The 144,179-nt window shown below is 31.6% G+C and overlaps 1 protein-coding gene across 5 annotated transcripts; it reads left to right on the top strand.

Annotated features, from left to right (window-relative positions):
* Positions 1 to 66,147: 66,147 nt before the first annotated feature.
* LOC129906413 (transcription factor hamlet) lies at positions 66,148 to 138,996 on the top strand. 5 transcript variants are annotated; one of them, XM_055982175.1, is made up of 8 exons: positions 66,148 to 66,255; positions 107,760 to 108,106; positions 118,941 to 119,069; positions 119,150 to 119,285; positions 126,680 to 126,893; positions 132,206 to 132,374; positions 136,252 to 137,199; positions 137,261 to 138,996. In XM_055982175.1, the coding sequence occupies exons 1-8, from the start codon at positions 66,195 to 66,197 to the stop codon at positions 138,317 to 138,319; spliced, it is 3,063 nt and encodes a 1,020-aa protein (XP_055838150.1). In that variant the 5' UTR covers positions 66,148 to 66,194; the 3' UTR covers positions 138,320 to 138,996. The 5 variants fall into 5 exon arrangements, with proteins under 5 accessions (XP_055838150.1, XP_055838151.1, XP_055838153.1 ...); XM_055982176.1 differs by having other exon boundaries at positions 132,206 to 132,362; positions 137,261 to 138,994; XM_055982178.1 differs by lacking the exon at positions 66,148 to 66,255 and adding an exon at positions 83,537 to 83,847 and having other exon boundaries at positions 137,261 to 138,994.
* The last annotated feature ends 5,183 nt before the right edge of the window (positions 138,997 to 144,179 follow it).

The raw sequence follows: 144,179 nt of genomic DNA, 5'->3' as shown, positions 1-144,179 counted from the left end.
ACATAGAATTAAGTGGATCCCACCTTAAATTATGGGGATTTTTGCATGGTGACTTCTACCTTAAATTAATGTGACAAATCACATTAATTTCTTGAATGCGCAAATTAAAAAAAAAAAAATAAATTGGCAGCCACTGAGGATCGAACCTACAATTGTTGGGTCAAAAGGCGGGTGTCTTACCATCGTTCTATCTCACTGTTGGAAATAAGCATTTTTGCTCCGTTTTTTTTTTTTAAGATGAAAATTCACATTAAAATAATATGAAGTTCACATTAAATTTAACTGACTTTAAGTGAAATCAACTTATTTTAAGCGGATATCCTCTTATTTTAACATGGTGAAATTTAATATGCGCCTCATCTTATTTTAAGTTGACATTTTTTTCTCCGTGTAGATAAATTTATGTATAATAGTGCCATCAAATTGCGTTATTTTTTCCATAATAAGCTGCAAAATCTGCTGAATGGAACATGACTTTTCTTTATTCAAACACACGCGGCCTAAAGAGGACTCCAAGTATCGGATTAGCTATTTCTATAAAGTTGTTTATTTTCTTGACAGAGTTAGGTCTTCGTTTGAAGACTTTTTTTAACCTGTTTTGAAATTTAAGATATTGCTATTCACTGACAATGACAACAACTGATTCTTCTAGTGCTTCGGAAAAGCCTTTTTCCAACCAATCATTTGTGCAATTTATTTGTGTGTTCTATAGAGATTTCAGTTTGCTGTAGGAAATATTGTCTTAGACGTCTGTTTAGAGGCTTTCAATTGTAAGTCTTCTGTAATAGCTCTTTTTCTTGGAGAACTAAGTGACTAAGGTTGATGATGATGACTACTTCATTTTGGTCGCTAGTAGTCTTTCAGCGCTTGTTGAAAATCAGTGCTGTTAAAAGTGGAAGGATGTAAAAATTAAAGAAGGATACGATTTTGAACGAGTCATTTGCTTCTTAAAATATTGCTCAATAATAAGAGAAATAGGAGTTTTTGTGACAGTTCCCACATAAAATTAAAATTTGGAAGTGAAGTAGTAGGATTTTGTTCTCAAGTTTGCAATGGTTACAAACATAAGAGTCTTCTCACCAATAACAATGATCTTTTCTATGGTATTCAATCAAGAATTTAAGGAAAACTATTTTATTTTTTGTGAGCTAACGTCTTTAAACTAAATAAAACTAATAAATACACAAAAATTTAGATCAAAGATGTTCCGTTAATTTAATTTCTGTTGCTAGCCCACTATAGTTATCTTTATATCAACTGCCCAAAAAGATATCCAAAAACCTGTCTTAATTTAAAATTCAAATAAATTACATTCACGAGCGTAGCGGTAAAGTTGTTGTTTGTCTCAGAGTATAAAAGAAACTCACAAACAACCAAATCTAACAGACCAATTTTGTTATTTTCAAAGTTGACAACTATACCCAAAGTAGCTAGCACTTTTGCCAAAACGAGATTTAAGCAGGGAATGTGTCAATGAATAACCGAGCAGACGGAAAAGCGAAATTACTTGCTAATTTGAGGTAAATTAAGAACTAAATAAAACATATAATTTCAATCATATTTCTATGAATATTATAAAAATAAAATTTGGTTTTTCTTATAATTTACAGTTTATCAAAGCACCTATCATCCAAAAAAGGATCACGCACAAGTAATTGTGGAAATTGTCTAGAAAATTCAGTGCTAGTTTATATGCAAAGTGTACCTTGAGTGCGATAACTCAAAGTTAGCAAAGTTCCCATCTTTAATAATAACACCAAAGCCACAACAACAACACTTTCATTTATCATCAATATGGTTCAAAAGCAACGTTGTTTGAAGAATGCCATCGCCAAGGATGTCAGTCCAGTGCGTCAATGGGAGAAACAATCTTCATCGTTAGGCCAAAACTCGTATTCCAACACCACAACCACATCCACCAACACCAATGACGCTGACAAATGGAAATTTTCGAAAATGATCACAAACGACAGGAATAAATTTAACAATCTTCATTTTTGCTAAAAAAGTGTGTAAAACTATTATATATAGCGAACCATGTTTGTTTAAGTGTTGAGAATAAATTAATATTAAAGCAGATGGGAATATGAAATATTTATGAAGAAGTTTTATATCGGTTTCAATCAGAAGTGACTTTTTTCTATCAATTTGTGTGATTTGAACTACATAATGTGTGTTTTTTTTTTCATTTGCAACATTGTAACTTTTGGCACAGATAAGTCGTTGGATTAAGTGTTAAAGCAGTTACAAAACCGTAAAATGTCAAAAGTGATCTCTACAACTTCACGAATCATGGAATAAAAATTATTTTATGTTTCCATAATTTAAAGCAATAGAAAACAAATGAAGTAATGCCTGGTTTATCCAAGAAGTTTTACCTTAAAAAAACGCGCAAATGCAATATTACAATGATAATTTTAGATAAAGAGGACTTTAGTAGGTACCTTACTATTGGAAATGTGTTTAAATCTAATATCACACCTGCAGCGGAACTATTTCGTCCTATCATTAACCATGAAGGAACGATTAAACCAAAAATGCTTTCATCGAAACCAGTTCAGCGAGTTCCTATAGTGGCTGTATGATGTCGTACTAAAACGACACACCCCAAAAATTCTGGGTATCAAACGGCTAGTTTACTCTGAACTTAATGAACTAGTTGGTTCAGAAGATTTGCAAGTATTAGTTGCTGGTTCTCAAACGAATTTTGCAGGGTACCATTTGTTTTTTTCTGTTGACATTTTTAACAAATTGCGTTTGACGCTCATGTCTGAAAACTTGTGTTGCTTATTTATTACACATCTTGATCGAACTTAAAATCTGCAAAATTGACTTGTATTCATAGTCGTCATTTTAGTCATTTTTAACCCCAATCTGCGGAAATATTCCTAGTAGGCTGAGTTTTGGTATAAACCTTTATTATGGCGTTTTAATGAAGATGTGAAAATAAGGAAGCGGCTTATTGTACCAAAAAGGAAAACATACAAAATTTCCAAAAAAAAAAAAAAGGTTTCCCCTCTATCCTCTCTCTGATGACTGATGATATAAATGTCGATTTTTCAAATCTTCATTAAAACGCCGTAATAAAGGTGTATACCTACGAAAATTCAGCCCAATTGGAATTTTTCCGCAGATAAAACCCAAACTTACTGGACTATCAAGAATGCGGAAGAAAATAACAAATATTTCAATAAAAAAAAACTCAAATTGAAGTAAAAAAATTAATACTCTTTATTTTAATACAATTTATAGTTTAATCTAACTAAAGTTATTATCATGAAGATTCCTCTTTAAAATCATAAAAATATTTTAAATTCAATGAAGTTGTTTTTTTTTACCATTCTAGAGTTATCTTTAAAAATGTTCATTTTCCTTCCAAAACTTTCTTCCAAAAGCAATGCATTGATTTTCCTAAACCTAAAATGCCGTGACGTTAAATCTCTTTTAGTATTTTATTTAATTACTGTCTATCAGTTTCCCCTTTTGCGAATAATGTTTCCAAATAAATCGAAATCCTTTAACGAAAAAAATAATAAACTAACTTACACCTGGAGTGCAAATGTATCTCGAAGACAGAAAAGCAATTGTATATTGAAGTTTTCCGGAAATTGTATTTGTTTCCTTGAAGACTGCAAGTTTGTGCTTCTGCTTCTCACGTGATCTATCAGAAATGTACACTCTATATGTGTCGTGTATAGGTTATTGAAGTAAGAGATTTCTGTGCAAGAAATATTCTGCCAAAAGGGATAAAGTTTTAATTCCTGTGCGATATTCGACTTCCGTGACAGTAATCAATTTATTTCTTGCAAAAAGGGAGCAAGACTTCCGATGGGTTATAGAGAGATATATTTGAAGAAGAACCCAAAGAGGAGCTTCGTTCGGAAGTTTAATAAAGAAGTGGTGATGGTTCCGTTTCCATTAATTTTCTCAAACCTTTTCCAAAGAAAAAAACTTCTTTTGTCCAACTTTTTATCCCCATTATAAAAGGGGTTATTTCATTTTCCCTTGGGGGGGATAATGGTGGCAAAATATAATCAATCTTCGTGTCTAGTCAGAATATTACTATACTACACTTTAACCATCTCCATCATCATCATCATCAAATTGAAAGGCATGCGCCCTTAACCTGAAACAATTTTTTTTTATCGAGATTACAACTACAAGTTTGCCATCAGAGCGCAACACTAAATGACCATGCAAAACTCGTTCATAAAGGAAAAACCGTGTAATGACTTATCGTATACATGCGATTGAGATATATTTCAGATTCTCATAGCTAAATAACATCACAAGCTATTTGGCCAATATATAATAAAATTGACGAAAGCTATACCTACGAGCTATACAGGGTGTCCCAAAAGTAATGGTTCAAACGAAATATGCTGATAGGCCAACTTTAGGGCTCTCAGAATTTGGTAACTTGTTCATCTCAAATCTTTACGGTTTTCGATTTAATGCAGTTTTTGTGAAATTTCGATAAATCCTGACTTTGCAACAGTATTTTGCTTCCTCCGCTCATAATTGATTTTTGTTTTTTACAATTCTTTCACTAAAACATTGCCTAATAATAAGATATAATTAATTAATCAAAATATTTTTTATTTCATTCGCCATTTTGCTGCAAATGAATTAACAGTTCCATGTTTTATGAAAACTCAATTTCTCACTTTTATTTCAGAGCAACACCCTGAAAAAAATTTGTATGGTGTGACCCTGGTTTATTATTTTGAAAACTTGCCGTGTTATTGCAGATTTCAAAAATGTATAAAAGTTTCCAAAGATGAAATTAGAACGAAAGATATTACAATTTCAATGCAAAAAAACAGAGGTTTTCAGAGCAAAATAACAAACAAAAATCGAGGCTTTTATTCAAAAAGAAATAAACAAACAACAGTCGACAAAATTTGTTTATTTTTCTTTGTTATTTTTCTCTGATAGACCCTGTTTTGTTGCTTTTAAATTGTTATATCTTTAGTTCTAACTTTAACTTTGGAAACTTTTATACATTTTTTGAAAACTGCAATAACACGTCAATTTTTCAAAATAATAAACCATGGTCACACCATACAAATTTTTTTCAGGGTGTTGCTCTGAAATAAAAGTAACAAATTGGGTTTTTATAAAACATGGAACTGTTAATTAATTTGCAGCAAAATGGCGAATGAAATGAAAAATATTTGGATTAATTAATTATTTCTTATTATTAGGCAATGTTTTAGTGAAAGAATTGTAAAAAACAAAAATCAATTATGAGCGGAGGAAGCAAAATACTGTTGCAAAGTCGGGATTTATCGAAATTTCACAAAAACTGCATTAAATCGAAAACCGTAAAGATTTGGGATGAACAAGTTACCAAATTCTGAGAGCCCTAAAGTTGGCCTATCAGCATATTTCGTTTGAACCATTACTTTTGGGACACCCTGTATAAGCTATGACCACATCCATATCGTTTGTCGTCCATCGTCGACGTTGTCGTTCTTGTTCATAGTCATCACCCTAATGATGTAATAATGCTACAAAGGCATTCCCTGCTGGGGTCAAGTATTATACTTTACTGATGGAGTTCTGGAACCGATGTTTCGATTATGATTTATGAGCAAATCCCTTTGCATTTGATGTCCTCTCAGATCGAATGGCATCTCCAGACTCAAGTCGACTCGTCCACAGCAATCGTAAAGTAAATCAGTTCGAAGCCCATTACCTATGTAATGTGTTCACTAGCTTTGTGCAATAAACCATTATGTGAACTGGAATAAGCAGGGTTGTTATATTCCTTCATAGAAATAGATTCATTGAAAATTGCAAGAATATGGGGCTCGGAAGGGCTAGGAAGAAGGAGATGACGCCAACAACTGAAACAGCAGGACAGTTAACAGGTTAACCAAGGAGCTTACGCTTATTGAAAGATACCTAAAATATAAGTACGGTTATTGTATTTGCTAAGCTTGAATGAGTACCAGTTCTGTAAGCAAAAGGAACATTTTGCTTCGATCTTGAATCACGTTTTCGTTGAATATTTCACTGGTGAACAAAGCAATAACAAATAAAAGGGTGGTTGGGTCTGACGGATTCTCACAGAACTGTTGCAAAATTGGCTCTAATACTATCGAGCGAATAAATGGAACTACTCATACAGCCTTGTTTCCCAAATGGTTCCGCGGAGAGTGGAAATGGGAAAAGGAACAATACTTCCAAAAAAGGAAGATTGCCGAATTGTGAAAACTGGAACGATATTTGCGTTTAGCCTGCAGTTACTGAAATAATAGCTAAGGGAATCAGTGGAAGTCACACTTTATGCTGAATAAGCATAAATCCGCACTGGAGCCTCATGAATTAATCACAGCCTGAAGATGAAGATCATCACTTATCAGTGCATTGAATATCTATTACCACTGTTCCTGTTGTTCATCGACTTGGAGACGGATTTTGAAAGCGTCAACTTGTGTATTTGACTTATTTTTTGGGGAAGCTCATTCCTATTACAGAAGCAACATATTATGTTGGGTAAAAATGCCACTTCTTGCATTTACAAAGATTGTCAGATGATTTTTAAGTTCAAACTGGAGTCAGACTGGGCTGCGCATTCTGTCCCCAATTTATTTTAATTAAGTGATAAATAATGAAATCGTGGGGTAAGAACTTTCAATATCTTCAGAGTATTATTTCTACTATACTTCCTTACAGTGGTTTGGGATCGTTTTCTAGAATGCCACTCTCAAATGCTATAATAGAGCATAAAGCAATGATGTGGTAAAAGTTCAATTAGAGTTCAGTGCCTTTTCCAGGATCCAAACTGTACACCAGGAATTATGTTGCATTTTTCATAGAAAATAGAATTTTTTTCCAATATTTTAGTGATATTGCAGAGGAAAGAACTTTATTTGATAGGTACTTATTTGAAACGTCGTTGTGGTTGATCTTCTTTGAAATAGCGACAATTGCTGTACCTTCTACAAATAGGTACTACTTGATTTTATCAGGAGTGATAATGTTTCTGTTTGGAATTACTGACTCATTTCTGACGCAATTGCGTTGGCGGAATTGAAAAAGGGATCGGGTCAAAATTCTGGCTTCAAAATTCTGCTTTTCAAAATTCTGCTTTTTTAACGAAAATTCTGTTTTTCAAAATTCTGCTTTTTTTCTATTCTGCTTTTCAAAATTCTGCTTTTTAAAATTCTGCTTTTCAAAATTCTGCCAGCATAATACTTGAACAAAAAAAATTCTGCCAATTCTGCTTTTTTTGTATGGCATATGCGCTGACTAAAGAAAAATACACCTCATTAATGTAATTCAACATTGGTACTTTCCTAAATTTTTTTTGAGTAAGTGTCGCAAATATTTTTAAAATGCAAAGACTGACTTTCTTGCAAATAAAATCTATAACTTATTGGAACAGATGTTGTTTGCTACAAGATATTCCTTTTCTTATTCAAATTTTTGAATATTCATCTTTATTTGACAAATAAAAAATTTGAATTATTTTCAGAAATGTTTAGGTAGTATTAAAAACCTTTTCTTAATATTTTCAAATTTATTCATTTATAAAACAAAAATTAATATGCACTCAAAGAATGCAAATTATGTAGGTAAGTTATCAAATAAGCAGATCATTTTTCAAGAAGATGATTTTACAGAATTTAGCAAAAAATTAAAAAAGGGTTTGGAAAATGTTAAAAAGCGCGCGCTTTTTAACATTTTCCAAACCCTTTTTTAATTTTTTGCAGAATTTTGAAAAACAGAATTATGAAAAGCAGAATTTTGAAAAACAGAATTTTAAAAACAGAATTTTGAAAAGCAGAATTTTGAAAGCAGAATTTTGTAAAGCAGAATTTTGAAAGCAGAATTTTGACAAAAGAATTTTGACCCCGGCAGAATTTTGACCCCAACCCATTGAAAAACCAATATTCTCGAAAAATTTAAACTACGAATAACACTGTTAGTGGCTTTGATTGTTGTTGGCACAAAAAACCTCTTTCCGTTGAAGTTTTAAATTTTCATCAATAATGCGTCTCTAACGAGTTTGGAATAAAGTAACAACATGACTGATATACACTACTAGAAACCTTCTTTTCACTGATACTTCTTTCATTTTTATTGATATTACTACTAAAACTGAATTACCAATTCAAAAATGTCTCAATTTTATTTTCTAGATTTGTGATATATCACAATGAATAGATCTTGAACTTTCGGTATCATCTGAATGCTCTTGCAGGACCTCACACCCAAAGTATAACATCACTGTTTTTTCTAACATCTATTTCTTTGATCTGGTATTAGATTTAACATGTAATGTACCCTTGATGTAATAACCATGTTCGACTCATGTAATGCGGGCAGCATATTGCAGGGGGTTGGTTGGTTGGTTCGGTTCGAAGGGAATTGGGATAAGCGAAATTTTGAATTGTTTTGAAGTTAAGCGTGTGATAATTTAATGACTGCTGACGCCGAACATCCAATTCGATAAAAGGGGAGGACAACGTTTCAACATTGTGTGTGCCACCACATGTAACAATATGAGTGAACACCCACTCAACCGAAAACAAGACAAGTGTAACCCAGAAAACAACACACACTCAGTCAGAGAAGGCATCCCTCCTCATTGTTATCCTTAATTAGCATTGTTTGTGGGAATTGTGTTTATGAGAAGGAACTCATATCTCGAATCAGGACCTTAATTTTCTAACTATCTTCCTACATTTATCGGGAAACGGTTCAATTAAGATGGAAGCAGGAAGTTGTGATTTGGAATAAGAAGACATTCAACACATTTGTCACGATAGTTTAAAATTTAATGAACCTTCTGTCACCTTTGTGTTTGTTTTTTGTACTTGTTCCTTGATAACTCGGGGCCGAGTAATAATATAATTTTATCGATTGGAAATTTCCACCTACTATAAAATCCTTAACTTGATAAACTACCGATCAGAAAAGAAGACACAAAAAAACAGCGAAAGTCGCAAGCGGCTGATGCAATAAAAACATTTTATTTCATGAGACGCTTAAAATTCAAATGAACCTACTAAACTTGTTGTTTTTGTTGTAGTTGCTGGGTTTGGGTTTCTGTTGTAATAGTTAGAAATCCAATCCATTGGCTAGATTTACATGTCAGAGTCATTGCTGAAATGCACTTCTTGATGATGACGAAGCTAGTGAACTTTCATTCTTGGGTAAAATAAAAAAAAACAAAATTGAAAAGTTTGTGGGTCACTGAAATTGAAATGTGGTTGTAGCCACAGAAATGATTGATACCGCATATTCCAAATGACAAAGTTGCTACAAAAGTACGTGACATAACTATGATTTATCGGAGGAGGCTCCTTCTGGATGTGTTTACGCAGTCGACTGTTTTTTTTTTTTACTTCTTGTTGTTTAAGCTCGAATGGGTGGCACACGCTTTGAAAAACCTTCAGGCTTCTCATATAGAAACGGAACGCACGTATGTGGTATATGTGTTATATTATTTTTTTATTATTAAATTAAATTAATTTTTGTATGTTTGTTACTAATGGGAATATTTATTTTCAAAATGTTCAGGGCAACCGCATGACACGTGGCACAGATTTTGCAAAAAGTAAAAAATAGCATTTCCCGTTGAAATTTGCAATATTAGAAACGATATGAGGGTTCTAAAAATTGATATTTATTGTATTGATTTGGTGATAGGAAACAGAAACAGGGTATTATAATAATTCATAAACATTATTCATTGGTGATTTAGGCAATAGATCAGGCAAAGTGATGTTCTTTCTCTTGCTTGTATTGCTGATGCTTTTCAATATTTTGCATATGGATGGTTTTGTTAAGATTCATCACTTTTGCCTGATTAATTTTTTTTGGCGAACTCCAGCCATTATATCCCAAAAAAGAGTCTTTTCGGAAATAACTCATATTATTTAAATGTTGCCTTAATTTAGCTAAACCAAATTTTTTGACGCTCACAGATGACAATTTTTGTAAATTTCTTTTGGAATTGGCCTTAGGACCCGTGCTGATAAAATGTGTTGTGTTGAGTTTTTTAAGCCGATACCTACTCTTATTATTTAGATCAAGCCAAGATATTTTACTAAAAAGTTAAGTATTTCGCAACAGAAATTATTCTCAGCTGAGAACACTGGTTTGCAAAATTTATCCTTTTTTTTTTCAAATTATGAAAAATTTTACTTTCTTCAATCTAAATCTGGTTTCGGAGAAATTCTAGCACGTACCAATTTTTTTAAATGGTTTTTTTTTTTTAAATATGTATTAGTAGATTGTAGAAAATAACCCTTTTAGATTCTGTTGACCTTGTACAAAAATAAAACTATTATTCAATATTCATATTAAGCTCAAATTTGGAGGACTTATTTCTCATAACATGATCTGTCCTATGACACCAAATGCATTTATTAAGAAAAGTTTAAACAAATTTTAAGATACTAATGAGAAAATTTATTGAAAGTACAGGATGGTTCGTTAATGAGCCAGTCTTTGTAAACCGATAGACCAGTTTAGGAACATCATTGCGATTTTTAAAATAAGAGGGTATCACAATGGACCAACAGGCCCCCGTGTATGCAGCAGCTTAGCTGTGCACCACCCTATTAACCTAACCTAACCTAACCTAAGATACTAATTGAAAAAAAAAAACAGCAAAAATATCGAAAACCTGCAGTTTTTATTACATAATTCCCACATGAAAAAAAAACACCTTAATTAAGGAAAATGTAAAATATCAACGCCCATTATATTTAAAAAGTCAAATATGTAAAGAAAACCATAATAAAATACATTAAACAAAATTTGTACGTGTTTTATAATTGTATGTATATATACTATTTTTCTATTTATAAATATCCTATTTGCAGTAAACCATTCGATAAACTGCCTTATAACGCTTCAGATTTGTTTCTCCAAAAGTATACTTTTCTTATAGCTTTTGATGTGCTGAGTTAGAATTCGAAGTCAAAAAAATTCTATCACGTCAGAATTTCGAGATATTTTCATTAAAGGATCACAAAATCAAGTTTTTTTTTCGAAAATCTCAAAAAAACTACTATATCTCAAAAACCAGAGCTGACCGAGATTTTTTAAGTTCGGATTCAAAATCAGCACACTAAAATCCATTAGAAAAGTATACTTTTGTTCTAGGAGAAAGATATATGAATATAATGAACTTTTACAGATCAGTATGGTATTATGGTAAGGATATGCCAAACCTACTAAACTTACTTAAATTAAGATATCTCGGAGAAGAAAAGAGATATTGAGAAGATTGAAACTGAATTTGAAAGAAAAAAAACAAGTTTTTTCATAAACCCTAACAATTTTAATTGAAAAAGATTACATTATGTAAATATTTCTTGGAAAACAGCAAAAAAAAATGGATTTTTGAGATTTTCTTACGGGAATATATAAAAACGTGACGTGCTAGGCGAATTCTGTCTTCGGATTCGGAATAAGCACACAAAAATCCTTTAGAAAAGTATAGTTTCTTTAAAAGGAGGATTTCTTTGCAGACCAGTGGAATAAGTAAAACGCATTGAATTCTAGTTTCTTTAAACCATTGAAATAATTGTGTTTTTTTTTTTAATTTTCGTTATGACCTATAAAAAACAAAATTAAAAAAACTGATATTTTGAAAAGCAATTTTTTAACAAATGTTTGTAGGTCATTTGCCTAATGTCATACAACAATGCAGAGTTATTTTAAGGCAAATTCAAGTAGTGTTCATTTTAGGACAGGTAGTTAAATTTTTAGGACAGGATATTCTTATGGAAAAAACGTACAAAAATCCAAACTAAGGCAAATGATTCGTGGTTACCATATCTACATTTTTCCTAATTTTGTAATTTGCCTTGATCTAATACTCAACAGTAAAAAATTAATTTTCGATAAAATAATTTAGAATTAAATTCAGTTATGATATTTTATGTTAGAAAGGAAAAAACTTATGCATGACACTCCAAGAAGTAAACCTTTACACACCCCTGACAAAGAATGGACATTGACATCGAGTGTCTTGTAAATCTCTCTGCAAATCAACTTAGTTAGAAGTCCAGTAGATATACTGAATGATACACAGACTTCGCGCATTTCATTTGTAATTACTATTGCAAATTTGATTCTAAAGTTTTATTATTTTTCTATTGATATAACCATGCCCCTAAAATCAACAGTTACTTCAAGAAAGAAATTCAAATGCCAATGCTCCCTTGCTTATTCTATTCAACAATTCAATTTGTCGTAACAACCTAAAACTATGCAATCACATTAAATACAAAAAAAAACCACCAAGAGCATCTCCAGACATCATCATCATTCACATCTGAAAAAATAAATTTAAAAAAAAAAACAACTCTTAAATAACATTTCCCACCCGACTCTTGAATACAAGTTTAAAGTGCTGCCGTAACTAATGCCATATCATTAATCTGTCGTTACATTTAAAGCCACTTGTAGTATGTTCCAAGAGTTCCAACAAGAAGCACTCATTTTATTTCCACTCGAACAGACACAGACAGAGTGTGAACCTTCTTGCAAACAGCCTTATTGACCGACCACAAAAGCATATGCCGGAGGCATCATCATCATCCAAAAGTCGAAAGACTGATGAGCGGAACTAACCCAGGAAGCTGCAATTTTAAACGACATTTCATGTCACGTGCTTTCACACCTCCTCTCTCTCTCTCTTTCGCCTTTGCCTTTTTACAAAGAGATGTCACTAACGCCACGTGACTTAAACGTGGCTTTGGATAGAATTAAGGCCTTAAAAAAATTTAAAACATCAATTTTATTTTCGCACTGTCACCTGACTTATGACAAAAATGACAAAAGGAAAACAACTATTAATGGCTTTCGATTTATTATCCAAAACGCACCGATTCGATAGAAGCAAAAATTTAAATGAGAAATTGTATGTCCACTGTGTCCAACTCTGTCTCTATAATACCCACATGGATGTCCTAGGCATGAGACAATGGCTTTTAATTTATTTTCCGCACAGGATGTAACTGACTGTTGACGTAATTACGCAACGCAGCCAGACAAAGCGATATAATTTTCAAAATTGAAATTTATAAATTTCCCAAACGAGCTGTTTTCATTTTGCCAACCACCAACCCATCGACATCCCACTTCACACTACTTCACATCAGTGTGGTGAATTTTTACATTAATTTTTGCGAGCAATAAATGGATGTGTCAGAAATTATTACCACAACCAGGCAAAGGCGAGAATTGGCCTTTGATGATCCCTGCGGGGACACTTTTCCAACTTCCTTGTTTTTACACGCGCATACCGACATCATTCCGAATCGCATCCTGCAATTGAAATGTCTTTGCTCTTCCCGAATCCCGATTTTGACTTTTGGCAAAGGATTCAATCAAGGAAGTGTTACTTTCTCTTCGCCTTGTAATAATGATGACAGGATAATCAAAAATGTTTTTCCTTCGTCATGTCGTCGGCATCATTGGCGGCGTCGCCTGCGTAATTAAAACATCTCCACAGGTGATCTCTGATGTCTTACCGAAATGTCACTTTCAGGATATCCTACATCTTGATAAACCAATCCCCGTAAATGTGTTTGTACCAGCACCAGAACACAACCTTTATTTATTTTTCTATTTTAAATCTCTTGAAGTATTTGTATTTGGGTGTTAAAGGGTATTCCATTACCACTTTCCCGTTCGACTGAGAAAAAAAGTGTTTACACATCTCTATTAAGAGACCATTAAACACTTAATTCAGACAACAGGCGTTTTATCCTTGCAAAAAAAAAGATTCGCAAATATAATCCTCTTCCTTCAATCTGTCAGCAGTTAAGTAATTTTTTTTTGCTAGCAAACTGATGGTATCAAAAAAAAAATATGGAGAAAGGTTTTAACATCCCTTATTTTGAGGACGATAAATCACAGAGACATGATAATAGCCGTCAAGCACGTGCCACCCTCGTCAGTCGTCGTCACAGTTCTCGCCTTTTCAGTTGCAACATATTCAACTTGCTATAAAAGAACAAGTGCTGCAACCCCTTTTTTCTTCGTTCGTTTTCATTTCAATTACGACATTAACCACCCCGACTTTTCTTTATAGGAGTTCGAGTAAGGATAGGAAAAGGTGGAAAGGTTTTTTTTTTTTGTAATAAAATGTGATAACTCCTTCAGAATAAAGTCACAAAGGCTATTGCTACCCACCACTACCGAGTCAAGGATATATAACATTTCCACTTTCTAGGGTTTTGTATGAAAGTCAAAAAAGCGTGGGACATTTTTACGCCGAAAAATTGTACAAAAAAAAAGAGGAAAACTTTTCGTTCGACCCAAAAAGTCAGAAAGGGCAAACGATTCAAAAGTGTAACACGCGAATTGTCAATTAAGACAAAATTAACTCCTCTCCACATTTTCAGTAGAGTGAAGGATTTATAATGAAATGGGCCTGAATAGAGTGATTATCTTGGGTATTTTTGATAACACTGATCAACAAGGTTTATGCCGCAAGAACCAAATACTTTTCTATATGTTTTTGATGTGCTGAACTCGAATCTGAAGTCAGAAAATTTGTATTGGCCTCCGTTTTTGAAATATTACCGTTAGAAAATGCCGAAAAACGTCTTTTGGTTTTATTGGTTTTACTGGTTTTATTCTTCCAAAAAATGTTTTTATATTTCCGATATCTCTTTTACTGCCCGAGATATTTAAAATTTAAGGAGTGGTATTTGACTCAGAAACAGCACTGGCCAACTAAATTAAACTTTTTTTGCCACAAGAACCAAAATATACAATTCTAAAGCTTTCTGGGTTGCTGAAGTCGAATCCGGAGTCGGACAAATTCTATTGGCCTCCGTTCTTGAAATATAACCGTTATAAAATGACAAAAAAATGTTTTTTTTAATAACGGTTGTATTTCAATTACGGAAGCTAATAGAATTTTTCTGATTGCGGATTCGAGTTTAGCGACCCAAAAACCTCTAGAAAAGTATATTTTGGTTCTTGTGGCAAAAATTTTATGATCAGGGACTTAAACTTTAGATTAAATTTAGTTTCTCTTTGGCTTACTCACTTAAACTTAAGATATCTCGAGCAATTAAAGAGATATCGGGAAAATTTAAACAGTTTATGAAAAAGAATATATGATCTTATAATCACCAGTAGGTGATAAGAACAGAAGCTCGAAAACAGCCAAAATGACGTTTTTTAGCTTTTTATAACGGTAATATAAAAAAAAAACGAATGCCAATCAATTTTTTTTTTACTTCAGATTCGAGTTCAGCACATCAAAAACCTCTAGAAAAGTATATCTTGGTTCTTGTGGCAAAAAAAATCTTCAATTTTGTTGACCAATATAATCTCCTTAACCATTTCGAGCGCAGCGTTACTCTCATGTAACAGATATTTTAAAATTCGTAAAAAATATTCCATTAAATGATTTTTTAGGCTTCGATGGCTTAACTGAAAGATAGTAATGTCTACTTACTGGATTACTATAAAAAGTTAGTCAAGCACCATACTTTTAATATTTTTTATAAAAAAAGGGACTGAAATGAACATTTTTTTGCTAAAGTTTTTGCTAAAAAAAAAAAATATAAAAAATTTAAAACCCATAAAGTGTACATATGTAACTTACATGTAACATTATAGTAAAACATTAGTTTTGCTGTTTATTATTTTGGAAAATAACTTTTTGCTATACATATTTCTCAGTTGGAATGTGTTTGACACGATAATACTGAGCAAAAATGTTTAATATTGATATTCATAGTTTGGGTTCGAAAGTGTTAAGAGCTAACTAGCGTTAAAGAAAGTCGGAAAAGTAGTGTTTGTGTTACTAACGTACATAGTTGTTTAAAAGTATTACACAAAAGAAGTCGAAAAAGTTAATAAGACTTTTTTGTGGAGCAATCTGTTTCCTACAAGAATATGTCTTGCCCATTTGATTTATTATAATTTTTCAATTTGAAATTAATAGCCCAGTCATTTTAGTAATTTTTAAGCCCAATCTGCGGAAAAATTCCTACTGGGCTGAATTTTGGTATACAGCTTTATGACGGCTTTGTTATGAAGATGTGAAAAATCGACATTGATATCATGTCCGCGTTAGGAGTTATAGGGGTCAAAAGGTCACGAAAAGTTTTTCGCAAATATCTCGCGACCTATTGATAGGAGGTCATCAGAAGTTATATAAAAATTGATGGTCGTGAAATTATCTACAACATTTATGCTCAACACATTTTTCTGTGAAATGAACCGTTTCGCGAGTAAAGCGCAGAGAAGGTGACTAGATTGCACTCACATACGAAAAAATACATATTTTTGGTTTATTTTGCTTGGTTTTTGGGGTTTTTATCGAAGTAGCTTAAATTTTTTTAAGTTTTATTAACTTATCTTATAACGTAAATACGAATTAACTAAAAAAATAAAAATGTACACATTGGGATAAAAATATTATGCAAAAGGGGGAACTACGTTTTTTGGAAATGTTGTATGTTTCCCTTTTTTGTACAATAAGTGCCTTCATTATTAAGAACACACTTTTCAAACATGGTTCAATTTTTGTTTTGAGCTTGGTATAAACCTTAAATTACCATTAAGCTTTTTCAGCAGCTAATTTTGAACTGTTATAAGGTATTCTGCAACTTTTCTCTTGAGAAGCACCAAACGACATTTTCTATGGAATTCATGTTTGGAAAATTGATAACAAGCTCAAAACTAAAATTGGACCATGTTTAAAAAGTGTATTTTAAATAATGAAGGAGCTTATTGTACAAAAAAGGGAAACATACAACATTTCCAAAAAACGTAGTTCCCCCTTTTGCATAATATTTTTATCCCAATGTGTACATTTTTATTTTTTTAGTTAATTCGTATTTACGTAATAAGATTAGTTAATAAAACTAAAAAAATTTAAGCTACTTCGATAAAAACCTCAAAAACCAAGCAAAATAAACCAAAAATATGTATTTTTTCGTATGTGAGTGCAATCTAGTCACCTTCTCTGCGCTTTACTCGCGAAACGGTTCATTTCACAGAAAAATGTGTTGAGCATAGATGTTGTAGATAATTTCACGACCATCAATTTTTATATAATTTCTGATGACCTCCGATCAATAGGTCGCGTGATATTTGCGAAAAACTTTTCGTGACCTTTTGACCCCTATAACTCTTAACGCGGACACGATATCAATGTCGATTTTTCACATCTTCATAACAAAGCCGTCATTAAGCTGTATACCAAAATTCAGCCCAGTAGGAATTTTTCCGCAAATAAAACCTAAAATTACTGGACTATAACAACAAAAAACGATTTTTTTAAAGAATTTCTCGATTTTTAGACCTCAAATATCCATTCTTTACATATGTAAAGAAATTTGCTTAAAAGTCGGTTTATCAAAAATGAATTTTTTTTTTAGTAAAAGATTTATGTAAAAATGGAAAATTGCGAAGCGGAGGACCGTTCCATTAATATAAAGAGCTCATGTTTAATGAGTGTATTCTAGAGGTCTCTAGATCGATTTTTTGGAGTATAAAATATTTATTTAGAGTCCTGAAGAAACGTATCGTCGACGAAAAATTAGCATTAAGAACAAAATTGACTTCAAGCCCACGTAGGAGTTACAATAACATATTTGTAAATACGTTTCTATTGAATCTTATGGCAAATATTTTTCTCGAACACATGACAATTTGAATCGAAACATTTTTGGTTCAAACTAATGAAAGACGTTAGTAGAGTCAAACCTTGCGCAGATTTTGGCACTAGATTTAGATTTTTTTCCATTTTTTTGACTTAGTCCGTCTTTTGGAACATCCTGTATAATACAGCATAAAAATTGAAAAAATTATAATGCCTCATTTTTTTCGTTATTTAAATTATATTTTGTATCTGTTATTCTGTTATTATTGTATGTGTTATTCTATAGATCAAATAACAAAAATATTAATGGCTTACTCGAAGTTCCTTCAATTCAAGGGGTTTAATAATTTTCTTTTTAGCTCTAAGTCCGCTACTGTCTTTTCTTTAAAAACAAAGCACCAAAGAGCACACAGAAAAATTAAATACACCTTCTGGAAGAAATCTGATTTGCTTAATAAATTGTTTTGGCGAAAAATTAACGAAATTTGAAAACTTTTCGGGAAAAGTTAAATAATTTTATATATTTTACTGCCTCCTCCTTTTTCTGCTGAAAAAAAAGGACTCCACTGATGTTGACGATGGTGTTGATGGTGTGAGATGGTTTATAAAATGATTAAGAAAAAATTCTTAATAATAACTGAAGGCGCGTTAGTATGCAGTCCTTGTCTGTCATAAAATTAACTCAACTTACGATGGAGATAAATTTGAAGGAATCGTGCAATTACCAGTGAGCCCACAGTCTGTGCACTGAATTAACACAGTATAATACCCAGGAAACACCAGGATACAAAAACACCCTTATATAATCTTTGGGGACGAAATGAAAGTTCATTCTTATGATTTTGCTAATAATTACAATCTGGGAATTTTATTAATTATTATTATTATTGCCGAAGCATTATTGTTTATGACGTCATCTGCTATTGATTGCAAACACTTTCTCACCCACTAGAAGGATTTTTTGGATTCAATTGTGATGCCGCCGAGGAGGTCTTCAAGAGTTTCGTGTCGTTTTGTCGTTTGGGTTCCGAATGATAGCTATCCACAGGAATACCCATGAGAAATGATAACACATCCAAAGTGTAAATGGGAACAATTCCAACTTTGGTCGTTTACAGTGCCATTTTCGAAAGGAGCAAAGAAATGAAAAAAAAAAAGGATTGTGTCGATTTAAATTTTAAATTGCACATACACATGATAAGAAATCTATTATACAGTCTATTTTTTCTTCTATTCTTTTTTTTTCTGGCACATGTTTGGTATGGTTATCGATTGCAAAGAGAGAGGATGTTTTCTTTCTATTTTTTTTTTTTTGGGACGTTTGGTCGTAGGTAGTCGATTGGCCATTTACGTGAATGGTCTGCAATAGCGATAAGCAATATTGAACAAAGAGATGTTGGTCGTTAGGAGTTTAAAAAAAGTGTTTTTAAAATTCATCACACGTTGGAATGGAAATGGTTTTGAGGATACAACCATATATAAATCTAAGAAGGGATAAAGGATTAATGCAAGATAATATGTATTCTCGTTTTTTTATGTGTGCATCCTGCAATCTTATAAGTAACCATTAAAAGGATATTGAATGTTGGTGGGGTGGATTAAATTTTTTTTAAAGGAACAAGAAGTTCAATATTTTCAAATTGAATAAAAAAATCATTCCAACAGAGTTGGGAGTGGAATTTCTGTTAAAGATAAGATAAGGCTGCATACTGTCAAGACACACAAGTTTAAGTTTACCTTTATTTAAGGTATTGCAATTTTTTCTGTAATCTGTTTTTTAAATGATTTTAATTGAATTCATAAGAAACTGTTGAGAATTTTAAAAACTGAAAAAAAAAAACATTACAGTTTTTGATTACTACACGAGAAAAATCTTTTAAGATCAATAATAAAGCTATATAATTGGTTTTGAACTTTCACAATTTTGTAGTTATTGTACCTATAAGTGTTGTTTTTAGTTTTTATTTTCGGTAGTATGAATTTTTGAAATTTGTTATGGTCTTTTGAGACTGCAATATTTCTGTATTTTAAATTTCTACATAATTTTTGGCAACGTGGGTATATACTATATAATATTATAGTTTTACCAATTAAAAACAAAAATGTAAAATATTTAACCAATTTTGCACATCCTGTTCCTAGCAAATTGGGCGAAAAACCCAAAAACCCTGTCTTAAGAATATAAAAAAAATAAGTCAATGGGTGATATGCATTAAAGGTTTGAAAAAAAAAAAATTACTAGGAAATTGAGAAGTATGAACAATTTCTGATATCAAGAAAGAATTTAATGAAACATGAAATTATAAATCTTTCTTTTAATATCATTTTTAAAGGAAAAACAATGGTTTCCATTTTCAACTTGTTTTACAGCGGAAATTGGTTTTATTCTTGTTAAAACTAGTGTATTTTTATGAAAGTATCTGTGATTGAGAATTTAAACAAAATAAAAAAGTGCAATTTATTTCGCGTATGCAATTGGATTCATTTAAACAAAAGAGCTGAGCAGCGAACTTTATTTATCATTTTTTTTTTTAATTTTGTATTAAACCCCATTGCACGATGGTTAGTGCAAATCCAGAGGTTTAGTTTTGATTCTCAGTCTTAACAACTTAAAAATAAAAAGATTTTTTTCAGAGGAACGGACAAAGCGTCGAAAAGTACCATTCTCATAAAAAAGTGATTCTCATTGTTGGTAGTCACTAGGAAACTCCTATCTTTGTAGGAAGTGAATTATTTAGTTGAGTAGAACCAACCAAAAAAGTAAAACAACGAACAAATTTTCATTCTTATGAAGAAGAAGTTTTGGAGAGAAATTAACGATTCATTGGCTGCTAAAATCTTATGAAGAATTAAAGTGTCAACTTCATACATATATTCTATTCAATATGAAATAAAAACGCAATAAATTAACAAAATAATATCAAATCACAACACTCTGTAATGGAACTATTTAGGTACTCATAAATGTTAACTATTTGTATTGCAAAAAAAAATTCAATTCGTCGCTTTTTGCCTAAAGGTGAATACCGTTCCTCCCTAACAGATTGTGTTTTGTCATATCAACGCATATTCTCATATATCACAAACAGATCCTATCAGTCTCACTTAAAATAAGCTTCAGCCGTCATAGCTCATATTATATATCCTAACACCGCGAAGAAGAAGAAAAATCCAAATAACACCTTTTGGAATTTCAAAACTCGTGCCACATTTCGTACACATTTTCATTTAACAGAAGATCAAACTAAAGAAAAAATTTCTCGCTAAATTATAGCTTCACGCCTTCTTGTTGAAGCCCTTAAATCAATTCGTAGGCACAAGAAGCATATTTATTAGTGTGCCTTATTGTCTACTTGTGTCTTTGACAATAGAATGTCCTCCAGCACCCTTATTACCATTTGATAACATCTTCAACATCACCAGTAAGAAGTAGCAACAGCAGCAGAAGCAAGACCCGCCACCGTAAACGCCTGCTTGGAAATTTCCTCAAAAAAATGTATATATCTTTGCAAAGACATTTTTGAGGGGGCACAGAAGAAGAAGAAGAAAAAAAAAAAAAAACATTACAGTGACGGTGTATTATCAGATGACAATTTGCAGCCCATCAAAATGTAATTTTCCAGTTTTGTACATCACACGAAGGCGAGATACATTCTCATTTGTTGTCAACGACTTCCGACAGATGTTAGACGCTACGACGACGACACAACGACTACGGTGGCGATGATGATGACGACGACACACCAAGAAACATGTTTTCACTCCTTCGAGTAAATCCACGATACGGTGTGACACCATAAATCCTTTAGCATATTTTTCCATCAAGTGGGGTGGAAATTGAAACATTCTTGCAGATGACACGTTGTGACACAAGGATATTAACTTGTCTCGGTACCATGTTGATTATGACTTAATATTAGAAAAGAAGATATTTTCAAGAAAATCACAGTCCTTCCACAAAAGTGGTATAAAGAACGGGTGAGAATATTTAGGAGGCTTTTAAAGAAACCTTACATCAATTTGTATGCAAACCTCGAAACCTTCAAGAGGACCTATATCATGTCACTCTAGGACCTTAAATAAGAAGCCCACGGAAATGTATCTGGATCATATATGAAGAAATTCATTTTAATTGGAGTGATAATATCTGCATTTGGAACTCGAGAGGACACTTATGCTCTTCAGCCATCAACATAAAAGAGATTTTCACATTTTGACGTAGAGGTAGAGCCACGACCGACGACGACGATATCTCAACCACACAGGACACAGCCGAAACCAAGAGTTGCAAAGATGTGTTCTATGTTGTATAATGTGGCGCAATGGCTTAGCATAAGTACCAGCAAATGTTTTCGTATTGTTTAACACTTTAAGCAGCAACCCTCTCTACTCTCTCTCTTCACTTTTTCTCATTTGCCTCGTCGCAATCGGGGTTAAAAGAACACACCACACATTCGATGCGAATAATATGCGAACAACAGCACAACACCGAGGACATATCCTCATCATGTCGACCCCGAATTGAAGTCAGTCTTGCCAGATGGTTTAAATAAATGGGTAGAATTGGTTGATTGAGGAATATAACAGATGAAATTCTAAGGCACACAAGTCAATCAGTTGATCTTCTGAAGTTAAATTCCTACAATGTTAGTAGAGTCTAGCAGGCTTGTCTAGTGTAGTTCAACAGCTAGTCTATTCTACCAGGTGGCTAATATAATTTACCAGGTGGCTAGTATAATTTACCAGTCGGCTAGCGTAGTCTACCAGGTGGCTAGTATAATTTACCAGGTGGCTAGTATAATTTACCAGTCGGCTAGTGTAGTCTACCAGGTGGCTAGTATAATTTACCAGGTGACTAGTATAATTTACCAGGTGGCTAGTATAATTTACCAGTCGGCTAGTGTAGTCTACCAGGTGGCTAGTATAATTTACCAGGTGACTAGTATAATTTACCAGATATCTAGTATAATTTACCAGTCGGCTAGTGTAGTCTACCAGGTGGCTAGTATAATTTACCAGGTGGCTAGTTTAGTTTACAAGGTGTCTAGTTTAGTCTACCAGGTGGCTACTTTAGTCTACCAGGTGGCTAGTTTAGTCTACCAGGGGGTTAGTATAATTTACCAAGTGACTGGTCTATTCAACCAGTTGGTGAGTATAATCTACGAGGAGACTAGCTGATCTAGGATCAGCAATATTAACAAGTAGAAATCTACCATCTCATTAATGTTAATCCCATGATATTGAAAATCTCACCTGGCAATACTTAAATAATTTCGCAATATCCTAACCACGATATGATGTGCTAAAATCACCGCTAAAGAGCAGCTCTCTATATATAGCTACCTAAGGACCAACAATAGAATCGCTAAAACGAGACCATAATCATGCTGCTGATGCTGAGGTTGATGCTGGATGTTGGATGATGCAGTCGTGGCAGTAGGTTAAACAGGACGAATATATTCCAAACGAATAATATAATATGCTTATGCTTAGAGGTTAAAGGGTGTGTTCATGTTCTCCGCACCTCGGCACAAATTATGAATAAAAATTCAACTCCGCTCCGCGCATTGTGCATCCGAAACGTCGTACATTCATCATACGATTGAAAAGACATCAAATATCCGGCACAGATCCGTTGCCGCTGCCGCGTCTAGTGAGTGAGTGCGAGAGTGCACAGGGTTGCCGTTTATTTCATCCCCCTTTCATTTTTTTTTTGCTATCAATAATTGCAAAACAACCAGAAACAAAAACCTCATAGAATAAAACAATTTGCTGTGCTTTTAAACAAACCCGCAGTAAAAAAAAAAAACTGCGGAAAAAAATATATACGTCGAGTTATCCCATTCCAAAAGGATTCTATACACATTTTTGTATTTTTTTTTATTTAAAGGAGGAGGTCGCGGTCGGAGAGTATAAATTTGCTTGGCGAGTGGAAAAGCATTTAAATGTTTTTATATTTATTTTTTTTTTGTATTTGAACAAAACTCGACATAATTGTTTGATACGTATTTGGCGGGTTTCGAGCGATGAACTCGAACTCAAAAACGATGATGCTCACTCAAATGGCGGGCCAGTTCTTATGTTATTTGTGTTTTTGTTTTTTTTTTTTTTTTCATTTTTGCTTCTTTTTAAATTTTACATCATTCACTTAAATAATACAATGGCAGTTTGAAATCGGTTACCAAGGGGGTGAACTTTGAAATTTGTGAAAGGACGACATTTAAATTGTGTCGCCGCCGACATCAAGTGAAGCTGTGTAGTTCCTGTTGCTGATATGGATGCTGTTACGGAAGTTGTGTGTATCTCGGGTGTGTGCAGTGTAGACAATGACCGAGCATAAGTATGGGAAGAAACCAATAAAGTTATTACAAGATATTCAAATTTAATATGATGACTTGACAGCTGTCGATCAAAGTATGAATTTTATGATCTTCGATGGGAGTTTTATTGACTGAAAGTCGGTTTGGCGATTATCCTTGGTGTATTGTGATGGTTAACAAACTCATGAATAAACTATGAGGTGGATAGATTGGAAAATAATTATGATTGGTTTTGGTGTCATTATCCGGAATAATCCAGAAGACGTTGCTAGGAAATTGACACCTTTTAGGGGGATGAGTAGAATATTGATAGGAATGGTCCTTCTTCTTAAAGTAATTGCTTAAGGGAATCTGAATCAATATTTGGATTATGGCTATTTAAATATTTCAGGATATAACTTATTTTCATTACAAGGATACTTTGTTATTCCAATTTGCATAAGAAAGATAACAAATTTTATATTGAATCATATTTTGTTGGGATTATATTCAATAATGGTATCAACTCATATCATAAACCAATTTAAACTTCGCGCCTTAATTTTTTTTTAACATAATTGTAACGATATATGACAGTATCTTGTCAGTAACTAGGTATGTATTTCAACTTCAAAATATTTTCGATAAGAAACTTTTTGAGTATTCGAATAGTTGATTTTAAAACACTCACCCTTAGACGTTGGTTTATGTTTATCTCAATTTGTTACTGTTATGTTCTTTTTAAGATATGTAGGTAAGTCAGAAACCGCTGAAAATAAGTCTAAAAACAGTGAATATCACGGATGGGAACCACAATTAAGATAAGGAATGAGTACCCAGAGTCTATTTCGTCGATTTTATTTTCGACCAGGACTAGAAGAAATACTTCATTATTGACATTTTCGTATGAACGATATTAATAATTCGACCTTCAATAAGGTTAAAACAAAACTTCTAAGCAAACACTTCTTGCATTTTTGATCTTTTATCAGGTTTTCTTCTCAGCTCTTTTGTTTTTTTTTTTATACCATTTATGAACTGGTAAAATTTTAAAAAAGCAATATAATGCGATATGTGGAAATGAGAATGTATTCGTCAATAAAGTAATATAAAACTTGATTTAAATTTAAGTTAGGTATATGTATTTAGTTGGAGACCAAAATTAATGTAGGTTCCTAATTTAGAATTTGATAATATCGATTATATAAAATAGAAATGCAGTTAACCCTTTCGGACTCAGCGTTACTCTCATGTAACATACTTTTAAAAATTCGTAAAAAATATTCCATTAGATATTTTTTTAGGTTGCGATGGCTTAATTGAAAGATAATGATGCCTAGTTACTGGATTATTACAAAAATTTAGTCAAATATCATACCTTTAATTTTTTTTTATCGAAAAAGGAACTGAAATTTACATTTTTTCTTTTTTTTTGCAAAAATTTTTTTTTATATATGGTCATAATTTTGAAAAAAAGATATAAAAAAAGTTAATCCAGAAAGTGTTTTGCTTTTTGGCTTAGAAGAAGTAGCATATATTATTGTTCCATAAAAAATTATTTTCTCAGTTGTCCGACTTTTTTTGGTGGTCATAGGCAGTGCATGTTACTTACATGCAACATGAGGGTAACACATTAGTTTTACTATTTATTATTTTGGAAAATAACTTTTTGCTATTCATATTTCTTAGTTGTGATGTTTTTGATACGATAATACTGAAAAAACATTTTTTAATATTGATTTTCATAGCTTGGGTTCGAAAGGCTTAAGGCTTCTTAAAAGTCAGATGGATATTCATCCATTCTAATCGGAGTGGAGGTTAACCATTTTGAAATAAAACTTTAGTGTCGGTGGGTGGTAAAAAATGTGTTGAAAATTTGAAAGAAAATAAGAAACCAGGTATTGGAATTTTTTTGTATGCTTATTAAGCATAAGTCAGCCGCTCGATAACTTGTTCAAGTCCCAGCTTGGCCATAGAAATTCTTCAATTTGATGGAACATTAACCGAAATAAAGGAGTCTGATGATCGGGTTGGTCCCCAGCCAATGAACTTGATGGTAACACACAGAAGTTGTTGTTGTTCATTCAAAACCTTCTGAGAAAAACTTGTCGTTTTGGTAAAATCATAGGTTTCTTTATATCCAGAATTTCAAGATATTTCAACAGAGTCGATTTGTGGAATGCCTTACTCCAAGACAATTATTTAGACAACAATTTACCTAAATGTGTGTTTTTAGCCGAGCAAAAATAAATGCAAATAGGTATGCAAAAAAACAATAAAAAATAATTATTTATTCATAGTTTTTGTTTATATTTTTCTTTTTTTTTTGTTCACATGTTGATAATTTAAAATAATATTTTATTGCAAACCCTTTTTTAGAAACAACGGTGCGTTATATTTTTGGCATTGAATTTATTAAAGATTCTTATAAATTTGATGGTATTTGTTCCTATTCTATTCGAATATGCTCCATCAGCTCTTAAATATTTTCGCTTTCTAATCTCCCGATCTACAAAATCGTATAAATTTTATAAGGGATTGAGGTCGGGAGATTGCAATGTCCAGACAACCGACATTCGTCATTTTCAATGGACTGTAATTACTAAATTTTAAAAGCTATTAAATATTCTAAAAACAATTGTGTTTTTCAGGGGAAATGCTGCCCGGGTCAGCTAGCATATGATTTAAATGTAACAAAAATCCTTATGGACCCATTTTTGATATACTTTGGAAATTCAACTTTTGAATACCTACATGAAAAACTTATCCGCTTTCAAATAGAAGAATACTTAAGGAGAAGTTTTATAAAAAGGACATAATTTTAAAAATTTTTACGAAATTTCCCACACCTTCAATAAAAGATTGCTTAAAATTTATCAAAATCCAAATCTGAGCCTAAAATTATATTTTTCGAATTAAAACAACTCATGCTTTGTGCATGATGGCGTATACCAAATGTATGGGGCATTTAAATTCATGTCAAACAACCTTAATTAGATTGCATATTTGTTGGAACAATGCTAGTTAAACAACTATACACATAACATTCAACGATTGTTATTCTCGTGTATATAAATGTATTCAGCCCGAGGTGTTCCAACGACGAGCTTATAAACATAACATTCAGCATAAACATTATTGTTCTCCGGCTCTATAATGTGCAATTGAAAAGCCAACCCTGTTTCAATATGTTAATTATTAAAATAAATGCAGTGTTTAAAAATTAATGCAATTACATGCCAGGACGAATTTGTAAAAACAAAACTTGAACGAAAAAAAAAAAATAAAAACAACAAAATAATAATCATCTTCAGGCGATATAAGCCGCTCAAAACCCACCATACCCGTACTTTTTCTATACTACCAAACGCATCGCAAAAAAAAACACACAATCAAAAACAACAATAAAGGCACAAGTCGTGGTGTAGTTGTTGGTACCTCTATGAATTTGGCACATTCATAAAACACACACACAACTCTTTTGGTTAGCTAAACGAAATTTCCCTCAATCTAAAGTGGTTTTCCATTTTTCCAGCAACATTCTTTTCTCTTCACTGTCGACTCGACTCCTTGCAGTGGGTCAGTATTGCAAATCTGCCTAAGACTCATTCAAAGTGCCCCTTCAATTTGATGATGAAAATGTTTGCTAAGTCAACACCAACACCGTCGGCGGCGGCGTTCCAGATCCAATAAAAGAGTAACATGACTTGAGGAACACTGTTATAATTTATTGCCCCCGGCAATCGGGGGTTGTTTGGCTTCTTGTAATAATTGTTTAATTACTGACACACACACCCAACCACCCCCGTGGTAGACTATACAAGCCGCAATGCCACCTTGAAAAACAATGCCGTCGGCATTCTCATGATTTATCCTTTATCCATACTGGCAACCCCGACGGGATATTTTGTTTCCCAGGACACACAAAAATACTCTGGCATTATACAACCAACCCCACTCTTCCTGGCAACATATTGACAGATAATAATTTGTCTTAATGAAATTTTAAACTAATTTATGTGATAGTCAAGACAATTGCTATACTTGCCTTGAAGGTGCACGGGGTGGGCCATATTACCCTCTTGTAATTAACAACAAGTTTTACTTTGACACAGGAAGACGCGTTTGTTGTTGAAAACATCCTTCTGGATGTGGGAGAACTAGCGCATAGGTATTCACAATCCAATCTGAATGTAGCGAATCCTTAGAAAGTTCAACACCCTAGAAAAGCCAGGGAAACAAGTCGGCTTTTGTGTCTGACTAATTGAGATTTCCCTCAACAACAAAATGCGCTGATGGTCTGTTCATCAAAATAACTGTGTATTGTTATTTACTGATGACGTCGTCATCATCATCATCATCACCATCGTCGTTGTCGTCGTCATAGTCGTTGGGTTTTCCTTTTCTTTGAGTTTTCTGTTTTCTCATTTGAATTTTCCTAGAAAAGAATGAAAAATATTATTATGCTATAGGTGAATTCTATTGTTCGTCAGACAGCTAATATAGTCGTTCTATGAAATGAAGTTGGAGATTGAGAGAAACGAAAGAGACGGGGGCAGATATAAAAGTTTAAATTTTTGTTATTTTTTTGAACAAAAATACAAAAAAGAAAAGCAAAAAAAAAAAAAAAGATGTCCAGCACGTGTCGTTATTTCATCAAATTGAATTCTAAGGTGCTATTTAGTTCCATCATCTTTTGATCTACTCCCTTAAAACCCTCAATCCACTTTTAAAGAAGAAAGAATCATGGTAATGGATTTTGGATTGTTTCGGAAGATTGAATTTTTTTGGTTATTTTTATATTTGGTCGAATGTTAGAACTTAAAAATGTGCGAATGCTGTTGACAGGTGGTGAGGTGTTTTTGTTGAATTAAATTGACTAAAGATGACCGCAAAAATACATTAAACTTCATTTTTACTTCACAAAGAAATTATGATTATATATATTTTTGGTATGACCAACTTTATTAATATTATTTTCAAGTCTGTATAAGTGATTCATATATTTGACTGACTAGAGGAGAGACAATGGCAGATTTTTCGGCTGATTAGCCGAGTTTGTCAGAACCATTCACAAAATTTCATCATTAATACATAGTTAGGGACCAATCCTATGAAATCCAATATTAGAAATAAACACTAAATAAGCCGAAACCAGAGGAAAAGTTCATTTTAGAGACGCGAAGGTAGTAAAAGATACGCGCAACACAATTTTCTATTACTTTTCAAAAGAGTTTTAATAGAAAACATGAACAATAATACAAATTCGAAAGTTATAAAATTCGATTCGATCAACTCAACACCTCACTGACCAGTTTATCATATGACAAGTCATCAAGGACAGAGGTCATCAAATGAGAACTAAAACACATCTATCTTTTCGAGAGTGAGCATTAAAACCAGTTGAGCAAAAATGTAATTCAGCCTCGACTAAAGTGAAAAATGTATCGGCCTTCGTTATGGTTCAACTATGGTTTATTAAGGATATTTTTACAAAAATTAACTTTGAACCATAGTTTAACCTCAGCTATACATATCTCCAATTTCAGAGGTAAACATAGCTGAAAAACGGTTGAAATATTTGTAAAATTTTTATTTTCGTGCACTCATAATTTTTAATACCTAAATATTTCTATGAAACTTTTTTAAATTCCCCATTTACATTCAAATGACGACAGTACCATTGTTCTTTTACATCAATAAATGAGTCGTTATATTGGAAAGTGGTATAAGTCACATTTTGCATTCTTAAAAAAAAAAATGTCAAATATTCGTAAGAAACAACAATTAAAAGGATTTTTTTTTTAATATAAAAATTGAATAATTTACACATTTTTTGGCTGCAATATTTTGTTTAGTACCGGGATACCGTTCAATTGCGGTTCATTTGAATGCGTACTCAGTAGGGTGGACCAAAAAAATCATTTTTTCATTATTTTAATTTGCTCTACCGATAACTTGTTTTCTCGACACAAAATAATTTTTTTATAGCTTAAATAATTTTTTAATCGAAAAGCTGTTTGAGTAAAAATTATTGAGTTTCAATAGATCTACCTACTTACATCAATTTTTCTTTTTTCAAAAAAAAAATATTTTTGACTAATTACCAGGCGTTAGAAGTCGAAATTACTGATAAATGCTGTGATAAAAGCCTTAAAACTATGTTTTACTGTTTTTTATAACGGTTAAAATTATTTTTATCGTATTCCTCATCAAATTTACTATAAAAACAGTGCTTTTATATTGTTCAATTCTTCTTAAATTAATAAAAAAGATCGTACCAAAACAAGTGATGGAAAAATGGGGGAGGGTAGGTACTATATCTTGGGCGCCGAGATTTGATAACGGTATTTTGTAGAGGAGTTGAATACGATCATTTTTTACTATGGGAGGGGTGGTCTATCTGGCTCCGTTTAGGCGGGAATGGCAATTTTCTAAAAAATGAATTGAAATAATAAAAAAAAATATTAAAAAACAATGGCAACACTTACAGTTATGAATGATACTTTTTTCAAAAGCTAGAACTGTACACTTTATTCTAATTTTAAAGTGTAGTTATTTCAATCAATTGTTTTTGAAATAATCGATTTAAAAGTAAAAAATTGAGAAAAAAAGTTTAAAAAAACACATTAAATACTATTTTTGTCAATATTGTGGATTACAATGCAAAAAATGGCTGATAAAATAAAGTGTCACAATTGATTCCTTATCAAATACTGAAGTCCACATGTTTGAACGCTTCCTAGTTTTTGAGAAAATTGAAAAATAAAAAAAAAATCTTTTTTCTCAGACCAACTCGAGATCGTACTTCTGGTTCCACGAAATTTTAATTTGAAAACTATCCATATTTTTTAATGATGTTGTTGTTGATGCAGCGTCTTATAATATTGAATATCGAATATGTTTTTTGATGGTGGAAAAAATATCGAAAACAGCCATAAAAACTATAATCTTAGTAAAAAGTCTTAATATTATAGAAAAGTGGAATTTCATTTATCTTTCTGTTTTTCATTTTGAAGGTGACACCATAATTGCCGCCCCGGAGGCCACCCATGCACACTACGCCACTGTGTGTACGAAAGCATATTTTACAGACAACAATTAAAAATGCAGTAGGTAATCGAGCAGAACTGTGCTAAAATTATATGCTATTTTGGCACCGTTTGCGTTGTGAACTTAGTAAATAGTATTTATATTGTAGTCGAAACTCATTCTTCTTTTATTTTAATTTATTTGAATCGAAACAAAAAAATAATTTTAAATTGAATTTTCATAAAAAAAAAATCAAAACAAAACAAAAAACACCAACACCATCAAAGTTAAGACTATGGTCACACTAGATTCATAACAATGTTATTTAACATACAAAAATACAATTTTTTCATCTTCTTCTCTTATATTTATAGATGGATCATACAAATCCAATAAAATCATATAGCGGATGTTGGCGGAATCACTTCGCTTCACGCAGGCTATTTTGCTTATCCACACGGTATTTTGGGGGCAGACAATGTCCGTTCATAATGCAGAAACATCCTGTACATCGTTTCTTTTATATTAATCATCCATCATCATCATCGCCAGGGTTTTTCCATTATGTTATCTCGTACGTCCGTCGCTCCACGCAGTGATATCCACTGCCAGATCCGGTGTTTTGTTTGCCACCGCCACCACCGCTAACACATGCGGACTCTTCATAATATTGCCATACGGATCATCTGGAAGTAGGAACAAAAAAAAAAGAAATAAATACAAAAAAAGGGATAAAATTTGTGATTATGAACTTTTTTTTTGCAAAAAAAGGATAAACAGAGGAGAGTTTTAATAAAAAGATAAAGACATGCGAGGTTTGTTATAGTCGAGAAGACATCTTCTTTGATAAAAAAAAAAAAATGGAAAAAGTAAACTTGGGGCGATTCTTTGTATGTTCTCTCTTTTCTCTGCGAGGACATTCACGTAATCGTTGTCGTCGACGCTGAGATTTGTATCAGAAGCCAGCAGATCGCCTTTGTGTCACCATAACATTCCCACATTTATTAATAAAGGTAATCTCAAAAGAAGTCTCTTATCTCTTCTTTTTTTTTGTTTTCCAAGTTTTTCAAAAGAAAACAAAAACCTTACAATCTTTTCATCATCGTGGGAGTCCAAGAAGATTGAAAAGAAGATGAGCTTGTATAAACAAGTTTGAGACTTGTAAAGACAGAGAAATTATGGAAGCAAACAGACTTTTGAAGTAGAACTATTGACCCCTATTAAATGGTCCTTCAGAGCTGGAAAAAAGTAAAAAGGTTATTAGTTTTTTGAGTCACTTCCCCCAATTGCTTGTTTCGAAAAAAATTATATACCTACCTGAACTCAATAAACTTTACATGCCTAAGTGCAATTTCTGTCGAAAGCACGCATTTCCGTCCAGACTTTTGCCAGTTTGGCTCTAAACCAAACGACCTAAACCAAACTATTTAATTACCATTGACTTCCTGAACGTAGAGCACACAGATAGTTGGCTGTCTACGTCCAGGAAGTCGTCTTAGTTTTTCCAAAGCCCATAAACCTTCGTTCTTTTAAACTCAATCCAGGTGTCTACCAAACATCAGGGCCACAGGAGACCTTTCCTATTCCGCCTTTGTAAGGATATACACAAAAGGACACATTCCTGATGTTAAAAATTTACATAAGTTGTCTGCTAACGTGATTGTCCACCACAGGACACCGCATATCACGGTTGGTTGGATGGATACAAAAAAAAAAGAGAGGGAGAGAGAAGATATTGTATAGAAAAAAGGACAACTCATTCGGTCATTAGACTCCTTGCATATAAATTGCTCGTTACTCGTCATTCGTTTCAGATATCTTCCATCGTGATTTTTATTCGTTTCTTGCTGCTGGCTCCTGCTCTGCATAAAACTCGGCCTCTTTCAACGTGCCTATATAACACACAGAAAAAAAAAAAATAACGCCCACCAACTATTATCCTTGAGAATGGAATGAACGATTTATTTCAGTTGATATGGCGGCTCATTTCCATATTTATGAATAATGAACAATTTCTCTAATCCCTTTTTTGTGGTTCTCCCAATGACAGAGACACGATAGAAGCACTACAGACCCCTTCTTCTCACAATCCTGGGGTCTTTCTTATAACACAAGTCATTGTCGTCGGTTGTTGGTGGAATCGCTGTTGTCCGTCAAAGTGGCCCCAATCGTCGTAGGGTTCGTGTCGTTTCAGGTGATGGGTTGCGTGATACTTGACCACCGTTTGTTCATCGTAGATGTCCTCGTATTTTTACAAAGAATATTCCACCACCCTCTCATTTGCTTATCCCATGTATAGGCAACTCTGTTATTGGAGGACATTAAAGGACACAAACTACTCAGAGAAAGCCGCCTCTATGGTCTCGGTTCGTTCATTTATTCTTCGCGTCCATAAGAAACGAAACGAAAAGGAAAGAGTCCTTGTCTTGTTGCATGTTTTTTGCTATGTGAAAAACCGTCACGAACGGAAGCTCTGATAAGGCTTCAGTGTTTTTGTTGTCATAGCAGATATTTATTGCTGCCTGCCATAGGGCTAATAACTGCCTTCATCATCGAGTCATTACGTTGATTTGCTTTTTTTTTTGTTTTTATTTTTTTTATATCGAGCGATAGTTTGAACAAATTTTAACTTGAGATTATGACATAACGTGCATGTATGGGAGAAAAGGTATGCTATTCGCTAGATGTTTGTATCGCACGCACTCATCGATTCACTGCTTGTGACAGTGGTCTGGTATTTTTTCTTCAAATTTATTTAGATGTCAACTAGAAATGTCATTTTAAAGGACTTGGATCAAATAATACGACTTTTACACACAATAATAAAATTGTTACATAATTGTTGGCATCCGATTTTAAGACAACTTGATTTTAAATTCAAATGCAAGAATAAACTTTCTGTCTCTTAAAAAATGTTTAACTAGGTATTTATTTCATGAGTTGCCGTTTTTTTCTATTTTTTTACAAAGCCAACAAAGGTATTGAAAAATTCTAAAAAATTTCAAAAATAAGTTATGAACGGTTTTTTTAAAACCAAAATATGTCGCAAACCTTTGACTTAGCTAAGGGGAAACTTTTTTTAACGACTTGCTCTTAGAGTTAAAGTTGCTTAAATTTTTAAGACTTTTTATGTAGAAATTTGGAAAAAAAAAATTAAATTCGTTTTTTTAAAAAATAAAATAAAATCTGAAATCAAATTGCCCTCCAAAACAAGTATGCAGTTTTGATTGATATATTAGAGCCGTTAGAGCCGTTTTTTAAAAAACTAATTTTTTTAAATAATTTGTTGGAAAAAATGTTTTAAAATAAAATTGGTATGCCATTTTGTAGAAATCACTAATCAACATCTAAAAACAAAATTTCAAAAAAATTCAATCTCTCGTTTTCGAAAATTTGATTTTTCAAAAAAAAAAATTTCAAAATTTTTTTAAAAATCCAAAAATTATTTTTTTGGAAATTTATTTGTTGGTTTATATTTAAATTGTATAAATGCTTCTTCACAAAAAGTTTCGTTGAAATCGAATAAGCAATTTCGGAGATAATCGGATTTGAAAAAAAAAACGGTTATGGCAGGTACCTACCGTTAATAATGATTTTCCAAAAAAAAATTTATCATTAAAAGATAACCCTTAGCTTAAAACTAACATTCAAATTTTTTAAACAAAATCGTTCAAATCGGTTCATTAATCCCTGAGATTTGACCAATTGTTTATAATAAAAGCTTAAAAGAGAGAGTGAGTTATAAACAATTGGTCATATCTCAAGCATTAATGAAGCGATTTGAAAAATTCAAAGACTTAATTGTCTTGCTAGACATCAGCTATAATATTTACTAATTTTGTTTAAAACGACACTTACCGATTTTGAGATAGTTCCTTTTGTTTATAAAATTTCAAGAATTTGCAAAAACTAACATTGCAGCTAGATTTATTATCCCCAAAAACATATAAAAACACTTCCAAATTGCGTTGATCCTAAAATCTATAATCAAGCGGGTATAAAGTTTAAGCTGAGTAGGGGTATAGTTTTTTTCAAATTAACTCGAAAAATATGGGTCATATAGAAAAATTTATTAAGATAAAAGTTATAGAAAATAAAATTTTCTACAAGTTTTACACATATAATTTTTGTCAAAAATTTAAAATGGCCGAGTTATTCACTAAAACGTGTTTTACCTTTAAACCAAGATGGCGGCTTAAACACAAGGTCGATTTTCCCGAAAAACTGGTTATAATCTCTCAGTGATCCCCTCTACCGTGCTATGAAAAAAAATTGCACGATCTAATTATTTCCATTTGAAATGTTTAATTCGACTGGGCTATATTTTTAAAAGGGTATTTGTAGGAGTTTTTTTATTTTTAGCTATTTTTTGGAGCTTACAAAATTTCTCAAACTTATAAAACATATGAATGTGCAAAAAATTGAAATTTTAAAATAACTTTTGACTGAATAACGGGAAAAACAATTTTTTCTGCCCTCAGTTTTTTGACCGTTTTATTTTATACTGTGAATAGATAATGCGTAGGACTATATTTGTAAGCAATTTGAATCAATTTCGTATTCATATTTTTGAGATAACGGTAAAATAAGGTTTTTATTTTTTAGCACATTATATCTTTTCATCTATAGCAGATACAAATTTTATTTAACTTTATTGAGCATGCTGATAATATTATTTTTCACTTGATATACCACACATAACGGTAAATACACTACAAGCTACACAATATTGAATTGAACAACTTCAAAAATACAACAGCCAGTGTAGGAAGTATACCGTAATCTCAGTTTGAAATTTTGGGATGGTTGTCTTTCAATAATTCTTACTTTTTTTTGTAGGCATCGTACAGGTATGATTGCAGCGTAATATTAAAGCTGAAATTTATTATAGGTTGTCATATTAAAAAGTCGACTTTTAGCTTATAAAAGAAGAAAAAGATTGATTTTCTTGCTTTTTTTTGATGAAAATTGATTGGGTTCAAAAAATTCTAGCTCTTTTTGTTGATTATAAAGAAAAAAAAAGAGCAACAGCCTAAACTACTGGAGCGATTTTCTTTAAACTTGGTATTAAACAGTTTTAGGTAAATCCCTAAGTTACTTTTTTTCGAAAACGGCTCTAATGATTTTGATTAAAATTTTTGTGTGTAGTATTGAACTTTAGAGTCAACTTTTGAAATAAAAAAAAAAAATCGGGAGCGGGTCATAATTCTGCTTGTCAAAATTCTGTACGGCAAAATTCTGTGGGGTCAAAATACTGTAATACCATAATTCTGTACGTCATTATACTGTAAATACAAATTTCTGTACGTCAAAATACTGTATGAACAAAATACTGACTTGCAAAATTCTGTTTTGTAAAATTCTGTACATCAAAATTCTGTACATCAAAATTCTGTAAAAATGCTGTAAAAAAATATCGTTTTGATAATGTAAAAAAGTGCGCGCGCACTTTTTTACATTATCAAAACGATATTTTTTTACAGCATTTTTACAGAATTTTGATGTACAGAATTTTGATGTACAGAATTTTGAAATACAGTATTTTGACCAACCAGAATTTTGCTATACAGAATTTTGACTTTCAGAATTTTGTTCCTACAGCATTTTGCACATACAGAATTTTGACATACAGTATTTTGGCATACAGTATTTTGGCATACAGTATTTTGAATACAGAATTTTGCAACATACAGAATTTCGACCCCAACCCAAAAAAATCATGTGTGCAATTCACACGTGGTAGAAGTGAAACCTTAAAAAATCATTTTTCTTGAAAAAAAAAATCGAAAAAGTCTACCTTTTTTTTTATTCTATCACCTTTAAATCCACCCACCTATAATAAATTTTATATCACCCAAAAGCTTATTGTTTCAGCTCAAAATATTTATATCGACCATGTCTATACAACATCTACAAAAAGAGCTAGAATTTTTTGAACAAAATCAATTTTTTCTTCAAAAAAGTACAAAAATCAATCTTTTTTCTCCCATTAAGTGCCGGTTTGTTCACACTTGATTATCTTTTTATCAAGGATTTTTCTATGGAATAGTCCTTGATTAAAAGATAATCAACTGTGAACAAACTGGCCCTAAATCTATTTTTTTAAATGACAACCTATGATAAAATATCATCTGAAAGCTTATTTCACTTTTTATATGACGTATCAATCATATTTCAACCATGCCTACAAAAAAAAGATTTTTTTTAAATCCAACCATGTCCATATTTCAAACTGAGATAACGGTACTTCCTACACTGGTGGCTGGTCATCGGCAACAGATCTCCACAGGTGTTTTGAGGTATTATTAAATTTTTTTCAATTTAAGATTGTGTAACTTGTAGAGCACCCACCGTTATGTGTGATATATCAAATAAAAGGTTATGTTATCAGCATGCGTATTAAAGTTAAATCAAATTTGTGTGTGCACTAGATCAAAAGATATAACGTGTGTAAAAAAAGAACATCTTTGTACCGTTATCTCAGAATTTTGAATATGAAATTAATTGAAATTTATTTGTACAATTATAGTTTATTTAATTACCTATCTACAGTGCAAATTTCATTCATCTATCTAATAATACAAAAAAGTTATAGTAAGTTGAAATCGTGTCGCTTTTTCGTTTCATCTTGTTTCAAATCACTACGATACTAAAGAAGTTTTCACTTCAAAATATTCTTTTTATCTTTATTAACGGTACCTGCCATAGCACGGATTTTTTGATTTATGAATTTCTTGTAAACGAGGAAGCCGATTTCAACCAAAATTAAGTGAAATGGTGACAAACTTCTTGCATCTTCGGATGAGACAATTAAGTGGATTGTAGATTAGAAGTTTCAGAAAGCAGATCATTTATAAAAATGATATAGAAAGTCGGGTAACCGGAGCCGTGGGACACAACAGTGTTTATATTATGGAATTTTGACTTGAATACATCCAATACAACTGGAAAGCAAGCATTTTCGATAAGACAGCTTGATGCCAAACTCAATTAAATGGTTTTGAATAATCAAGTGCATTAATCTTATTTTATCCTTATTTTTCATTGAGAAGCTTTTTTTTGTTCAAGATATTTCCTTAGCAGCTGCAAATTTTACCTGTTTGATAAAAAAGAATACGGAATAACCGACGCTTGTACATGTATCACATGTATCCAAATAAAAACATTATTAAATAACAAATTTGACAATTTAAATTTTCCACTTCTGAATAAAGAAAGTACAAAAATGTCTTAAATATCTTTTAATTATGAATTTTATTAGTTTCCCAGTAGTGAATTTTTTTATTTAATTTAATACAAATTTTTTCTACTCGAGATAATTCGCTTAAAATATATTTTAATTCAAGGCAGCCATTTCAGTTGTTGTTCTTTTTTTTCTGTCAACTCCAACCCAACTATAAAGACACAGAAATATGTATTTTCATATTTTTTTTTTAATTTTTACCTACGCACGCACGATGCGGAAGAAAATGTTGTTGCGTACACAAAAAAGTTCGTTCTTCGCGGCAGTGGCAATGGTATATGACGGAAAAGTATCATGCATGATGGGGATTCAAGCTTACAAGAGTAACTATATAAACTTTGCAACAAGCTGGTATATTGTTGTTAAATAAATGCTACACATTTAAACCCCCAAATTGGTTAAAGGTAGGCGAAATGCATGCGGCATGAGTTACCACCACTTTCAGATAATTTCTCATTTTTTTTTTATGTCCTTTATAGCATTTTCTTATGACTGCGACCATACCACACAGACGATGATGACGAGAAATTGCAAGCCCGAAGCAGGGTAAAAGGAAAGAGAATAAAAAGAAAAAAAAATTATTCAACCCTTCTTGAAAGTGAACTTCTCTTGTGGAATAATCGTACAACGTCGTAATATCCTTATCAACCAAGTCACTTGGAAACTTCTATTCGCTGGATAGACTTTTGCAAAAGCGCGCGTCTTTCAACAACGCAACAAAGAACAGAGAGAGGCACATTAAACGCGCTTCAAAAAGTTTCTTCCCTATAGGCTCTATAGGACCTTATACCAATCCATATTACCCCTTACTCCGGTCTTTTATGTCTCTCTTATTCTTTTCTCTCATTTCCTCAAAGAATTTGCAACATTTCGCTAAACAGTATGAGTTAACCTCTGACCAAAGTTGTGACATTCAAATATGGCTTCCGGTCCAAGGAAATGCAATAAAAACCAAAAAAAGACATCCACTTCCACTTCCGATTTCAATTTCGCATCTCGAATCCCAACCTTTCTGATTGTTTTTCACTTATACACCCCCGGGGGCATGATAATAGCCAATACCACGGCCATAAGCAAGTTATGATGCCAAATCATCATACCACACAGCAATCGACCGACGGCACATCACCGCACCGTTGCTTAAGGCTAGAAGAGAAGGTCTATATGAATCCAGGGGTCAAGTACGCACTCCTGGAATTGATGGTTCGTTTATGATTTATTGACATCCTTTGTGTTGTCGATGTCCTCTCTCTCTCTCACTGTGAGAGGTAATCATTTTTGGAAATCAGCTCAATATGGATATCATTACCATTTTTCACCCCCAATTTGGGAATTTTATCCTTGATGTAACAATAATGTAATATCCTTGTTTTGTTATTTCACTGCACTTAGAGGGTTGTTTAGTTCAATCGGGTTTAATCGCTGTGAGGACATCAAGTTGAGCGAGGGTGTGTTTTTTTTTTTTTTTTTTGGTTTTTCCCAAATAAAATCTTTATAAATATGATGCGAGTCCCACTTGAGTCAATTTGCTTATATATTTTTTTTTTTTTCTTTTTTGTTGTGGGACTGTCATTGAATGATGGTTCTTTTCAGTTCAACTAATTTTTTCCTTCTTCAATAAATTTGTAAACAAAAATAATATGTGGTTTGTTCACATCTCTCTGGAGATATAATTTGAATGTCTTTCACACTTTCTCATAAATTATTAAAAAATCGATAAAAATTAATTGAAATTTCTCTTTCTCTCTCTTAAACACATTAAATGAAATGAGTATATCTTGAAGGCATCAGAGAACGCCGACCGACACCGATCGTATAATTGAGATCAGTTAAGGACAGACAAGTATCAGATTTCAAAGACAAACCACTTGATGTGGCGTGAAATTGTTTCAAGGATGCGCTATCGTCTCATATTGAGTGTGTTAATTTCGTGTCAGATCTTAAAGTCTTTATTAGTTTGAAGTAGACAAATTTTGATGATATTGCTTTGGGAATCAGAAGATTTACATAATAACTTCTATCTATCTTTGCTGTTTTGTCCTTGAACTTTGCTTACTTAACGGTTTGTATAATTTATTCAATATTCTCTATTAAAGTTACCATATCTTCAACCGAACGTGATGTCTACAATCAATTAGAGTAGTAATAAAAAAAAAATCAATTGATTGATGGTATCAATCTCATGATACACCAATTCGTTTTGCAACACACTTATCGTATCTATAAATATTGGCAAGCAAACGAAGGAAGAATTTTTAGTTTATTTTGACTGAGAGCTAAAAGAATGTAATCTGATATCCTTAGCTAAAGGAATTTCAAGAAGCGCACGCCACTGGTACAATTGTTTATTTTTTCATCTCTTTACTTTTTATTCTCGTCTGATATTTACTGATAAACTTTACCATATTGACTAGTGTGCGAATGCTGACAACAAAAATGCATATTAAAGAAGATCTCAGTGTCGAATTTTAATTCATCGAACGTGACTTTCTCTCTTAATCGTGATGAGCAGAAACACCCTTGTTTTTTGTCTGACAGACACAATGCAAAAAAATATTAGATTGTTTTTGCTATACTTAGGGGAGAGGTGGGCACTTTTGACAAATTTTATTTTTGCATTTATTAATCTTCATTCATATAAGAATAGCGGATTCGGAGAAGTTAATCTTGACAGTGTTCCCATATTTATAGTAAGTTTTTTTTTCAACTAGTTTTTCTTACAAGATTACAGATTGTAAAATAAAATTGACTACTTTTACTATTCTTGACTGTAAAAATCTTACAGAAAAGATTTTACCTTAAAATATTATAAAAAAATCATGTGTGCAATTCAAACGTGGTTAAAGTGAAACCTTAAAAATCATTTTAAAAAAATCGAAAAAATATAAATTTTTTTTATTCCATCACTTTTTTTATATGACAACTTACAAAAAATTTTATACCGTCTGAAAGCTTATTGTTTCAGCTCAAAATATTAATATCGACCATGTCTATACAACATCTACAAAAAGAGCTAGAATTTTTTTAACCCAATTAGTTTTCATAAAAAAAGCAAAACAATCAATCTTATTTCTCTTCTAACGCCATTAAATCCATTTTTTAAAAGACAACCTATAATAAATTTTATATCATTATTATTTCACCTTTTATGTGACGCTTCAATCATATTTCTACCATGCCTACAAAAAAAGTAAGATTTTTTTAAAGCCAACCATGTCGAAATTTCAAACTGAGATTACGGTACTTCCTCTACTGCCGGCTGGTCATCGGCAACAAAATGATTTTTCAAGTTTTTCAATTAAAGATTATATAACTTGTAGAGCACGTACCGTTATGTGTATATATATATTAAATGAAAGGTAATATTATCACCATGCGTATTAAAGTTAAATAAATTTGTTATTTGCTCTAGATTAAAAGATATTACGTGTTTAGAAAAAGAACATCTTATCTCAGAATTTTGAATATGAAATTAATTGAAATTCATCACAATCATAATGTATTTTATTGCCTATCTACTGTATAAATTTCATTTATCTATCTATTAAAACAAAAAAGTTATGATCAATTGATTTTTCGTTTCATCTTGATTCAAATCACTACGATACTAAAGAAGTTTTCACTTCAAAAAGTTCAATAATAATAATAATAAGAAGAAGTTGAAATAGGTACTTAATATTAGTAAGTAACCAAGTAAAAATATTTTTAACCCTATTTTGGGCTTGTCACCCACTTTTCCCTAACAATGTTTTTACTAACGAGGCATTCTCAAACTATAATCGAACTCGTAATTGATATCTTCAGTTGAGTATAGAAATTCGAATTGATGCCAAATTACTCGTATGCGCGATGACCAACGCATTTATAGGTATATAAGTTTCAATGAAAAAATACGTTGCTTATAAAGGCTTGGCCACACCGAAGGGTACATGCGGTAGCGGTACGGGTATTTGTATGAAAAAAATTCCACATCTGAACGTTGATGTGTCAGTTTGGAATTTTTTTCATACAAGTACCCGTAACGCTACCGCATGTACCCTTCGGTGTGGCCAAGCCTTAAATTAAGAGTATTGCGGTAAGTAAAAAAAAAAAAACTGGGTGTAGAACAAAAATTTGTCAATATGACTGGAAGAGTTAAGAGTGGTTGAATTTGACTTTTGAGTAAGAAACATTGATAAGAGTATGTGAAATATGGTTTTTTAAACAAAGTGTTTTTCTATACATTTAATATTTGTTTAAAATGTTTTGTGTCAAATGTGGTTACACTGTTAAAATTTTGAAGTAGATTCTACAAAAATTTGGGTTACATATGAGGCAACACTTTATTTTAATTTAATACTTTGAATGTATTACATTTCCAAGTCTAATACAAAATTTATTGAAATTTAATTTTTTTTATTAAAAATCAAAGATGTTTTCCTTAATTTCAAGTTTTGGTGTATTATAATGATATTTCTTTCTTTTTTACCGACTTCCAAAAAGAAGGAGGTATTCAATTCGTCTGTATTTTTTTTCTTATTTTTTATGTTTGTTGCTTCATAACTTTAGACTTAGTGAACCAAAATTGATAGTTCTTTCTGTATTGGAAAGCTGGTGCCTGCAGTGTGGTCCCATTTCAATTTCGTTCAGTTATTGCAGTAGAAACTATTAGAAACACCATAAAACCCAGTTTTTATCCATGGAAATCGGTGTTGTTTTTTTGATAAAAATGATTATTTTAATTTAATACTTTGATGTGGAATTTCATAAACAAACACTTAAAGCACTGTTATCAAAAATCTTCTTAAATTTTATCAGGCCCTTAAATCTTTTTGGTTTCACCAATCTGTAAAAGGGAAATTTTAGGGAAACTTTTTGTTAAAATTGAGTTCTCCTCACATCCCTAAAAAATGAATTGTTTTTTTTTTCTAATAAGCGAAATATGTGAGAACAAAAGAGATACATTATGTTTTGCAAAAATGCTAAGAAATGCCAAAAAAAAAAACAAAGCATTTTAGCAGTGGGTTTTTTTTACATTATTAATTTAGAAATGAATGCTGATAACAAAAAGGGAAATGATGACAAAATAAAAACTTTACCTTTTATATTAACTTCTTTACTGCATCTGATCATCTGATGACATTTTAATGACAGTTTTAAAATTTAATGAGCCAAAAATGGGCATTTTAAACTTAAAATTTCTTTTGATTAAATTTTATTTTCTTTCTTCCTCCTTTAAAATGAAACAAAGCATTTCTGAAAGTGATTACCTACCTCTCTCTTTTATTTTTTATTTCACAAACTATGTGAAATTAAAATCTTATTGCGGATCAAAATTTGTCAGTAATTCATAAAATTTGTTTTACTTCGAAAAAACTGCCTTCAAATTAGTCCAAATTTAGAATTTTTAATTTTTTATCAGAAAAAAGATTACCGCAAATGCATTTTTATATAGATGCTTTTTCAGGAAGCGATAATCCTAAATCCAGAAACAACAAATTGTATTTAGTTTTTAAAATGGCTTCGATTTTCGTTTACGTTTTCAATAGAGTTTGATTAGAATTTAATTTTCTTGTATTAAAAAAAAAGACGAGTATTTAATTTCAATTCTTACCCTGATAGGTAAAGTTATAAAAGAATTCATTTTTAATTCAAATTTTCAATCAAAAGTATTGACATAGTATAATGTCAATACTTTTGATTCAATTTTCATGTTTTGTATTTGAAATCAATTTGATTCGAATTTATTAAAAAAAACTGCGTAATAAAATTGCAAAATTAAAACCTAGTTTTTTTTGTATTGAAAATTCCAAAGGTTGTCTTAAAAACTACGACACAATTTTCAACCGTGTAAATATGGAAACATTCTTCGAAAAAAAAACTTGGGACAATCCGGGAAAAATCGTAAGTCGTTTGGGAAAAAGATGTTTGAAAAACGGTTAAGGTTCTGACTTCAAAGAAAAAATCATTTCCATCTTAACATAGCTTAGAGCAAATTAAACAAAAAAAAAAACTGGAGATGTCTTCCAAGATGAACGTGTTCAAAACTCGAAAACTTCCAAAAATTCCGAGCATTGAAACAGACATTTGACTTAAAAAACTAGACGAAGCACATAGGAGTATTTGCAGTAAAAACCTGGTCATAAGTAGATTTTCTGAAAATCAAAAAATTGACACCAAAAAGTTTGGCAAAGTGGATGCAAAATAAACCTGTGTCACTATGCTGCACTCATTTTTTTGTTTTTCGATCGTGTCTTGTTAAAAAATGAGTTCAAAGTTAACTGTTACATCTACCTCATTTTTATTTGAATTCAAAGTATTTTGGTAAGTGTTATTCTATATGCGATATTGAAGTGTTGTGATAGAAATCTAAAAAAAATTAAATGTAGAATTTTTCTTCAGTTATTTATTAACGATATTAATAAAGTTTTGAATAGGGTAAATTAGGGCATTATGGCATACCTAAGCACAAACTCAAATAACTTTACTACGGACTACAATTTTTACTTCAATCATTTGTTTTAATTAAATTTCATAAAAACGTTACATAAATAAATTATTTAAGAATAAAAATTTAAGCTTTTTAACAAAAAATAAATTAAATTAAAAATAGTCCAAAAAAAACCATATTGCCCTATGTAAGGGCAATATGGCGAACCGCATTTACTTCGGAACCCTTTACTTTTTTTACGTATATTCAGCATTTCTGAAATATAATTGTAAATAAGTTTCATAAAATTAACGTTAAATTGAGGTTATTTTCAAATTTAAAAAAATGCAGAGTTACTTTTGAAATTAGTTTTACATAAGGGCATTATGGCGCAGTCGGGTATAATATAGCGCCATAATGCCCTTATTACATCTGCGCCATATTGCAAAATATACACATATTCACAAAACTCCAAAAACTAAACACAATTCTAACTTCAGTTAAAATATAACAAGTGATATAACCAAACCAAAACTGTACTCTGCGTTTCACTCTTTACAACAAACACGTGCACTGTATACTTACCGAGATACACACAAACAAAAACAAAGCGATATTATATTGGAACCCAGAACCGGTATATTTTTTTTGTTTTCTTTTTTGTTTGGCACAAAAATAATAGCACTGACCTGCGATCGTCACAAGGCTAGTGTTCGACGAAGGCCAAAGTTTCTGCATTGGTTTTATTTAAATGCGAGTATTGGAAGTATGGTAGTTGAGAGGTGCGCCATAATGCCCGGTGCGCCATAATGCCCGAAGTTACCCTATGTTAGATGGTTTTTTCTATTTTAATTCGGGCTTAGAACTAGTATCTAAAAACTTGATATTTTTGGTAAGTTATTATTTGAACTTTAATGATTTTGTTTTAGTATACCCTGTTATTCTGCGATGAATTGAAACTTATGTGTTAGTTTATATATTCTTTAACACAATGCAACAAAAATTGGGTGCTCTTAGGTGCTCTTTAGAGAATCGAGGGTCAATTAGTTTTTCACTTTCTGATAGAAAATACTCCTTACTTTATGCAACGTTTTTTATTTTTAAGAAAAAGAAACTCAGAATTGCGTATTAGGGATGAGGAAAAAAATTTGAGAAAAATATTGTCGACAGGCGGAGTACAGGCCATTATCAATTTTTTTAGTTTTTGGTAAAAAAATAAAAATAACAAAAACTAGGTTTATATTGAATTTTCTTGTAGGAATACTCATTTTAAACAGAAATAATAACAAAAACCACGAAAAATAATTATGGCCAGGTTTTTGATGACAATACTCCTATGTGCGAAGGTCAGTTGCACTGTTCTAACGTTAAGCGAATCAGTAAATGGCAGTGACGGGAATAAGTTATTCCTACCTGTAGTATATTCGAAACCAAAAAAATATATACGAAACAAAAAAAAAAAAATCAAAAAAGTATATTCGAAACTAAAAAAATTCCAAACCTAAGAAAATGGTATGTATCACAACATCAACATTAACCCTAGAAGAAACTTTGATTAGGTCTTAGACATGGTAACTCATATTCCCAAAATGTTCCCACACTTGAATTAGTCATCCATTTCTCCGACTACGATTCTGAAAGATAAAACAGTTCCCGTCCATATAATATCAAAGCAAAGATCAAAATATTTTCACAAAAAATTCATTCTTTTAATCATACTAAGCCCTCTAACCTTCTTCGTCTACCCCCACAGACACTGTAATTAAATTAATAGTTGATGGTAACAAGCAATTCTTTGACATATTGTAGTTAACTCTATTGTATTGTATTGTAATGTTTGTCAAAAAAAAAAAACAGAATTTTATTTCTCTGCTCTCGCTGCTGATGGGAGAGGGCGTGTTGGCAAAGGTGAACGGAAACTGAATACCAAACCAACGGCACACAAAACAGGGAATAAAAATCCTTTTGTTTTCGCGATTATACTCTCAGAATAGAACTATCCCTCTCAGCTCTCAAAAAATATGAAAGCAGGGTTGTGTTGCGCGCGATGTGATTTTTTTTTTTTTTTTTTTTCATTCTTCCTTGTTACCTCCTGTCTTCAGCAAATTATTGTACCATTATGCGCTCTACATGCATCTGCTTAGGCAAAAAAGTCGGTAATTGCTCAATCCTCCTCGCTGTTCGTTGGTTCTAAGTACATTCACACTCGCTTATTTATTTCATACCAAATTATATTCAAACATCCTTGTATCCTCTCGTTTAAAACTGTTGTATATAGATATATCCTACCACAAAAACACACATACGTCCTGCAGTGGCGCAAGAAAATGAACAAGAAGAATACCCGCTTCTGGTCTTCTTCCCACACAATACAGCGATGAATGGCGCGCATGTAAAAGAGTGAAACATTGAAAATAAACCACCGCCGCCGACTAAATCATCCGGAAACTCTTGGAAAATTGTTTAACGACTTTATCATCGATTTAAGGAAGATCAGACCGTGGCTTCAAATTGGTTGTAAAGCAGCGCCGAAGAAAGGCGAAGGAAAACCATTGGACTCGTAAATCATAATTTTCCACGTCGTTTGATGTGCCCATGAAGCAAGAAGCCAAGATGCAGGCAGACCAATACCCATTTTACATGATTTTACCCACCACCACCGCCAACAACGCCATCGCCATTGCCATCGGGTAATCCAAATCCAAAGACGATAAAGAAAAAGAAGGATTCCCTCGTCTATATGCATCAGCGTTTTCAGCTCTTTTGGGGGCGTAACATCTGTTTTTCAGGATTTCCTAATTTCAAGGATATTATTCGAATTCGTTGTTGGAATGGCGCGCGAGAAAATCTCAATCCTAACAACCGTTAGCGATGTTGTTTTGTGGTGGGGAAGCCTGGATTTGAACACCACTGTCACTTTGAAAATGAATTATAGACGCAATGGAATTGCCATCCCAGGTATAGCAATTATTACAAAAAAATAAGAAAAACCTTTGCCATAATTCTCGATTAACGGCGCACGGTTGTCCAAAATGACTTATCTCGTTGCAAAAATCATAACTTTTGAACGGATTGAGTTAGCGGTACAATTTTTTTTTTTATTTGAAGGACATTTCTAGGGCTGTTATACCAATGAATTTCAATAAAATTATTTCACAGGGTGTTTCGGAATCATCGGCCAAAAACAGATTTTCTTTAAAAAAAAAGTTTAAATTAAAATTGGTATGCCATTTTGTAGAAATCACTAATCCACATCTAAAAACAAAATTTCAAAAAAATACAATGTCCCGTTTTCGAAAATTTTATTTTTCAAAAAAAAATTTCAAAATTTTTTTAAAAATCCAAAATTTATTTTTTTTTTAATTTTATTTTTGGCTTATATTTGAGTTATATAAGTGCTTCTTCACAAAAAATTTCGTTGAAATCGAATAAGCCGTTTCGGAAAATATCGGATTTGAAAAAAAACGGTTTTATGGCAGGTACCGTAAAAAATCCATTCGGTTCCATGCATTAAGCCGAATAGGGTATGTGTACCAATCAATTGTTGATCCAAAATAAAAATATTTAGCTGCGCATGCTTGCGCACTGCCGAGATTTTGTACTTTGAAAAAAAATGAAGGCAGAAGGAATAGATTTTCTTTAAAAAAAATGTTTAAATTAAAATTGGTATGCCATTTTGTAGAAATCACTAATCCACATCTAAAAACAAAATTTCAAAAAAATACAATGTCCCGTTTTCGAAAATTTTATTTTTCAAAAAAAAATTTCAAAATTTTTTTAAAAATCCAAAAATTATTTTTTTTGAAATTTTATTTTTGGCCTATATTTGAGTTATATAAGTGCTTCTTCAAAAAAAGTTTCGTTGAAATCGAATAAGCCGTTTCGGAGAATATCGGATTTAAAAAAAACCGTTCTATGGCAGGTACCGTTAATAATGATTTTCCAAAAAAATTTTTTTCATTAGAAGATAGACCTTGTTTTCAAACTTACATTTGAATTTTTTAAACAAAATCGTTGGAGCCGTTTTTGAGCAATTACAGCTTTACTGAAATTGGTGTATGACAAGTACCGTTATTTTTGGCCCAAAAAAATTAATTCCAAAAACCCCTCTGGAGGGTCTCCAAAAAATGCTACATACCAAATTTGAAGTCAATCGGTCCATCCGTTTAGGCTGTAGATCCTTATACAGACAGACAGACAGACGGACTTCCGGGACCAACTTTTTTGGCATTCTCTATAATCGTAATATCATGGAAAAGTGTAATCTGAACTTTTTTTAGATGTGAATTAGTGATTTCTACAAAATGGCATACCAATTTTAATTTAAATATTTTTTTTTTAAGAAAATCGGTTTTCGGTCGATGATTCCTAAACACCCTGTAAAACAATTTTCTTGAAATTCATTGGTGTAACAGCCCTGGAAATTTCCTTCAAATTAAAAAAAAAACTGTACCGCTACCTCAATCCGTTCAAAAGTTATGATTTTTGCAACGAGATAAGTCATTTTGGACAACAGTGCGGCGCGGCAGCGATATGATGGTGTGACTGTTGTATACACAGTCCACATTCCAAATACAAAATTCAGCTCCAGCATCGAGCAATAATGTCAAGCATGGAGCCCATAAACAAAACCATAAACATGTCTCTTTATCCCATGGTTTTGGCCCGAAATGAGAAACAATAAAACATCCTCCTGCCAACACACAGAGAGAACAGAAACCCCCCCAAAAAATTGCCGTTAACAAATCCGCCATATTGTGCAAAAGTTGTTATTTTTGATTTATGTGTGAGAGCGAGAGGAGGGAACTTTGCTCTGTACAAAGTGAACACTATGGCTATCATCATCCCCGCGAATTCTGGACCTGGGATTTCGAATAAAATCCGAATCGGTTTGCCGATTCACCGAATTAATGTCACAACAGAATTGGTCGTTTGGAGTTGGGCATTTGTCCGCAATGGGGTTTTATTTTTTTCGGGACAATCTGTCAAGGGAACATAAATTAATAATTTCCCTCTTGCCTCCCATTCTACTCTTGGAGATATTATCAGAGGTCTTCAGATCTATCACTCAGGTAGCTTGACCTAAAACCTCAAGAGTCGGTAATTAGCCAATCTAAATTCAAAGAATGCCACGTCTAATGCTTGTGGTCGTTAAGGTTTGATGGTATAGGCCTCATCTCCCATCGAACAGCGACCGACGACGACGGACGACATGCAATTATTATAGAAAAATTTGTGGAATGGAAGCTCTGACATTCGTCCCACCTGACCAACTGTTATTAATCCTCATTTTCTGTCATAAAGATTGTTATCCTCCGTCGAGGGTCTTGAGTCTTGACGAAACCTCGAAGAATCATTCAAATTACCACGTGAAAAAAAGTCACTCTTTCTACAGTAGCCAGGGATCCAACTGAGAAGGTGAGTGAGGTAATGAGGTGAAATCAAAGTCGCGTGTTCCATGTGAGTTTTGCGGACGCGGAGTATGTGAGTGCGCACTCAATTTTGAATTTCATTATACCTCGCTATCGGCGAGCTAGAAAAAATCTTACTATGCTGACCATCGCGATGGAAAAGAGACGAACGACGACGAGGCGAAGTTTTATCAGTTCTCGCATAAGTCAAAAATGTTGTGTGGGGATAGAGAATTGTGTCACGACAGGAAACTAGATAAGACCATAATTTCGGAAGTTGAAAAGAGACCCTCCGTGGTTGCCGACCGATTGTTGTAGTAAGGCATGTGTATTTTACATGATGGAGGTGTCCTACGGATATTCTAACGATGACGACGCCACCGACCGGACCGACAACGACCAAATGACCTTATGCTTCGTTGATACACTATGAAGGAACATGCCTTCATTTGAATGCGGAATCATTATAATTCTTTTTAGGTTTTTTTCTTCTTTCTCACAGTTAGTTTTGATGGTGTAATCATATCTAAGGCATGGGGAAGGGTTTTGAGGCCCCATAGGACACGTGTCCAATAACTTTTTGACCTTAATTACTTTAACTATAGTCAAAATGACTTTGAGGATTTTTTTTGTTCCTTTAAGGACCACTGACATTAAGGTAAATGATAATTTTATGAATATTTTTATTTTTTGTTTTCTTTCTTTTCAACTAATTCATTATGAACGCCATAATTAAAAATTATGACGTTAGATGAATTATCATAGGTAAAAGGCAGTTGTTAAAAGGGGACAAAGGAAGCAGAAGTAGGTTACTAGTGTTGTCAAATAGTTCGTAGTTGTATAACTAGTTTTCACTTTTAATTATTCATGTGTAAATAAAAAAAAAAAATACTTCCAACACGGATAAGATATCAAAGATTTTATGTATGTTTTTGAAAGTTTTTTGTTTAGGAACAATTTATCAATAATAAGATTTTGAATTTTTATTGGAATTTTCTGATAGGGTAAAGTCGGGTGATATGGCACCACGGGTGATATGGCACATTTTCAATATCTCCCACTTAATGACTTCTTTTCAAAGCAAAAAGAGCAAAATAGAATTCAGTCTGACGTAAGCTTTCAGTGGATGCATTCGGATCCGCAGTAGCCATTGCCGCTTAAATTTAAAAAATGGACAAACAAAAAAGTGAGTTCAATTTGAGCGAAAAGTTTTTTTGTTTAAAATTGTTGTACGTGTGGTTCCAAAAGTATTTGACGCCGAGTGTTCATTTTAACACAAAAAGAACGGTAACGGTTGTATTTTTTAGTTTGCTCATTGCAATAACTAAGCAAACGTGATTATTCGTGTCATTTGAAGAAAACAGAAGTGTAGTCAAATGGGGGATATGGCACCCAAGAACTTCGGGATATATGGCACCGGTGCCATTTCCCCCGCATCTTCTTTTGAACCTATTTATTTTTCAACTGACAATTGCATTTACAAAAAACTTCAGCAAACCAGGCCAAGTGGACTCAAACCCAGATCACAGCAGCCGTTGGAGCTGCCGAATGTCAAAAAAAGCAGAACCTAAGCATTTTGCGATTCCCTTCACACTTCACTGGCTTCTTAAATGACCAGAACTTAAAAGTTTGCCAAATAGCTTTCAGATTGGCTGAAAAGTGGGGAATGAGGCAGTAATCATAATGTCACTTTGGGTCTCATGATTCGTGTTCGTCTTTCAACAACACATGCAACAAGTGTCACAAAAAAATATTAAGAAGATATAGGGTGCCATATCACCCTCGATTAGGTGCCATATCACCCTCCATTTTTTTAATCATGTTTTTTTTAATGTTTTTTATTTTTGCAAAAAATAAAAAGAAATTATCTTTGAATTACACTTATGTACCTATTTTGTATTTAAGAAATAGTTTTAATATAAATCTGCTTTTGTTTGAAATAGATATCTTCTTTATTTCTCAAGTAATAACGAAAAACGAAAATGGGTGCCATATCCCCCGACTTTACCCTAGTTGAACACCATCTGCATAGATTTGCAACATGACATTTTTGCAATATGAGATACGTAATTAATAAACTCCCACTGATGGCCAATTTCGTTTAAAAAGCTGTTTTTTTTTTTAATTTTTTGTGTAAAAAAACGGTAAAAAAAAATGGTAAATAACATGTAAAATATGTAAAAAAAAACGTAAAAAATGCTATAAAACGCTATATAGATTTTTAATAGAACACATCATTTTGCGGCATAACTCAAAAATATGGTCTATAATTAAGTAAAAAACATTTCCAAAGTCATTAATCATTAATATCCTGTTTTTCTCTAGAGCCCAAAAATAACCTGCAATCTATGCTCTTTCTTCATATTATTTGTAGGTATCCATTTATTTATCTATAGCGAAATTCTGAAAAATTACCAAATAACTTGAACTTTTTTCTAAGAAATTTGTTTGGAGAGGGCTTGGAAATTGGCATAATTTTAAGCAAAAAAGTGGACTGCCTACCTGAAACAGCTCACTTATATTGGACCATGGCTGAAATGAAAAGCGGAAACTTTTCTAAATAAGCTTTAAATTTATTAAATTTGGTAGATTCATCACCAAAATTCTAACAAAATTAAATTTGACACAGGCTTATTAACATTTAAAAGGTCGAGGAAATTAATTCACATTTATTTTACGTTGAACAGAAAAAGAAATCAAACATTTCCTCTGAATTCAGGTGATGCCGTTGATGACCAAATTTAATGAAATTAATTACCTTATTACCCATACTTAAAAAATTGTAGTGTTTTTCTTTTTCTCCAAATAGTTGAAAAAAAAAAACATAAAAGAAAGCAATCATTTCATTTTTTTTTTTTGGCTTTGAAGGAAATTTTGTTTTGTACCATTTTTTACATCAGTGAGTTTTTTACATGTAATTTCCAAGTTTTTTACATGTTAAAAACTCGATGTAAAAACCAGCAAAAGAATTTGAACTCCAGCAATTACTAAAGTTATTTTAATAAGGGAACCCTTCACCAACTTAAACTTTTTGACTACGGAGTTTTAGCAGTCTTGATTAAGACGTAGTCACCTTCAATTGAAACCAAAAAATTAAATATGTTTCACTCATTTATAACACCATGATTTACGCTTTTAAAAGCCTCAGTAAAATCCAGCAAATAGAGAAGCGTTAACCTCCTTGCACTGCCCATAAGCCTGTGCAGTTCTGGCTCTTGAAAATGGTATCATTCATATAGCTGTAAGTGTTGCCGTTGTTTTTTAATAGTTTTTTAATTTAAATATTTTTTTTTAGAAAATTGTACCTCCCACCTAAACGGGGTAGGGGGGAGGTAGATCACCCCTTCTATAGAAAAAAATTATTGTATTGAACTCCTCTTCAAAAAACCGTTATTAATTCTGGGCGCCTAAGTATCGTACTCAACTAATTAAAAGGGTACAAATGGGGTAAAAAAGGGGGTAAGGCTAAGGAGGGGGTATACGTGGGGCAAGGAGGTTGCATACATAGAGAGTTGTTATGAGCTTCACATAACCTACAACATACTAAAATTTTATTAAATTCGACTGAAATCACTTTTTCCGTACTACTTAGGGGTCAGGGGTCATTTTCGGGGATACGCCATATCAAATTTTGGTGTAAAACTGTGGTTTTATATTCTCCTCTATCAAAGGTACCTAACTGCATCAAAAAATTTTGTACTTATATTAACTTTGATAAAATTTCTAGATTAATCGGGCTAAAAAAGGACAATTTTTACACTGAAAAATAAACAAATTTTGATTTTTAAGGGTTAATTTGAAAAAAGTTTTGCGTTCATAATTTTTGAATTAAGGGTGGGCTAACGAAAGAAAACATGAAATGAAAAATTCCAATTGGAATTACCAAGGAGAGTTCAGAAAGGTCTAAAAAGTCTATTCGTGTACTGAAAAAGAAATCACTTTATACTACTTTATACATATTTGTTGTTAATTTTGAAAAATGTTTTTGAGAATTTAGTTAACCATGTAGCTTTTTTGGCAAACCAAAAAAATCAATGATTTAACCACTTGAAAAAATATTTGTATGTTCTCGTTTTTAAAGTGAAATGAAACAAATCAATTTAAGCTTCTTAACAGAAATGTTATATAGACTACATTCAATCAAGTAAAAATTCTAAGTCAAATAAATAACATTTGAGGCGGAATGCCCACACCAGTGGATTTAATTTTTCTAAGTTATAAATTTAAAAAGTCACTGTGGTGTATGGGTACTTTATTTTTTGGTGTGGTGAATAAAAACTTATATTTCTTTAATTTTTTAAACTAAGCGTATAGGATAGCGAAAATAAAAGTTGGGCTATTCTGGGCTAACCTTGGGCAATCGAACCAGGCAGGTTTGAAAAATAAAACAGCATTTGGGGGTGCCAAAACATCACATAGCCGTATAAAGCTGTTGTTTAAAATAGTTTAAAATTCTGAAATTCATCTTCCAGTTTTGATTTCTTCTTTCGTATACATTAGCAATTTTTGTTTTTCATCGCCAAATTCTTTTTGAAGTGTGGCGAATTTCTTGATTAATTTTCTTCAAAATAGTTTCTTTTTTAAATTCAAAACCTCTTAGAATCAATCAATCTCTGGATCAATGAATTCTATAAATACAACTGTATATTGCATTGATTGAACAAAAAAATTGCAGTGATTAAACAAAAAATTTTATTTCAATCTTCGAATAAGCTTAGTTCAGACATCTTTTTATAATTCTTGGACAAAACTTGATTGGAACAGAAGATGTCATTATAAGAAATCGTTAGAAGCCATTCACTTATTTGAAATACCAAATCAATGTTGATATTCCTTTCACCTAATATTTTGAAATTTTAGATAACCATTTTTTTGTGACGCGAATTATCACGTTAATTTTCAATTTTTCAATTTTTTCTTTTTGATATTATATTCGTTATCTCAATGTTTTCACACTTCCTTATTACTGCAACAATTTTTAAAATATTAAAAGCTATAAATAGATATAAAATAGTTATTATATTTTGATATTAGCCCACCTTTTGTTAACTTTTCCATTTGTTAAATCTTTCAGACACCAGAGAAAAGCGATTATTGATTTTCCACAAACAATTAAAATACAGAACCACTTTCTGACGCGCATATCTCCTCTCCACAATAGAAATACTCAAAGGTAGTGCTCAGCACAGTGCACCTACTTAAATGAATCATAGCTTCATTTGTTATTATACTCGTTTAAGGTCTGTTAAAGCAACATCTTCCTGCTGAACTCATTCTCGTATTCTCGCAGACGCATCATCGGAGTCGTAAAATGTTTGTTTTTTTTTTTTTTCAATGAGAGCGAACTTCCATCGTTTCTCAAATTACCATAACGAATCCTCCATAAGAGCTACAGCAGTCTCCTCTATCAACAAAAAACCCCAGCTCCCAGAGCACGACTCGTATCGATATTCTTCTCCGTTTCGAAGTTTATGTCTTTATTAAATTACTTGTGACGCGAACGAGTAAAAAAGATGACGAGTTTGACTTTAATATGTAGACAGTCTTGGTCATAACCTATGCCAACAAAACAGGGCTGCCAACCAACGCAGGCATCTTTTATATGATGGGCCGAAAGCAATAAGTGATCTGAATAGAAGTATCCGGTTGCAATATGAACGGACACTATATGCGGACAACGGACAACGGACAACAACTTGTCAACACTGTGATTGTGTTGTTTCTACTACCGATATTACAATATTGCTCCATTGCCAAATTCGCATACAAAATGTCACGTTCTAGCGATTGCTTCGAGCCTTTGAATGATGCTGGTAAAGGAACGAATTGATGGCAGACAGGTTGCCTTTGGGGAGAATAATATATCTCCTTAGGCAGGGCAATGACATGATGGATATTGGAGCTGACCGTGACTCGATGATGTTGATGAGAAGATATCATTGTCATACTTTGTTTAGAGTTGCTGACTCACTATGTGTTTGTTGATTTAATGAAATTTATTAATGCCGATAGGTCGTCGGTCGGTTTGTAAAGAAGAATTATTATTAGTAAGCTTGGGAACTGAGCAAAGAACTATGCGGTAAGGATTCGTCAAGTGTGAGGGCTGAATATCTCAAAATTAATGAGCTATGTAGTTGCCTCATTTTCCAGATATTTTTTCCAAACTATTGTTTGATTTCTATTTCTATGATTGAAAATAACACTTTTTTTTGTTGCCGAAATCAAAAAATATACCGTTTTATTGATATCTCACATACACCTTTCACGATTTCAACGATGCGTTTAACTATAAAACTATACATTTCCAAAGGATTTAGTATGCTGATTCCGAATCTGAAGTTAGGATTGGCACGTTTTATAGATATTCGCGTTAGAAAATCTTGAAAACCCATTTTTTTGCTGTTTTCGAGGCCTCCAAAGTATCGCTTTAAGGTAATTTTCTTCAACTAAATTTGGAACGATTTATGAAAAGCTTGTTTTTTTCTTTCAAATTCAGTTTCAATCATCTCTTTTCTTCTCCGAGATATCTGAATTTAAGTAAGTTTAGCAGTTTTGGCTTATCTTACCATAAAGAGACTGATCTTTAAAAATTCATATTTCTTTCTCCCAAAACAAAAGTATACTTTTCTAATGGATTTTAGTGTGCTAATTAAGAATCCAAATTTAAAAAAATTTCGATCAGCTCTCGTATTTGAGATACAGTAGTTTCAAGTTTTTTCTAATAAAAAAAACTTGATTTTAATATTTTTTAAATATTTTTTAAGTTCACAAGCACAAGTCAATTTCATTCAAAATTTTAAGACATCATTTTGAAGTGTGAAATGTAAAAAAAAAATTAAAAAAAAGTTTTTGAAATTTTTTTTTTAATTTTGTATTTTTTTTTTAACTTTCGATTTTTTTTTAAATTTTTTTTCTCGACACTAAACAAAATCTTTAATTTCCAATAGATATTTAAGATAAAGATACTTTGAACTACAAGAGCAAGTACGTGCTACCCAGTCGTGCATTTTATTTATATGGCGGCCATTGAAAAATATGGCGTCTCCCACTTATGCATTCTGCTGAATTTTTTTTTACACAGGGTGTACTTCCTACACCAAAGAGAGTGTACAAAATATACCGTTTTGGTTGATTTCAGAATCGAATAATTTTATGCACCATTAATGGTATATTATAAAAACAACTGAATATTGGTGTATTTTTTGCACGGAATCTTAAAAAAATGTTGAAATTTATTTATTTGAAATATTTTTTCATTTTCCTCAATTTTACACTAAAATTAATGAATTTACACCAATTTATACACCAGTGTGCTACTTGAGTAGATTTTTCTCTTTTTAATAAAATTTTTCAAAAATTATTTTTTTTTTTAGGTATATTTATTAAAAATAAAACTAAACTATATTTTTTTTTAAGAACGTTTATGTCATGGATTTTTATTTGTGTTTCGCTTTTCTTTTTAAATTGATATCATTATTTAAAAATAAATGAGTTACTGAGTAACATCAATACCTTGAAAATTTTATTCTCTTGAAAACTGTAAATAGAATACTCGATTGTATTAAAATTGAATTTAAAAACAATAAAATTAATGACTTGCACTGGGTTACATGTTTTCTCGTAAAAAAATATATGTAAATGAATAATTTTAATTTAGTCTAATAAGAAAAAATAAAGAAAAATTTGTTTTTAAATTTTTAAAAGGTTTTCAACATACAAAAATCACGGAATTTCATTTTTCCTACAAAAACATTTTGTTCGCTTTGAAAAATTGAAGAAGGGCAATTCCAATTTATAAGAAAAATACCAATCATAAATGCAGCTAACCCATTACTTGCATAGTGTTAAGTAATTTGATTTTTTTATCTAATAAAAAATAGAATTCCGTTTGTAATTCACGTTACAATAATCAAAAACTTAGGAACTAAGTGCAAGATTAAGGAATTTTTCTGTTAAATTAATAATCTTAATTTATTTTTAATAAATATTGAAAAAATAAGAAACTACAAAGTTTTAAAATACTAAAACGATAATTTTTATTTCAGTTATTCGTATAAAAATTTCAATTGATAAAAATAGCAGACAAAATCCGGAATGTTTTTAGTTACAAAAAAACTGAAGGAAGTTATTGCCCAACAAGAAAATAAAAAAATTAAAAAAATTATGTGTTCTTGAAAAGGACAATGGTAAAAAGTAAATTAAACATGTCCCTATGTTATGATTTATGACTGTCCCTTCCACAAAAATCCTGCGTCTTTTCTATTTCAAGTGAGAGATTTTTATAATAACGATTTTATAAGTTCGATGTTAAAGAAAACCTTTCCTAACGATGTTCAATTTGGCCTAAGCCCTAAAAAACCACTTAGACTAGCACTTGCTACCTATGTTTAATTTCTTTCCCCACAAGATATTATTTATTTATTTATTAAAGTTTGTATTCAAATGTTTTATAACCAACTAAAATTTTCACCGAAAAAAAGTTACGCATACACCACAGTGAACGATTTAAGCTTCAACTGTGAAAACTGATACAAAATTTGCTATCAACCTAACAAAATATTAAAATCTATTGATTTTTATTAAAAATGAATATGTCTGTATGTGACTTAGTGCAAAGACTCCTCAATATTTACAACTTATTGAAAAAAAAAATGGTAAAAATTATAGAAGAATACAAAATAAATAAAAAAATTAAATAAAAAAAGTGTTCTAGAAAGCAAAAAATAAGAAAAGTAAGATAAATAAAAATGCTAAACTATCTAGGAGCTACACCCCTCGTTTTTAGCACAAAAAAACAGGAAATAATTATTCATACCTACCCCAGATATAAAACAGCTTCAATTTTAATTGAAGTTCCTAGATAGTTTATCGACTTTTTGTCATTTATCAACACACATAGGCAAAAACATCCGCATTAGCTGACAGCTCCATTAACCCTTAAAGCAAACGACATAGTATTTGCGTGGGGTGGGGGTGGTTGTTTAAGCAATTCACTATAATGATTCTTAACCTGACAAATGCCAACCAACTCCACCAACAAAAAACACAAAAAAAAAAAAGACCAAACAACTCCAGATTCTTTCCACAAAGAGCTCCACAGCGATGTGCAGGTAGTGAAAGTTTTCGAGGGCACTATGTGATCAACGAGAATATAAAAAAAAAAATGGAGAACAAACACTTTTGTCACACACACAACAACTCAGTTGAAGCAGCTCGTTTGGCGCCCGGGGGTGAGCTTGAGCAAGCTATAGAGATGAAATCACATAAAGTCATTTTTTTTTTATTTTCATTTCCCCAACTAGCAACAGATAAACCACTACAGAGCAGCAAAGATAGAATAGCACAGAGATATGATACTGTTTTGTTCGTATTCGTAGATATCTCTTGTCATGCCACGCCTTTGAGCTTTGCCTCGTCAAATAAAAATCATTGTCACCGCACAAAATCAACCCCAAATGGAATTTTTTCTTTATCTCTCTACATTATTATATTTTTAACCTTTTTTTTTTTTGTATTTTTTAGGGATCCACCGACGGACGGACAAATAATAGGATGTTGGATGAGCTTACGCGGAGAGGCGATAATCTTTAATTAAAACCGCAACACGATTGCTCGGCCATCGACGATTTGCACCAAATGCACCCCAAACATCAGCCAGCACTCGCCTCCACTTCATTAAGTCGAGCGTTTCCAATGATTTTTTATGCGTTCGCCGGAAAAATCAGAAAATATGAAAATACGGGAGGAAATTCACATCCATTTTCTCAGAGACGGAGGAAAAACCATTCGATGCGGGAAAAGAAATTTTGCGGCGGCAGCGACGAGCGACGTTGGCGGCGGCGAAAAGCTCCTCCCACAATATTAGTCGTCGTTAGAAATAATTTGACAGCGCAGACGCGAGAAAGTTCGCCTTCGTTTGTTGCGTCTCTTCGTCATCATCGCCGTCGCCGTCGTCGTCGCCAGTCGACACTCGTCAAAGCCAGCAGAGATAATTGAAGGAGATAAGAGCAACCAGAGCCACACCGCACTCTCTGTCTACAATTCTTCGTGCCGATTTCGAATGCCGTTGGAGAAGCGTTGTGGGGATTGGGGGTTGTGGGGTTAGTTCGGCGACAATCTCTACCCTCGTTCGTTTTTACGTTGGGGGTGGAAATTCAATCGATCAACGATACACGTCCTCTGAATGGTCGTTGTTGCTCGTCGTCGTCAGTGAGTAAGTTGATGGGTGGCTGAGTGGTTTGGGGTTGGAGGGTGGACAAAGCAGTAAGCGGTTGGGAAATACAGAATTGATGGGTCGTTTATGAGATTGCGGAGGGTGACTTTTTGCCTTTTTTGTGAAAATAATAAAATTTTAATTTTTCCATTATCTGAATGATGAAAAATTCTATGAGTATTTTAGTTGGTTTATCTTTCTCCCACTTCCAACACTTCTTTGCTGCTGCTTACGACGATGGGGAGCAGGGATTTTCTTTTATGATGAGTTTTTTGTGTGTATTCATTGATGTAAGGATGTGTGTGTGGATATGCTTGTGTAGTGCCGGAAAAACTACATGAGCAATAAAATATCTCATATTACAAAAGTTTTCCTGGAAATCCCATTCAATCGCACAGATGCTGCAAATTACACACGTTTACGATATTTCGAAATGGAGCGAATCAAATTGCAGCAGTTTTGAAAATATTTAATTATAGATTTTTACAGCTATCTATCGTTCAGCACTATTTGTAGTGAAGATAGAAAATGTACTTGTAACAATAGTTTTCATTGATTTATTTTTTAAGTCTGCCTGGCTGAATCTTTTTTATGAATTTGTTTTTATTTTCGCAAATTTAAATATGTGTATAAATATATTTTATTTTTACGTAATAGGAAACGATATACATACTTTTGGTTAAATATGAATTTGAAATGTTAAAAAAAAATCATTAAATACATATTTCCAAAAAAAGTCGTTAATATTTAAATATGTTAAACTTTAAATCAATTTGCAACAATTTATTTGTGCAGTTTTTAAATTTCGTTTTAAGTAATTGAAATATTCCTATTTTATAAGATAAAGTTATAAATAGTTAAAAAAAAAATAAATTGGTCTTCCGAATCCAAAGGAAAAATAGTAAAATTAATTCCATTCTAGTTCAAATGATAATTGATTCTTGTTTCAGTAAAAGAAAAAATTTAAAAATCTGTTGTTGTATTGCGAAGATAAGGCTATTAAATGAAAACAACACCCAAAAAAAATACTTAACATAACCTCAAGAGGTCATAGTTTTCGTATACCGTAGTGAACGCGGGACCTTCAGAATATTATAATCGATTCACTGGGGCGTATACGTATTATTTTGTCTCTGAAAAGATTTTTCCTAAGAGAACAAATTTTATATAATTCTGTAATACACTTTCTATATTTGACATTACCGAGCCGACCGGTGGGTTCGAACCCAACGGTCGGCTCAGAAGTTTTTTCTAAAAATCGCCAGCTTAACTGAAGCCACCTGTGCGATAATATGAGACAATTTTCAACTATGTCTCCTCCTCTGTGCCACGTAGTTCTATGTTATATGTTCTTTCTTTGTGTCTATCTGTCCTTCTCTTTGTCATTGTCTGGTGTTGTCTCAGCCAAATGGCCTCAGTTGCCGCGCTGATAAGTGTCAGTAGTTCGTACATTCATGTACGAAGTACTATGTATATAAAAAAAAAAAAAAAAAAAAAAAAAAAAATTTCTCAGATTTAATCCACGTTGGATTAAACGCACTTACTTGCTCTTGTAGTTCACAGTATCTTTATCTTAAATATCTATTGGAAATTTAAGATTTTGAACAAAGTTAAAAAAATAATGAAAAATTTTTTTATTTTTAAGCGGAGTGATTGAGGTCACTTAAACTTTTTAATTGAATTAATTTAAGATTTTGTTTAGTGTCGAAAAAAAAATTAAAAAAAAAATCGAAAGTTTAAAAATTAAATTAAAAATTTTTTTTCAAAAATGTTTAAAATTTTTTTTTTTTTACATTTTATACCTACTTCAAAATGATGTCTGTAAATTTTTAATAAAATTGACTAATGCTTTCATGAAATATATAAACTTAAAAAATATGTCAATTTTTAAAAAACGGTAACGCCATATTTCCGTTCTCCGCATTAGTCTGTTAGAATCAATAAGTCTATTACGTATACCAAATTTAATCAAAATCGTTAGAGCCGTTTTCGACAAAATTTCAATACCTCGAAAACGTTATATTGGAGATATATGCGTTAAAAATTAGATATTAAAAAAATAAAAAAAAAACAGGTCTAGGGAATAACGTCAAAATCATCTGTACCCAGTTTCAAGCAAATCCATCCATCCGTTTAGGCCCAACCTCGATGTACAGATGGACGCATAGACGCACATACGCACAGACCAACGGACGGCATAACGAAAACCACTTTTTTTATCTTCTCCATTTTGCATACGAATCTACGAATTTTGCCAAATTATATCACTGTTTGCTAAAGTGTTTTGATTAAAAAATATACATATATTTAATACTCATAACGTTTTTCTATAAACAAATTTTTTTTCGCTAAATGTAGATAATTTCAATTGATTAAGTGCACTCTGATTCCAAATGGTGGATTGAGTTTTCCTTCGATGTTAAAAATGTTTGTTTTTATGATAACTAATATTCAAAAAATATTAATCAACATTTTGAACGAATTCACTTTTGAATGGACAAAATTTCTTACTTACTGGTTGACTTGAACTTAAAGTAGTAAAAATTATTCGATTTTGAGGAAATGATTGTAGAATTAAATATTGTTCTTGCCAAAAATTTAAGTTTTTAAGACCCTAAATCAACAAAGTAATTAAGTAGTTTTTGACATTTTTTTTTGTTGCTTGTTTAACAATGTTGCGTTTGATATTCGAGTCCGAAAACTTACAATGTTCATTGGATTATAATTATGGACTTGTATGTAAAACATTAAAAAAAAAAAACAAATAGTAAGTATACGCCCGAGTGAACTTTCTTCAATAATATCTACATAAAACACTTATCTTGTCTACTCTTTGGTTTCTTATTCGTTAACTTTTCTCTAATAGTTCATACTAATAGAATCTATGACACATTAGTGTCCCTTTAACCCTTAGTGAGTGTTTTATGTAATTTTTGGAAATTGATATAATTTCAAAATTGTTAAAAAAAAAAAAATGGGTAGATATTATTAAGCAGTAAAATCATGTGTTTCATTAGACAGCAAAAATGGTTGCTATTTTTTGAAAATCCTAACAGCCATATTATTGGCTAGTTTTAAAACTATGTAGTTTTTCGACAAAACTTGCTCAGTGTGAGTTTTGAGTTTCATAATTTACACAAAAATGTGTGATTGTTTTTTCAATTTTTTCTGACTTCATGACTTAATATATTGGTTATATTCATTGCATAAGCATTCTTTAAAAAATAATCAAATACAGTTTCACATTTACACCTTCGTTACTATTTTGATATGAATGAGAAGATACTTAAATAAGCGTTTGAAAAAAAAAAAAAAAAAAAAACAGATGGCACGTGTAAAGTACTCCAGAGAAAACTATGAATTAAATCGGCTTTTACTCCAATAACAAATTTGATTTTCTTCGGAAGGTTTTAAGAAGCGTTATAGGTATAAACACCATATTCCTTTAAACATCTAAAACATTTTCTGAATTGGAATTGGTTCAATATTAAGTGTGAATTTCTTGCAAGACATCAATTATAAACTTCATATTAAAGATGTCTAACTTTCATTGATGTTGTTAATTTACATAAGATGAAAAAAAAAAAAAATATTATAAAAAGATACAAGACTACCGAATGGGTAGTACCCATACTCTCGCATCTTGATACACATTCTTAAACTCCATTCTTATCAAACTGCGGTCTTCACCTTCCTTTTCCGAACTACATTTCCATTAATTCCATAACGATAACCGTTACAAATTCAGGACATTGTCAAACGATTTATTCTCATGCAAATAACAAAAACAACAACATCGCCTCGTTCGTTTTTTAGTTTTGTTATCTTCAAAAATGATGAAATTATTCACAAGTCTTCTATACAGTAAAAATGAGAACGTTCAACATCTCATCAGTTTGGTTGGAAGTGGAACTTGGAACAAGGCGATATTTGTATAGTAGCTCTGCTGCGTCGCGAACACACACCAACGCCAATTAGTCACACTCTATCCGTGCAAGAAGCTCAGAAAACAGAACTAACTTTGTTTTTCTTTTTATATTCAACAACAAAAAAAAAACGACATCATAACACACGACTACTGTCGTAAAAGTCGATGTCGTAGTTAAAGTCTAAGTCGACGAAACGATGTTGTAGAATAAAGCCGATGTCTGTTTTGTGTTTTCTTGAGAGAGAACCCGAGTAAGTCACACTCGCGAGGTAACTTTTCGTCGAACCACACACATTTCCAACAAGTGCTCTCGCATATTCACTCTGTATCCGTATCCGTTCCGCATAGTTTCTGTGTGTCTAATCCTCCATCATCCTTTTGTCGCTATCGTTTTTTTTGTAATTCGTCAAAAATTCATCCTCCCGCGCAGCATATTCATCAAACTTATTATAAATGAGTAGGTATTCCGGGTTCATATCCAAGAGCATTCAAAAAAGTACAAGCACAACAACAACAAAAAAAATATAAACAATTGACACCCACCCTTCTTCGCGGGGGGTAACTTATTCTGTGGTGGCGCGCTCTGGTGGTTGAAAGTTCGGAGTTAAAAAAAAAAATTAGAGAAGAAAAAAAAAGAACAACCACCCCTTGGGTCTATGTAAACACAAGCCCATCTAATTAGGTCCTCGAATGGAAATTTGTTCGGTTGTAACTTTTTCCTGGCCCCGCGCCGTTGTTTTGTAGTTCCGTTAGCAGGTATACCTTATACCGTTCCGCTGCAAGAGTGCTGTTGCTGGAGCAGTTTTTCTTTGGGAGTTTTTTGTGTGTCGTCGTCGTGGCAAGTTTTTTGCTGTCAAGGAGTCTCGTCAGTCGCGACTGAGGTGCTTTAATGAAAACAGGTGCGACGTGGAACAGGAGTTTTTCTTTTGTTCCTCTTCTTGGCCGAGCCGAGAGAGAAAAATACCAAGGATTTTCCATTTCTGCAGACGTGCAGACGTTTTGGCGGTCGTCGGTGTGTTCGTTGGCGGTCGGAGTGGAGTGTAACTCAGTAACTGGCTGTGCAAATCTGTGTACCTAAAGTCGCAGTAGTCGGGATGTTTGCAAAGCAGTAAACTAAAGTTCACAACCCTCAGGAGTTGTTCTTCTCGGATGTTGATGTTAATGTTGATGTGGCTGTGTGTGGTTGTGTATTTGTTTTGCCATTGTTTCGTGTGTGTGATGGTGGGGGGGTGAAGAGAAGTGAACTTGTGTTTATGCCCCGATGTGCGAAAAAAAAAAGTTTTGGTTTATTCGAGCGCGCGGAAAAGCCAATACGGTGGAAAATTAAGCGGCAACTGCCTCAATTTGAATCGTTGACCTTGTGGTTTCACTTTCCACTTTTGTTTCCACAAACACATGACGACGACTACGACGTTTATGGTGGCACTGACGGTGACGGTGTGTGGCAAAGTAGTCGAACTTATTAGATTGCACTACTGACGGATATTTCACTTTGAGTTTTTTTCTTTTTTTTTTCTTTTCGATCAACATAACACCTCGAACTTCCCCTTGGACGGGTTTTTTGGGGGTATGTCTGGTGCATAATACAATACTGCTTTAAGCTTGAGGTTTTTCGTCATCAACGTCGTCTACTCTATAAACCTAATCGATAAACAATGTCAACGTTCGTCCTTTGACGACTTATAAATACCTACATAGTATTTGTAGAAATATACAAGAGCTGCCTCATAAACGGTGCGATTTGATTTTTGATTCGAATTCGATTAACAAGTTGTTGCGTTGTTTTGGTTTTTGTTGTTGTTGTTTTTTTTTTTTTTTTATTGCATATTATGGACTTTTGTTGTCAAATGTGATGTGAAGTTGCGATAGTGTGGTCATAAATTAATAATATTTTGAAGGAGTTAAACAAGTGGAATAAATTCGATGGATTGATATTAATGTCAGCGTTTTACTGATAACACTTAAAAAATACACCTGTCTATCTTGTTTTTTTTTTGTTTTTTTTTTTATATATGTTTACGAAATTTGTCAAACAAATTTAGAAAATCTTTATGACATCCCTACTGGAGATAATCATGCGATCGAAGGCGATTGCAAGGAAACTGAATCAAGGTGAGTTATGATTATGGACTTTATACAAATTTTATGCCTCAATATTTTTGGTTGGATAATTTTAAATAGACCTTAGAACTTGGTATTTTTTACTAGGGATTATGCGTTGATAATCAAGTCAGTAAAGGAAAAAACCGAGAGAGTTTTTATAACTATTTATTGGTATTTCTTGATAAGTTCTAAACTTTCATGAAGCTATCTGTTTTTGTGACTTGTAAAATTAAAGTTTTTTTATCTTTCATCTATGAACTAAAGTCATTTTTATAAATTTAATATTAGTGACAAAGCAGTTTTGTTTTTATTGACAAACCTCTGAAATTATGAATCACATTTGTATTGACATCTTTGATTTCAGATTTTGTGAGGTTCCTATAAGATTGGTAAAAAAGTAATTAGTACAAAGGTGTTCTAAGGGACCTATTAAGTTAGGGGAGAGTGGGGTCAAATGTAACACTTTTTTCTAAAACCGATGGTTCTCCTACAAATTTGAAAATGGGTCAACCAGACCTTTTTTAAATTAAAGACCCATGTTTTATCTGCAAGATCCATCACAAAAATTCAGCAAAACATAACGGTAATGTTGAAAAATAAAGCTTCCAAAAAAAATCGTGTTGTTTCAACTTACCCTACATACGGGGCAAAATGTAACACATACTGGGGTAGGTTGTACCAAGAACTAAAAATAAGAGAAAAATACCTTTATTTATGTTTGTATTTATTTATTTTTAATTAATAACAATAAAAACAAACCTCAGTCATGAAATTTTTGTGCAAATTTAAAAAAAAAGTGGAGCAAATCCAAGATTTCCAGAGAAAATTTAATTGTATTCTTTAATTAAAGTTATTTGAATTCATAAATTGTTTTATAATCTTTATGAATTCAAGTGGTGGTTAAAAAAGCGTTTCCAATTTCAAAATAAATACTAATTCAATTACAAGCATTCATATCCTGGGTTGTTTATTATATTAGATAAACAATTTTTCAGTATAGGTAGGTTTTTACATGGTACAACTTGCCCCGGAAAAATGTTACAACTAGCCCCAGATTTTACATCAATTTAAAAAAAAAAGCGAAACTGATATAGACATAACATATACACGCAATTTGAGCCAAAACACAATTGCATATAACAAAAAAACACTTAGCACTCTATCTTTTTCGGGTAAATAGGTAGACCAAAAATAAAATTTAAAACAAAAGTTACAAACATGCTTTTTTTGGGCACCACTAGTATAACTTCTCACCCTGTCGTCTAATCTTCAACTGAAGAAAATGTGCCGGTAGATATGGAAAAATTGAGCATTTTTCTCCTTTACGCGTTTCTTAATATTGAAAGGAACATCGCTTTTTTTAACTGTTAATTCTTACCCCTGTTACTTTTAGCCCCACTCTCCTCTAAATGTTTTAGTAAAAATAAAATTAAAGAATACATTTTTTTATTTTATACCTACTTCAATTATTTTCTTTCGTAAAAAAATAATGTAGCAAAGTATTAGCTTTTTTTTAATATCGAAAAATTATACTTTTCAATTATAAAAAAAAAAACAATTCTCTGATATTTTCAAAAATTTAGCAGATTTTAAGAAAAATCTGTTACCTGGGCCTTATTTGGCTCCCCTACCTTATGTGTTTATGCCCCGATGAGCGAAGAAGCGAAAAATTATTGTGAAGATACTATAAAAGTATAAGTCTTAATTGTACATTAATAACACTTTCAAAAAAAATGTGGCAGTAGGTACTTTTTTATACTTTTCGTCGTCCTGAATCCAACTCTGAAGTCAGTTTTGGCTTTAAACTCTCAAATTTTAAGAAAATTTTTAAAAATTCTAAATTTTAAATCTATTTTTACGGTTTTTTGCAATTTACTCAAAATTTTAAGCCTTAATGAAGGAAGAATTTTTTTTCACTTGCATATTCAACTATTAAAAAAATTAAAAAGATCCTTGATTTCATATTTCGGTTTGATTTCAAGATGTTTCCAAAAATGAATAGCCTAATATTCAAACTAGTTTCAAAAATATTGAATCCTAAGCGGGCTTTAGGTCTTTATTTAATCTAGATTGTAGATTATCGACGTTTCGAACGTGTCTACGTTCTTCTTCAGGAAATATACAAAATTTATTTAAATTTTAAGAGGTTTCTTAAAATTTATTTTGTTGGTTTTGGATGCTTTTTTATTTTTGAATATTTCAAAAATTCAAAGTCTTGAAAAAGACGTTTTAAACTTTCGAAATTTCGAATATTATCAGAAAAAGGTCACGAAGATAGAAATTATATAGTTTCAAAGTTATCAATAACATTTTTTTTTATTTAAATATTGCAGTATATTGGATGTAAGAAAAGAATAAGATTTCTAATAAAAATTTATAGAATCCCTTTAAACTTAGTTATAATCAAAATGAACTTCATTTTAATATGAATTTTCTTAAAAAAAAACTTTACTAAATTTTTTAATTGTTCTAGGTATTAGGAAAGTGTTTCTCTCGTTTCAAAAAATATTGAAGTCTTAAAAAGTGGCGTCACTTGAAATCTTTCAGTAATTTAGAGAAAAATCGCACTTATACCAAATGCTATAAAACCAAGTAATTCATATAAAATACAGAGATTCTTTCTTCAGCCGCACTACGCGAATGTGGAACGCATTACCCGCCTCTGTTTTTCCATCCCATTTCAAGACTCAGGACTTCAAAACTAATGTACATCGGTATCTCCTTTCAAACCCCTCCCTATTTTCCTAATGCTCGTACTGTGTTCATCATATTAAGGGTAGATTAATCCCTTTAGTGCGCGCTCATTATAAAAAAAAAAAAATTACTTGGGTGCGACTGAGGTCGTACGTACTTACTCATATCTTAAAAGTAACTCTAATATTAAAGCTTTTTACTGAACAAAATTAGTTTTTATAATTAATTAAGCACCATTTTAAATGATCTTTTACACAAAACCAAGTATGCCATTTGATTTCTTGTATAATAAGAGAATTAAAAAAAAAAATTCGAAAATCTTTAGAGCCGGTTTTTAAAAATATTTTTCCAACTAAAGTTGGTATGCAATTTTTAAGAAAATATTATTCAACTCATAAAAATGAAGTTTCAGTAAAATTCATTTACCCGTTTTCAAAATATTGATTTATCAAAACCAAATATTGAAATATTTTTTTAAAAATTCAAAAAAGTGTTTTTTTGAAAACTATATAAAATTTTTATAAACGTTTATTTTAACGTTTCTGTATAATTTTTACTTGCGATATAGGTACTATATATCAAGTTATGCATTCGTACAAAAAAAAAAAAGTTGAGATAACATTTTTCCATGACATTACGATGGTAGACAATGCCAAAAAAGTGGGTCCCGGAAGTGCGTCTGTCTGTCTGTCTGTCTGTATAAGGAGCTACAGCCTAAACGGATGGACCAATTGATGTCAAACTTGGTATGTAGCGTTATTTGGCGACTCTCCAGAGGGGTTTTTGGAATTAATTTTTTTGGACCAATAATAACGGTACTTGTCATATACCGATTTTAGTAAAATTGAAATATCTCGAAAACGGCTCCAACGATTTTGTTTAAAAAATTCAAATGTTAGTTTTAAGCTAAGGTCTATCTTCTAATGAAAAATTTTTTTTTTTTGAAAATCATTATTAACGGTACCTGCCATAGAACCGTTTTTTTTCAAATCCGATTATCTCCAAAACTGCTTATTCGATTTCAACGAAACTTTTTGTGAAGAAGCATTTATATAATTTAAGTATAAGCCAAATTTGGAAAAAATTTTTTTGGATTTTTAAAAAAATTTTGAAATTTTTTTTTTGAAAAATCAAATTTTCGAAAACGGGACATTTAATTTTTTTGAAATTTTGTTTTTAGATGTTGATTAGTGATTTCTACAAAATGGCATAACAATTTTATTTTTAAACTTTTTTTCCAAAAAATTATTTATAAAAAATTAGTTTTTTAAAAAACGGCTCTAACGATTTTGAAAATTTTTTTTCTAAAAATGCATGTTAATATAACAATCAAAACTGCATACTTGTTTTGGAGGGCAATTTAATTTCAGATTTTATTTAATTTTTTTTTAAAACGAATTTAATTTTTTTTTCCAAATTTCTATATAAAAAGTCTTAAAAATTTAAGCAAAAGTCGTGCATTTTATTTTTCGTTGAAATCTGCTTCGTCGTTTACGAGAAATTCATAATACCAAAAAAAAAAAACGTTCTATGGCAGGTACCGTAAATAACGATGGAAATAATATTTTTTCATTTCAAAAGAAGGCTCGTATGTGTAACACTAAACAGAAAATTTTAATCAAAATCGTTAGAAACGTTTTTGAAATAAATTAAGTTTTCTATTTCCGTTATATCACAGGTACCTATAGTTTTGGTCATAAAAAAAAACTATATTTGTCCCCTACCGAACCACCTAAAACTGTTTACCACCAAGTCTGAACACATAATTGCCGGACCCACTTTTTTGGCATTCTCCATCATCGTAATGTCATGTAAAATTGTTATCTCGAGTTTTATCAATATCTTCATTTAATTTTTAAATAGACTGGTTTCGGTGGAAGTTTGTTTTTAAGAGAAAATAGTGCTTCAGAACAATTTTCCTTCCAGAAAAAAAAATAACGCCCGAAGTTAGTGTCCGACCGAAGCTTCGGTTTTGGCCGAATTTGGCCAGAAAACAACATTCGGCCAAACCTTCGGCTTCGGCCATTTTAGACCGAAGTTTTTAATTATATTTTTATTAAATTGGAAAGGAGGCTTCGGCTTCGGCCGAAGATTTTCTTTCGGCCTAATAACACTGGTCTGCAAAATTTAACTTTTTTTTTCTCCTTCAAATAATTTTTTTGATACTATGAGAGATTAGACTTTCCTGAATCTAAGTCTGGTATCAGAAAAATTCTATCAGGTACCATTTGTGTAAAAATGATTTTTGAAAAATGTGAGTAGTTTCTAAAAAATTCCTCTTTTAGATTCATTTGAACTTGTATATAATTAAAACTATTTGTCGCATTGAGCTCAAATTTGGAGGACTTATTCTTCATAATATGACCTATCGATTGACACCAAATATGTTCTTTTACATTTATGTTTACTCATTTTTTAAAATACTGATTGACAATAAAAGCAGACATTTCGAAATCCTTCACTTTTTGGTAAATCCTACATGAACAAAAGCACCTTAATTAAGGAAAATGTAAAATATCAATGCCCATTATATTTAAAAAGTCAAATATGTAAAGAAAACCAAAATAAAAAACATTAAACAAAATTTTTACGTGTTTTGTAATTTTATATACTATTTTTTCTATTTAGAAATATCTTATTTTTAATAAACTATTCGATAAACTGCCTTGTAAAGCTTCAGATTTGTTTCTCCTAGGAACAATAGTACACTTTTCTTATAGTTTTTGATATGCTGAGTTAGAATCCGAAGTCAAAAAAAATTCTATCACGTCAGGATTTTAAGATATTCGCATTAAAGTATCACAAAATCAAGTTTTTTTTAGAAAATCTCAAAAAAACTACTGTATCTCAAAAACCAGAGCTGGCCGAAATTTTTTGAGCTCGGATTCAAAATCAGCACACTAAAGTCCCTTAGAAAAGTATACTTTTGTTCTAGGGAGAGAGATATATTAATTTTTAGAGATCAGTTTCTTTATGGTAAGATATACCAAACCTACTAAACTTACTTAAATTAAGATATCTCGGAGAAGAAGAGAGATATTGAGAAGATTAAAACTGAATTTGAAAGAAAAAAATAAGTTCTTTCATAAGCCGTTACAATTTAATTGAAAAAATTACATTATGCCCAAATATTTCTTCGAAAACATCAAAAAATGGGTTTTTGAGATTTTTTAACGGGAATATTTTAAAAACGTGACGTGCTAGGTGAATTCTGACTTCGTATTCGGAATCAGCATACAAAAATCCTTTAGAAAAGTATAGTTTTATTTAAAGGAGGATTTCCTTGCAGACCAGTGTAATTCGGCTTAGGCTGAAAATCGACCTTCGGTCGGACACTACCCGAAGTAGTAAAAAAAGTTTATTTTTTGCATTTTTTAACATTAGTAGATATTTCAAAAACGGGAGCTTATTTATTTGTACACATATCAGATTCGAGTTCAGTACACTAAAATCCTTCAGAAAAGTATATTGTTTTTCGGTAACAAAAAAACAGTTAACCAGGATCCAATAATGCATCTGATATTCTTTACTGAGGATATAGCCATCATAGATAAAAATTCAACATGTTGCAATGACAAATAGTTGTGGGCGCATGTCCTTGAAGGAAATAGAGAGAAAACGACATAATATTTCTGCTGTCCAACTGCTAATCAACAAATGCATTTATATCAAAATTGCATTGCTCCATTTTGAACTGTCTTTATTGAAAATATGTTTTCCCAAGAACTACTACGAGTACCTTATTGACAATTTCATACAAATTATGATCTCTTCATTCAACGTTATCAGCATTTCAAGACTCGCAGGAAGTAGGTATACAAATGATTATAACAACTGACGCCCGCAACAAGAATTCCAAAGGCAAAAAATCGTTATTAGAAATTTGCCCATGAAAAAAATATTGCGAAAACTTGAGTTTCTTTATTTTTGAGACAGAAAATATGAAGAAAAATATGTATAAAAACTGGAACTTTGTCAAAGATAAGAAGAATGAATTCGTTTCAGAAACATGTGGTGACATAATTGAATGAGAGTTGTGGTTTTTTGTTTGTGTTTTTCTTATTTTGAAGAACACAATAGGAGAGCAGCCTTATGTCAATTTATTACTGATAAATATGGTCGACCACATTGTTGAGAGGAGTATCCATGAGAAAATGAGATAAATCTGTGTACTACCGATACTGATTGTGAGTAGTTAGTAACCCAGTGCGCAATATAGTAACGTTCGAGTTGAATGTTGAAATCAGTTTTTGAACTTCGAGAAGAGAATAAATACAGAACAGAACCTTATCATAAACAAAAGGAAGCGAACAGAAGCCAAAATGGTGAGTATCTTCTGTTTCTTGTTTGTGTGTGAACACAATTTGAGATATTATGTTTCTGTTTTTAATTTTAGGAATTTCAGTATTTTTTTTTTTTGATATATTTTTGGAGAATTATAAGTTTTTGCAGATAACAAGTTCCATTCTTTCAAAGGTTGAAATTAAAAAAATGTTCATAACAATCAAAATGTGCGTTATTTGTAAGCGTTTTTATCTTCGCCTCAAGGATTCACATGTGTGCCATATTCATTTTCTATTTTTAATAATTGTTATCATCCTCATTGCTCATTGGTCTTATCAAATTTGTATGAGCAAATGATGAATTCCGACTCTTTCTTTAAAATTAAAATCATCACTTTTAAGTGACAAAAATATTGAGATTTTGTTTTGTGGCTATCCATACGTTAGCCTATTCCTGATTTAAAATAATTTCTCCAAACATTTAGTTAAATGAAATAAATCAACTGTTTTGCAGAATTTTGATCTACTCGTATTTTATTAATTTTTTTTTGTGTAACGCTTTTATTTTATATTTAAAGCTTAAGCTTAAGTAAAAAAAAAGATGAATTTCAACAAAAACTTTTTTGTTACAATACAAAGTATCTACGCTTAAGACCCGATTTTTCAATCTTTTAATAAACAGTCAGTTAACTGTCTGACGAATAAAGATATTAGGCTCATAAACAATCAGATAAAAACATTGAATTTTTCAATTAAGAAAGATCACTTAGTTAGCTATTCTACAGAATAACACAAAAAAAAAAATGTCGAATTCAAAAATATTCAAAAATTTTTATTCCGCTGTATTTTTTATCAAAATTTCTTTCAAAATAGCTAAAGATTTAATATAAAGTACTTAATTCTGATAACAAATTTTAAAATTTTGGGGAAAAAAAAAAACAAAATTTGGTGTATTTTTTACCGAATTCCAAAAAGGAGGAGGTATTGAATTCGTTTGTATTTTTTTTTCAATTGCGTTATAAAAAATAATAATAATTTTGATAAAAATGATTATCAAAAAAATTCTTTTGAAGCTTGGGGAGAGTATAAGATGACGAGAAATATGTATAAGACTGAGTGTATGAGGGCAAAAAGTATATTCATTGAATCGAAAATAATTGCTAATGCTGGCGACCAGAAAGGTTTATGGAAAACATTGAAAAGACAAATACTTAAAACGGAAAAAAATGAAATCATAGAGCTAAAAATCCAAAATACGTGTCTTAAAACGGAAAAAGAAATTGCTAACGCATTGAACTTATTTTTTGTGAAAAGTGTTCAAGAAATTCATGGGAGCATCAACCAAATTGATTATTCAGATAGTATCGGTACCCAAAATAGTGTATTTAAATTTAAACAAGTGAGTCTGTTGGAACTTGAAGAAACAATCAAAGGAATGAACAACAAAAACGACTGTTTTGGGTTAAATGGCAGTATAATTCTTGATTGCAAGTTTGAAATGTATCCGTACTTATTAAAAATAGTTAACTTATCTTTACAAAATGGAGACTTCCCCCAAAGCTGGAAAGAATCAGTAGTGGTTCCTATTGAAAAAATTCAAAATCCAAAAAACTCTGAAGATTGGAGACCCATCAACATGCTCCCAACATATGAGAAAATCTTAGAGGAAATAGTGTGCAACCAACTTACCAAGTATATAGAAAATGAAAATATTTTGTGTGTTCAACAATCAGGTTTTCGGAAGGGACACTCCTGTGAAACTTCTATATCTTGGCTAACAAATGAGTGGAAAAAGGAAATCGATAACGGAAAATCTATACTTGCTGTTTTTCTTGACCTAAAACGAGCATTTGAAACAATAGATAGAAAAATATTGCTTAAAAAACTTGAAAAATATGGTATTCGTCAAGTTGAGCTTAAATGGTTTGATAGTTATTTGTTTGAAAGATCGCAAAGAGTCAAAGTGAATGAAACCTTTTCTGAGGCTATAAAAGTGGATCTTGGTGTGCCTCAAGGGTCGAAATTGGGAGTGATCCTTTTTCTTTTATACATTAATGATATTGTTAAAGTGGTATCAAAAGTTCAGATATCAATATTTGCCGACGATACATTGATCTACAGTGTTGGTGATAACATAAATGAATGTGAATATTTAATTCAAAGAGAACTGGACAAAATTTACACATGGCTTTGTAAAAATAAGCTGAAACTTAACGTTAGTAAGACTAAAATCATGTGTATAAATAGTAGTGAACCTAATGTCAACGTAAAAATAAATGATGAAAGAGTCGAATGTGTCCGTGAAATCAAGTATTTGGGAGTATATATTGACAACAAGCTTAAATTCAATGAACATGTTAATTATCTGTGTGCTAAGATATCAAAAAAGATAGGGTTTTTCAAAAGAATTCGTAAAAATATAACTCGAAATTGTGCACTGACTGTTTATAACACGTTGATTCTTCCACATTTTGATTATTGCTCATCGATAATATATATGTCAAACATAGAAAACATTAGAAAACTTCAAATATTGCAAAATAGAGCGATGAGAACAGTGCTTCAGTGTGAATTTAGAACGCCAATACAAGAAATGCTATCAAATCTCGGATGGCTAAATGTTGAGCAACGTTTAAAATTTAATGCTTTATTGATGATTTTCAAAATAAAAAATAATCTGTATCCTATTTATTTGCAACGAAATGTTAGTTTTATAACAAATTCTTTTTATAATTCGTCGCCCGAGAGTTGTTTTGTCGTAAACGCCAAAATGCACTTTTTTAAACTGGATATGTAGTAATAGGTTTTAGAACGTTCTCTTTTCATTTCTGTTATCAGATTTGTCCTATCGTTTACCGTTACTGAGATAATTAGTGTGCATTTTGTCGTATATCCACAAAATAAGCATCTGATTAGGTTTGGTTTGTCGTAAGCGCCAACTTTTGGCGTTTACGACAAAAATTCTATGTATTTTTCAGCTTTTTTTTCTTCAGTATTGGTTTGTCGTACGTCGTACAAAACAGATAGGGTAGAAAATTTCGAACTTGTTTTGTCTTACATGTATGTAGGTATATGACCCAAATAGAATATAAACAAATATAATAAACCTACTAGAAAAGTATTTATTGAAAATAAGGACTTCATGTGCTATAAGGACAACGAATTTAAAAACTAAAGGCGCTACTTGAGGTTTTGCACTATTCCTAGAGGTGCAAGGAAGAAAAAAGTGAATCTGAGAGACATCTCAAATGTTGTATTTAATTTTGTCATGGTTCTTGTCGTTTGTTCCTGCCGCTAGATACTTGACCTCATCCTCGGTCGCAAGTACCGCTTATAAATATGTACACTTGTTGATCTTCTATCGAACACAAGATCAAGAAGTCGACCGTCGGTCGCCGCTTCGTTCAAGCGCGTTGTCTTGAGCGAAGTGAAAAAAGGTCGCAGTTTTATTGTTTTATTGTTGTACACTTATTGATCTTGTCACTTCGTTCACGCGCGCTGTCTTCAACGAAGTAAAGTGAAAAAAAGGTTGCTGTTTTAATGCTGTATACTTATTGATCTTGTATCGAACACACAAGATCAACAAGTCGACTGTAGTCGTGGGCGCCGAGCCCGTGGCGCCTCTTCGTTCACGCGCGTTGTCATGAACGAAGCGAAAAAGGGTTGCTGTGAGTTTTGTAATTGCACCCGCTCACAAAAAACACCTGCTGGTCGAAAATTATTTTTTTAAGGCCCCATTGTTCTTCGCTAAATTTGCGTTATTGTTTTGCAAATTGATGATACTGATGATACTTTTACACTATTTTATAAAGCGAGCGGTAGAAAAGTGGAATATAAAAGCTCATCAATATTTAAAACATATAAAAAGTCTACCATAGCAACTCCTGTAAATTTGTTCAGCCAATGTCTTCAAATTACTAAAAAATCTAACTCGATAACTAAGGATAAGATTATTGATATTAAAAGCCTTTTCATATTTATGCCTAAATCAGACCAAGAATATTATGAAGCGTTATTCAAATCAAAAAATTAGAATAAATTCTTTAGTTTGATATTTATTTAATTTACTTTTATTCATGACCATATATTAATTTATTAATTTAACCAAACTTGGTTTATTTTTATTTTATTTCTTTCATATTTTTTCATAGCCATAGGATGACTTTTATTTTTTGTTAAGACATTTTTTAAATTTTTTTTATGTTTATGGTCATATGTTTTGGTTTTTCTTTATTTTAAATCTATTTATTTTAATATTTGAGCCTCTAAGTCAAACCAATACTACTTCTATGTAATAAGAAACTATTTTTTAAATGTTTAATTAATAAATAAAAACGAACTGTGAAAATTTTTTTATTTATTTTTTAGTATTGGAATGTTGTACGTGCGCCTACTTTGTCGTACGTGTATGGGATGGAAAAAAAAGTTGATTTTGGTGGCGTTTACGACAAACTGATTTTGGATAAAAACCTTGATAATTTGAAAACTAAAATAGATGTGACAATTTTGACAACATAAATATGAAGAAGATATCGCACAAAATATTCTATTAAAAATTGAAAAAAATCTATCGGCCAGTTTTTTTTTTATAAAAGCTCAAACCTTAAAATGCGATTTCCCAAAATTCCAAAATTGGCGTATACGACAAAACAATTCTCAGGCGACGAATTTAAGGAATATCGGAGACTTTAGATTGCCACTGTACAGAAGAACTGGTACGCAAAACAACCTGCTTTACAAAGGAGTGCAATTATATATATTTAAGTCTTTATTGAAACCTTTATTAAAAAATAATTTAGTCTAAAATCACTTATAGTTTTAAGTATTAACTGATGTTAAGAGTTTTTTAAACTAATAAAATACACAAAACAAAACAAAAAAAAGTTGTAGGTAATAAAAAGATCTACAACTTTTGCATCAACAATTTTTTCACATAACCTCAAAATTTATGTGAAAAATTCAAAAAACCGAGTTTTTGGTTTTTTATTTTTATCTTTTTCAAAAACAAAAACACTGATAAATCTTACGTTTTTTGAGTAATTAAAATGTAAATTTGAATAAATAGGCCAAAGTTGTAAGCAATGATACAAAAATTTTTTCGAATTCAAGCTTTTTTCATTTTTTGAATTTTACTAGAACATGTTCTATAGTATACTAATGTAAATTTTTTTTTACACCATCAGAAAAAAAACATTTTAACAAACGAAATGCCCACCGACTTTTTGAAAAAAGCTGATATTTTGACACGTGAATTTTCGATTGAAAATTAGGGTGTTTTTTTGGTATTAAGTCAAAATAAGGTGAACAAATTAATATTTTAAATCAAATAAATTACAGTGTATTTGGGACATAATAACGTAAGTTTTCACCAAATTTCGTAGAAAAAATTTTGTTTTTGAAAAAGATAAAAATAAAAAACCAAAAACTCGGTTTTTTGAATTTTTCACATAAATTTTGAGGTTATATGAAAAAATTGTTGATACAAAAGTTGTAGATCTTTTTATTACCTACAACTTTACCATACAACTTTTTTCTATAGGATTTGTAGTTTTGCCTGAAATCGATACATACCATTTTTTACCATTAAAAACTCAACCCACCCACTTCCCGAACTTGGTTCGCCCGTAATTTATTTTTCCTTTCATTTTTATCATATTCACCTCCTTTTCCAATGGGTTTCATCCTACTATGATTTTTTTGTACTTTTTAATGTTTTTGAAGGCATCGGCACTGGTCTACTAAGGTGCCACTTTATTTAAAATAGAAATAAACATTAAAATAAAATAAATTCACATAAAAATAAAAAAAATTATTTTTAATTGCAAGTATTTAGGTATTAATTCTTTTAAGAGCCGATTTTTCAATCTTCTAATAAACAGTCAGTTAACTGTTCAACGAATAAATTTAATAGGCTCATAAACAATCGGATAACAACATTGAATTTTTCAATCAAGAATAATTTATTCTACAGAGTAACAAAAAAAAAATTGTCAAATTCAAAAATATTCAAAACTAAACGTCATTTTTATTTATAATTGTTTTTGTTTTCTTGTGCTTCTCTGTATTTTTTGTCAAAATTATTTCAAAGCAGCTTTGACAATTTACACAGTATTTTTATTGAAATAATTCCTTAGAATAATTTTTATTCGTCTCTGAAAGAAGCAGATAGTTTTATTCATAGGAACAAGCTATATCTGCCTGTTGAAAAAATGATTTTTTCTCTATCAGGGGAATAAGTACTAACTGACTGTTTAACTGACTATTGAAAAATTGGCCCTAAGTAATTAAAATATTAAACAAATTGTGAAAATTTGACCGCTTAATTTAAGATGAAGTGAAAATATTTTGAAATGTATAATTTTTACTTATGTATGTTAACGATTCGTAAAAAAAAAACCGAAAAAAAATTAACCGCTATTAACAGTAGTTAATTTTTTAACCAATTTAATTTTAAAATAAAAAATTTTGGGCTTATTTTTAATATTAAAATTGTTTTTGAAAAATCAATTTTTTCAAAAAGAATTAATGAATTTTCGTTAAATTTTTTTCAAATATGCAGAAAAATAATTTCTTACAAATGGCATACTAAAATTCTTTTTTGGAAACATTTTAAAAAATTTCGAAAATCAAATATCGAATCGATCGTTTAATTTAAGTAGTTAGGATTATTTATATGTGCAAAATGTTGTTGTTGGCGGTAACTAAAAGAATGTTGATGGATCTTGAATCTAGATTACCATTCAACCCAGACATTCAGCGATTCCCGTAGACAAAAATCCTTCCCACCCATTGATAAATTTTTTTAGCCTTAGAGCTATCATTGAAAACAGATTCTTGAACAAATGCCACAACAATGCAGGTTGAAATGCTAAAAAATAGTTATGAAAGGACAATTTATTATTATATTAATAATTTGAAGCTACATTTTTGAATAACCCATAATTTTTATGTTTAAGACTCTAAAAGTAACCCAAGTTTCGAGCTTAATGATATAACTTGCCATTACTGTTAGACAAAGTTATTAATTAATTAATTTATATTTAAGTCATTCTAATTCATGAGAATCAACAAGAACGAACAATTACATTACAATTTAACTTGGATAATTTATGACAGATTGTCAAGGAATTTTTCTTTTCAAAATTATTCTTAATCTTTGACAAAAATGTAAAAAAAAATTAATTTAAAAAAATATTTACTTCAATATAAGGATGTTTTTATAAGGATCCTTTTTTTGATTTTAGTAAATTTGTAGGTCTCTCTATTCCACTTAGTTATATGCTATAGAGATAAGACAAACTCTCAAAAGTCGTTCGGATCAATTTATAATTTAAAAAATAAATTGATAATTCCAACTTTTGCCATCAGGGGTAATTAAAACGTGAACAACAACTCAACTTTAGCACGTTTGTCCCCTGTGTTATCTAAGAATATGCTTGTTCATTTATTAACTTATCTCCAATTTGTCATTATAAACCTGTCAACACAAAAAAAAAATAGCTGTCATAGCTCCAAGTTCTTATCCACCATTATTATTAGACAAAACATCTTAATCGGATTTGTATTTAATCTAAAACTTTTTAATATCAAATACTTTAACTGCAATTCGCTTCTTCGACTGCTCCCCAAAAAACAATATCAACGATCGAATGGGGAAATCCCACAATTGGCTGTCAATAATTATATTACTGGACAAAAACAAACTAATAGCATAATTTATTACAAAATCGATTGCAATAATACAATATAATGTTTTATTACTTTATCGATTTTTTTTCTGTGTTATTTTCGTATGTTCTAGCCACAAATTGAAGACAATCTTGGCGATCAAAGTTCAGTGCTATCTGACACTGTCATACAAAAAAAAATATCTAAGCTGTCAATGTGACAGGCACCCATATTCCACATACCACCTTTAGAATATCCTTGTAAAGTAACAATATTTCGCCATCATCATCATCACCGTCATAAAAAATTTATAATTTCATAGAGCCTTTGTGTTATCATCTCTATAACACCCGATCGATAATAATAAAATTTTTTGAAGGCATTTTTTTTTTTTTTTTTTTTTGAACAGCAACAGATAGACATGATCATTATTGTTGTACAACCTAAGTTAATCAATCAAATTATCGAGAATCGTGTAGATATAATATGAGTGTGAGGCGAGTGATATCATCAAAAGAATAAATTGTTAGCTTTGTTTATTGGTTTATTGGGTATTTATTTATGGTTTTAAATTTTGTATTAGCCTGGTACTGATAGATAGAGTCTCCGATGGCGTTCGACTTTTTTTTTTTTTTGTATTTTTATTTTTTCTATCATTGATGCAAAAGATAGCACACTTTTCGAGTGGATTTTGTGTGTCCATAAATTCATTGTTCGATAATAATTATTTTGAAGCCCCAAAATATTTATTGATATGTCGATTTTTTTTTTTTTGGTGATTATAGTGAATGGTTTAACTTTATTTTGGGTTTAAGGAAGGTTAACTATTAATGTACTATAAACCTTTCGAAAGCTAAAAAATAGGAATTTAGACCAGTGCATATAATTTTTGAAAAAAAAAAAAAAAAAAATTAGCAGCATAAGGATGATGGGAACAAACGCAAACGCAAATTGGGGAAAAGTGGTGGGTGGGCGAAAAAGTGGGGTGTTTGTCAAAAATCATAAGACCTCCTATCGAAAAAAGTTATATGCAAGAGTTGTAGATAATAAAAATGTCTACAACTTTAACTCAATTCATATTTTATATAACCTCAAAAATATTGAGAAAAATGCAAAAATACGATTTTTTTGTTTTTAATTTTTATCTTTTACAAAAATGATTGGATTTTAACAAAGCCTGGTTTAAAATTACTTTGTTATGCTTTTTACCTATTTTCAATGTTTCTTGAACAAAATATGAATTTTTGGATTTTTGATTTTTATTTGAAAAAAAAATAGCATATTTTTCAACCGAAAAAGTTATCGAAAATAATTTATTTTTGATTTTTGAAAAGTTTGGAATGCCGTTATTTAGATAAAAACCTTTGAATTCAGACTATGCAGAAAAATATACTTTTATTTCAGAAAATATTGAGACAAATTGAAAAAAATAAAACATTTTTAAGATCGATTTTTTCGTAAATGGCAGTAATATTGGCGAGAAATATTTTTTCATAGAAACCAAATTATTTTTTTTCTAATGGTCTTTGACCTTCTTAATTTAAATCTAGCATTAGAATGGTTCTAACGTGTAAAGTTTTTAAGTTATCGGATTTTGAACTTTGAAAAACACTATTTTTGTGGTGTTTTAGCATGATAATATCTCAAAAAAGTGGTGTGATAGAATTTTTTTGACATTTAATTCGAGCTTAGCACATACAAATCTTTCAAAAAAAAAAAAAAATAGTTTTGTTTTTTAACAAAAACCATGTTGACCAGTAATCGAATTAGGCAGAAAAATCGAACGGTTTAAGAATTAAAAATCAAAATATTCAAAAACTATATCAATTTTATTGAAACGCGGTTTAAAAATAAATCCATTATTTAACTTTTACTTTTACCTTTACAGAGATATTTGCGTCAACGTGAGTGAAAGACGTAAAAGTAAGTCTTTTTTTTAATTAAGAAATCCCGAAAAAGTGATTAATTAGATAACGGATTTAAAAAAAAACATTAACTTCACTATTTTTTGATAAAACAAAATGTTGCTATGCCATTTTGAAGCAACTATTAATTTGATTTGATTTTTCACAGAAAAAAAAATCAAATTATTTTTCCTAGAAATTGACTAAATCGTTTTGCAGAAATACAGCTTACATAATTTTCGAAAAAACAAAAAATATTTTTTTCATCAAAATATAGACCTTGTTTAAAAACTAACACTTGCATTTTCCATCATTTGAGCCGTTTTTGAAGAAATTAAAATTTTCAAAAATTAGTATGGTACCTAGGTACCTATGCTTTTGGCCCTAAAAGAATTATTCCAAAAACCCTGCTAAAGTGTTAACAAATAATGCTACAAACCAAATTTTGATGGGAATCGGAAATACTTATGAAGGATCGGTTTCGGTTGAACTCACTGAAACTGATCGAATAATCAGTAAGACGGATTACAGAAATATACAAATATTTCTACTATACTATCTGTTGAAAAGTTTGAATGTGCAAGGTAAATCCCACAAGTAAAAACAACTTCACAGTCTATAACAATATACTTTTGTGAATTGTTATCACTGTCTCAAAAATATTGAAGATAGTAGCAGGTGTAGATATGTTTTTTTTTTTTTTGTATTTAATTTGACATATCCACTGTATTCTATTTTTTTTTTTTCATTTTCTTTAATTTTGTTGTCAAAATGTCTCGATGGATAGTTTTGAGTTTAGTGATGATATTGTTTGTTTAACTTAAACATTTGTCAGTGGTTCCGATAAGGTCTATACTTCGTTTTTTTTTTTACCGTCGCGTTATCGTTTTGTTGTCTCCTTGGTTTACCTAGTGAAAGTGAATAAATAAATAAAAACAAATTGTCAAGAAAATCTTAAAATCAATAAAAGGATATACATACTTCATGAAAATTGCTGTCGAAATTAAAAAAGAAAAAAGTTGTAACACGATTTTTATAAAATTCACTTTACGGTAAGAAAAAATGCCTCTCATTTGACAAAAAAAAAAAAGAATTCTCTCACGCTTAAGGACGATCACCGATTTATGGCTGTCTTGTCTTCTGCCATTTTTTTATAACGGGATAAAACTACCTGGAAAAGTGATGTGCATTGATTACAATTCAATTTAATTTCGGTTAACCCTTTTTGAGGTTAAAAATTGATCTTTTTCCCAAAAAAAGAGATTTTTGAACAAGAAATTTTTTAAGATAAGGGTGACCTTTGACAAGAAGAAGATGGCATTTAATTGATTTTACGATTTGAAGTGATATTCTCCTTACTGTTGATTTATGGCCTGTTTTATACTGAAATATTGCAATTCAAGAAATTTTCTTACAGAAATTTTAGGGACAAAATTTTTTAAATTAAATTGAGGTGCATTTTTATGATTTGATAAAAAACAGTTGAAGGAAAACCTACAAATTTTGAGATATTTCTGCTTTATTTCTGAAAAGTCAAGGAATTTTTTCCACTCCTTGAACGTTTAGTAAAAGAACTAAAAAAAAAAACAAGATCAAAGACCTTTATTTTATTGCAATCAAAACGGTTTCTTTTATACCCCAAAACCTATTAAACAGCTATGGAATTTTCAAATGCATTGAATTCTCACACAAACTCACCCTCAAATCACAATTAAAGTCCTCAATCGATATAAAAACACCGAAATCCTTTTGATTATTCAAACATTCAATGGAAATATAGTGAAATTGAAAGTGCGTAATCCATACGGTTTCACCCGAACGCAGATGATGACAAGCCTCGCGAGTTTCTTTTGTCAAAAATCGTGTTATACTTTTGTTTGGGAAACATGCATCGACCTATTAGACGATGAGGACCCAAGACACGCGTCAATATGCTTCCGGTGCAATAGTGACTATACTTTTCGTCTCGAAGAATAGAGGCTTACACCACGAGTGACGAGAGTTTTCCATTGCACCAACAATAGAAACTACCCCCGTTTACGCCCTCCAATTCGAGCCTCCTTTGGTTTTCATTTTTTTTTTTTTTGTTCAGGAGTGAATTGCATTGCGAGCGAGTGTTGAATGAACTCCAGATGAATGTCCCAGACAGAGTGGTGCCGAATTCAACCACCTATTTCTTATATATGCATCGTCTTGCGTCGTGTCGGCTGCAGCAGTTGAATCCTTAATCGTATTGAATTTCATCTAGTTTTTGGTTTTGGCGTCTTCAAGAGGATTCTGATGCATGCGGAACCTCCAAATCAAGCCTCCTTCTCTTGTGTTTGTTGTCAAAAGTAGTATAATTACGACTTCATAGAAAGAGAGAGTCGAATTGTTAAGAAATCTATTTGAATGACAGTCGTCAAGATGTTGTCTAATTTTTTTTTTGTTTCCTTGACATTTCACAATGATTCCTTTGCACACGCTCAGCTCTGACCCTTCCATTATTTATACGAATGTATTGCAGATTGCGAATATATAAACGCGCTCTTTGAACCGCGCACCACAAATATTTTATAGGTATCTTGGACTATTTTTTGAGGAGGGGGCTTTTGTCTTTGTTCGGAAAAGGTTTTTTGGTTTGTTGAAAAAATTCATATATCGGCGGCCACTCTTCGCGACTTCCGCTTGCAATTCCTGCTGAATGAATGGAATCCTCGATGACTTTTGTATGCGTTGACTTGAGTTGAGTTTGAGAGTTGAGTTCAGATCCATTTTAACTGTTCCGTTTTTATTTTATCGTCTTCGTCCTCGTCTATACTTCTTCCTTACAGTTTTTTTTTTTTTTTAATTTTTTGTTGAAAAAATATACACAAAGGACTTTTAGTAGGACGACGTGTATATGTATATATTTTTTTTTTCCTCTGAGAGAGAAAAAAACACAAAACAATGATTGAAAGCAGAAGGAGGTCGGGAACGGTATACGAATATAAATCGTAAGCTCTTCACATAGCAGTAAAACAGCCAAGAGCAAAAATTCGAGGATATTGTCAGTACTTAAGACAGTCCTTTAAGTATAAGACTGCGATGCGAGATGGTTGAAAAACAAGAAGAAGGGGACCTCATTGACATCATTACATGAGAAAAATAGAATAAACTTTAGGTTTCCAACCGAGTTAATTATAGGCCTTCAACAGCGTTGACGTTGTCGTCTTTCGTCAAAAAAATAGGTACCAGTAAAGTCCATATCATCAGTGGTGGCATAAGTCTTGAAGCGTCGTCATTCTCATTTATATAAATACAGACGAAGAAATATGACTTTTTTGTTAGGCAAATCATCTTATATGCTACGATTAGGAACAATAAGGACATTCATATACAGGGTGTCCCAAAAGTAATGGATCAAACGAAATATGCTGATAGGCCAACTTTAGGGCTCTCAGAATTTGGTAACTTGTTCATCCCAAATCCTTACGGTTTTCGATTTAATGCAGTTTTTGTGAAATTTCGAAAAATCCCGACTTTGCAACAGTATTTTGCTTCCTCCGTTCATAATTGATTTTTGTTTTTTACAATTCTTTCACTAAAACATTGCCTAATAATAAGAAATAATTAATTAATCAAAATATTTTTCATTTCATACGCCATTTTGCTGCATATTAATTAACAGTTCCATGTTTTATAAAAACTCAATTTCTTTCTTTTATTTCAGAGCAACACCCTGAAAAAAATTTGTATGGTGTGGCACTGGTTTATTATTTTGAAAACTTGCCGTGTTATTGCAGTTTTCAAAAATGTATAAAAATTTCCAAAGTTGAATTTAGAACGAAAGATATTACAATTTGAATGCAAAAAAACAGACGTTTTCAGAGCAAAATAACAAACAAAAATCGAGGCTTTTGTTCAAAAAGAAATAAACAAACAACAGTCGAGAAAATGTGTTTATTTTTCTTTGCTATTTTTCTCTGAAAAGCCCTGTTTTGTTGCTTTTAAATTGTAATATCTTCAGTTCCAGCTTCAACTTTGTAAACTTTTATACATTTTTGAAAACTGCAATAACACGACAAGTTTTCAAAATAATAAACCACTGCCACAACATACAATTTTTTTTCAGGGTGTTGCTCTGAAATAAAAGAAAGAAATTGAGTTTTTATAAAACATGGAACTGTTAATTAATTTGCAGCAAAATGGCGTATGAAATGAAAAATATTTTGATTAAATAATTATTTGTTATTATTAGGCAATGTTTTAGTGAAAGAATTGTAAAAAACAAAAATCAATTATGAGCGGAGGAAGCAAAATACTGTTGCAAAGTCGGGATTTTTCGAAATTTCACAAAAACTGCATTAAATCAAAAACCGTAAGGATTCGGGATGAACAAGTTACCAAATTCTGAGAGCCCTAAGGTTGACCTATCTGCATATTTCGTTTGATCCATTACTTTTGGGACACCCTGTATAATATTGAGGGAATTTCTTCGTCTTCTGATGACGATGATGATGATGGAGAGCAACAATTGATCTCTTATTCTGATTTTGATTTTTTGTGTTGACGCAACCCCTTTAGGAATTTTACACTACGCGATGTTCAAAATGTCTTAAAGAATGAATGGTGAGTGAGTATAATTTTCAAGGACACATTGACTAAGTTTTTTGACAAAAAAAAAGTACCTTCAAGTATTGGCAATAAGAAATAAGAATTGAGCGGGAATTTTTTTTTTTTCAATTCGGCATTTGGCACTTTGATCAGAATTACAAATTTTTTTTTTTTGAGAATAGCTTGAGGCGAGGATCCGGAGGATATCATTGATTTGTTTCAGTTTTTTTAAGAAAACCGGAAAAATACCTTCGAACAATGATCTGTTTTACATAAAATCTTTAGTTCAACTGAGAATCAATGTTTTTATTCCTTTGTTCTTTATTTGTTTCAAAGAAAAAAAAAATCCTTGTCCTCTATATTCGTATTCCTCTTAAAAAAAAATTTAAACAAATGGGAAAAATCCCAATGTCACAATACGAAGAAACTCATTTCTAATAATAGTTGCTTATTTTCAATGAAAGATCTTGAGAATATCAACCAAATATTCCAAGGCAGTATTAAAAGAAGAAGCCTTTGATACTATAATGATTCTTCAAATAGCCGTTCCTCATTGTGAAGAAGTTACTGACATTGGAATTCTAATAATACTACTAATAAAAATAATCCTGGGCTAACTTTTGACCTGAACTCTCTATGAAAAGTTTAAGTTTGAAAAGATTAAGGATAACTGCACTGATATTTTTTACAGAAGCAGTTAAGAAGCATTTGAACACAATTTTAATTACATTAGATTAAGATTTATTATAATTTTTACTAAGCTCTTGAGAGTATTATCTGAGAATTTTCCTCTCAAACAGTTTGATCTCCTTTATGACTGATGGTGAAATGGTGAATCTCATCGGCCAGTTATTTACCTATGATAACAGGCCTGATGAGTTTCTTGTATAGGAGTAATTTCGTCTCCTTATGCTGAGTCATTTCCAAGTTGGTCAGCGGTGTGGTAGTTAAAAAGAAAAGGTTCTAGCTTTGATCCTTGTGGTTTCTCTTCAAATCTGTACAAGAATCCTGAATCCTACCACGGTAGGTACTTCTTTGGTATTGTAACAGTGTTGTTATTTTTCAGTGTCAGAAAAAAGCCTCTTATTTTAGAATGGGCAAAGTTCGGAAACTTTTTTAAAAACAACGTTTGAAATACCCTTAGTTGATTTTTTTCGGAAACACAATTTTTAAAAAATTTGCCATCCATACTAGGGTAGAGTTGCCTAATTCCGGCACTCTCCAGTAGCCGGCCACCTTTCAGAAAAATAGTTATAACTAGTGATTTCGTAGGATTTATTCCAAATTTTTGCTCTTATGCTGTTCTTTTAATTGTCTCTTCTAAAATTACAAAATTCTTATAATTCTTTTTATTCAGTTTTCTTAGAAAAAATAACTTTTTGTGAAGTGATCCAATCGGGTATGGTTTTTTTGTAATTTTACTGCCAAAAGCTTCTATCGTAATTAGTGTTTTGTGGAAGCAATTTTAGAGCTAATGCTTTGAAATGTTGTTTTTCTTATTAAATATATATTATTCTTTAAATGAAATAGATTTTAAATACATAAAAGATGTGAATTTTGGTAATTTTAAGGGGGACCGGAGATAGAACACAAAAAAAGGTTTGAAATTCAAGAGTTTCCTGTATTCGGCCCCCTTTTATTGATTAAAGTTTAAAAAATGGGGAAAAGTAAATACATTTTTGAATAATTTTATATTATAATTTATTAACAATCAAAATTGTTCCTAAATTCTTAAAACACAAAAATTTAAATAAAAAACATTCAATTTACTTAAGCTTGACCTAATATAGTCAGTGGCCAGAAATGGGACACTAGATGGCAGAAAATAGGAAACAAAGGCCGGATTTAGGAGAATCTGACTTTTTTTATACAAAAACTTAAATAAATTATTTTTGGGAACTATTATTAACTTTTTTTTAACCATACCGAAAAATTAATAAATAAAGTACATTTTATTTCAAGAATAATTCGAAAATGTTGATATTTGACGTTTCTGTGCTTTATTTTATGAGACAAAATCCTTAAGGGGCCGGCTACTAGCAACTATACCCTATATTTTCGAAATACATATGCTCAAGTAGCACACTGGTGTTTAAATTGGTGTAAATTCAATAATTTCGGTGTAAAATTGAGAAATTTGAATAAAATGGTGTATTTATCAAAAAAGATGGTATAAAAATCATACCATCATCTTTTCTGTGCAAAATTTAAACATTTCTTTTAAGATTCCGTGCAAGAAATACGCCGATATTCAATTGTTTTTATAATACACCATTATTGGTGCATAAAATTATTCGATTCTCAAATGAACCGAAACGGTATATTTTGTACACTCTCTTTGGTGTAGGAAGTACACCCTGTGGACATAAAATTCACCAGACTGCATAAGTGGGAGACGTCATATTTTTCCATGGCCGCCATTTAAATAATGAAGACAGCGATTAACTATTTTACTATAATAGTACTATATCGGCCTAATTATCCCGCATTCTTACTTTTTTTCGATTCGTTTATATTATAATAAGAGAACGCTTCTAAAAAAATGTAAAAACAACAAAAAAAATATTATTTTGTGGTTGTATTTCTTCCCTTATAATTCAAATAAAAACGCCATTTTTTATTTTAAATTTGCCAATATTATAATTCAGCAAAACAAAATATAAAATATCATATAAAAAAAATATTATTTTTGAAAAACTGATTTTTAAAATCGAAAAAAAAAATCATTAATTCATTGAAATTTTTGGGGCGCTCGATTTTTAGACGGGGTAGTATCTGAAATCAGTAGATGGAATTTGTTTCGTTCTTAAATTAGGCACTCAAATTCATATTTAATCATTAGTTAATTGTATTGTGATAGAGAATAATTTATTTTCATTTATTTCATAAGAAATAGTGTACATTTCAATTCATCAAACTATTTAAGGTTAAAAAATAAACTTTGGTTCAAATTATAAATCAGAATAATAAAATAATGGTGTATTTTATCCATAGATTTATTGTGTACTTTTCGATTTCAAAGGAATCATTTTTCACCAAAAACCAGTTAATTTTTTATACCACTAGCTCTATTTATAAACCAAAATCGGTTTAATTTTTTAACCAGCGGAGTTTATTATATACGAGAAAATGGTATATTTTTTATATTCAAAATGCATATCACGAAAGTGCAAAAAATACTCCAAATATTTTGGTGTATTTTAGACTTTTGTGCTACTTGAGTGTATAGGTAGTGAATGTGAATTAAAAGAGGTAAAGTGCAATTAAAATCAGATATAGATTTGTTTGAATAATATATATCTCCTCACCAGAAATTCTGAATAGATTACAATAGGGAGCGGGTCAAAATTCTGCTTGTCAAAATTCTGTACGGCAAGACCATAATTCTGTATGTCATTATACTGTAAATACAAAATTCTGTATGTCAAAATACTGTATATGAACAAAATAACTGACTTGCGAAATTCTGTTTTGTAAAATTCTGTACCACAAAATACTGTATTTTCAATATATTGTTTTTTAAATAAGTGCTCAGAGTTTTGTTTTCTCTCCTTTTTCCGTAGCAAATAGTAAGGTACCTAGATTAATCAGCATTAGAAGCTTGCCTGTTTATTAAGTTGATATTTTAGAAATTCATAATAAAACCTCTTTTAAATAAATCTGTATTTAAAAGTTATGTAAAAATGATGTTAAAATTAACGTTTTAATAATGTAAAAAAGTGCGCTCGCACTGAAAAATTAAAATGCATACTATAGGATAAATAGACTTCTTCGTTAAACAAAATACAAGAAGGTTAATTTTTGCAATTCTAAAAAAAGGATATATAAAATTTCGAGGATTGTAAGGTACCAACACTGCACAAAGTCATTCAGATTCCTAAAGAAAGCCCTCAGCAATATTGAACTTGTCGTTTTTCTATTGCTAACGCTAGCTCTCCGGTAGAAGGAATTTTGAGAGCAGTACAGGAAGCTAGATTTGTGATAGATTCAGTATAATTCGACCTACGCCATTAACATTACCGTAAATGTCGCTTTATGAGAAATAAGGACAATGCATTAGACTTTTTCGGAAAGTTATCTGCTATACTTTTAAAATTAAGATTTATTTCTGAAAGCATGAATGGAGAAACATATTTTTATTGCTAAATAATTTTTGTATGCACTCAAATAATTTCTGTAGTAATAAACGATTTTTCTGACATTTTCACAAATAAGAAAAACCAGAGATTTGAAAAATATCAAAGAGTTATTTTTTAATCAAAACTGTGTAAAGGTCATAATCGCATAAAATTTTAAAATAATTGTTGTTGAGTAGGTAGGTATATTTTTCTGATTTTTAATTTTTTTTTTTTTTTTTCAAAAAGCGTGGTGATAAGCATAGAAAGCTGAAAATATTACTAGCAGAACGGAAATCAAAATGGTGATCTTAGACCTACACTTTCATAATCAATTCGTTTCATTTACTAGCTCTCCTTTAACACCGACCGTTAAAAAATCATCAAAACACCCTCAAAAGTCATTAAAAATCTAAAAAAAAAAATCTGAACAAATGTATGCCCATGCAAGGTGCCACACCATTAACTTATTCCTTATTCCATTTCCAAGTGAGACCATCTGACTCGAAAAAGTGACAATTTTATATTGTAGATCTAATGTAGGGCATTGTATAGAAGAAAACAAGTTTTAAATTTCCCGGATACAAAATAATAAAAAAAATTCACACACCCAGAAACTGGAATAACTCTTCCTCCTTTTTTTAAATTTATTCATAATTAAAAAAAAAAGAGAAGACAGTCATAATTTAAATACCTACCTTAATAAATATAATTATGAACTTCACCCCATTTAATTTCATTGACTGTATATCTTTCTATCTATTTGGATTCAATAATAAAAAAAAAAAACTACCGTATCCTTCCACACCAAACGCGATATAAAGATACACCAAAGCAAGTTCCGATTGAGACAAAAAAAAAAAAAACTATAACTTGTCATGTAAAACAGGAAGGAAAATGCAAAACGATTGTGTTAATTGTTTCATTGGTCATAAATAACACCTCGACAAGCCCGACGAACCCTTGTATGACACACTGCCATTAATGTCATGTCTAATAGACCCATCCGCGCGGCAATACACAGACAACAACGCAAGAATTAGGGCAACATTTTGGTGTTAAACGTTGTGTCATCGTCATTATTTGTATCATCTTCGAAATAGATTCTTGGGTTGTATCGTTGTCGATGTGGTGTGTGTGTCATAACTAAATTGTCAACCCTCTTGGCAAATAGTTCTCTTGATGGTAAAGGGATGTACAGACTATAGTTGTTTGAGCGAGGGGTGGTAGAATCAGTAGATATATCGCGATATAGATAGGAAACACTATTTGCATGTGCACTACAAAACATATTGTCGATCCATTCAAATCCCCTTAACGGTTTTCAAAATTCATTGACGTATAAAAGTCAAAGTTATTACCACTATTCTTGTATGAAGGGTGCGAAATGCAACACCAAAGGGTTTTGTTGCATCAATTTTACAAACAAAATTTTGATAAGATACTTTTCTTTTTAGTTTTTATATTCCTTAGATTCAAATTTATATATATTTCTTGTTTTTGGTATTTGTAAAAAAGAAATATATCCAGATTTCTTTAACTGGAATTCGTGAATCTTCTTGTCAGGTACGTGACAAAACAGAGTTCACCAGTATAATCATTTGGATAAAAACTGCCGAAAGTAGGGTTTCTGTTTTGCATAAATGAGATTTATAGCATTATTTGTACTATAAACAAATAATTTGTTTTACTGAACTTATTTTTTCTTCAGCTAGATGAAGAAAAATTTGAATACTTGTAGCAAACCAACCTGTTGTAAAAAGTTTTTTTTTTTGGTTTTTTGCTTTAAAATAAAAGTAAAAAATTGAGTTTTTATAAAACTTGAAACTGTTAATTAATTTGCAGGGAAAATATAAAATAAAAGATATTTTGACTAAGCTAGATAGATTGATTCTTTATTTTTTCATCATAAAGTTTAACAATTGATTAAATTATTGTTCCTTATTATTAGCCAATGTTTTAGTGAAAGAATTGAATAAAACAAAACTCATTTATGAGCGGAGGAAGCAAAATACTGTTGCAATGTAGGGATTTTTCGAAATTTCATAAGAACTATATATTTAATCGCAAAACCGTAAGGATTTGGAATGAATAAGTTACCAAATTCTGAGAGCCCTGTTGGCATATGAGTACATTTCGTTTGATCAATTAAGCCCTTAAAAGCCATAAGGTGGTAAAGTCAGCTTAGTTCGTAACTATTTTCCTGCCAGAAGTGTTTGAAAATTCAGAAAAACTAATCAAAAAATGAAAACCATTTTGTATTACAACAACGCACGATATCACACTAAAGCTAAAAAAAATGATTATTTGGCCATTCAAAAGTTACAACTAATGGACTTTCCGTCGAACAGTCCCGAATTACCATATAATAACTTTTTTCTGTTTCCAAGAAATAAAGATCAGATGCGTGAACACGGGTTTTGTGAAATTGACACCCCCAATTTTTTTTAAACCTGCCTCGGTCGATTACCCAAAGCTAGCTCAGGACAGCCCAAGATTTTTTTATCGCTAGCCCACCCTCAATTCTACAATTATAACGGAATTATTTTTTTGCCACCTCAAAAATCACAAAATATTTTTTTTTTATTCAGTGTTTGGCCAGGGTTAGCCCAGGATAGCCTCACCTTTATTTTCGCTATCCTACGCTTAGTTTTAAAATTATAGAAGAATTAGTTTTTGTTCATCACACAAAAAAAAGTACGCATACACCACAGTGACCTTTTTTTAAATTTATAATAATTAAGAAAAATTAAATCCACTGGTGTTTCCATTTTGGTGATGAATGAGATTCTCATCAAATTGAAAAACAGCGGCGTCAAGGTTATAGCCTACGCAGATGATCTAGCTCTTCTAGCGACATGTAAATACCTAACCACTGTAAGCGAACAATTAGAAAGCGCATTATCCCAGGTCAGTAACTGGACCAGGAGATGCGGTCTTAAAGTAAACCCCCTTAAAACAGAACTGGTACTTTTCACAAACAGAAGGAAAATTCCTCCTTTTGCAGTGCTAAAAATTGATGGCACCCCACTTAAGATTTCGGGTAAAGCGAAATATCTCGGAGTGATCTTGGATAAGAAACTTAACTGGGGTCCAAACATTCAAGAAAGATATAAGAAAGCCACGTTTGCACTCTACTCATGTAATAGAATTCTTGGCAGAAACTGGGGACCAAATCCTAAAATAATCATGTGGATGTATACCGCCATTGTCAGACCCATTCTGACTTATGGCAGTTTAGTCTGGTGGCAAGCTCTGGAGAAATCCATGAACTTGAAGACCCTAACCAAAGTACAAAGAGCAGCTTGCATTAGTACTACGGGGGTGATGAGGTCCACTCCAACCACGGGTCTGGAAGCAATCCTTAATCTCACTCCCTTAAATCTATTTGTACAAGAATTGGCAGCGAACAGCGCCCTACGACTCAGTCAAACCAACATTTGGAATACTAGTCAAAACGGCCATACTACGATTCTTTCTAACTACGTTGGCTACAACGTTAGTACAGATTACATGACCCCCTACTTAGACTTTAACAAGACTTTTAATGTCAGTTTCCCTAACAGACAAGATTGGGAAAACAGTATACCTTTCTCAAATGAGTCGACTATCGCCATCTTTACCGATGGTTCGAAAATGAACACTATGGTTGGTGCAGGTTTTTACTCAGAAAACCTCAACCTTGCCAGTTCTTTCAGGCTCCCCGATCACAGCAGTGTCTTCCAAGCCGAGATATTGGCAGTGAAAAATGCTGCTAAACAAATATCCATGATGGCGATATCACCTGCTGACATCACCTTTTTCATTGATAGCCAAGCGGCAATAAAAGCGATTTCTGCCACCTTAATCAAGTCAAAGCTTGTCTCTTGCTGTCGCGAAGAGCTTAGGGTTCTTGGTATGCAGCATAAGGTAAGACTCTGCTGGGTTCCCGGCCACAGTGATGTGTTCGGCAACGAAAAAGCGGATGAGCTTGCAAGGGAGGGCTCAGTTCTTGATCCCTCTCTCATAGACCTTAACATTAGAATCCCACAATGTGAAATAAGGCGAAATATCGTCAACAAGATTTCACAAAAAACCAACGATAGATGGAACCTCCTAGAAACCTGCGGTCACACCAGGAAACTATGGCCGAACTTCGACGAGAAAAAATCAAATAAGATCTTACTACTTAGTAAGCCTTCTTTAAGATCCCTAATAGGCGTCTTAACGGGTCATAACCTACTAGGATACCACAAAAAGAAAATGGGGCTTTGTACGGATGATCTATGCAGAGGCTGCGGTAATGAGGACGAACAGGAAAACACTGTTCACTTCCTCTGTCACTGCCCAGCACTCTGTCGCACTAGGAAAAAATTCTTAGGAAACTTCTTCTTTAATGAATAAGAAGAACTATCGGAACTCTCAGGCAATAGCCTACTGAACTTTGTCAAGTCCTCCAAATGGCTCGAACAACCATAGCATTCATAGGTTAACACTTTTTTTTCATGAAGTTACAATACTTCAGGGTATCACAAGGGATCTACATTGATCTAAGTGTGACGGTAACAATATCAACTGTCAGCCCACATAACCTAACCTAACCTTCATTGCGCCTCAAATATGTTATTTATTTGACTTAAAATTTTTACTTGATTGAATGTAGTCCATATAAAATTCCTGTTAAGAAGCTTAAGTTGATTTGTTTCATTTCACCTTTAAAAAAAAAAAAAAAACAACATACAAATATTTTTTCAGGGGTACAAATTATTGTTTTTTTTTTTTATTTGATATATAAGCACCTAGGAAAGCTACATATGCTTAGTAAAATCTATCTAAACATTTATCAAAAGTAACAATAAATATGAAATAGTGTGAAGTGATTTTTTTTTGTCAGTAAACGAATAGAACTTTTTAAACCTTTCTAAACTAACTTTGGTAATTTCCACAAATGAAATCACTTTTTTTTTGTTAGCTCACCCTTAGTTAAAAATCTATGACAAAAAAACTTTTTTTCACATTACCAACCACTTAAAAATCCAAATTTGTTTTTTTTTTTTTTTTTTCAGTGTAAAAATTGTCCTTTTTCACTTTTTCTCAATTAACCATGCTAGTTCTAATAAATTACATCGCTTTTTTCGTTAGCCCTCCCTTGGTTCAAAACTATTAAAAAAAAACTTTTTTCACATTACCAACCTCTTAAAAATACAAATTGTTTTTTTTTTTTTTTTAGTGTAAAATTTGTCCTTTGTTCATAAAGTATGTGTTTATCACTAGCTATCACTAGCAACAAGTTGAAATTCCTTCACACCAAGTTTAGCTTTACATTTCAACTGTTAAACAAAGTAAGGCTATTAGCTGTAGTGTCTGTAAAAAAACACTTTTAAGAACAATACGGGGTCAACAGAACAAATAAAAAACTCAAACCTCTCTAACAGAAAAAAGAAACGAAAAAAAAATATTGCCTAAAATCAATTAAACGTTCTAAGACGACTGAATGAGGAAGCATTTCAGTGGTAGTGCCTATATGAACCTATATGGGCAATCTCAAACAATAACAAAACTTTTCAAAAAGTCTACCCAAAAATCATAGAAAACCACCAATTCGTTCTGGTTTTCTACAAAAATAATATCAAAAACACAAAAAAAGTGAACAAAAGTCAAAATAAAACTCTAAAAAAACCACCCCCACACAACACTTGAAGTCCTCTTTTTGTTGTCCCACGACAAGAACCATGTTTAGTGTACCCATATCTACCCCCAACACAACACAATTATTATCCACAACCATTTTCAAAAACCCCCCTCATCACTCTTCATACATGGTGCCGGGCGGTTTGCAACTATCTACAAACATGAAGGTACATATACCTCTAGCAACTATCTATGAGCCAGCCACAGTTGCTGCCAGAGAGCCAGAGAACCACCATTCTTCATTCATCCATTCATCCATAACTGGGAATCGTTTTCGTTTCGTTTTATTTTATTTTACTTTGTTGGTTGAATATGAATTCACTCCACTATGCGATGGTAAAAGTGGGTGGCCGCATCCAGCCAAAGGGGAATGGGAATCAAGAAACAGCCCCTAGAATTTAGCCTGGATACCAACCGACAGATATATCATTTACCACCCATATCTCCCCAACACACAAAAAAAGAAGAAGAAGAAAAAATAAACCTCCCTTTACCCCCACCTTACACGCGTATAGTGCTGCACTGGAGCAACCTATCGACAGAATGCTGCTGAAAAACTTGCCTAGGGAATCATCAGCCCTATACCACCCCCGCCGGCCCGGACATATTGCGCAAGCTTACCAAATAACTTTATCTCTTCTTGCTGTCTCTATCTCTGGAGTGCTGCCAATGTACAAAGCACAGCGGGGGATGAACACAAAGTTCAACCAACAAAAAAGCAACAGCAACCGTTACGGCATACATTCAATTTATAACGGGACGCCAAACGACGAAGAGTCCCCCCAAAAAATATATAAAAACCCCCCAACTACCAACAACACATCCCGAAGCCGGAAGGAGAGCAACACAACGGAAAAAGGAAAGGGAAACGGGTAAAACGACGAAGAAAAAAAGCAACAAAAGCAAAACGTAAAGCGCAAAGGACGGACGTCATCCACGTTTGTCGTCGTCGTCGTCGTCTACCAAAAGATTACACAGTGATAATTTGCTTTATATGTGTGTTTACTAATGTGAGGCTTCTGCTGCAGCATCACTTTTTTGTATTATAGCCTCTGGTATGGACCAGGAAGACTCAACACCACGACGATGAGATGCGGAGATGCGGAGATGAGAGAGAATCCGATCACAGATCCCGCCTATTTATTGCTCCTCCCTTGTTTATATCGAATCCTTGTGAGAGAACAGACCAAGCAGCTCTTTATAATTCCAACCAGCAGCAGCATCAACCCAAAGGATGAATCTTTGTGAACTGAAGATTCATCCTTTTACACAGATACTCTCTATCTGTGATATGTGCCGTCGTCGTGGTGGTGGTGTGGTGTTAAATTACATTCAATTCGCCTTTTTCGCCCAACTCCAAAAAGATAGCAGCAAATTCATTCCAATTGGAATTTTACCGCTATCGCTGGATGAACTCACTACACCGATGAACACAAAATGAACTCCAACAAACAAGAAGTCACGGACAGACAGTAGGTTTTTGAGTATCTTGTGTTGGTTCAGTTCGGAGCTAGATTGGAAGTTTGTTATCGTTTGCGATTTGGATTGCCGCGCGCACCGACCGACTACGCGGACAGACGGACAGACGAACGGACGAATTCGGTTTGGATTCGGATAAACGTTTCGCCGCCTCTGGCATGATAAGTGAGAACGAGAGCGAGTGTGTGTGAGTGTACGGGATGGCAACGATGAGGATAACGGCGACGACGATGATGATGTTGGAGATAAACAGGATAACCCAGATGATTCGTATTCGTACACATACAGCCAGCATCAGCATCAGCATCAGAAGGACATTTTACTGTTGGAAGGATATCATCAAACAACCACCATCACCATTGCCATTTTGTGCCGTTGTGCCGCGGTGGTTGATTTTCTGATTCTGATGTGATTTTCTCCGCCGCACTTCATCGTGTCGGTCGTAGTCGTATACGAATGAGAAATAGCAGCAGCAAGGATATGAAAGGAATACACATCCCCTGCTGATTGTGTGGATGTTACCGTATTCGTTTGACAATCGAATCAAAACACAGTTTTTAGTCCAGCTAAAGCATCCGTCAGACAGACAACAAAAAATTTCCTCTCTCAGAGTCGTCCTAGGGGTTGATTTTTTTTTCGTTTTTTTTTTCAACATTACATTGCTTGCGCTCCTCGCTCGGATTTTCATTGGATTTTCATCTTTCGATTCGAATTTGAGATTCTAGAGACGAGACGACCACCACTACGACGAGTTGTTGTCTGTTCTGCTGTTCTATAGTGTTGTCAATATTATATCGCGTGTCTTTCGTGTCAGTTTGGTCAAGTTACTGTTATTTGCAAAGCGGATATATACAATTTTATTTATTTATTTTATTTTTTTCTCCAAAAAAACTGTGATCTCTTGATTAATTTTTTCTTGCTCGCTTTATTCTCTATGAATGGTGGAATAATGTGGTTCGGTTTTTTGTGCTGAACAAACTTAGATAAGATATTTTTTGGTTCGTTTTTGTTTCTATATTCAATTCGATACGATCTGGATTTATTGTGTGATTCGCAAAGTTAAATAGAAGTGGCCATAACGATAAGCACACAGAATATTTTCTGTCTGAATTTTATAAGTTCGATTTTTATTGAAGAACCATTTGGGTTTTGTGTGGTGTGATAACGAGGTGTTTTAAGTCCTCTTGGAGTAATCCCCCCGGAGTTAAACGGAAATCGTGTTGGATAAATAATTTCGATTTCGAAGACCGACCGACGTGAACTCTATTAATCTGTTTAATCGCATTTGTAACATGAACAAAAAGTGTGTTATAAGTGAAACGAAGATGTAATTGGTGTAAAAAAAAGTGTTTTAATTACATAAACCCCACCTGCCTAATCTAACTACCTTTTTAACTCTGTTCCTGTATATTTTCACTATTGGATAGTATCAACTTGAGCAGAACAAAATGCTCTTCGATCGGTATGCAATGTCAGGTACGTTTGAAGCTTTACAACGAAATAATGTGGATTATCTAAAAATAACACTGGGTTACAAGGGTTTTGTTACCGAAACAAAAATATACTTTGCTGAAGGTTTTCGGTGTGCTGAACTCGAATCCGAAGTCAAAAACAACTAATCAGCTCTTGTTTTTGAGATATTACCGTTAGAAAATGCAAAAAAAACGTTTTTTTGAGTTTTTCAGATATTATTCTTTTGTATATCTAAGGAAAATTGTTTGAGCATATAAGAACTATAAGAACTGTTTTCCATCTTTAGATACCTGTTTAAATCTTTATAATATCTTTTGTATTACCCGAGATATCTTAAACTGAAGTCAGTGGGTTTGGCTTCATATATCATAAAGAAGATAATGACGTTATAAAATTTATAAAAATACCAAACAACTGAGGATATCTCGGGCAGTAAAAAAGATATCGGAAAGATTTAAACAGATTTAAAAAGGTGGTAAATAGTTCTTATAAAAACCGTTGCTAAATATGTTCAAACAATTTTCCATATATAAAAGAATAAGGTCCGAAGTGCTGCATTTTCTAACGGTAATGATGAAGCTGATTAATTTTATTTGATTTCGGATTCGAATTCAGCACACCGAAGACCTTCAGAAAAGTATATTTTTGTTTCGGCAACAAAAAAAAGTTTAATTTTGTTAACCAATGTATAATTGCTCTTAACATTTCTGTACCAAAAATCTTTTTGTCTATAACCTTTTTTCATTGAGTAATATTCTTAGAAATCGTTGGAAAAGTCAATTTTGTTTTATTTTTGGATGCAAATCTATTTGAATATTCACAATTTTGCAGATTAATTTAGGCAAATCTATCAGTTCTTGGCCATCGCCCATAAGTACATTGAAACCAAAATTTACTTAATAAATATCTAGGTACCTAATTTTATTGAACTTTCTCCAAAAAGAAAAAAAAAAAAAAAACGGAAAAAGAGGTGAATCTATTGGAAAAGTGAGTGGAATTCTTTAATTTTTCAGCATCAAGTTGTAATATGTCAGAAGATATGCTTTCTAACCGTTTATTTCTATTTGAAGGACCTGAATTTAATTTTGATACCAAATGAAAAAGGAAAAAGAGATAAATAGATAAATACTCAATTAAGGAATAGGTTACTATGTCTTTTATAGCTAACGTCAACATAAATGGTCAACTAAAAGAGATCAGGCAAAAAGAACTCTTTATAGTTTTCAGTAACAATTTGACGATTTTTTTAATACTGCCCCGCTTATTTCTATGGGAGGGACCTGGCCTGAATTTATATTTTTTGATATACCAAATGAAGAAGGAAAAAGAGATTAATACTCAATTAAGAATATCTAGAGAAACTGGTAACTATGTCTTTAGTAGGTTACGTAAAAAATAATGGCAAACTAAAAGGGATCAGTCAAAAAGAACTTTTTCTGACACCTTATAACTTATCCACTTAAATTTACTCGTACTCGTTTACATTCCAATAAGTTAGTGATTTCCATCAATTTTAATGAACATGTTTAGTAAACTAAGCAGAATTAAAATCAGTGGTCTTGTCGTCTAAATTGCTTTGTTAGCTCTACAATGCATTGAAGTTCTTTGATAAATTAAGTAAATTTTTACGCAAAGTTCAAAATAGATCTTGGATGATGAGCTTTACTTTGTTTTGATTAGTTTAGTTGTCACTGTCACAACACATTTCATTTCAAAATTTGTCCCAGTTATCTACCTCAAATCAAGATTTCACTTTCAACAAACAAATGTTTGCAATCCGTAAAAAAAAATTCCGAGATCAATTTTAGCTCTTTTAGAGTAGTCATTTTCGGTCACTTCATTGAAAGTTTCATTCTCGAAAACCATTCGAACCACTCCACCAGCACAAAATGCACACCAAAAAGTTACTTCTGGTTAATTGATGGAACATTTTTGAACCAATTCTGTTTGTTTTGGACGAGTAACTTTGAGTAAATCGATTTTGAAATGGACTATGATGTCATTGCGCGAGCTAGCCATCATTTATTAGCCGTTTGTAAGGATTAATGGGCCGTACTCATGGACACGGTTTAAGCCCATTTTAACTGGAGTTTATTCTAATTGAATTACAGTATACAACTATGAATACGCCTTATAATTTTTAATTTGTTAGCAGGTAGCAGTGTTGCCAGAGAATTTTAGAGGCAAGGAGCCGAATTTTAGAAGTCTTCGAGCCAAAAATCGCCAATTTCAAAAATTGTTCATAAGAACTCATAATAATGTTTTTTGTACCATTTTTTGTACCATTAAAAAAAAATTTTTTTTTTCATCATTTTTTCCAACTTCAAATTAACTTAGATATATGATAACATAAACAAAAAATTTAAAAAAGAAATAATTCTCTGTATTAAATTTATTAGATTCTTTAATTTTTATTTTAGTAATAAACAACAAAACAAATATACATTGTTTAAAAGTGGAAACAAAATATTAGGCGTTCAGAATAATAATGAAATTTGTGCATTATTCTGAACTTTGAGAAGCTTTTTCTCAGAAACTAAAGAAACTTTTGAAATAAATATTTCACAGATCGATAGCTCTATATCTCCAAATTATCTTTCTTTTATTTGATATAGAACGAAACCCTTAATTTTTAAGACCTTAAAACATCCAACCTAAAGAGAAGTGGACTTGACCCATTATAATTCTGACGCCTCATATATAAAAGAAAATGGAATCAGGTACATTCACAATTGCGCTTTTCAACAAGACGTCAAATTCTACTTCGAAGAAGTTTAGTTCTACATCGAAGATCATAATAATCAAGTTCTTTTTTTATAAAAGTTTTTGAAGGAGCCAAAAATCGCCAAATTGAAAACTTAAGGAGCTAAATTTTGATAAATCGGAAATCAGAATTTGAAGGAGCCGGAGAAAACTTGAAGGAGCCGGTTTGGCTATAAATAGCCGGTCCTGGCAACACTGGCAGGTAGTGGAAACCACTTTTCAGTCGATACTTTTAGCAGTTTCAAAAATATGATCACACTCTAATTAAGAAATGTTTTCATTTTCGCAATTTAAAAAATGGTCCTTGAAATTATCATCCTTCTTATCATTCCAAAATAAACACTTCTATTATTGTGTACCATTTTTTAACTGGCTTGGTTGCCATTTAGGACCGCTGTTTATATAACATCGAAAGTTCTTTGCAAAATTCACTTCTAAATTATGCAAAGTTTGTGAAAAAATGTACCTTTGAAAAATTACGGTATTTTATTTCAAAATTTCGCTGAAAACTACAGAATCTTTTGTTTTAGAAACTGATCAATATCTCGGGCAATAATCAAGATATCGCAAAGATTTAAACAGGCCCCGAAAGAAGAAAAACTGTTCTTATATATTTAAACAATTTTCCTTACCTACATAAAAGAATAACGTCCGAAGTAGTCAAAAAAACGTTTTTTTCTTTAATTTCTCAGCGGTAAAATTGCGAAAACGGGATCTGATAAATTTTTTCTGACTTCGGATTCGAGTTAGGTACACCGAAACCTTCAGAAAAGTATATTTTTGTTTCGGCACCAAAATCCTTGTTAACCAGTGTAATCATTGGTTGTTGTTAATCGTTCAGAATTTTACTGGGATAAGTACTGAGGTAAAACGAAACAGTATTCTTAATTTTTTGTTTTGCTGTTTATTGTTATTAAACACGATAGTAACATTGAATGACTAAATAATGTTCTGTTATACCTTTTGTAAGATATCTTCAGAAGTAAAAAATACAAAAAAGTTATTCGTAGATATTTCTTTTTTACTATCTTGGTTTATGACACAAGACATTTCCTAATAAATAAATAAATAATATCAAAATTTAATTGCCTAATAATGGTGTTTAGGGCTTATCTTTTCAATAAAATTTCAATAAAGTATCACGAATATTCGTAATATTGGATGCTTTTGTTAACTTTATTTTGACGTTGATTTTATTTAAAAAATTTTACAATTAATAACATTTGTTTCAAAATATTTCCTGGTGTTGGCAAAATTATTATTCAGTCTTAATATTGCTTGTTTTAAGTTGTATTTTATCATAATGCTGTTTACTTTTTGCTTTAATTTTTTTTCCTTCAAAATGGAAAGTAGACTAGGTTTGTTATTTGAGAAAAATAAGGCCGAGTGTGTTTTTATAAAATTAAACAAAAAAAGAAAATACGAACAATACCTTTTCAAATAATAGTTCAATTTTTTAACGTTTGTATCCAAGAATTAAATTTTAATAAGTGAACAATTGTGGAAAGAAGTTTCATGATTAATTCCATTTTGTCACGATAAATTATTCGAGTACATATTTATCAAATCACACTTACATTTACCCACAATGCATTAAAACACACCGAAGATGTGTGATAGAAAAAAAAACTCATAAATAATTTAAAAAAAAATACGACTTCATTATTTTTTAATATGTCCCAAATAGAAAAGTGCATTTTAAATACCGAAGATTGTCATGCCATAGAAATTTGATCAAAATTCAAAACTCAATATTGTTCCGAAATTTAGTTTTTTAGTTTTTATCAAATATCTCAAATATCTTGCAAACATATTTTAAGATAATAAAGTCACTTTTTATTAGGGGATAAAATCATTTTTGACTTTTTCAAACCAAATATTTAATTTAACTAGTCCAAGTTAAATGAAAACACCAAATGGATACCACAAATCGGGTTCTAAAAACCAGAAAAACGAAAAATCAGAAATTTGTTTTTATTCCTTTAAAGTCAATTAAATTTCCTACATTTTTATTTGAATAAGGGTAATTTTTATAGGAATAAGTTATAACTTTTTTCGATTCCTTATATACCTATTGAAAAATTTACCTTAAGTATATCCGCTCTAATTTTTGAATTATTTTTTGTTGACATATTTTATAGTATTTTTAGTTTAATTTTTTTTTTATAATTTTTTGAAAAAAGTTTTAATAATATAATAGGAATTCCAAAAATAAAAGTTATAAATGCCATAACGATAGCAAAAGACATATTAGGAACTTATTGTGTGTTATGAAAAATCACTTAAAAAATTTATTTAAGAACATTTTAAATTGAAAACATACAAATACAAGTTATTTATTAAGGTTGTTGATTTCTTAAATATTTTAACATATGTACATATTTTCAGTTTAAAATCTAGTTAAAAATATTTTTCAGTAAAAAAAAACTCTTTCATTGACTTTTCTGAAATTCTTACCAATCTTGACCAAAAATGAATTTACCGTCGGTAAATACAAATTTGAACTTTTATGAACTTTCTTAATAGTTCTCTTTACTTTACTTATTGGCCTATAAAAATGAAAAATGTATTTGCTTGTTTTTAAAATTTAAATTTTATAAATTTAAAAAAATAAAAATTTAGTTTTAACTTCATATTTCAATTTAAATAGAATTTCTTTTTTTTTTTGAAGAAAGACACTTGTACTTAAACCAAAACTTCCATTTGCACCTGCATTTTCCATTCAAGAAAACATGATGTTTTATGTCTTTCCATTCATAAAAAAAACAACATATCTTTGTTAAAATACAACAAAAAAAAAAAAAAACAGATAAGGATACTTCATAGATATAAAGAAATCCAATACACCAAAAGATCATCATGTCCGCTCTTTTTCTTTCTTTTTCTTTTCGAAACAAACAACAAAAAAAAAAATATACAGGGTGTCCCAAAAGTAATGGTTCAAACGAAATATGCTGATAGGCCAACTTTAGGGCTCTCAGAATTTGGTAACTTGTTCATCCCAAATCTTTACGGTTTTCGATTTAATGCAGTTTTTGTGAAATTTCGATAAATCCCGACTTTGCAACAGTATTTTGCTTCCTCCGCTCATAATTGATTTTTGTTTTTTACAATTTTTTCACTAAAATATTGCCTAATAATAAGAAATAATAAATTAATCCAAATATTTTTCATTTCATTCGCCATTTTGCTGCAAATTAATTAACAGTTCCATGTTTTATAAAAACCCAATTTGTTACTTTTATTTCAGAGCAACACCCTGAAAAAAATTTGTATGGTGTGACCATGGTTTATTATTTTGAAAAATTGACGTGTTATTGCAGTTTTCAAAAATGTATAAAAGTTTCCAAAGTTAAAGTTAGAACTAAAGATATAACAATTTAAAAGCAACAAAACAGGGTCTATCAGAGAAAAATAACAAAGAAAAATAAACAAATTTTGTCGACTGTTGTTTGTTTATTTCTTTTTGAATAAAAGCCTCGATTTTTGTTTGTTATTTTGCTCTGAAAACCTCTGTTTTTTTGCATTGAAATTGTAATATCTTTCGTTCTAATTTCATCTTTGGAAACTTTTATACATTTTTGAAATCTGCAATAACACGTCAATTTTTCAAAATAATAAACCATGGTCACACCATACAAATTTTTTTCAGGGTGTTGCTCTGAAATAAAAGTAACAAATTGGGTTTTTATAAAACATGGAACTGTTAATTAATTTGCAGCAAAATGGCGAATGAAATGAAAAATATTTGGATTAATTAATTATTTCTTATTATTAGGCAATGTTTTAGTGAAAAAATTGTAAAAAACAAAAATCAATTATGAGCGGAGGAAGCAAAATACTGTTGCAAAGTCGGGATTTATCGAAATTTCACAAAAACTGCATTAAATCGAAAACCGTAAAGATTTGGGATGAACAAGTTACCAAATTCTGAGAGCCCTAAAGTTGGCCTATCAGCATATTTCGTTTGAACCATTACTTTTGGGACACCCTGTATATAACAGATCTATCACAAGATAACGATCACTTTTATATTGTTGTGATGAGCAATCAACTTTTTGTTTGTCAAACACAAAATAGAAGACAACAACAAAAATTGTGAGATAAGATATCCTTCTTTTACTTCCTTCCCATTTCTCTAAGTATTTTTGTGGTTTTTTGAGTGCGCAATACAACTTTATGTGTGTCCTTGAAGGATGAAATTGCATCCGACACTGATTTTTGTTTTTATAAACCGGAAAAGCAAAACCGCCTTCGCACAAACACAACAAACAAAGAAAAACACGAGCAAGTCCTTGTTAAATACCGCTCAAAGGTCGCGATTTTTGAAGTATCTCGCACCTTCAAATGCAAATATTATCCTGAGGTCACCCAAGAAGATGCCGCAAGTCAACAAAGGCGATAGCGGTCTAACCACACTTATTGGAGGTCCCTCTTTTGAAAGGAATACCGCTTTCTCAAAGTCAATAAAAATGTTTTACTAAAAAAAATAAGAAAACCTACTTCGTCATCCCCAGACAAGTTAGAACAAACAAATTGACAACGATGATAAGGGAATAGAATGCGATATGGGAATTGGACAGGGGCATACTGGCTAATCAGATTCAAAATTTATCTTATTGCTGTATCTCCCCAAAAATATACTTGGTAATTTTTTTGTGTTACTCAGTGAGATTGGCAGATAATGTCACTTCACTTAAATTCACTGTCAAAGTGTTTTTTCTTTTTTTTTTTTGATAAAAAATTGTCAACGATTTCGCATTATCTCTATTTTTAAGGAATTTGTTTTTGTTGTCAAAGGTTCTATCTATCTATCTTTTATAAGCAAGTCAAGTCTTAAGAAATTGGACTTATCTCAAAACTAATTTTGTTTTTTTTTTCTATTTCAGGGAGTAGTGGTGATGAGTTCGAGCCAATTAATCGCCACAATCCACACAGTCTAAGCCAACAGGCTGACGAGCACGAACTTCAAGACTATCGGGCCTACACAAGCAGTGGTGCGCCCAATAATCTATCCACAAATCTGATGGATCAATTGTACAGCGGCGCTCTGCATGAGCGTTCAGCAGAGCGGTTTCTCAGCGAAATGGCGGCTCTACAGGAACTTGTATGTGATTTAGATATTCGCGAGAACGGAGTCTTTGCAAAGGTCTTCCTGCGACGAGGTACCCGTTTTGGACCGTTCTCAGTAACAAATTGCGGCGATAAGCCCACCGACCGGAAATTAGCCTGGGAGGTAAGTTCTATTTCAATCTTCAACCCCGAATACAAAAATACAATAAATTTTAATCCTTTCGCAAATTAAAAAAAAAAGGTTCAAATTTCATGTGATTTTCTGTTATTTTCAACCAAAAAAAAAGGACGAAAAAAAAATTGCATCTAATCAAGGTTGTAACTTAATCCCATCAAATGTTGCATTTTTTTCGGGGTAAATTTGCAAAAAAAAAATTGGAAAAAAGACCCAATTTCGCACCCGAAAATTAAGTGATTGGGAAAATATTTGATTAAAAACCGACACACGATTGTCAATCATCATGATCCAAATCCAGGAGTTTTAAAGGGAGAGAGAGAGGGAACAATAAGGAAGAAGGAAGTTGTCAGTTTTTTTTTTTTTCTGTGAATCAGGCAGACAGCCCCTTCTTCCGAAGATAATCCTCTGTCTCTTTGGGTTCGAGGGCTAATTTCTAAACGTATGTCCTTGCTATATCCTTTTAAGGTACACCATGTTGTCATTCTTCGTCGTCGGTCGTCAGTCGTCGACCAAAAAAGCAAACAAGCGTAAATCCACAAAATGCCCCCTAAATGAGACTTAAATTCGGTTACGGCTGTTGAAAATCGGTGACGGCAGTAATTTCAATTAAGGATCTCTTGTAGCCCTCTTTTTCCAATCAAAATATAAGAGACAAGACCGTGTTGTCTCATGAAAAATTGTCATCAAAGACAGTAGCTGAGGATTGAGAGGAGACAAGATGTATGAGTGTTTAGATAACAAACATGATGTGTGTATGTTTTTCTATACGGCATGATCGTATAGCTCTCGATCAGATTAGATTTATCCCTGCAGAGAAGAGAGAACTGATGGATTTGATGGAAAGGTGTGAATAAGGACCCGCTTTGTGGCAGGTAGACAAATATTATTTCTTAATGTTGACATCTCAATTGGCAAGATATATCAGAAATCAGTTAGATATACAAGATACAACTTGAGTACTTTTTTTGACAATAACATCACCTCTCTTTCTCTCTCTTTCTGATCAATAATACGCCCGGTTAGGTTTTGAAGAGATTTCTAGTTTTGTATCTGGCTGCTCTACTTTTTTTTTTGTTGTTATTATTTTGTTGAGATCATTTTTGAGGGATATCGTATTCTAGAGCCAGAAGGTGAGAAAAATCTAAAGGCACATGAAATACCCATATGACAATGTATGAATTTCTAGTCCGGTCTGGAGGATTAGAGATGATCTGCTCGTTGTCATTTTATATTGACAATACACATAGTAGAAGATTCAGAAACAGAGAATCCAATTTCCAAATGTGATCAAATCACTAGAATACGGCTGGTTTGGTATAGAAAGTAATTGTTTGAAAATTTGAATGGGGGCACATATTTGACGAACATATGAGTGAAATTCACATTTTTTTGACAGATAACAAATAAGGAACAAAAAAACACAATTGACAATAGGTAGAGGTAGTTTACAAAACAAAAAAAAAAAAACTATGCTATGGAAGAGCGCAATTATCTAATTGTATGTCTTTGAATACAACATTTTGTTTCAAAACGTATTTTAGTACATAACTTCATGGAAACAATTGTTAAAAAAGACAATTCTAAAGCAAATGGTAAAGTCCTTCAACAAAATTTAATTTTGTCTAAAATATTAGGATGTCGTTGAAATATTTTAGAAATATTTTTAAAGTATGTTCTTTTTTAACGGGTCAAATAGAATCTATTCTATTTTGCTAATTTTAATTAAAAAAAAATAACATATTTATTTCCAAAAAACAACTAATTCTTAAATTTGTAATATCGCTGATTTTACACCTTGTGAAACGCAATATTTATTTATTTCATGATGATGATTGATTTATTAAATTTTGATGTGGAAATTGTTTTGTATGGAAATTTCAGTTTCAAATATTTGCTGTCAAAAGGAGGCTCATGTATTTTCCTGTATAAACACTGGCCGACAAAATTCTTCGTACGATTTACAAATTTCAATATTTCAATTTCCAATATTTTTACATATGGTTAGGTACTTGTATATTTGTCTCAAGCATACGTGAAATTAGATTTATAATGTATTCATTTATTTGTGTCCCTTTTTTAAATCTTATCCTAACTAGGTGTTCAGGGTATGAAAAACCGAGTTTTTCAATATCGTACGAAGAATTATGTCAACCAATAATATGTAAAATATATGCATCGATGTTATGGTAGATTCTAAACTATTTATCGCAATTTGGTATCGTTAGAAAAGTATTGATTATACGCTGGTTGGTATAGAACGTTGCATGAAATTGATAATGACGCCCTCTAGGACAAAAGTCATGAACAAGTTTTTTTATACACAATTTTTTCTAATGTGGGTACTGAAACTATGAGAATATTTTCTTTATCAGGAAATTATAATCCAAATTAATCTGAATAAAAAAAAGGTAATAAACTTGAACCTGACAATTCCAAAATCACGCTCTAAAATTATTAAACAAATATTATTAAATATGCTCTTTTTGAATTTTGGATGTTCGATGTTCTTTCGATAGTTTGTTAGGATATGAAAGCGGCTATCGAATGCGTAACATCTTTTGTCGTATCGAACAATATAAACGAGTGGTTTATTAAACCACAAGCATAGCCGTATTTAGGGGGGGGGGGGGGTGTTATGGGGTGTAATGAAGTTTTTATAAAGGAAAACAAAAATTTGTTTGTTAATGGACCGTTTGGAAAGGGATCTTTCAAAAAAGAAGTTTTTTCCTCTTTAACCATTTCCTTAAGCACCATGTTAACACCTTAAAATGCTCTTTAAGAACCTTTCAATACCACAAGTATTTATGCAAGGTTTTTGTTGGCGAGACTTAACTATATTTTTTCAAAGGTTTCGGTGTGCCGAACTCGAATCCAAAGACAGACTAATTCGATCACATCTCGTTTTTGAAATATTACCGTTAAATCTATTTAAATCTTTCTGACATCCTTTCTGCTGTCCGAAATATCTTCAGTTGCTTGTTATTAGTTGTGTTCACTGACGCTGTGCTGGACTGGTTTAGGCAGAAAAGTACAGCTTTTTGCTGTTCATTGAGATTTTTTCTGTGCTGAACTGTTCTAGTTCGCTGTTCATTGACAAATCTAGAACAGTTTAGAACAGGATTTTCTGTTCTTGCTTTTGAGTCAGATCAGGTTAGAACAGACTCGTGAGAAGTGTCAAAAGCAAAGTTGTCATTTTTTCTTTTTGTTTTGATTTAATTGTATGAATTATTCTGGGGTACTCGTGGTTTTTATAAATAAAAACAATTTTTAATTATTTTTTTTCGCAGTAAAAACACACAAAAATAGAAAAAAAAAAACGAAAACCGATAAACAAAAAATTCATATAATTTACAATTTGTTTTTTTTTTTTATTTTGACAACTGATGTTTGAATGACTGTTCTAACTTGTTCTGACGTTTCTCATGAAACTGTGCTGTCCTATAATGTTCTGATTTAGAAAAATCCTCGGTGAACACAACTATTAGGTCTGTTTAATGAATCTGATCCGCACAGAAAAGTACAGAAAAGATCCAAAAAGTACAAGTTTTTGTGTTTCATGAAAAAAAGCACACCCCAACTTGTTCTATATTCTGTCATTTTATGTTCCATGAAGTTTTTTAGCACATACAAGTTCAAGTTTTTCTGCTCCTACTGTTGGGGTAGAGCAAGTGAGTTAAAAGTGTCAATTGTCAGCTGTTTGTTTGATTGTGATACAAAAAGAGAAAATAAGATTTTTAAAAAGATTTTTAACGATTTTGAAAAATAACAAAAAAAAAAAAAAAGATAACGCGAATGTTAAAAGTGCTAGTAAATCATTTATTTTAGTAAGAAATCATTTCAAGAAATTATTTTGAATTACAAATTTTGCAACTGATATAAACAACTGTCAATCTGGTTAAATACGAAGTTGAACTTTTCTGTTCTTTCTTGTTCTGACAGTATTTACAAACTTGTGCTGCTCTGTTTTGTTCTGACCTAGATTTTTTTTCATTAAACAGACTTTTGTTCAATGTTAAGCTTAAATCCTGTATATAAGCGAAAATAAAAATGTATCCATTTATTCGGAGTGTAGTACAACATGTACAACATTTCGTTATTTTTTTGTTTCAAATTATAAAATTAAACAATTTCAGTTTATTGTTAAATTTCAAAGTGAAGTAGGTATAATTAGCTCATGTCAAATAACTTGGATTATTTAAATTTCTTTGTTTTTAAGTATTGTCAATTTCATTTAGAACTCAATAAATAGAATGTACCTATCAATTTTCTGGTACAAAATTTCAGTGCGAAAAAAAGTCCATTTTTCAATGTTTTATATATAAAATTGTACGAAATAATTTTTTGGATAAAGCCTAACAATGGTTAAAATTTGTTTCTTCAAAAAAACCAACTTATCACTCTTTGAAGCAATTTAAACTAGAGATGCCGCAGAATATTTGGCCATATTTAAATTTGTTTATGGCAAGCAGAGCTATTTTAAACTTTTAACTACGAATTCCTCTCGTAAAAAATACTTAAAAAGGATATTGTAAAGTTTTTCGCTTCGACACAGTTCTAATGACCATTTGCTTTAGTGGGATTAAGAATCGACTGCAGTTAGGTACATATTATATAGTTGATACAAAGTATTGTCATTCGTAAAAAAAATTTTATTTGGTCTGAAAGTATTTTAAAAATTATTTTTGGAAAAATGTTTCAAAACATGAACTTCTTTTTATTGAAAGCTCAAGAAACTGTAGAAATTCAAACTGATTAAGAATCAGGCTCTAGGGACTGATCCTGCAAACCAATTATTCATGCCAATTTTGCTACAAAAATAAGCTTAAATTTTTCATTATAATAAAAACTTTTCCATTTTTTCACAAAAGTAAAAAAAAAAAAATAGTTTACTTTTGATTTTTAAACCCCAGGATTCTGATTAAAAGCGATATCGCACTTTCTGAATTACCCCATGTGACGCTACTTAGTTTTCTGTATATTGAAATATTAGCTGTGGAGTACAAAAAGTGGTACCTACATATTTCCCCTCGAAAACATGGCAAATTCATCTCCACAAATGTGAATTTAAGAACTTTTTTAAAAGCCATTAGACACTCCTTGAAATTGAAGTAGATACCAACTGTGTTCTGGATAAGTGATCTCTCTTAAAACTTGTACCCAAATCAACCAACCACTGAGAAGCTTCAAATTGCTTTGCATTCGATTGAAATTGAAGTGTCACACTAAAAAACCAAAAAACCGCACTTTTTCACTCTTTGTTTGGTCACCATCACCAAAACCCGTAGGTAATCTTTACATCATCATTAAAAATTGAAAAAAAAAAACAAAAAAATTCAAAATCCTTTAGTGCGTAAATGGTTGTTTTGTATCCTTAAAATGCGGGATCTATGACCAATTTTTAAGTTCAACAGCACTCACGCAAAAACAATAAATATCCAATTGAATCAAATAAATTTTTAGCAGCAGCTGCGAATTAATAAAAAATAAATTGCACGACTGGGGTCGCACGTACTTGCTCTTATGCTTAAAGTAACTATAATGTTAAAGCTTTTTATTCAAGAAATTTAAAATTCGATATTTTGAAGAAATTTCATAAGTAGTATAAAAAAAACTCCGTTTTAAAATATCTTAAAAAAAAAAAACAAATATGCCATTTTGTTTCTCGTATAAAAAGGTATTTTTAGAAAAAAAATTTTGAAAATTGTAGGAGCCGTTTTTTAAAAAAATAATTTTTTATATATAAAATTTTTTTAACATTTTTCAAAAAAAAAGTTGGTATGCCATTTTGAAGAAATAATTAATTTACACATAAAAACTAAATTTCAAAATTTTTCATTGATCCGTTTTCAAAAAATTGATTTTTCAAAAAAAAATTTTGAAATATTTTTTAAAAAACCAAAAATGCGTTTTTTGAAAATTTTCTAAAATTTTAATATTATCTTTACTTACACACTTTTGTGTAAAAATTTTCATTTAAATCGGGTTAATTTTGTACGAGATATTCAGAAACGAAAAAAACCGTTCTATGACAGGTACCGTTAATAACGGTACAAAAAATATTTTTTTTATTTAAAAAGTTGGCCCTTATGTGTAGTATTACACACAAAAATTTTAATCAAAATCGTTAGAGCCGTTTTTGAAAAAAATTAACTTTTCTATTTCCGTTATATGGCAGGTACCGTTAGTTTTGGTCATAAAAAAAAAATTTCAATTTCCCCTCTAGGGAATCACCAAAAACTGCTAACTACCAAGTTTGAAGAAAATCACTTCACTCGTTTAGGCTGCAGCTCCAGATAGAGACAGACGGACAGACAGACAGACAGACAGACAGACAGACAGACAGACAGAATTGCCGGACCCACTTTTTTGGCATTCTCCATCATCGTAATGTCATGTAAAATTGTTATCTCGAGTTCGATTTTTTTTACGAATCCTAAACTTGCCCTATAGTACCTATATCGCAAGTAAAAAAGAGCGAAAAAATATATACAACATCAGATTTTTATTATTATCAACCCCAATTTTCATGCAGTTTTTTTTTTTTTTTTAAAGCACCCACTTCGAAATAAATCCTCGATATAGGTAGGTTTGAGATGTACAAAGGACACCCGTGCGGTTTGTTTTTAGCCAATCGAAGAGTAAAAATAATGACGTGTGTGTTTTTGTATATTTTTTTGATCCTTTCGAATATAAAAAAAAAAACTCCCTTAATTAATTGGCAAAGTGTTTTAATTTTGCGCAAATCGCCACTTATCTTGGCCATTAGGCAAATAGGCAACCGCAGCGCAGCTATTCTTTATATAAAGCTATTAGAGAGAGAAAAAGTCATCATATCAACCCGGCAACCCAAATTCGTTGGCCCAAGTGGCCACTCAATTAAAATGTCGTTTTTCCAAATGACTTACGAGATAAGACCATCGACCACCGCAGCGCTTTAAACGCGCACACTACCACACCACCCCCCAACAAACTCGTATGAATGTAATTTCTCGCAGAGTCCTTATTCCACTCCAAATCGTCTTTAAGTGTCGTGTAGAGGTTTGCTGTTCCGCGAATTAGTTCACCCAACCGAAATTGTCCTGTTTTGTTGCTCATTTAGTAAAAATTCTACGCTGATCCTGATGGCCTTTCCAAAATGCACTTCAAAGACTGAACGTCGTCATCATGGTCCTTGTAGTCCTGCTGTGAGCATTTAAACCTCTGTCGTATGGGGGCGGTTTTTTTTCTGTTTGTATATTTTTCTTTTACCTATACGTGATTTCGCGATACGGACACGTTGCAGTCCCTTCCAGAGAAATCCACCTTCCAACTTCATCTTTTGGTATAATAGTCATTTTAGCTTCCGAAGAAATAAGTGATCCTTTTGTGATGGAGATTGTGCGTGATGTTAAACAAAAAACAAGCAAATTGCCAAAAACCATATCCTTTTTGTCTGTGTTCTTCTGCCGCACTAAGCACCCACCACCGCATCAAAGGAGTTTTTTTTTTTTCTATATTTTTTTTAACAAACCTTCCTTTTGTTAAAAGTACAAGGATGTGTGTTATCCTTAAGGATAATGATGATTGCTTTATGATTTGTTGTGTTTGCTTCGGTTGCTTCCTACACACATACAGTTTTTTTTTTGTTGTTGTTTGTCACACCTAAGTTGACAATGTGCCTAAGCAAGGATGAACACATTTTTTATAAAAGGAATCAATTATGATTATCCTTGTACAGTTATATATTTACCAGAGAAGAGCAAATGTTTTTCATTGATATAGTAACACGTACCAAAGCTGGATGGTGACATAAATTAATGATATCTATTCAAGATGGTGTAGGTAGGTAGGATCTTAATTTGAAATTAAGATGTTTTTTTTTTTTAATCTTAAAGGATGTTCAAGATCCTTTGGCAAAAAATCCGACGGCGACGGGTTGTCTGTTGTGTTTTGTTATGAATACAACATGAAAGTAATTAATCATAAATTGATTGGTTTTGGATAAAGTAAGGAGTTATAAAGTCCTTTATAAAGAATCTTCTTGAGAAAAATTCAGAAATACAACATTTGCGCATGTTATGAAATATCTTTTTGAGAGAAGTTTTTTGTGGAAAATATTTTTTTTGGAATTCTTGTCGAAAGTAGTTCGTGCATTTCAACAAGAAAGTAGTAATTATTTAGATACATTTTAAATTAGGTATTCCTATCGAAAAATTATCGAAAACATTATTAAAATTCATTGTGAACTATATGATTTTAAAATAATTCAAGTAAAACATTCTGGTATTTGTTTCTAATCTGTGATAAGACAAAATGATTGTGATCTTTGAAATAAATTATAACTCGAAGATTTGCGATTAGTTAATGAACAAAATTCCTTTACCATGCGATTGCAATCAAAGTTGTCATGATTAAAATTAAATACAAAATAATTTTTGTATAAACATTCGAAACAATTATCATTTTTATATAAAAATACTGGTAATTTTGATTTTTGGGAATTGGGAGTGTTTTTGATTATTGTTTCTAATGAATATTTTAAACATTTTAAGATTCCAAAAAGGAAAATAAAATCAATTTATTATTATTGAATGTCATTCAAGATCAACAAAAAAATTAAAATGTTGCTAAAATAAAAATAAAATATGTACTAATTTTAATTAAAGGTTAAGAGGGGGTTTCCCTTATTGTTGTTAATATCTAGGTACCTCAAAATTGGTTTTGTATAACATTAATTACTTATTAATTAAAGTTTTTAGACAAAAATTCCAGGAAATAATTGATTAAAAATAACACTCGACAAAAATTGGCTGATAAGTGATTTTTCGGAATGGCTGATTTGATTTTAATAAACAGAGATATTTTTTAATGAAGAAAAGATTGTCAGTTTTGAAATTTTTAAATGGTATACGTGTAGCACAGCTTGTTGTTGGTGTTGGAAATAAACTGCAAGTAATGATGTGAACACTGTTGAATTCTCGAAATTGTAAAATAGTTTTTTTATTGGTTTTATTTTATTGTAAAAAGCATAAAGATAACAAAGACAGTAAAATGTCATAACGATTTGTTATCTCATATTTACAAAGCACCTTTAGTAAAATTCAAAGCTAAAAAAACATAGCCAAAACGAATGAAACTAAATGAAATCAAAACAGTAATACAGAGTTTTTTTTTATTAGTTCATTATTCAAAATTTACAAAATTTACACTTATGATTTAATTTAAAACAAATGTAAATCTTAAGTAAATAAGGAATATGTAGTGATATACAATACATACATACATATGTATTCGTATTTAAATAGTTTTTATATCACTTCAATCGCTTTTATGAATACTATCTTGATGTATTTTTTTCAATCGTTTAGAAAAAAATATTTAAGCAGTAATTACGATTTAAATATTTAAAATTTAAAAACATCCTAATTTTCAATCGAAAATTCACGTGTCAAAATATCAGTTTTTTTCAAAAAGTCGATGGGCATTTCGTTTGTTAAAATGTTTTTTTTCTGATGGTGTTAAAAAAAATTTACATTAGTATACTATAGAACATGTTTTAGTAAAATGCAAAAAATTAAAAAGCTGTAATTCGAAAATTTTTTTTTATCATTGTTTACAATTTTACCCTATTTATTCGAATTTACACTTTAATTACTAAAAAAACAAAGGATTTCATGTAATATTGATTAATGTTACGGTTTTTTAGTAATTTAAATCTAAATTTTAATAAATAGTCCAAATTTTTAAATAATGATAACAAATTTTCGAATTCAAGCTTTTTGCTTTTACCGAGAACATGTACTATGGTATACTAATGTAAATTTTTGTTTACTCTATTAGAAAGTAGAGATTTTAACGAACAAAATACCCACCGATTTTTTGAAAAAAGCTGATATTTTGACACGTGAATTTTCGATTGAAAATTAGGGTGTTTTTTTGGCATTAAGTCAAAAAAAAGTTAAAAAAATAAATATTTTAAATCAAATAAATTACAGTGTATTTGGGATATAATAAGGTAAGTTTTCACCAAATTTCGTAGAAAAATTTTTGTTTTTGAAAAAGATAAAAATAAAAAACCAAAAACTCGGTTTTTTGAATTTTTCACATAAATTTTGAGGTTATGTGAAAAAATTGTTCATACAAAAGTTGTAGATCTTTTTATTACCTACAACTTTGTCATACAACTTTTTTCCATAGGACTTGTACTTTTGCCGGAAATCGAGAGATACCATTTTTTACCATTAAAAACTCAACCCTACCACTTCCCGAACTCGGCTCGCCCGTAATTTATTTTTCCTTTCATTTTTATGATATTTACCTCCTTTTCCAATTTGTTTCATCCAACTATGATTTTTTCTTATTTTTTAATGTTTTTGAAGGCTTCGGCACTGGTCTATATACCATTAATCTTAATTTTCCAACCACCCGTACGCTGCTTATAATTTTTTCACCTTTTGACCTCTGAAAATTGGATTGGCATTTGGAGCATATGAGATTCTTGTACTTGTTGGTAGGCAAAGAAAGTTAGTACCTACCTAGCAACCAAATTTTGATAAGTGACATTTTTTTTTCACAAATGGATAACTTCTGCAGCCAAATTAAAAAACAAATTCAAAGCTAACGGTCATTTTTTTCAATCTAAAAACTGTTATAAACTGTCATACACAAGATAAATGCTAGCAAAAATCTAAACCATTTAGCACAATGTGTACTAAAAGTGCACAGATGGCGCGTCAGTCGACTAAGGGAATATACAATTTACATACAAAATACAAAAACGTTAATTTCAAATGATTAATTTAAATTAAAATTAACTTTTTTCCTTATTTTTTTTTTCTAGGGTGGAAATAATGACCAACAACGAGGTTGGTTAGAAACCAGGCCCGAAGTGGCAGCATGGTTAAGAAAAATCCGTTCAGCAAATAATGCCAAAGAAGCTAATCTACAGGATTTCATAGTTCAAGGAGATGTAAGTTCACAAAAAAAAAATAAAATAAATAACATTTTATACGGTATAATGTAAAACATGACTGTGTTTTTTTTTTCTAGCTATGGTATGAAACAAGTAAAGATATTTCAGCTGGCGAAGAGATTTCCATTGATTCCGAATCAAAAATTCTGCCTCGTTTAAATGACATTTTTAACACCAGGTTTAACTATGACAACCGAAGTGAGAAGGAAAATGGTGAGTAAAATTTTTTGTGTGTCCTAATTTTTTATTCATTTATTTTAAACAAAAAAAAAAAAAAAGAGAAAAGAAAAAAAAAAAGAAGCGTGTATCATCATTTTTTTATCCGATTTTTGTTGTTTCTAATTTGGAAAATAAGAAAAAAATTAATTGTCACGAGCGTGGCTTGTGCCATCATCATCAGGATCCAGGAGTAAAACAAATTGAAATTTGATAGGCTTGATAGTTTTTTTTTTTGTTTTTGAAAAAAAAAAAGTTTTTGTCACCCTGAGTCGTGTCGTCTTAAACAGATTCTGTGGGTAACCCTTTTTTTATGTTACGTGAGTCTTTTGATGTTTTTTAATTATTCTTAACCCTCCCGGTAGCGGAATTGTGTAGTTTTTGTACGCAAATCCAATTTGATACGTTTTTTTTGTTCTTCCTCACAAACAGGACTTTTTTTTTTGTGTGCCAAACTTTTGTAACCCTGGGTGAGAATAATTTTTTTTATTCTATATCCTTTGCATAATTCCTAAGTGACAAAGTTAAATCCTTTTTTTATTGCAATTGTGTATTAACCTACTCGAGGATTGGTGTGATTCTAACAACAAGAACATAAGAGAACATGACATAAAGCAGTTTGACAGGATTGCGTTCGTGTGTCGTCCGCAGAAAAAGAAGTATCAATTATGATTAGGATTCGGTCGTTTATATAGGGGTAGCGATAGTGTCCATGCGCGGTGGGCAAGGGGGTTGATTAGGTCTTGTTGGTTCGTTACAATGTTATGCTGGCTGACGGTGCGGTGGTTGCAGTTGCATGCAGTAACAGTGTTGACGATCAATTACACAATTATTTGTTTAGCGCACCGCGCGTCCTAAGCACTTTTTTGTGTTCGGGGATAAACATCAACGGAAGCTGCCATCATATAAGGGTCTCTCTCTCTGTATCATTTCAGACACGTGAACTACCCTAATAGAGATGTCATCATCATCGTCATATCATCAAATCTACTGTAACGATGTTGTGAACCTATAGGCGAGAAAATGAAATAAAAAAAAAATGAACAACGATCCTTTGTTTGATTGTGGGATTTATAATAAATTGTCTTTATTGGTTATTGTTCAGGACGAACTATGCATAATGAATAGTTGAGGCTTAACCACATGTTTTATTCCAGCACAGAGCCCATCACACACACGGTCAATTTAATCCTAAGCCGGGGGCAGATTGACACTATCGACTAGCTTCAATCTATAGAGGCGAAAAGTGCGATGTTCTCGCGTCGTCCTTATTAACGTGTCAAAAGCGAGTTATGACTGGCGGTATTGTTGTGTCATTATATATGATTGTCAACCCCGCAGCTATAAAGCAGTCATTTGCATCTGCAGAGCTGCTGTGTATATGATCGTGAGGTGTTGATAGAAGGATGAGATTTATGGAATGGAGGATTTATATATAGTTTTTAATCCGAGAGATGGGATAATGTTGATATTTAATTATCCGCAATGTTTGTTGATTTTTTGAATTTATGTTCTTATTTAATATAGGACCCTTTTTTATTATATTCTATTAAATAGAATGACGTCTGTTTTATATGATTTTCCATCAGAGTTTGAAATATTCAAAGTTTTTATATTTTGACGGTTACAGATTTTCTTCTCTACACCTGCTTTAGAACATTCACTTTGGAATACCAATTTTATTCAGTTTATGAAAATTCAAGTCACCTGTTTCTTTTCCATTTATGTGTGGCTTACTGGCATATAATTTAATTCTTTTACTGTTGCGTAACGAATTTAAAAAGTCTCAAACACGCAAAATTCCAACATTATCGTCACGGATCCTGAACATTGTGTCCCTATGTGAGTTCTTTTTGAATAAATGTTATCCTAAAATTTTTATTGAGTTGATTTAAATTTTTGTTTTTAATAGGGAAACTTTGATGATAAAAAGGAGTCTTTTTTCGACAGTTTAATATTTAAATACTCAGTAAATTAAGGATATTCCAAAGTTGAAAAGGATTTTATCAATTTGAGTGATCTTCATGGATTGTACAACCCATTTTTTATAACAAATAAAATTGTTTTGTATGTGATCGTTGGATCACAATTTGAGTGAGAACAATTTCAAAAATTATGACAAGTTTTAGAAAAAATTCATTTTTATGATTATTTAATGCATTTTATTTGAACTTTCAAACAAAATAATACAAGGTTTTAATGCCAATTAATATTCTTAGACAAAGTATGGGCAAAGACTATAAAAGCATTTGACAAAATCCTACATTTTTTAACCCTTTCGAACCCAAGCTATGAAAATCGATATTAAAAAATATTGTTTAAGTATTATCGTGTCAAAGAGATCACAACTAAGAAATATGAATAGCAAAAAGTTATTTTCCAAAATAATAAATAGCAAAACTAACGTGTGACTCTCATGTTACGTGTAAGTAACATGCACTGCCTATGACCACCAAAAACAGTCGGACAACTGAGAAAATAACTTTTTATAGAACAATATTGTATGCTACTTCCTCTAAGCCAAAAAACAAAACACTTTCTACATTAACATTTTTTATATATTTTTTTTTTTAATTATGACCATATATAAAAAAAAATTTGTTTGCTAAAAAAAATGTCAATTTCAGTTCAGTTCAATTTCAAAAAAAAATAAAAATATGATAATTGACTAACTTTTTGTACTAATCTAGTAACAAAGCCATCTAAACCTAAACAATTTTTAATGGAATATTTTTTACGAATTTTTAAATATATGTTACATGAGAAAAACGCTGGATCCGAAAGGGTTAAGAGTATTTTATTCAATATTCTTAACTCTAAACTGCTGATACCTTTCACAAAATGAATTTAAATTTTTTTTCGATTAATCGATAATTCACATATTTTAACAGATTCACTGCATTTTAGGTTTTACTTCCATTAAGATTTATGGCATACAAAATAAAAAAATATAATTTAAATCATTCATTTTCAATTACAATAAATTGATTCTAAGTTGAAAATAATTAAGATTTTATTTTTTTATTTTTTTTTACTAATTTTATTATCTTTTGTCTCAGTTTTATTAATACAAATACTAAACCCTAGAAAAAGTATCAATGATCGTATTCAATGTAAACAAAAAATCAAGTTCGCTGCTCAGCTCTTTTGTTTTAATATAAAAACTGAAAACTTTACCTACCAACTCACTTATATTATATTAAATTTCGTTTGACAAATCAATGGATTTGCCGATTGCACAAAAGACTCAATCGTCACTAAATTCAGTCAAAGAAAATTAGAAACGAAAAAAAAACAGTATCTAAGTGTTTTTCTTTTTTTCATAAATCTTAGAGAAAAGTCATACCTGATATTAAAGAATATCCAATTTTGATATTGGAAAATTTAATGTTTTAAAAATAATACTGTGTTAATCTCTCTTAAAAAAGGTTAAGCAGAAAATTTCAAAATTACAATTTAAACAAATTATTATTTTTGTAAAAAATGATTTATTTTTAATATAGATAAAATACTAATTACAAAAATAAACAAAAATTTTGTTCGTACTTTTACGATAATTTTTTCATATTTTCCGTGCGAAATTTTTGTAGGAGAGCTTTATATTCATTTTCAGCACCTCAAAAAACTTAAAGAACTTTCAATTTTTTTCTTAAAGAAAAAAAAAACACAACCAAATCAAAATTGAATATTCTACAAAACTAATGATGGTGTTCTATATAAAATCAACATGGTGAATTTGGTAATATATTTGATTTAAGTTCAGTATTCAATTCAAGTATTTGAGTAACGGGTGTAACACAAAAATCACATAACTTTAAAACAAAATGTTCTATGTTTCGATATGTTATTTTAAACAGTTGGGACCTCAATCCAATGGAACTTGTTTTCGCTAGAATTTGTTGATTTTATTTGAATTATGTCAAATTAAGTTTTTTTTAAATATACGTAGTATTTTCTACTGTAAAGGGTGGGATAGAAAAATAGAAGTGAATTTGAAGTAGAGTATAATATTATAGGATCTCAATTTTAAACTTTTATGTTAAAATTTTTATTTTCTACTCTACACATTCCTAGCAATTTAATCTATAAATTAATAATCGTTTCAAAAAGAAATGAGTTATTAACTTCACGTCTTCACGAGTGTGATGTTTTTTTTTTTTGCTCTGGATTTTACATCTCATGTTTTGAACCTTTCAAATATTGAGTACAGCTAATTTTAAGGAAAAAATCAAAAAATGAACTCAAGTTAAACTCAGTTTAGAACTAAGAAATGTATTCCTGGATTATTTCTGTATGGATCTAATACTCACAAGATTAACAAATTCCGTCTTTGTGGCCTAATTATCGTTACCCCTTTCGCAAACAACACAAAAAAACAATCAATCAATCATTGGCTCATCATACCTATTAGATTTTAATTAAATCCACACGCTTTATTACACTTTCATTGATTTAACTTACACACACGTCTTCTTCATCCCTTTCACATGTCCTTTTAATCATCAATTTATTTTATCAAAAAAAAAAACATTTGACAACATCATCATCATTCTAACCAACCAACTCATTTATCAAAATGCATGTCACTTTGCACAACACAATAGGCAACAAATATAAAAGGATTCAACATGGTGTGTTGTCTTAATTCACAAAACGAAAGAAGGACGTGTGTCCATCATCAGCATCAAAATCGTGAATCATGATGCGGGATCTTTTCTGCGAAACAAAAAAAAAAAAAAGGGTTGCAAAGTGCGATGTGGTGTGTGACAGAAATGTGCAATGTTAGCGAATTTAACGCCATTTAGGGATATTTTATTGACAAAGAGATGATAAAATGACGCTATGACGGTTTCGATTAGGAATCATTTTCTTCTTCGATGACAATGTCAAAAGGAGTGAATACCTCTTTATCGATAATGTTTGCTTATTGAAGTCACCAAGGTGACATTACACACGTGGTTTTAGGTTTTGGGGGACAGTAAAATGGGACTTTATACTTCTTGTGTTGCAACAAAAAAATATGTGAACAAAATCCGAAATGATTAATCGTTCATTTGACAGTGGAAATCGAAAGGTGTGCACTGCTTGCTGCTGCTGCTGCACATTCTGCTGAGAGACTTGCGTGACAACACTTCAACTCGTTTCACATATGTCCTCGATGGCCAGCGCGCATTCGGTGGTGAATGCTTTTGAACCTTCTAAATCATTGTACAATCGGTGGCAAGTAAGCCGCCGTTATAAGGTATAACACAGATTTTAGAGGGTTGCATTTTTATAACTGGTGCTGTCTGTCATGTTATTAAAAAAAAGTCAAATATTATTCTAGTTGACTTTTGACGCATTATATTCGACGCACGTGCTGGTCATAACTTTTTTTTAATGATCTCTGGGAGGCTATTTAGGACATAATAAAAAATGATGTCTCGAAAATATATATTTTCCCACGCAAAACTTTTTCGCCAAGAAAAGAACGAACATATGGTTCGAGAGAACTGTGTTAGATATGCCAAGTCAAGGTCGGTTGCTCCTTAAACCATCAGGACATTATGGATTCACAAAAACGTGGGAATAATTCTCCCGCCAAGTACTAACGATTCTTCTTCCAAGGATCTATGAATTTTCTCTTGATATTAATGAGTTCCTTAGAGCGTGGTTTTCTTACAACCCAGCGAGAATGCAACACCTGTGTGCCTTCTTGCGGTGGTGGTAAGGTGCTATATGACTTCCGAGGAGGTAGTCCACTGGAACCGTTTGACGTTTAACCGCGAAACTGTGCTTCTTCAAGCGTGCCAACCAAAAGGGGCTGTCATGCATGCACTGCACATGTATAAGGTAACTCTTGTCCATCACCCAGCGAAGTAGAGTCGTAGTATACTTGACCTCAGGAAAACCATCCCTTACCTGAGTGAGCATTTTGGAAAATAATAATTTCGTCTATTGGAGAGGGTGAGTTTTGAGTTTTTTTTTTTTCTGTTTTTGATCTGGGGTACGACTTTCAGAAGAAGGACCTTGTACGATGACGAAGACGATGGTGACGGACGGTTACCGGCAGTCGTTCGCTGCTTCACCTGTGGAGGTGAATTGTTTTCATTCTAATTGAGTGTCCTTTGATTGAATTCAGGTGTTTTTATTTTCATTTCCCTGGTGGCTATGGTGGTGGCTTATGTGTGGTGGTGTACATTAGGGTGGGGGTTTGGCTGTGTGTGTATAATTATCTATTTTTTTTTTATTGTTCTCCATCGAGTGGACAGAATAGTAGTTGATGGTGAACTATGAAGGCAATCAAGGGTTCGATTAATACCTGTGAGTGTGTTGGTGATGTGTTGACGGTAAAGCACTCTTTCAAGGATATACGCGGATGGACATTGAAGCCACTTGTCTTTTAGTCGATGAAGAGTTCGGATGTCCCGTTTTGAGCATCCTGTTTGTTTAAAGTGAAAAAAAAATATATAATCCTTGTCTTCTTTTGAAAAAAAAAAAGCTTAAAGTGTGAGTTTTTCTGTTCAAACATAAAAATTTAGTGTTTTTTTTTTCTTGTGTGTTGCTGCCACATTGTCGGTCGCCCCATCAATAAAAATCCCAAACACACTTGTAGACAAGTTCATAAAACTTGATGCACCTTGTAGCAGAGGTTGAAAGTTTGCAATATCCAATTCTTCTTGTTGCGTTTTTCTTTTGTTGTTCTTTTTGTTATTTCATCGGGTTTATGGATCATCATTACTTAAAGGGGGCGGGATAAACAAGGCACTTAATAGCCCCGGCGCACATTGAAAAATATGGGAAGAGATTTCAACTCGTCCGCCAAAGTGCTTGTTTTTGAGTACTACCTATTGGTAGTGGTGGTGATGATGGTGGTAGTAGGAGTTGCTGGTCAATTGACCCCTGTGTAGCGTGTAAACGATGTTGCAACTACTTGATTTTTCTTCCAACCATCAAAAACTAGCAACAAAAGAGAAAAAAAAAAAAACAAAAAAAAAGGTTTATCGCACCAAAATGCTGGCTGAATATGCAGCCAGTGGCTGTGGATGGTGGAAAATATGCGGTTTTTCGCAGGAAATAGGTGCAAGCTGAAAACTTAGTCAAGTCAAGCAGCGCAACGGGCGCATATTGGCTTATATTGGTTGAATTTGTTGATGATGGTGGCTGCTATAATACATATTGGTGGCTAGATGGAATGGATGTTAGCCCCCCAGGTGGCTGGGGCGAATGAATCATAATTTGAAATCGTGTTGAAATTTTCTCAGATGTTTTTTTTTGTTGTTTTCTATTTTCTTTACTCTTTTGATGTTATTGATGGTTTATTAGAAAACAGGGAAATACTAATTGTAATCTTTATACATTTCCTTTCTAAGTCGGTTCTAATATTTTGTGTTTTCTTTTCTTCTTTGCAGGATCTCAATACAGCGGAAATACAACTGGTGATGACGAATTTAATAATTCGTCCAACGATCAGGATAATAATATTAAAAGTGAAAATAATAATCGAAGCGTTGTTGATAATAAAAGTGATAAATTACAACCTGGTGAACATCAAGATACAGACGATGAGAACGGAATTGATATACGTTGTGAAGTCTGTGAGAAACCATATTACGATTTAGATCGGTAAGTTTTTGTTTTTGTCAAATTTCATTTTTATTTCTTTATGTGAAAATTAACCTTAACTGTGTAGTCTTTGAAATTGAATAACAAATGATGTCCTCTCAAGCGAAATGAATTAGGGTAAAAGCGGGTGAGATGGTGCGGCGTGGGAGATGGCGCACTTTAAATATCTTGTACATTTATTGCTATAAAAATGTATAAAAAATATTTTTAGCTTTCTTTAAATATTTTAAATCGAAGTAGCTAGTATTCGTTTCTTTGTCTGAGATACAAAAAATAAAAAAAAATTTCAAAGCAAACTATGTGATGAATTTTTTCGAATTTTTATTTCGCTCTTTTTTTTGTTCCTATATTTTGTGAGTCGTTGGGATCTTAGATGCCCTTGATACATCAATACATACAAGAGAGTATAAGATATGCATTGCATGTGAAATCTGAGCTCTAGTTCTATCTGCTTTTTATGGGTGCTTACGAATAGGAATTATGCGAAAAAAGGTGAGATGGCGCAGTTTTTTGCGGGTGAAATGGCGCATTCCGTACTAGAATTTTTTAATTGAGTATAGTTTTAGCATGTGCCATATCACCCTCAAAAAATTTTTTTAAGTAACTTAGCCAAGTTCAAATTTTCATTAAATACAATTTATCACTCTTTTATATGGCATGCATTGGTGCTTGACTCCTAAACATCGTTCAACCATTTGTGAAATGAATTTGGCAATAGAAACCTAAAACAAACTCATGCACCATCTCACCTACCAGGGTATGCCATCTCACCCACCCTATAGGGGGAGATGGTTTTTTTTAAACTTTTTTGCTAAATTAATTTAAAAATATAAATTAAAAAGATAAAATTCTGTAAAACAAATAATACGTTGGATATTGAATATAGAACATTTCTGCATTGTTAGAAATATGAAATGTGGTTTATTTTGAAAAATATGCCAAAAACAAAAAAGGTATGCCATCTCAACCGCTTTTACCCTATGTACAATACTATAAGAGTTTAGTTTCATTATAAAAAAAATTATTGTACAGAGTCAAGTTGCCAATTGTTGATCGGTATGCAATATTTATATATAATGGAAAGCTTAAATATTTTGTTATAACGTTATAAGCAATATTCCAGATTTGAATTTATAAAATTTCGGTCAGAAATTAAACTTACCATTAGGAACAAACGATAGTATATTGAAAAAGTCTTGACATTTTTTCAAAGACATTACAAACAAGTTAAAATATTACATTTTTAACATTAAACGATATATTTTTTAATTACAATTTTTTGTTTTAAAGAAAATACTACGAAATTTTTCTTTATTGTAATAAGGACCACGAATTTCTAAAGAGCTTCATAATTTTTTTCGAAAAATAAAAATTTAACAATTTTCTTTAACTAAAATCAAAAACTGTTCTTGTACAAAAAAGTATAATTGTTTTTGAGAAATAATTTTTCAACGTTTTAACTTTTCTGCTGCCATTTACCTACCTGTGACAACCTTTCAAATTGACATAATTTTAACAAAAGAACCAGTTTTAACTATGTCGATTTTTTTTCGTGATTTTGACATTTATGGTTAAGTTTTTTACTTCTTTTGAATCAGTCTTGGGCTTAAATGTACATATATTAATGTTTCATTTATTGCAGTAAAATTTTTGCTTTAGATTCGATACTTTCAAAGTTGAATAAGGTCATTCAAATTTGTGAGAATCAACAAGAACGAAGTGTTTCTTTTTTGTTTGGATGAAATTCTTTTTGAAGCATTCAATTCTGGCTTGAATTAGAAAAGTGATAAGAATAACGACAATGCTTTAAAACAGAGTTTCCAGATTTAAAGGGTTGCCAAAGGTGCTCAATACTACTTAAAAAAAAAAAAATGAACGCAACACACATACAAAAAATTAAGTGAAAACTAAAACCACTAGAAAAATAAAATATTATTTAATGTGTTTTAAGAAGGCCTTGATGAGCTGACTGGTGTGACTTCAAAACATGCTTCTAATCATTTAAAAACCTTTTTACATTGACATCAAACCAATTTTGGTTTCAACTAACGTAATTTTCCTTCATTGAAAAAGTTTTAGGCAAACAATTTTCAACTATTTTTCTTTTATTTTATTATTTTCATCATTTTGAAATAAAATATAAGTTTTTCAAAATTCTTTGTTAGTTATTTGTCTTCGATAATAGGGCAATATTTCTAGTAAGCCTCGAAAAATTTTAAAGAGGATTTTTTTTCAAATAAAAGTTCATTACGTTTTGGACCTGACTTAGAACGAGACTTAGAACGTGACTTAGAACGACTTCTATCCCAAGAAAATGGAAATGGGATAAATATGTTTTTTTTTTATTATTATTTATTTATATTTTTTATTATTTATTTATTTTTTTTTTAATTTCTATTTCCTCCATTCGTTTTACAAGTCAATAAATTTTAAGACTTTTTTAAGACTTTTCTATATCACTGAAAAGTGGTATAGAGTTAATCTGAATAGACAAGACTTTTTTTCAGGATGTTTATCAAAATAAAAATTACATTCTTTCTTATACCTAGTTCCTTATGCTTCTTTGTTGCACATTCATGAATCAAATTCTTACAGAAGTTTCACTTAAAAAAGAGAGTAAAACTAATTAAGTTTTTTTTTTTGTGATTTCCATTCAAAGGTTATCCTCACCAATTTATTTAAAAAAATACAAAAAAAAAACAGACATATGCTCATAATAATTAAAGACAACATTGTCACATTAATAATTTTAACTCTTTTTTTTGTCTGTCCATGAACAATTAAGAATCTATATAAATAATGATTAGAAATAATATTCCACCTCTCTTACCCCCCAACTCCTTTTCCCCATAGTCAATTTAACACTACACAAGTCTACAACTATATTCTATTTCCATATGCTCATCGCATATAGCTAGTAAATTTCAATTTGTTGTTGTTGGGGTGTAATTAACGTTGTTATTACGCACCGCCTCTCGTTTGATGACAATCTAACGCGCTTACTTATTCATCACTAATTGATTAGATCTGGCAACATGTGAGTCTTTTAATTGGACTTTGGTTATACTTGTCACAGTTTGAGGGTTAATTTGTTTAGAAAACTGGATGCGGTGGGAATTACCACCATTGATTGCGTTAATATTTACCAAGGGATTCTATAGGTAATTAGCTATGATATAGTTGAACTTCTATGCATACTATGGTGATAACCCTTTTTTTTCCTTCATCAAAATGGATAAACTATTCATAAACGAAGAAAAAAAAAAAAAACAGTCGATAAATTGTTTGATAATTATTCTAAGCAAACTAAAGAACTATAAGGAGACACCATCGAGCCGCTACATTGTAGTGCCAGTTAGTTAAACAAATTTACCCACAAAAAAGGTGTTGATCGATAGATTTGAATTGCCTTTAATTGGGGTCTTCCAAAAGACAAATAAAAATTCATTCATATCCACAATTCCTGATGATTAAAGGTCATACTTAAGGACACGATTAAATGCCCATCAAGATGTGCTCCAGTCAATATGTGGTGCTGCTGGTGTTCCATTTACTAACTCGCTTAACACTTTACTTAAGCACCTAGTCACGTGTCCTGAAATAGAAACTAATTTGGACTTTTTAACAGTTTGCTCAAATGTCCATTCTAAATTTTTCCCAAGGGACTATGAGCGAGCGGCGCATTTGGTGAATAAACGCAATTAATTCACTGCCACTGGATAGACCGTCAGCAGTCAAGCAAAATATAGTGGAGGCAGTAGGACAATACCTATACAAATACTAGAAACTAGACTCATATTACTTGAGTGAATGGCAAACAAGAGAACGTTTGTCACCTCTTGATCATTTGTTTGCTTTTTAGAGGTGTCTTGCGTATATACTGCAGTGGATTAGGGTTGCCAACTAGCATTTTTAAATGTCAAAATTCTACAAGCTCTTAAAATTTCTGGTAAAAACTAAAAACGTATTTTTAAAATTTTATTCCAAAATAGTTTAAGAAACGTATTAAGAGTTATGAGAGAAATCTCTGGGAAGTATGTTTGAGCCTTAAAATGTTGGTATCTGCTTTAAGAGCCTTGAAAATAAACAAATTCTATTCAAAATTTTTTCAAAAGTTTTTTTTTTTTTCTCTTTCATAATTCACACCCACTCAAAGCATTATAATTTGGAGGTACTAAGCTACATGTTAGATAGATTTAGTATAGTCAGATAATTTTGAATCAGGTTGAATCTAGAATCCCATTCTTTTAATTTTAATTGGATTTTTATGAAAAATAAAGAAATGTTCCAAACACAGTGTGAATTATAATCTCATAAAAACTTTTAAATATTTTTTTTCTCTTCACAAATGTTGTTGAGACCCGCAAATTGTTTTCTCCCCAAGGATTCTTAAGTATTAGAGTCAAATTAGTATTGGATACCAAAAAGACCCACTTGGCTACCCTATTTTAAGCTCTTTTCACTTCACCTTTTTTTTTAGGCAGCAAAAATATATAAAATCGAGTTTCCCATTATGAAATGGAAAAAAATCTGAACACGCAAATCTACCAGTGATTTTTTTTTCCATCGCTCGCGCGCCTCGAAAAACGATGACATTTTTCTGTGCCTTCTGAATTATTGATGAGTACACTACAAAGCCATTCATTGAAACCATCCTGTCCGGGGCAGCAGAAAAGGACATTCAATGAATACAACAGAATATGTGCCTGTGCATGCTTCTTATCAGATTCATCAAGAGTCACCGCCTCTTACACTGACCAACTCTGCGGTACCGGTCGGTGTACCCCACATATGCCATGTTATAATATATGGATAGATGGGTGGCTGATGTAGAATGGAGAGGGTTTGAGTGAGAGAGCTCTTGGAATAGCACAATCAAATGAGCGCGAGCGATTAAGATCTTTGTCATCGCTCGCATCAAGGACGAAACTAAACACACGCCTAGGATCTAATCGAACATTAAATATTGAACATCATTTGGCTAATTGTCTCTCCTGTGGGCATTTTTTTTTTTGTGTGTTGTTCTTTTCTCTTTTTTTTTTTTGTTGTTTGTTATCATGAATCAGGATTTTTTTATTCTATCTTTTGTTTATTTTTGAACAGGAGTACCTACTCTATTCTATATATATGCTCTCAACTCAAGCACGCCTATATCAACTTATAGAGTGTGCCATGTTAGTGTGTGAAGTTATCCACATGTTGAGTTGAGTTTTTGAGTTTATTTATAAATTTTTTTTGTCCTTTTAACTGATTTATATTGCCATCAGGAAACACTACTAAATTGAGTTTGTTTTTGTTTTTTAAACTTGCAGATTAGACGAACATTTGGTCGCTGCACATCACTATCGCAAGGACGAATATAGCTGTGATTTGTGTGTTAAGAGTTATTCATATCGGCCGTCATTATTGAAACATCGTGCATTAGTTCATAACGATATCAGGAAATATCCTTGTGAGAACTGCACCAAGGTAAGTGAAGAGGTGAATATTAGAAAATTTGAATTTAACAATAGATAATTTTAAAGATTTAAGATTTTGTGTTGAAAATGGAATTCGGCTACCAATTTTAGTGAAGTTAACAAAATAATTGGATTATTGAAATTGGTTCAAATTTGAACTGAATTTAAGATCAAAACTAACTATGAAAAATTGTATTGATTATAAATAATATCTTTGTTAGCTATTTACAATAGGTCTGAAAAATTCTATTGGCCTCCGTTCTTGAAAAATTACCGTTATACAAAGCAAAAAAAAATGTTTTTTTTATAACGGTTATATTTCAAGAACGGAAGCTAAAAGAATTTTTCTGATTGCGGATTCGATTTTAGCAACCCACAAACCTTTAGAAAAGTATATTTTGGTTCTTGTGGCAAAAATTGAATGCTCAGGGACTCAAACTTTAGATTAAATTTAGTTTGTCTTTGGCTTACTAACTGAAACTTAAGATATCTCGAGTAATAAAAGAGATATCGGGAAAATTTAAACAGTTTTTGAAAGAAAAATATCTATTCTTATAATCACCGGTACAAATTTGTTTATAATGAATTACCCCACACAAAATTAGAAGCTCGAAAACGGCCAAAATGACGTATTTTAGCATTTTATAACGGTAATATCTCAAAAACGGAGGCCAATCAAATTTTTCTGACTTCAAATTCGAGTTTAGGACGTCAAAAACCTTTAAAAAAGTATATCTTGTTGACCAGTGTAATCAGTGAGAAAATATTTGACTTGTGTGCTCGCATATAAAGAATGACGAAGATTAAAATGGAAAACTATCAGCTTTTGAACTTAAGTTAATTCATCAAGTTCTTTTATCAAATATGTATTTGGAATTGCAGCCAGTTGTATTATTACCTAAACTAACAAAAGTATCGATAAAATACTCTTTTAGTTTACTGAGAAACCTTTCTTGCAGTGAGTGGTCTTATAAAATTGGTAAAATGTAGCTTTTCGAGATTTCTTCCGAAAAATTGGGATTGATGTAGGCAAGCTAAACAATTGAAAAGAGAATATTTAAAAAATTGGTGTTATCAGCGGTATACATCACCTACATTAAAAATTTAAAATTACTATGTTGAAATATTGAACCTTGTTAAGTACTCTGTTTGGTTGAAATAGTTTAGCAGTTTTGAAAAGTACTTGGAAAAGCGCATTAAAACTCACATAATTATTGTTTAAGGTTGTTAATGTAGTTGACGTAGTGAATTGGATCTAGAAGGTCACAATCTTAGTGGGCACCAACTTTTTTTTAAGCTTTTCTGAAGTTCAGATACTATATCAGGGGTTAGAATATGTATGGCAAAAACGAACCAACGTTTTCGTGTGTGCTAACGGTTTGATTCAAGTTTGGTTTGATTCATACAATTTGAACAACGAAAAAATTTCTTCTGTATCTGTCACTAATTTTCTTTGGTTTCTCAAAAACGAATGATCGTTTTTGTTTCGGTTTTTATAGAATCTATCCCCAGATTTTATCGATTTTCTATTATCAAAAATAATATTTTGGATAGTATGCAGCCTTGTGTAACTCCTTTTTTTACCACTTTTCCAGCTGATTTGACAATAGAATGATTGAAGAAAAGATATTTGCCTGTTTTTTAAGGGTCTGATAAAATTCAAGAAGATTTTTGATAAAAGAGCTTTTAGTGTTTGTTTACGAAATTAGACATTAGTTTTTAAGGAACTCAACGCCACTAAAAAACTAATTTGTATTTGTATATACCCAATCATGGTAATCTTCTGTAAAATTCTATAACCTTGTTGGTAAGAAACTACCAATCCTAAAAAATAATAGATTATAGCTTAAAATGTCGCTTTCAAAAACTATTAGTCATCGCTTCTACCTCTAACCAACCATAACACAAGTCAAATTCATTCTTCCAAATCTATAAACAAAAAACAAACTTGTAATCTCCGTTCGTATATCCGTGATTTTCAAGGTTTAATTCCTCTTTTAATTCGGTAGTCTTCTTAGCAATGATTCTCTTTTACTATTCAAATTCTAAAAAAAAAATCTTATTCTACAATCTTCAATATGATTGCTTCCTACATTAAATTCAAAATTGAATTCAATAAAAAAAAAAAAAAACAAAACCTCGAGGTCGACTACTTATCCAATACAATCCACCCATCCATCCATTCATCTTCCTTCACTTAAGCGGAACCAATTCAGGTGACAATTTTCCAATTGTAATTTGCTTCAAGTAGTTTTTTTTTTTTAAGAGGAGATAGATGTAGGGTAAAATATTGAAAGACGGGTCTCTAATAGCTTTTGGGCTTATAAACTAAACATGTAAATAATAACAAAAAAAAATAAAAATAAAATCGATCTCCACTTGTTCAGGCAAAATAGCTATCAGCTTAATTGATCAGTAATCGAGTCTATAGATAAAAGCTGGTAAATCCACCTACATTTTTTTAAAGATACTTTTGATTTCTAGACTTTAGGCTCCCCGCGCAACATCACAAGTTTGTTCAAAAAAATTAGGGCGTGCGCGCACTACATTACTCTGTTTGAAATCAAAGATACCTACAATTATTCTCGGTCACTCTTGTGAAATATGTGTTGGTATCCACAAGATACTTAAAATAGAAGAAACAAAACAACAACGAACACAAAAAAAAAAAAATAACAAGAAAGACACCGTCGTCGTTGTCAGAGACGCAAGATGATTAGGTTTGTGTACCTCAGTTTCAAGTATCCACAAGAGTACATAAGTACCTCTATAACCTAACTCCTTTGATCGATTGGATAAAAATGGCTTTCGGATTTTGAAATCCCATCTTTCGATCGCTTTTATCAACCAAATTGAGATTGAAATTGAGACCACTTATGAATGACTAACAGTGGGGCTGTTAACGACTTTTTTATTCAAAAGGTATTTAGTCTTTTTGACCTTTTTTGAAGGTCTTGTTTTTCTGAAATACATATTTCCTTTGAACTACCTATTTGAATTTATTTTCTAAAATGTTGAAGAATTCAACACTTTTTTCTTAGTTCCCTAAAAAAAATTTCAAGAAAAGTGGGCGTTTTAGTGGGTGTGTCATTAAAAATCTCTTAGATTTAACAATTTATGTAGTAATTTTCTTTTTCTAGTTAAAAGCAATGAAAGATTGAAATAACTAAGTGCCTTTCATTTTTTTTTTTTTTCTAAATACAAAGTCGCTTGGCCCCACTGTGTTACAGTTGACGTTGAGTACTTTCTTTTCTTCATTGGATTTGTCTATCTTTAAAAATGCAGAAAACATTGCCTCTACACCAGTAAATTGCTCCTAATTCAGTGCGCCCAAGCTTAAGCTTATAAAGACTGACTGTGGACTTTGAGAGTTCCAAGGAAACAAAGCCATAATAATATGCCAAAGGCGTCGATCGATTGAGACACTTTTGCTAGTCCTATGACGACGATCTCTTTTAGCTTGTGCCTTATTATGACAGAATAATTTCGTCTAACGATCTTTGTTTTTTTTTTTTTTGATAAAGGCCGATTCAATTCGGATAAAAGGGGGGTAAGTAAGTATCTAGGTTTTGAAGGTAAAACAGGTATATCAAATATTTTCGGGAAGACAATTGGCGCTAGAGGCATTACTAGTGCGCAGAGTTTTGCGTAATCCCACCCCACCTCACACACCACAGCCAGCAATTTAATGATTGATGGTAGGTACACTCGATTGTTGTCGTTTAATTTGATTGAAAATTGCATGAAATCCTATAATTTCAATATACCAAAAGACACACAAAAGTGGTAGCCGAATCTCCGCTCTAATTTGATTACTTATACGCGCCACATTATGCGGCACATACCATTCACACATATGTTATTTTTGTTAAACAACTTTTTCATTTGATATTTTTTAGGTTTTTTGTGATCCATCAAATCTTCAGAGACATATTCGTGCCCACCACGTCGGCGCTAGAAGTCACGCGTGTCCCGAGTGCGGTAAAACATTTGCTACATCGTCCGGCTTAAAACAACATACGCACATCCATTCTTCGGTCAAGCCATTCCAGTGTGAGGTGTGTTTCAAAGCTTATACGCAATTTTCGAACTTGTGTCGCCACAAACGAATGCACGCCGATTGTCGCATGCAAATCAAATGCAATAAGTGCGGTCAGAGTTTTAGTACGGTAACATCGCTATCGAAACACAAACGGTTCTGTGATTCAACAACAGTAGCTCCACCTACCGGAATACCTACGCATCATCACAACCACCATCAGCATCCGCATCATCCGCACATGCATCATCAGTCAGTGTCGAATCACTCAAGTCAGAGAGGCAGCGGTCTTCAGCCGAACGGTATACCATCGGCCATGAATACTCCACCGAATCCGTTCTTTATGTTCCGATCGCCACCGTTTTTCCCGCCGGGATTTCCTTCGTACGGGCTGCCGGGAATGTATCCACCGTCGCCAGCACAGACATCGAATTTCCCATTGTTGTTCCCGAAGCCTGCGATGGATATTACAATACCGCCACCGTCCGATAAGGAACCTACTTCGCCACCAATGAGACATCCTAGCCATCATCAGCGAAGGAATTCTATGGAGAAGAGTTACTTTCCACAGAGTTTACGCAATGTGGGTGGAGATTTGAAGCCATCAGCGATGGTAGCGCCTCCACAGAAATCACCTGAATCGAGACAGTTCAATGCACAATCACCAAGGAGCAACCATTCGAGAGGCTCCGATGAAGAAACAAGTTCCTCGTTTATCGAGTCAAAGCCGATTGATGTTGTGGTCAAGAAGGAAGAACCTGAACCATCACATCACGAGAACGATGATATTGACTCTGGTGACGAGAAGGTAAGACCCAACGACTTTTAAGCCTTTGAACAAAGTTTACAACTTTTTTTCTTTTTTCTAGAAACACATAAATGTGACAACCCCATCGCCACCAGCTCCAGAAGAGGCCTCTACATCAAACGGTGAACAACCACTTGACTTGACAGTAGGCCGAAAGCGAAAACTGGACGACGAAAGTAATCCAGAAGTGACCACACCAATCACTCCTAACACCACCCAAACGGAGGATCTTGAACCTGTGAGGAAACGTCTATCGTCCGATGAGGCTCCCCAACATCAGCCTTTCCAGGTGAATAGTCCTGCGGCGTCAGTATCACCAGGGCCAACTCCATCGCCATCACCTCCGAATAACGGACCAGCAGCTATGGCCTGCCCTCGACCCATTCACCCAATGCTGGTTGCTTTTTACAATCAGACTCGACAGCCGGGCTTGGGAGTGGGGGCGGATTTCTCAAGGCCATTTCCTTTTTTAGGACCAATGGGCGGACGGCCGACCTTTGATCATTTGCTACATCGCAACGGACCGTATCCGCCCAAGCCCACTTTCCATGAAGCCCTAATGGCCGCCGGAGGAATATCCGGTGGACTAACGGCTGCTCCGGGCAAAATCAAAGATCGATACACGTGTAAATTCTGCGGCAAGGTGTTCCCCCGATCGGCGAACCTTACCCGCCACTTGCGAACCCACACCGGCGAACAGCCCTACACTTGCAAATACTGTGATCGCGCCTTTAGCATCTCCAGCAACCTCCAAAGGCACGTGCGAAATATTCACAACAAGGAACGCCCCTTCAGGTGTCATTTGTGTGACCGTTGCTTTGGTCAGCAGACCAATCTTGACCGACATCTGAAGAAACACGAGGCTGATACTTCAGGACTTGGCATTGGTCTTGGTGATTCACCCTCGTCCAATGAAGCCGACCGTGAGGACTCCTATTTCGATGAAATTCGATCTTTTATGGGACAAGTGACGTACAATGAAGATCTGTACACGCCTACGAGTATTGGTGGCGGGGAGAACGACACTGAATGCAGCAGTGATGTCGAGAATGACATCACTCCCAACAGTACCAAAGATACGATGAATAACAATGACGCCGCCATCGAAGTCACCACATAGACATACAGATAAAAACCAGGACGCAATGCCTTAGACTAGATATTTGTTGGTAGTTGAATTTTCTAGATTTCCCTACTCGTTGTTATACTCGTTATAAGTTTATTAAGAAATAATTAACAAAAAAAAAAAGTATTATACTACTGTCATTGTCGCAAAAGGTGGACTTCTTCGTTTGTACATAGATACCACTGGACAAGGAGGAAATCCTTCCAAAGGAAAAATAAATTATAAATAAATGAGAAAAACCTATAAATTTAAAATTTTAACTAAAAATAATAATAATTGTAAATAAGGCACTCAAACACACACACACCACGATACCCTCTCTCTGGCAAAAGGAATACATCGAAAGTTTGTTGAAAAAAAAAAATACATATATAAAAAAATTAAAAAAAAAACTATAATCAGTTTGAAATTTATTATATTTGAGTATTTGATCGAGTTGAAGGACGATTTTGTAACTAATCATTAAAAATAGAAAAAAAATTCTAATAAAATTAATTATTAATAAAAAAATAAATTGTTGTAGCATTTAAATAGCCTACTACATCCCAGTTAGTACTTTATATTTAAAAATTATAAAAAAAAATAAAACAAAAAAACGTTTATGTAAATAATATCTAAGAAAATCATATTTAGTTTAGTTTAATAAATAAATAAAAAAAATAATAAAATTGTAAATCTTTTGCTATATATACGAAAACTCTACTACTAGATATCTTAAATTATTATTATTATTGCAGATGAAAAATAAAAACAATTTTTGAAATTAAAAAAATAAACACTCTGGATTTTTTTCATCGTTTAGTTAAGAAAGTTTGATTTGTATGGAAATGTTCGTTCTTGCTGATTCTCATGAATTTGAGTGACCAAAAAAAATAAATATTTTATATGGCACATTACGATAAGCTTCATTATAATTTGAAGAAATAAAAGGAGGAGCAACGACTAAACAATTTAGAATTTACTGAAAAAAACAAAACGTATAATCATTAAAATCATGCGTTATGTACCAGTTTTTTTTTCAAAAATTTTTTTTTTTCAAGTTAGTTACAGTTAATTACTTATTGCAAGCTCAAGTTATTATCCAAACACCAATAACACTAAAAATAACTGAAATAAATATTATACCTTCAATAACTTTCTTTTTGTTGTACAGGTTAAAGTGCATTTTTTTACTTTTTGTAAGCTATTATTTCATTATTATTGCAATTTTGACCATGCAGCGATAAAAAACTTCCCTAATAGAAAAAAAAAATAAATAATAAATGTTTTAACAAAAGCGTTTAACTAGTCGTAATATTATTATACCTATGTTTTTTTTAAAAATAATGTATTTCAAATTAATTTTTGAACAATGAATTTTTAGCAGTTTTGTATACATGTGTCGCATAATTTTTTTCTTTTGGAAAAATTATTGAAAATTTTAACTTATAATAGAATATTAAAAAATGACTCCACCAATATTTAATATTTCGTCACTTCAGAAGCAAAGTATCGTATCTCAAAATTTAAAGCTTTTCAGAAAAGCGATTTTAAAATTTTGTATTCGTAAAAAAAAAAGTTCTTCAAGAGTCGTAGAATAAATAAAATCTATTTTTTTTGTTCTCTATTGAATGGTATAAATCATTTTTTAAAAGTCTTAAAAAAAAAAACAAAAAACAAAAAAAAGAGACAAGTCGTTTCGCATAAAAATAATTACTATTCCTACGAATTTTTTCAGCAATGCTTGAAAAAGTGTCGTTTTGTATTTAAATGAAACCAATAAATATGTTAAATCAAAACAACATTAGCCCTCTCACCGTTAGTTTAAGAGGTATTTTATTGAAATTCTGACCAGAAAATAGCTTATTGATTTTTTCTATATACTTAACTCAAAAACGCCAAATTTTGTTATGGGACACCTTGGTTCTGAGGCAACGATTTATTTACCAGAATTTTTTTGTTTTGTAAGAGTTTTAAAATTATTTAAAAATCAAATTTATACTTTTTTACATTTCTTTTAAAGTTAAATTAAAACTAATTTTTAATAATTTTTTACACATACAAATCTTTTAAATTCGAAACACATTTTGCATAAAAACAAGTTGGCGTGACCCTACCGTGCATTTTATTTTACTTAAATGACATCTTTTCCTAAATGAAATCAAACCTTTAATTAGATATAAAATATGAAAAGGTTAGCCTCCAAATGAAATTTATTAGAATATTAAAACATTATGATTTTTTTTTTTAAAGATTCTTTTTTTGAGATCTTAAAAAAGTGGTTGTCACACACACGGTGGGCAGGAAGCATCGATAGGTTGCACAAAAATGTCGACAAAAACTGCAAGTTGGGTTGTATTTGTTGATGATGATACGTGCAAAATCCATTGGAATTGAAATCCTAGCTGCTCCTTTTCAAAAGTTATTCATATTTTATTTTTGTATTTCTAATCGGGACAATTTGGAATAAAAATCAAAAGTTCTCTGGGAGAGTACGATAACTTAGGCGATAAGAATTGATAAAGGTATTTTGTAGAGGAGTTCAATACAATTATTTTTTATTATTGGAGGGGGTGTCCATCTCCACCCGTTTAGGCGGGAAGGGCAATTTTCTAAAATATCACGTTAAATACAAAAAAAATTATTAAAAAACAACGGTAACACTTACACTTATGAATGATACCTTTTTCAAAAGCCAGAACTATAAACTTGATTCTAATTTTGAAATCAAATTATTGCAATTAATTGTTCTCGGAATAATCAAATTCAAAGTCAAAATTTGGGAAAAAAGTTAAAAAAAAAAAACACACATTAAATACTATTTTTACCAAGACTATAAATTTAAATATGAAATAAACTGCCTCAATCAATTTCTTATCAAATACTGAAAACCATTGTGCTTCTATGCCTTATAGTTTCCGAGAAAATGTAAAATAAGGAAATTATCTTTTTATCAGATATTCATTTTTTTTTTTTAAACTATTTTCGCCAATATAAACAGCTTTTTAACTTAAAAGTATCATGCACATTTGCATTTTTCGAAGGTAAATTGAGTCATTTTCAACGAAAGAATCCGTCAATTATCTTTGTTCTAATTCAATGACATAAGAAACTTCCACAGAACTAGATGAGAATTCTCAAAAAATTAAATACATCATTAATATTCAATGACGTTTCAACTTAATCAGATCAAACTGATAGCAAACGCACTTCATTAACAAACAACTCGCTCCAGCTCCCCATAAATCTCACGCACTTTTTGTATACGACCTCTTTAAAGAACCATAAATGCTTATGATGCGAAATATTTTTACATAAACCAGCCTCTTTAGATTATATAGCTTCGAGCAGTTTTTGGCAAGGTAATGATGATTTACCTAATTAGCGTTTCGTTACTCTACGCCCTGACTCTTGATGGAACGTGCCTACTGCTACAGCTAATTGAATGGCATTCATCATGGTTATAACGAACGGAATGTGCACAGGCACACACCACGGAAAATATAATAAAAAAAATATATATTAAAACAGTTAAAGCACACTTTCGCTTGAGCTTAAATAATGATCGCTCCAGTGATGGCGGGCGGGTGGCAGCAGCGGCCATGACCATAGCCAATACACAGTAGCAGCTTTTGTTATATAAAATTCTGTTTTTTTTTTTTTTTTGCAAATCTAAAAGGCTTCACTCGATCTCAATTAATTGACCGAATTGTGAATGTGAACCGAACCTCCTTCGCTTATTTTGAGGCCCGCGCCCGCATCACGATCTCTCATAAACTTTTCAAATTCGCAATATAATTGATCTCGAGATTTGGACCACGGATATGATCTTTTATTTGAACGTCAATCAAACGCATCGAATTCCAACAAATATAAAAATTTAGAGTGTGCCACTTGGACATTAAGTGAATATATATGGCATCGGGTGTACAGTGGGATATTTGAACGAAAAATTTGGACAGCAAATTTTATCACGAATTTGACGATAATTTGCTCTTCCAAAAATGAAAATATATTTAAATTAAGTCGAGTTTCATGACCTTAGGTCCCACTGTGGAAAGCGGGTGGCGTGGCGACTTCCCCATAAATATATGAGAGCTCTTAACCCGACTGTAAGCAGACACACAAAAAATTTAAAAAAAGAGAAAGGTCGTGCAATTGGCTTAATTAATTTAATTTTAATTGTATTATTAGTTTAATTGCCTGCTTTTATGCGGCTGACCACTGCGTTTTAGACAGGGCTAAGATATTTGATGCTCAATGCTCGTGTACTGGGTCATAAATTTCCGGCTTTTTGACAGGTGTTAAGTGTGCATAGCTGAAGTGGGCAAATTGGGCTACTTATGTTTGTGCAAAGTAATCTCGTGTATTGTTTCTGCCAAACGACCTCTGCTGTTGTTCGTTGTAGGTTGGCTTTGAGAGGAAAAGTGGTCAAGCCATGCCCCATGCCTTGCCCATGTTTTTAATTTTTAATTTTTTTTTATGATTTCTGGTTTCGTCTGGCTTCTTGTTTTGCTAATTTATTACCTTAGTTTAATTGAAAAAAAAAAAGAAATAACCAAAGATATGTCAATTACTATAACTTTGGTTTTTAAAGACCTGGTGATGGTGGATAGCTGATGCTCGTGGTTAAATGTCGACAATAAAAGGGTATATCTGCAATTTTATTGCAATTTTAAAATTAGTTTATTTTTTTGGGGAAGAAAACAAAATAAAAAACAACAATTGCAATTAAAACTCCTTCAATTTGTCTACTAACACAATTATTGACCTTGTTGTTTTTATTATTTTTTTTTTTTTTTGTTTATGACATATTTGGTCTTAAGCGGAAGACTATCAAACATTGTGATAGGATTTAAGGCCACCTTAAAAGTAGCAATGAGTTTTTTTTTTGGTAATTTATTTGAATTTGTATTACGTACGTGCATGATCTTAAAAATGATGCAACAATTATTATAGTAAGTAAGATATCTTTTTAAAGGATCTAGAATGTAGTCTGGGTGCTCTTGTTTTATATGAGTTATACCTATTGTTTTTAGATTGAGATGTCATAAAACTAGCTCAAGGCTGTTTATAAAAACTTGCCTCTTAACAGCTTCTTTATCAATGCTTCCACGTAGTAGAGGCATACCAAAGTAAGCGTTTTCTTAAATCATGGCTAAGTGGTATAAAACTTGTAGATAGAGAATTACTGAAGAATAATTTTATTCCTAAGAATATAGGTATCCAAGAATAACCCCCTATCTTATTCCGGGACACCCTGTATATTAATCAATCAATATAATGTTTCCACCTTTGGCTCCTCAACCATTTTTTTACATTTACTATCTATATTTTTTTGTTGAAACAAGAAAAATCTTAGCATTTTCGAAAATTAATAGTATAAACTAGTATAAACGAAAGAGCTGAGAAACAAACTTGTTTTTGTGACTGATGTGAATATTCAATATAGGTACGACTATTCTTTCAAATAAAAAATAAATACGAACCACGGCGAAAAATTATATTAGGTGAAAGAAGAAGAAAATAAAAGAAAGAAATTACAGGGCGAAATCTTGGAAATATGAAACAGAATTTCCTATTCTTTACAAAAATCAGTGCAATTTTTAACATAATCATAACTCACACTCATAAGCCCCATAGTGACTATGATCTAAAATTTTGAGTAAATGTGAGCGTAAGAGAAAGCGCCAAAATATTTGTTTTCTTTCTAAACAAATTGCGTTCAGTTGCCACATTAACCCTCTGTCGGCACACGGGTGCGAATTTGGCACGACAAAAATGAAAAAATTACAATTTTTCAAAATCGTGGGTGCAAAAAAGTCTCTTTATAATGATGTAAGTACATTTTTTTTAAATTTTGAAAACAATATTC

This window comes from Episyrphus balteatus, chromosome 1 (assembly GCF_945859705.1).
Source record: "Episyrphus balteatus chromosome 1, idEpiBalt1.1, whole genome shotgun sequence".
Taxonomy (NCBI): Eukaryota; Metazoa; Arthropoda; class Insecta; order Diptera; family Syrphidae; genus Episyrphus; species Episyrphus balteatus.
Note: the sequence above shows the minus strand (reverse complement) of the source record. Positions and strands in the feature narration are given on the sequence as shown.

Excerpts from the sequence above, each read along its gene's own strand:
- LOC129906413 (XM_055982175.1), top strand. The coding sequence starts at position 66,195 with ATGACATCCCTACTGGAGATAATCATGCGATCGAAGGCGATTGCAAGG. Across the intron at positions 66,256-107,759 it reads TGCAAGGAAACTGAATCAAG|GGAGTAGTGGTGATGAGTTC; the intron begins GTGAGTTATGAT and ends TTTCTATTTCAG. Across the intron at positions 126,894-132,205 it reads CCATATTACGATTTAGATCG|ATTAGACGAACATTTGGTCG; the intron begins GTAAGTTTTTGT and ends TTAAACTTGCAG.